The sequence below is a fragment of the Dama dama genome, chromosome 8 (assembly GCF_033118175.1).
Source record: "Dama dama isolate Ldn47 chromosome 8, ASM3311817v1, whole genome shotgun sequence".
NCBI lineage: Eukaryota > Metazoa > Chordata > Mammalia > Artiodactyla > Cervidae > Dama > Dama dama.
In genome coordinates, this window is record NC_083688.1 from 5,675,386 (window position 1) to 5,815,363 (window position 139,978).

Sequence of the window (139,978 nt, forward strand, 5' to 3'; positions counted from 1 at the left end):
GAGGGGGCAAGTCAGAATAGCAGCCAGCACCCGAAGGAAATACTAACTGCATTTATTTAGAGCTTGTTAAAGTTGTCAGGGGACTTCCCTGGCCATCAGGTAGTTTATACTCCACCCTTCCAATGTAGGGAGCACGGGTTCTACCCCTGATCAGAGAAGTTCCATGGGGTGTGGCCAAAATATGAAGTAATTTTTAAAAGATTAATGAAAAAGAAAGCTTTTAGGTGATTCACTTACTATCTCATTTAATCCTCACAAGGAGGGAGGCTGCTATTTATCATCCCCATTATACAGATGAGAAAACTGAGGCACAGAGAGCTTGGGTAACTGCCAGCAGATGCCCGGCTCTTTGCTGCTCCATAAGCCATTCTGTCCCCCAGATGCTCAGGGTACCTTATGCAGCACAGAAGGACAGACCTGGAAGGGGGAATCTTGGGTCTGAAAGTCAGAAGCAGTATAGACAAGGATGAACAAATGTCTCCAGGTGTTCAGGACCAGGGTATTAGGACGCCCAGGAAATGTTGCTGTTATTACTGATATTAATAACATATTACAGATGTTATGTAGGAATATACTATCAAATTACTTACACTGTCCTGGCATATTACAGTTTTCAGAGCCCTTTCGCATGCACAACCAATTTTTCCTCACCAAAGTCCTTCAGGATCTACAAGGCAGGGGTAGTATCACAATCTTACAAGCAAAGAGTTTTTGGTAAAGAATCTGCCCACAATGTGGGAGACTTGAGTTCAATTCCTGGGTTGGGAAGATCCCCTGGAGAAGGGAAAGGCTACCCACTCCAGTATTCTGGCCTGGAGAATTCCATGGACTGTATAGTCCATGGGGTCGCAAAGAGTCAGACACGACTGAGTGACTTTCACTTTCAGAGGAGTAAGGTGAATACCTTAAGGTCATGCAGCGAGGAGGTAGTCATACGGATCCGAGCCTACGGTGTTCTAACTCACCTGTGTGGTTTCTCACGTACCTGCAGCCTCTCTGAGACCCTGCATGCTATATAGCACGGGTCTTGTTTAGAAGGTTGGACGGGAGAGGAGGAGAAGCAGAGGACGGGCCGAGGAGGACGGGAGGAGAGAAAGCAGGACCGTTAGGGACCTCAGAAGGGCAGCTCTCTCCTGCACTGCGGCAACTGGACGAGGCAATCTGGGCGTCCGGGGCCCCTCCGGGTCTCAGCCTCCGCTCCGAGCAGCACGCCAGCCTGGCAACCCAGAGGCGGACACAAGGTGGCGCCCTTGGCCAGGGAGCTGACGGGCGTGAGCCCGAGGCCCGCAGACAAGGCAGCCGGTGTTTCCGCCCAGCCTCTGATGAGCCAGCCTCCCATTTGAAAGGCTCTTCCAAGCCTCCTCTTACTGAAATCCTAGGTCAGTCCGCTCGAATCCACAGATAAGGGAGCCACATGCTTAATCAGGGGTGGTGCACAGTTACGGCCAGCCCGGTGCATCCAAACATGGGTGGATGCAGATTTTAAGGACAGTCCAGCAGGTTTCAGCAGAGAAATCTTTCTAACGTTTATTGAGGACTTCCAATGGGACAGGCACGATGCTAAGGGCTTCCTCTGCATGTAAGCTTGTCAGATAAAATTCAGGGCCCCCAATTAAATTTGAATTCCAGATAAACAAGGAATCATTTATTAGGATAAGTATCTCCCATTTATTGCACAGGGCATATTTGTACTAAGAAAAAATTATTCCCTGCTTATCTGGAATTAAGATTTCACTGAGCATCCTGTATTTCTGTTTGCCAAATCTGACAATCCTATCTGTATTATTCCATCCTTACAGCCACTGAGGAGGAAGATTCTGGAACCATCTTCACCTTAACCTGCATCGTAACCGAGGCTCCAAGTCGCTTCTGTCTTGCCTAGGTTGTTGTGCATCAGGTGAAGCGTGGGGCTGCGGTTCCAGCTCTGCCCGATGCCCAAATCTGCACCAGGTTCCTCTCTGACCAACACAAGGGGCAGAAGGAAAAAAAAAAAGAGTGAATTCCTCTGTGCTGTTCAGGAAGTGACCAGTTAACATGGTCTCCGAAGGCGCCAAATGGAAATATTCACCATGTGATAATAATAGAGGGTCCACTGTAAAATGAGAAAGGGTCTTAGAAATCATCCAGCTGAGAGGCGGTTGAGATTTGGGGCTAAAACGTGGGCTCTGGAAACAGACTGTTTGGTAAAAGCCAAGCTCTATTTGTCATCAGCTGGGAGACTTTGAGCCAATGACTTTGCTTTGCTTTGCTTTCACCATTAAGAATATGAGGAAATGCTATCATGGTAGGGTTGTTGTAAGGATTAAATGAGCTAATACATATACAGCACTTATTTTTTTTTTAATTTTTAAAATTGCAGTATAATTGCTTTACAATGGCTTGTTAGTCTCTGCTGCCCAACAAGGTGAATCAGGCGCATGTGTATATATATCCCCTCCCTCCCAAGCCCCCCGCCCCTCTAGGTCATCACAGACGCTGAGCTGTCTCCTTGTGTCATATAGCAACTCCCCGCCAGCTGCACATTCGCACTCAGAACAGTGCCTTGTGCCCGTGAAAGTCGCTCAGTCGTGTCCAACTCTGCGACCCCCTGGACTGTACAGTCCATGGAATTCTCCAGCCCAGAATACTGGAGTGAGTAGCCTTTCCCTTCTCCAAGGGATCTTCCCAACCCAGGGATTGAACCCAGGTCTCCCGCATTGCAGGGGGATTCTTTACCTAGCTGAGCCACAAGGGAAGCCCAGCTATCTATTTGCACTTAGAATAGTGCCAGGCACTTGCAAACATCCATATATATATATGGAATCAACATCACGCAACAGGGAAGAGTCCACTTCTCGACCTTCCAATCCTGGTTTCTCCCATGACAGTTGGTATGATGGAATCCTACTACTCTGAGATCATTGACACAACTGAAATCTTCTGGCTCTTTTTCTCCAATACAATAGCGTAAATTCACTTTATTCTCTCCATGAACATTGACTGGGCGGGGGTGGCGGGGCTGCCACATGCCAGACACTGGGGTAGGCACACAGGATAGAAAAGCAAGTAGATGCCAAGAGACCCTGGTGTGATCAGTAGCAGGAGTGGGGAAGCCCGAGGTACCACCGGGCAAGCAGATGAGAGTGACGGAGAGGCAAGTGAGAACTGCTCTGAGCCTCGCAGGACAAAGGCAGTTGGCCAGGCAAAGAAGGGGCAGGAAAGACCTTCCAGGTCGAAGGGACAGCACAGGTGAAAGCCTAGTGAAGTGAAAGTTGCTCAGTTGTGTCCGACTCTTCGCGACCCCGTGGACTATACAGTTCATGGAATTCTCCAGGCCAGAATACTAGAGTGGGTAGCCTTTCCCTTCTCCAGGGGAATCTTCCCAACTCAGGGATTGAACCCAGGTCTCCCGCATTGCGGGCAGATTCTTTACCAGCTGAGCCACAAGGGAAGCCACAAGGGAAGCCCAAGAATACTGGGCTTCTCCAGCGGATCTTCCCGACCCAGGAATCGAACCGGGGTCTCCTGCATTGCAGGCGGGTTCCTGGCAAAAGCCTAGAGGCAAACCCCAAAACATGCCATCCTCTGCGGGGCCCATGACAAAGAGACTGGGGTTATATGCCAGTGAACCAAACGCTCCCCACAGTGCCCTGAGTGGGCAGGGTAGCAAGCTCTCTGCAGTGGGATGGCTGCCCCACGGTTAAGAAGCAGCCAGGCCAAAAAAGCTTTCATGTCATAAGGAAACCACTGCTCGCCCAAACTGCCAAGCAGGACCCAAATCAATGCACTTAAGGAGGGACTCTGCCTTGGAGATGGGCTTGGGTTCACCCTTGGTGCTATTTTGAATATGAATTTATCCACCATGGAATGGAGGCCAGGTATCACAGCACATCCTGAGAGTCACCAGAATCAAAGATGGGTGTCGGCGGAAGGCAGATCTTCGGCAAATATCCATCTGTCTCATCTTGACGCGTTCGATGCAGAAGGATAGTTCTGATTGTTACCAGGTCGGAGAAGCAGGCAGCCTTGCCCTTTGAAGTTGGTATGGCTACAGCCCCTGGGTTCTGGAGTCCCCCCACCCCCCCAGCTGGCTTTGTGCTCACTTGGACCTTCCTCTGAATGTCATCGTCACCAAGGTCATTGGCAGCACTGCATCTCTGAGGGGCCAGGGATATTTCCTGGTTATTGGATGATATTTCTTCCAGGGTCCTAAGGGAGCCTCCCTTGTGTGAATGCCAGGAAGTCTGAAATGCCTGCATTGCTAAAACCGTTGACATCATCTGTGCCCAGCAGCTCCCTCTCCTCCAGGTGCCCGCCGCTCACGAGTCTTTAGTCAGCGTCTCCTGGCCTCACCAGGGTGACCCCAACGTCGTTTTCACAGGCTTGAGGCTGTCTCTGGCTGAAGGCAGGTCAAAGCCACAAGCCGTAAATGGCCACAGCCAGCCAGCTGTCTGAGTCAAAACGATGGGGACCGTCGCTGACTCTCGGGGTCCCTCAGCACCCCCGTGGCCATCAAGTCCTGCAGCTCCACCCCTCCCAAGCCTCTCCCTGCCCACTTTCCCCACCGCCCCTCATGACCACTCTGGTCAAAGCCACCATGATCACAAGCCTGGGCACCGTCTTAGTCACCTAGCAGCCTGTCCTGGTAGCCTACAGTCCTATCCCATGGTGATCTATTTGCCATTCTACCACTAGACTGATGATTCTAAAATTAGAATTGGATCTTCCTGCTTAAAACCCTTCCCCTCATTCATTCATTCACTCAATTATTCACTTCTTCAATAAATATTTTGGTCTACCAACGCCAGACATTATTTATTATGTGGTTAGGAATATGTCGAGACGGACGAAATCCCTGCCTTCATAGATTTACCTTCTAGTGCATGTGTACTGAGAAATATACAAGGAAACAGGTGAAAGATGTCAAGTAGTGGTAAGTGCTGGGAATAAAAATAAATCAGAGAAGGAGATTTATTGATGGAGGAAAATGCCATGCTCTCTAGGGTGGTCAGGAAGGCCCCTCTGAGGACTGTTTGAATAGAAACCTGAATGCAGTAGGGGCCCAGAACTACATGAGATGTGTCCTGGGCAATGACAGGATACTGCATTTCATGAAAAATAATAACCCATAGGAAACAGTATAATATTTTCTGAGTGCATAAAACTTAGCCAAAGAGAACTGGTTGGCCATCTTTGCAAAAACCTAGGAGATGTTTAGAAAAGCTTTCATTGGTTCTATAACCTTCAGTAACTGACTTACCAGCCTTCTCTGGCGGCTCAGATGGTAAAAAATCAGCTTGCAACGTGCGAGACCTGGGTTTGATCACTGGGTTGGGAAGATCCCCTGGAGAAGGGAACGGCTACCCAGTCCAGTATTCTGGCCTGAAGAATTCCATGGACAGAGGAGCCTGGCAGGCTACATACAGTCCATGGGGTCACAAAGAGTCAGACATGACTGAGCAATTTTCACACAACTGACTTACCATGCCGTTTCTGTTGTTTCATCTATAAAATGGAGATTCTATCATCACTCACCAGGCTGTTCTAAAGATGAAATGAGTTAATGCATATGACGTGCTTTAGCATAGCTCCTGCTACATGTCAGCTATGATTCAGATCATCATGTCATCACTTTTTAATGGGGATCAGGATCCCTTTGAGACTGAAAATGCACACATGTACACACACAATTCAACCTACCACTGTGGATGTTTACAGATTCCCTGAGGTCCATCCACTACTCTCCCCAGTGGTGGGGTAGGACCGCATGGACAGAGCTCAGGACTCCACCTCCAGATTCAACCATCTCGAGAAGCTCTGTGTTAACCTGTTTTACATACTTGCATATTGTATTTCTACATGTGATTTCACTGGAAGAAAAATATGAAAAGGGCTCTTTTCCCTCTCATTTTGCAGATGAGGAAATAAAGGCCAGTGACGGGTAGAAACGCATCCCAAAGTCACAGAGTAAATTAGAGGCAGAGGCAGAATGAGAATCTAGATCTCTTGTCTTCCAAGTTAGTGGGAAATATGAAAGGGAAATTGGCAGAAGCCTCACTGGGTAAAAATGGTCCCACTGGACTGGGCATAGCTTAAGTGGACGAGAACATGGATTTGGAAGACAGGCCTGGGTATGAATCCTGAACTGGCCACTTATTCACCTTGAGTAAGTTTTTTAACCTCTCTGGCCATCAGTTTGTCCTAAAATGATATAAAAAATACTCAAAAGTCTTCTATCATGAAGGGCCAGTGCTGAGTGTGGGATAGAAAAGCAGTTTATGTAAACATGTTTGAGATCAGGTTCAGATATGTCTCAAAGTCCTCCTGACCACACACGTCTGCATTTCTTCTGGATAAAAGTTTAGAGAGATAAGATAGTCACTAAAAGAATCTGTGAGGTTGAAGGGAACGAGTTTTTGATGTGCAGAGAGCATCAGGCCTGGGTACAGGTTGGGGGACTGGAGAGGGTCTCTGAGGGGCTTAGCACCTGTTCCATGTATAGTCCTCGGTTGCGTCCAACTCTTTGTGATCCCATGGACTGCAGCCCACCAGGCTCCTCTGTCTATGACATTCTCCAGGCAAGGGTACTGGAGTGGGTTACTGTTTCCTTCTCCAGGCAATCTTCCCGATTCAGGGATCAAACCCAGGTCTCCTGCATTGCAGGCTGATTCTTTACTGTCTGAGCTACAACATGTAGTCATGCCCTGTATGCTACTCTCTGGAAAATTCTACCCGGGACAAGATGATTCTGTTGTTGCATTTATTGCTCCTCAACTGCATGCTTAGGGGAAAGAAATTTTGAGACACACAAATAATATCAACTTCATAGAATTGTTGTGACATTTGGAAAAGATAATGGATGTAACAAGTTTCACTCTGTGCTTGGCATGGGGTAAACTTTTAATAAGCATATGCTGATTTTAGAAATGTGAGGTCACTGTCAGTGTTGAAAGCAAGAACCACAAATGATGGGGTGTGGTCTGTGTCATTTATCACAGAATCCCTAAGACTTGACACAGTACCTGGCACATAGTAGGTGCTCAATAAATTTTGGAAGAATGATTATAGACAGGGTAGAAAGATGAACAGCAAAATGGAAAAATGCTTGTTGGATTCATTATAAAAAATATAGAAGCAAAATGGAGACATCTTTACAAAACTCTTGAGAAAATTCCTCATTTATGCAGTCAGTGCACATTTAGTGAGCGCTTTCTCTGTTCCAGGCACTGTTCCCAGTGTGGGGACTGAGCCATGAACAAAGAGGGCTGTTTTGTTCCTTTGGGGTCTCTGGTCTCATGGAGCTCACATTTAAGTGTGGGGAGATAGATAATAAATGAATAAACGTGATTTAATAATTGGGGCCAGGCGCAGAGCGGCGGCCCGCCGGAGGGAGGAGGTTTGCGCCAGCGATCTTCAGTAACGATTTCAAGCTGGCTTTGGTGGTGTTACAGGAGCTTCTCTTCTAGCAATCCAAGATGGCATCATCCTCCGGCGCATAGGAGAACCCCAGGAAGGCACTCGAGGCCCCAGAGCTGCTCGCCATGGTGTCAGGAGTGCAGCCAATGGACTTTGACACAGCTTCCTGCGTGAACTCTGGGTCAAAGTGTTTCAAGTCAGCAGGTCCTGCCTGTGAATGTAAGCCAACGATGAGAAGGGAACACTGGGTCAGAGCTGCCAGAGGAGTCCAGAGCCCTGAGAGAGCTGTCAGATGTCCCCTCTGAGTGCCCCAGGGGCATCACTTTTTCATGCATTTACACTAGTCATCATATTCCACAAGTCCATTAACCATTTACCAATTCCTCTACCCGCCTGGCCCCCTGCCTGCTCTACATCAACCCTCCATATGCTGCCGGTAGATTGTGACATGAAAAAGTATGAATCAAGAACCTCAAAAATGTGCACAACAGATTCAGAGAACAAATGAGTGGTTACCAGAGGGGAGAGGGGCTGGAGGAAGGGCAGAACAGGTGAAGGGGATTAAGACGTACAAACCACTAGGTGTAAAGTTACAAGGATGTAATGGACAGCCCGGGGAACATACTCAATAGTTTAAAGTAACTCTGTATGGAGTATAATCTGTACAAATATCGGACTACTACGGTGTACACCTGAGACTACAATCATACTGTAAGCCAACAAACTGGGTGGTGCTGGTGGTTTCGTCGCCAAGTCGTGTCCGACTCTTGCGACCCCACGGACTGCAGCCCGCCAGGCTCCTCTGTCCATGGGATTCTCCAGACAAGAATACTGGAGTGGGTTGCCATTTCCTTCTTCAGGGGATCTTCCCAACCCAGGAATCGAACCTGGGATTCCTGCATTGCAGGCAGATTCTTTACCGACCAAGCTGTGAGGGAAGCCCCAACTAACTATACCTCAACAATAAAAAATAAAATATATTCACATTCTTTGACTTGGTAATCCCCCATCTGGAATCCATCTTGAAATAATCAGAACTCTGGACAATTTGCAGCAACATGGATGGACCTAGAGATTGTCATACTGAGTGAAGTCAGACAGAAATACAAATATATGGTATTGCTTCTATGTGGGATCTAAAGAAATGATAGAAATGAGCTTATTTACAAAACAGAAATAGACTCACAGACATAGAAAACAAACATGGTTACCACGGGGAACAGGGGAGGGATAAATTAGGAGACTGGGATTGATATATACACACTATTATATGAAAGAATACTAGTAAGAACCTACTGTATAGCCCAGGGAACTTTATTCGGTGCTCTGTCAAGACTCCACGGGAATGGAGTCTGGAAGAGAGTGGATCTATGTATGTGTGACTGTTTCACTTTACAGCAGAAACTAGCCTAACATTGTAAATCAACTATACTCCAATTAAAAATTAAATTAAAAAATGACAAAAACGTGAAAAAAAAAAATTGGGGCCATGAAGAAAAATCAGGTGAAAGAAAGGATCTGGGAAGTAATGGAGATGCTGTTATAAATAGTGAAAATCTCTCCAAGAAATGACATTTGAGCAGACACATGAGTGAAGCCATGTGGATATCTAAGGGAAGAGCTTTCCACACTTGAAAACAGTTGAAAAGAGAACAAATGCATTTTATCCAGTACCTAGGCCTCATTTTCAATCGACTGAAACAAAATAAAGACTCTTTGTCGTGCACTGCCTGAAAGTTGAACAGAAATCTACTCCACATGAAAGGCAAACCTTTAGTTAATCTGTTTTTGTTGTCATTGAAATCTTAAGTACCTCCTTTATCCCAGATGGCTCAAAACCTGCAGGGAAAGAGATGCTTTAGAAACACAATTCCAAATGAAAAACAAAAGAACCCAGCAATGGTAATGGCCTCGCAAGAAATAACTTCAAATTGTGAGTGCGCTGCTTGATGAGATTAAACAGTTGGAGGCAAATGATGCAAGCCCCCAAAAGGAAAATATTCCTATGAATCATTTCACAAATCCCGTGCTGGAGCACATCAAACTGAGCAATTTTCTGTTTGGGGAACAGTCATCCACTTACTCAAGAAACATTATAGAACATCCGATTATTGTGTTTCATGGCTTGAAGGATTACTTGAACCCAGATTTAGTTTATAGAGCTTTCATCTTGCCCCAGGTTGGCACATATTTATTAATCATTTTTATTTCATTTACTAGTATTTTATTTTTCAATTTAATTTTTGCTTTTATTTCCAGTCCATTCACCTTTCCCCCATAGGCCCTCTTATCAGGTTCTCAGGCCATTTTAGTTATATATATAAATTCATTCACACAAACAAGATGTGACATTGCTATATGTGCATATTTAATGTACACAAGTGATATATTGCTACATATCTGACTCTGCTTCTTTGAGATCTATTTATGTTGATTAATGTAGAGCTAGTCTTCTTTTTGATGGTAGCCTTATATTCCATCATTGACACATGTTTTATTTAGTTATCCCTTACCAGGGCTTCCCTGGTGGTTCAGAAGGCAGAGAATCTGCCTGCAATGCAGGAGACCTGGGTTCAATCCTTGGGTTGAGAAGATCTCCTGGAGAAGGGAATGGCTACCCATTCCAGTGTTCTTGCCTGGAGAACTCCATGGACAGAGGAGCCTGGCAGGCTACAGTCCATGAGGTTACCAAGAGTTGGACACGACTGAGTGACTAACACATATTTGGGAGTTTGAGATGAACGCATACACACTGCCATATTTAAAATAGATAACCATCAAGGACCTGCTGCATAGGCAGGTTTTAACAGAGATTTAACGGAACTCTGCTAAAATTCTGCAATAATCTAAATGGGAAAAGAGTTTGAAAAAGAACAGATACATATACATGTATAACTGACTCACCGCTGCACACTTGAATCTACCACAACCTTGTTATTCAATGATACGCCAACATAATACAGCACTTTTTAAAAGACAAAAAAGAACATTTTAGTTATTTCTAATTCTGTTAGTATAAACTAGTGCTGCAATAAACATCCTTGAATATTTATATCTCTTAATGTACTTAATCAAGAATTTCTCTGGCGCTTATACTCAAGACAGGATTTTTAGTGTACAGTGGTATGCATTATGTCCATTTTACTAAATATCCCCCAAATTTCTCTCTTAAAAACTGTACCAATTCTCATCCCCTGAACAGTGCATAAAAGTTTCATTTTCCCCACATCTTTGGCACTTTGATATTATCCCATATTTTTTCTTTGGCTGTAAAGTGGTATCATTTATTTTGGCTTTCTTTGATCATTAATAAGGTTAAACATCTGCATCTGTTTATTAGCCATTCTAGTCTCTGGTTTCCTCTTCTCTGAATTGCTTGCCCATACTTTCTTCTTTTCACATTTTTATATAAAATTCTCCTCCTCCTTTTTTTTTCTATGTTGTACATTTAGGATATTAATGTCAGTCATATATGTTGAAAACATAATCTCCCAGTCTGTTAATTGCCAGTTAACTCTGTCTCTGGTGCTCAGTTTTTCTTTCTTAACTCAAACGAACAAACTCTGATTATAATTGGACCCCAGGCCTCCTGGTATAAAGACTACATTTTCCAGCATACCTCGATATAAGAGAAGGTATTATGGGAAATATGCAGAAAATATTCTTAAAGAAGGAGAGTTCCATTCTTTCCTTTTCTCCTTCTCACCAGTTGGAGTACTGGATCACAAGTTGGGAGCCATGTGCTAAGGATGGAAAAACTGTGATGGAAGGACCAGACCCATGATGCCGGCCCTGGACTGCTTACATATCTCACAGCTAAACCTAAATCTAACTGATACAAGCAAAGTCTCCTTAGTCAAATCCATCTGTTTCCTCCTTCAAGATATTCTTGCTGATTTCAAAGTCACAGTGATATTTGCCTACACTTTTCTTCTAATAGTTTTTGTAGCGTTGCTTTTTCACATGGTTTTTAATCCATCTGGAAATATTCTGATTTGTTTCAGGAGGCTACCTTCACTTTCTTTACATTATGAGCCAATTCGCCCACCACCACTTATTAAACAGTAATTCTTTCTTTCCTCGCTGAGTTGTGATACCATCTCCATTGTATACCAGGTTCTCAGCCCTATATTGAATAATAGTGGTATTGGGAAGTATATGTGGTATACATGTGGTATACAGAAGTATATGTGTGGTTTCCATGTTAAGTAGATATCTATGGGTTGTTTTTTTTTTCCATTAAATATAATGTCTGCTGGCTCAGTGGCAAAGAATTCACCTTCCAATGTAGGAGATGTGGATTCAGTCCCTGGGTCGGGAAGATCCCCTGGAGAAGGAAATGGCAACCCACTTCAGTGTTCTTGCCTAGGAAATCCCATGGACAGAAGAGTCTAGTTGGCTACAGTCCATGGGGTTGCAGAGTCAGACAGAACTTAGCGACAGAACAGCATCTTTAACATTAGATCTTAATTTTCCTTGTCATATCATCTTTATCCTGTGGATTATTTAGAGATATGATTTTCAGTTTTCAGACATATGTCCACTTTCCCTTTGTTAGTGATTTCTGCTTCTGTTGCATTTGATTTAGATAATTGTTCAATATGATGACACTTCTTAAAATTTATTAATCATTCCTTTTTAGCTTAATATATGATCCATTTTTACACATTTCATGTGACTTTAAGAATAATTTGTATTCTGGCTGTGTGGGTATATATAAAAGCTTAAACTCGTAATTGTTCAAAATTTCTTTGAACTTTAAAAAAAATTATCTCTGCCTGATCAGTTTCCGAGAAGTATATGTTAATGTTACCAGCTACTGTCGGAAATTCACCCACTTTGCCTTGTGAGTCTATCAGTTAAAAATATTTCTAAGTTATATTATTAGGTGAATATGTGGTTATTATTGTTATGTTTCCTCAGTATAAAGTTCTTTTCACTGATGTTTGTGGCCCTTTTAGTCTGTATGGATGCTTTTTGCTCTAGCTTTCTTCTCATCTGTATTTGCTTGGTATATATTTTTCATCACCTAGTTTTTAATTTGCTGAGTAAGGAATATGTTTACACGAAATGATGTTTAAAGGTATATAGTGAATAGTTTTGCTCATTCCCAGTTTCCATCCACCATGTGGCAGTCATCAATTTATTGTATCTCAGCTCTAAATTCACTCTTCTTTATGTTGCTTTGAGATACTAGAACTAGACTCTGTAAACATTTCTCCTTTGGTAGATGGTATCATGCTACACCTTGTCAAGCAGAGAGGGCTGAAGGAAATTGCAAGAGGAAAGGGCTTATCTTCTGATTCTGATGCTTTTCTTTCTGGCTTTTATAGTATGGCTGCCAGCAGATGGCTTCCTTGCTAGCCAGTGGCTTCCCTGTCAGAGATGGGCAGGAAACAGCGGTGCACACGCTCTATCTTCCCATGGCCTATCACAATACCTTCTTCAGTGGAGTGTGAATCTCAGCTTTGGGGTGAGGGGCTCTTCCGAGTTTCTTCTTCCTTGAGTATACTCCTTCAGCCTTACAGGCAGCAGCTTACTCTCTACATCTGTGTCCTATGTGGTAGCCACTTTCCAAATGTGGCAACTTAGATTCAAATATAATTAAAATAAAATCAATTTTAAAATTCAGTTCTTCAGCCTCACTAGCTACATTTAAGTGTTTCATAGCTCATGTGGCTAGTTGACTATTGCACAGGACAGTGCAGATATAGAACATGTCCATCAGTGCAGAATGTTCTACTGGTTGGTGATGCTTTAGCAGCCTCTCTTTTTCTCTTAGGAGTTAGTTTCCTTTATTAGCTAATAATTCTTTACATTGTTCAAATTAATTTTATACTAGTTACATTGCTGTGCTGTGCTTAGTCACTCAGTCGTGTCTGACTCTTTGCAACCCCATGGACTGTAGCCTGCCAAGCTCCTCTGTCCATGGGGATTTTCAAGGCAAGAATACTTACTGGAGTGGGTTGTCATGCCCTCCTCCAGGGGATCTTCCCAACCCAGGGATTGAACCCAGGTCTCCCACATTGCAGGATGATTTTTCACTGTCTGAGTCACCAAGGAAGCTCAAGGATACTGGAGTGGTAGCCTATCCCTTCTCCAGGGGATCTTCCTGACCTAGGAATTCAACCGGTATCTCCTGCATAGCAGGCAGATTCATACTCATACTAGCTGAGCTACCAGGGAAGTCCACTAGTTGCATTACTAATAATTCTTTTTATTTCCTGTTCTGATTTCCCAGGTTTCTGTCTGCTGATTGGCCCATGAATGATATACATTCTATTTTTCATATGTAACTTTCCAATATTTTTATGCAAATATGAGCAAATACAAGTATATATTCCTTTTTTAAGCTTTTTATTTTGTGTTGGGGTATAGCCAATTGTGGGTTTCCCTGGTGGATCAGAGGGTAAAGAATCTGCTGGCAATGCAGAAGACCTGGTTTTGGTCCCTGTGGTGGGAAGATCCCCTGGAGAAGGGAATGGCTACCCACTCCAGTATTCTTGCCTGGAGAACTCCATGGACAGAGGAGCCTGGTAGGCTACAGTCCATGGGGTTGCAAAGAGTCAGACATGACTGAGCAACTAATACATACACATAGCCAATTAACACTGTGATAGTGTCAGGTGAATAGCAAAGGGATTCAGCCATACATATACATATATCCTTTCTTCCCCCAAACTCCCCTCCCATCCAGGGTGTTACACAACATTGAGCAGAGTTCCATGTGCTATACAGTAGGTCCTTGTTGGTTATCCATTTTAAATATCACAGTGTGTACATGTTCATCCCAAACTCCCTAAGTAACCCTTCCCCTCATCCTTCCCCCAACCCAGCAACCATAAGTCCATTCTCTAAGACTGTGAGTCTTTTTCTGTTTTGTAAATTCATCTGTATTAACAAATATATATTCCTATCTCTATACACTCCAACACATACACTTGTTTACACAAAGATAGCAAAATGTGTATACAGAGCGGAAGTCTGACAAACGACTGCCAGCAGGCCAAATCTGGCTAAATCTGTCCACACCCATATGTATTGTCTGATTGCTTTCAGGCTACAAATGGCAAGTTGAAAGTCAAGCAGCTGCAACAGAGATTGCATGGCTCGCAAAGTCAAAAATATTTACTGTCTGGTCCTTTACCAAAAAAAAAAGTTTGTTGATTTCTGTTCTTCATCTTGCTTTTTAAATTTAGAAATATATATAGGAGTTCTTTCTCTGTGAGAATGTTAGTGCTTCTTCACTCTTTTTGAAGCTGTATACTATTCCACTCAGTGGATACATCACAACATATGTAAGTTTGTTCCTTTGGTTTAAATCCCATCTTTTTTCCTATTTCAAGGGTTATTTCAGTGAATAACTTTGTGTATGCATCATTTTGTACATCTGTAGGTACATAGACAAAATAAGTACCTGGAAGTGAAATTAATAATCAAAGAGAAAATGCATTTTTAAAGTTTGATAAAATCTGTTAGTCTTGGGACTTCCCTGGTGGCCCAGGGATTGAGAGTCCATCTGCCAATGCAGGGGACATGAGTTTGATCCCTGGTCCGGGAAGATTCCACATTAGCTACAAAGTAACTAAGCCTGTGTGCTAGAGCCCACAAGCGCAGCTACTGAAACTTGCACACCCTGGAGGGCTGTGCTCCCAGCAGAAGAAGCCCCTGCAAGGAGAAACCTGCACGCGGCAACTAGAGAGCAGCCCCCACCTGCCACAGCTGGAGAAAGCCCGCGAGCTGCAGCGAGGACCCAGTACAGCCCAAATAAGTAAATAAATAAAAATCCTTCATCTATGCAGGAATGGTACTAATCTATGTTCCAATCAACATGGAGTGCCTGTTTCCCATCTCATTGTCAAATTTCCAGAATTTTGTGAAATTTGATAGGTTTTTTAAAAAAAGGTATTCCAAAGTAGTTTTAATTTGCATTGCTCATATCATGAATGGGTTGAGCACACTTTTTAAGTGTGTGAACTGCCTCTTGATGTCTTTTTTCTTTTTCTTTGATTTTCAGAAGACTTTCAGTCTTGTTCTTCTTAATTTCTAGAAGCTCTTCGTGTGTTAGGGAAATTAGATCTTCGTCTATACTAAGTTGTGTGGCAAATAAATCCTTCCTGGTTGCCATTTTTGTTTAAACTTTATTTATGAGCCTTTTAAAAACTCTGGCTAAATTGATCAATCTTTTCTTTTTCAGTTTTTAGATTTTGAATCAATTAGAAAGTCCTTCAGTACCTCAAGGTTATAAGGAAATTTGCTCATTTTTTCCCCTAGTACTTTAATGTCTACAATTTCGTAGCTTTAGTTCTTTGATCTATTTTTAGTTTATCCCAGCACAACATGTGAGGTATAGATAAAACTCTTTTTTCAAATGATTATCCAGTTATCCTCAAACCATTAATTATAAAGCTTAACTTTACTTATACTTTTAGAATATATTAAACTTCCATATGAATTTTGGTTTAATCTTGGACTTTCTATTTCATTCCATCAGTTTGTTTATGTGCTAATTATTCACTGTTTTAATTGTTGAGGCTTTAGAATGCAGGTCTGGTTGATAGGTCTGGTTCTTCATATTCTTTGCTGTTTATTTTTTCCATAAGAAATTTAAAATCACCTTGTCCAGTTGCAGAAAAAAAATATGTTGTTGTGTTTGCTGAGAATTAACATTTTTATATTTAGTCTTCTTGATATTTAAGAAATGATGTATCTTTCCTCTCAAGTTTTCTGTTGTATTCTGCACCAATATTTGAAGTTTATACTTAAAATTAATTGATAATTTATTTTTTGTTACTATTGTATATATGGTCTTTTCTTCTATTATCTCCTCTAAGTGGTTTCTGTATAAAGTTTATTCATTGGTATATCAGTCAGAGTTCTTCAGAGAAACAGAATCAAAAGGATACGTATAGACATGAAAGAGTTTTATTTTGGGAATTCAGTTCCATTCAGCTCAGTCACCCAGTCATGTCCAACCATTTGCGACCCCATGGACTACAGCATGCCAGGCTTCCTGTTCATCACCAACCCCTAGAACTATCTCAAACTCATGTCCATCGAGTCAGTGATGTCATCCAATCACCTCACCCTCTGTCGTCCTCTTCTCCTCCTGCCTTCAGTCTTTCCAAGCATCAGGGTCTTTTCTAATGAGTCAGCTTTCACATAGCTCAACTGGAATTCCATCACCTCCACTAGCTTTGTTCATAGTGATGCTTCCTAAGGCCCACTTGACTTCACATTCCAGAATGTCTGGTTCTAGATGAATGATCACACCATTGTGGTTATCTGGGTCATGAAGATCTATCTTGTACAGTTCTTCTGCATATTCTTACCACTTTTTCTTAATATCTTCTGCTTATGTTAGGTCCATACCATTTCTGTCTTTTATTGCGCCCATCTTTGCAAGAAATTTTCCCTTGGTATCTCTAATTTTCTTGAAGAGATCTCTAATCTTTCCCATTCTATTGTTTTCCTCTGTTTCTTTGCACTGATCACTGAGGAAGGCTTTCTTATCTCTCCTTGCTATTCTTTGGAACTCTGCATTCAAATGGGTATATCTTTCCTTTTCTCCTCTGCCTTGCTTCTCTTCTTTCCTCAGCTATTTGTAAGGCCTCCTCAGACAACCATTTTGCCTTTCTGCGTTTTTCTTGGGGGTGGTCTTGATCACTGCTTCCTGTACAATGGCACAAACCTACATCCATAGTTCTTCAGGCACTCTGTCAGATCTAATCCCTTGAATCTATTTGTCACTTCTGCTGTATAATTGTAAGGGATTTGATTTAGGTCATACCTGAGTGGTCTAGTGGTTTTCCCTACTTTCTTCAATTTAAGTCTGAATTTGGAAATAAGGAGTTCATGATCTGAGCCACAGTCAGCTCCCAGTCTTGTTTTTGCTGACTGTATAGAGCTTCTCCATCTTTGGCTGCAAAGAATATAATCAATCTTATTTCGGTGCTGGCCATCTAGTGATGTCCATATGTAGATTCGTCTCTTGTGTTGTTGAAAGAGGGTGTTTGCTATGACCAGTGCATTCTCTTAGCAGAACTCTATTAGCCTTTGCCCTGCTTCATTCCATACTCCAAGGCCAAATTTGCCTGTTGCTCCAAGTCTCCAAGTATCTCTTAACTTCCTCTTTTGCATTCCAGTCCCCTATGATGAAAGGACATCTTTTTTGGGGTGTTAATTCTAGAAGGTCTTGTAGGTCTTCATAGAAACGTTCAACTTCAGCTTCTTCAGCATTACTGGTTGGGGCATAGACTTGGATTACTGTGATATTTTGTTTGCCTTGGAAGCAAACAGAGATCATTCTGTCATTTTTGAGACTGCACGCAAGTACTGCATTTTGGATTTTTTGTTGACTATGAGGGCTATTCCATTTCTTCTAAGGTATTCTTGCCCAGAGTAGTAGATACAATGGTCATCTGAATTAAATTAGCCAATCCCAGTCCATTTTAATTTGCTGATTCCTAAAACGTCGATGTTCACTCTTGCCATCTCCTGCTTGACCACTTCCAATTTACCTTGATTCATGGACCTAACATTCCAGGCTTCTATGTAATATTGTTCTTTACAGCATCGGAATTCACTTCTATCACCAGTCACACCCACAACTGGGTGTTGTTTTCACTTTGGCTCTGTCTCCTGATTCTTTCTGGAGTTATTTCTCCACTCTTCTCCAGTAGCATAACTGGGCACCTACCGACATGGGGCATTCATCTCTCAGTGTCCTATGTTTTTGCCTTTTTACTGTTCATGGGGTTCTCATAGCAAGAATACTGAAGTGGTTTGCTATTCCCTTCTCCAGTGGACCATGTTTTGTCAGAACTCTTCACCAGGACCTGTCTTTGGTGGCCCTGCACAGCATGGTTCATAGTTTCATTGAGTTGGACAAGGCTGTGGTCCATGTGATCAGTTTGATTAGTTTTCTGTGATTGTGGTTTTCATTCTGTCTGCCCTCTGACTGATAAGGATGAGGTTTATGGAAGCTTCCTGATGGGAGAGACTGACTGTGGGGCAAACCAGGTCTTGTTCTGATGGGCAGGGCTATGCTCAGCAAATCTTTAATTCAATTTTCAGTTGATGAATGGGGCTGTGTTCCCTCCCTGTTGTCTGACCTGAGGTCAAACTATGGTGAAGTTAATGAAGATAATGGCGACCTCCTTCAAAAGGTCCCCTGCTCACACTGCTGCACTCAGTGCCCCCAACCCTGCAGCAGGCCACCACCAACCCACACCTCTGCTGGAGACTCCCAGACACTCACAGGCAAGTCTGGGTCAGTCTCTTGTGGGGGTCACTGCTCCCTTCTCCTGGGTTCTGGTGCACACAGGGTTTTCTGTGTGCCCTCCAAGAGTCTGTTTCCCCCGTACTGTGTAAGTTCTGTAATCAAATCCCACTGGCCTCCAAAGTCAAATTCCATGGGGGTTCTCAATCTCTTTGCCAGACCCCTAGGTTGGGAAATCTGTTGTGAGCCACAGAGCTTTCTTACCAGTACGAGAATTTATTTGGTGTAATTGTTCTGCAGTTTGTGGAAACAGTGAGAGACTTTATTTTGGGGGGCCCCAAAATCACTGCAGATGGTGACTGCAGCCATGAAATTAAAAGACACTTGCTCCTTGGAAGAAAAACTATAACCAACCTAGACAGCATATTAAAAGGCAGAGACATTACTTTGCTGACAAAGGTCCATCTAGTCAAAGCTATGGTTTTTCCAGTAGTCATGTATGGATGTGACAGTTGGACTATAAAGAAATCTGAGTGCTTAAGAATTGATGTTTTTGAACTGTGGTGTTGGAGAAGACTCTTGAGAATCCTTTGGCCTGAAAGGAGGTCCAACCAGTCAATCCTAAACAAAATCAATCCTGAATATTCATTGGAAGGACTGATCCTGAAGCTGAAGCTCCAATACTCTGGCCACCTGATGTGAAGAACTGACTCACTGGAAAAGACCCTGATGCTGGGAAAGATTGAAGGCAGGAGGAGAAGGGGACAACAGAGGATAAGATGGTTGGATGGCATCACCAACTTGATGGACATGAATTTGAGCAAGCTCTGGGAGTTGTTGATGGACAGGGAAGCCTGGTGTGCTGCAGTCCATATGGGGTCGCAAAGAGTTGGACATGACTGAGCAACTGAACTGAACTGATATCTAAAACCGTGAGTACAGCTATGAAAAAGAGAAAAGCACTAATAAATGCAACAACACAGATGAAAACCAACTAATTACACTGAATGAAAGAAGCCAGGAATAAAATACTATTACATAATTTCAATATATGAAGTTCTAGAACAGTCAAAAGTCATCTATACGGACAGAACGTAGATCAGTGTTGCTTGGGGAGTGTGAGGGGGAAAGGGGAGTTGAACTAGGAAGGGGCACAAGAGAACTTTTTCAGGTGATCAAGGCTGTATATTGTCACCGTGCTTATTTAACTTATATGCAGAGTACATCATGAGAAACTCTGGGCTGGAGGAAGCACAAGCTGGAATCAAGATTGCCAGGAGAAGTATCAATAACCTCAGATGACATCACCCTTATGGCAGAAAGTAAAGAAGAACTAAAGAGCCTCTTGATGAAAGTGAAAGAGGAGAGTGAAAAGTTGGCTTAAAGCTCAACATTCAGAAAACTAAGATCATGGCATCCAGTCCCATCACTTCATGGCAAATAGATGGGCAAACAGTGGAAACAGTGGCTGACTTTATTTTTCTGGGCTCCAAAATCACTGCAGATGGTGATTGCAGCCATGAAATTAAAAGATGCTTACTCCTTGGAAGGAAAGTTATGATCAACCTAGATAGCATATTAAAAAGCAGAGACATTACTTTGCCAACAAAGTTCCATCTAGTCAAGGCTATGGCTTTTCCAGTGGTCATGTATGGATGTGAGAGTTGGACTATAAAGAAAGCTGAGCACCAAAGAATCGATGCTTTTGAACTGTGGTATTGGAGAAGACTCTTGAGAGTCCCTTGGACTGCAAGGAGATCCAGCCAGTCCATCCTAAAGGAGATCAGTCCTGGGTGTTCATTGGAAGGACTGATGTTGAAGCTGAAACTCCAATACTTTGGTCACCTGATTCGAAGAGGTGACTCATTTGAAAAGACTCTGATGCTGGGAAAGATAGAGGGCAGGGGATAGAGGAGAAGGGGATGACAGAGGATGGGATGGTTGGATGGCATCACCAACTCAATGGACATGGATATGGGTGAACTCCGGGAGTTGGTGATGGACAGGGAGGCCTGGCGTGCTGCGATTCATGGGGTTGCAAAGAGCTGGACATGACTGAGTTACTGAACTGAACTGAAACATATTCTAGAACCTCTGGTTTCTAGTCTGCAATGTAAGAAGTTTGGAGGTTACCACTCCATTCTAACATGAAGTAAAAACCTGAACACACTGAAAGATCTATAACTCTCCTTAGATTCATCAGAGAAGTGAGGTCACAGAGCAACAGAAACCTCCATGGGAACCAGTACCAGAATAGGAAAACTAGATTGAAATTGATGGATTTCTTGTGGATAAATCTGAAAGTTAAAAACTACAGAGGGACCTGGTAATAGATGGGGTGGAGGGGGGTGGGGTGAAGTAGGAAGCAACACACTTTTTTGAGTTTTATCTCCTCAAATTCTCACAGTGAGTATCACAGAGAAATCCTCTAGTCCTTCTGGCATCAGGAGGAGGAAAGGAATCATTTTGGAGTACACCAGAGCATTTTATTTTATTTTTTCCAAGAATAAGGCCTTCTTATATAGGAAGACTGAACCTTATATAGACTGAACCACAGTCTAACCTGCAGGGTTCTATCACAGTCTAACAGCCATGGGAGAAGGTAAATACACAACTGTAGCTCACTCTTACCAATCTCACTCTTGCCAATCCCACATAAGGGGGTTTGGGGATGAGAAGCACTGGTGAAGTTCATAGTCCAAAGACACAGGCTCGCCAAAAATCTGAGATCAAGTCATAGGTCTACAAAATACTTTCCCTCCCCCTATGCCTTACCACCCCATCACTAAAGGTCTATTCTCAGCAATTCCTTTTACCTAGTACATCATGTCCACCTTTCAACAAAAAGATTACAAGGCATAACAAAAGACATAACCCACAATTTTAAGAGAGAAGCAAGCACCAAGAGTTAGAGGGATTTCCCTGGCAGCCCAGTGGTTAAGACTCTATGCTTCTGCTGCAGGGGGCATGGGTTTGATCCCTGGTCAGGAAACAAAGATCCTGCATGCCATTTGGTGCAGCCAAAAAATAAAACTTAAAAGAAAAAAACAGAGTTACATATGCCAGAGACATTGGAATTACCAGACTGAGAGTTTTAAACAACTATGACTAAAATGCTAAGGGCTCAATGAATAAAGTAGGCTGCATATGAGAACAGATCAGCAATGCAAATAGAGATGGAAATTATAAGAAAGAACACCCAAAATGCTAGAGATCAAAAACAGTGAAATGAAGAATGCCTTGATATGGGCGTATGACTTGAATGGACATGGCTGAGGAAAGAAATTCTGATCTAGAGGCTGTTGTTGTTCAGTTGCTCAGTCAGGCCCGACTTTTTGCAACCCCATGGACTAGCCTGCCAGGTTTCCCTGTCCCTCACCGTCTCCTGGAATTTGCTCAAACTCTCATCCATTGAGTCGATGATGCCATCCAACCATCTATCCTCTTGTCGCCCTCTTCTCCTCTTGCCCTCAATCTTTCCCAGCATCAGGGTCTTTTCCAATGAGCAGGTTCTTTGCATCAGGTAGCCAAAGTATTGCCAGATTTAATAAATAAAAATACAGGATCCCTGTTCAATTTGAATTTCAGATAAACACTAGGCATAGGGTATGTTGTTGTTCAGCCACCAGTTCATGTCCAGCTCTTCAAGACTCCATGGACTGCAGCACACCAGGCTTCCCTGTCCCTCACCATCTCCCAGAGTTTGTCCAAGTTCATGTCCATTGCATCAGTAAGGACATCAACCATCTCACCCTCTATCGCCCTCTTCTTCTATCTTCAATGTTTCCCAGCACCAGGGTCTTTTCCAATGATTTGGCTGTTTGTATTAGGTGGCTGTTTGTATTCGCTCCAAAGTATTGGAGCTTCAGCTTGAGCATCAGTCCTTCCAATTGGTATTCAGGGTTGATTTCCCTTGGGATTGACCGGTTTGATCTCAATGGAAACCTCCAGAACTGAAAAACATAAAAAAATCCCTAGAATATATAAGATCTATGGAACAACCGCAAAAGGAGTAACAGATAAATAATGGAACTATCAGAAGGAGAAGAAGCAGAAAAAGTTGTTACTTGTTTCAAAGCAATATTTGAAGCTACAATGAGAACATTTCCTCCAACTAATGACAGATACCAAACTGCAGATCCAAAATCGAAAAGAATGCCAGCATGATAAATATGAAAAAAAAAAAAAATCCACAATCCATATTGTATTCAAATTTCAGAAAATTAACTATAAAGAAAATATTTTTGAAAGAAGAGAGGAAAAAACCTACCTTACTTAACAGAGGAGCAAAGATAAGAATTTCATCATGCTTTGCAGAAACCATGCTAGCAAAAAGAGAATGGATGAAATCTTTAAAGTGTTAACAGGAGAAACCCACAAAGCTAGAAGGATGTACCCTGCAAAATTATCCTCTGTAAGTGAAGAAGAAATAAAGACTTCTCAGACAAGCAAAAATTTAAGGAATTGGTTGCCAATAGAACTGCCTTGCAAGAAATGCTAAAAGTTCTTCAGAGAAGAGGAAAAATATATAGATCAGAAAACTGTATCTTTTGTGCCCAGAAAGAGCATAAAAGAAGAAATAAGTGTGGGTAAAATAAAATTTTTATTTTTCTTATTCATATTGTATTGAGCTAACATAACAGTTTGTTCAAAATGATAATATCAATGATGTGCTTGATTTTATAAGTATATAATATATACAAGGATATATTTATGTATGTTTATGTTTCAAGGAAATGAGTGATAGCAATGATACAAGGAATAGGAAGGAGGAATTAAAATTATTTTGTTCTTATAATGTATTGACACTACTTGTGAAGTGTTATAGTGTTGTTTGAAAATAGACTTGAATTAGTTGTAAATGTATTTTGCAAATCTAAGGCAACTACTAATGAAAGTAAAATAAGAAATATAACTGGTATGCTAAAACAAAGAAGAGAAAATGGAATAATATAAAATGCTTGATTAAAACAAAAGAATAAAAAGGTGTAGAAGACAAAATTAGGACCAAATAAAAAAGGACAACAAATAGAAAATAGTGACAAATGTGAAAGCTATTAATCCCATTACATAATAATCACTTTGAATATCAACTAGACTAAATACACCAATTAAAAGAGATCATAACAATATACAATAATCAGTGTGCTTCTAAACACTAACAAGAAACTATTTAAAAAGGTAATTAAGAAAACAATCTCATTTACAATGGCAACAAAAAAATAAAATGCTTAGGAATAACTTTAACCAAGATGGAAGACTTGTACACTGAAAACTATAAAACATTGATGAAAGAGAGCAGACACAAATAAATGGAAATACATCTTGTGTACATGGATTGGAAGAATTAATATCATTAAAATGTCCATATTATTCAAGATAATCTACAGGTTCAACACAACTTTTTTCAAAATTTCAATGGCATTTTTTTCAGGAATAGAGAAACAATCCTAAAATTCATATAGAACCACAGAAGTCCTCAAAGACCCAAAGCAATTTTGTGCAAGAAGAACAAAACTGGAGGCCTTACACTTCCTGATTTCAAAATACTAATATATTACAAAGCTACAGTAATCAAACAGTATGGTAGTGGCATTAAAAAAAAAACATAGAAAAATGAAACAGAATTGAGAGCCTAGAAATGATAATCTCTCCAATAAGTGATGTTGGACAAACTGGATATTCACATGTAAAAGAATGAAACTGAATCCTGTCTTACACCATATAGAAAACCCAACTAAAAATGAATTCAAGACTCAAATACAAGACACCAAACTATGAAACTCCTAGGAAAAAAGAAAAACATAGAAAAAAATTTTTCTTGAAATTGATCTTAGCAATGATTTCTTGGATATGACACTAAAAGCACAGACAACAAAAGTGAAAGTACACGTGTGGGATTCTATCAAACTAAAAGCTCTGCAGAGCAAAAGAAAAACTAACAGTAAAAGACAATCAATTCTACAGAATGGGAGAAAACATTTGCAAACCATATATCTGATAAAGGATTAATTACTGAGCTATCAGGGAAGCCCATACAACTCAATAGCAAGATAATAATAGTAACTACCTGATGTTAAAATGAGATGCAAGAATTTTGTCAAAGAAGGAGATAAATCTATCTTTATTTACAGGTGACATGACTGTCTGTTGACAAACTCTGAAAGAATAAGCCAATAAAAACTTCCTAGAACTAAGAAGCAATTATATTAAGGTTGAAGGATACAAAGTTAACATTAAAATGTTAATACTTTATAACATGCCATCAATGACAAGTAAGTTTTGAAATTAAAAATGCAATACTACTTATCTTAACACCCCCACAAGATTAAATACTTAAGTACAAACCAAACAGAATATGTTTAAGATTTTTATGAAGAAAGCTACAAGATTCTGGTAAAAGAAATCATAAAACTAAATAAATGGAGGGCTATGGGGCTTCCTGGGTGGCTGAGACAGTAAAGAATCTGCCTGCAATGCAGGAGACACAGGTTCAGTCCCTGGGTTGTGAAGATCCCCTAGTGAAGGGAATGGCAATCCACTCCAGTATTCTTGCCTGGAGAATTCCATGGACAGAGGAACCTGGTGGGCTACAGTCCATGGGGTGGCAAAGAGTAGGACACGACTGAGCGACTAACACTTTCCCTTTCATCCCATGTTCATGGATATGAAGACCTAATACTGTCAAGATATCAATTCTTTCAAACTTGATCTAAATACTTTATGCAATCTCAAGGAAAATCTCAGTAAATAATTTTGTGGATTTTGACAAACTGATTCTAAAGTTTTTATGGAGAGGCAAGAGACCCAATAACCAACACAATATTGAAGGAGAAGGACAAAGTTGGAGGGCTGACACTACCCAATTTCAATACTTACTATAAAGCTATGGAAATCAAGACTGTGGCATAAGCAAAAGAATAAATCAAGAGAACAGAATAAAGAGCCCAGAAATAAACCCATGTAAAGTCAACTGATATCTGACAAAAATAGCAAAGGTAATACAATGGAGTAAAAATGACAAATGACACTGGAACAACTGGACATCCACATGCAAATAAATGAACTGAGACACAGATCTTACTTTTCACAAAATTAATTCAAAATGGATCACAGACAGAAATGTAAAATGCAAAGCTCCTAGACAATAACGTAGAAGAAAATCTAGATAATCTTGGCTATAGTGATGACTTTTTTGGATACAAACCAAAGGCAGAATCTATGAAAGAAAGAATCAAGCTAGGCTCATTATAATTAAACTTTTTGGCTCTGTGAAACATTATGTTAAGAGAATGAGAAGACAAGCCACAGACTGGGAGAAAATATTTGCACAAGACATACTTGAAAAGGACTATTATTCAAATTATACAAAGAACACTTAAAACTCAACAATAAGAAGACAAACAACCTGATTTTAAAATAGACCAAAGACCTTAATAGATCCCTCTCCAAAGAGGATGAACAGATGGCAAGTAAGCATATCAAAAGGTACTCCACAACGTATATCATCAGGGAAATGCACATTAAAACAACAAGATACTGTTATATACCTCCTAGAATGGCCAAAATTCAGAACACTGACAACATTAAATGCTGGTAAGAATGTGGAGCTGTGGGAACACTCATGCCCTGCTGGTAGATTTCAAAATGGTACAGCTACTTCAGAAAATAATTCAGGAATTTCTCACAAAACTAAACATATTTTTCTTATATGACCCAATAATTGTGCTCCTTGGTATTAACCCAAACAAATTGAAAAGCTATGGCCACACAAGAGCTCGCACACAGATGTGTATAATACCTCTATTCATAATTGTCAAAACTTGGAATCAACCAAGACATCTTTCAATGGGTGAATGGATGAGTAAACTGTGGTATGTTCAGAGGATGGAATATTATTCAGTGCTAAAAAGAAATAAGATACCAAGCCATGAAAAGACATAAAAGAAACGTATATGTATATTACTAAGTGAAAGAAAGTAAAAGTGAAAGTTGCTCAGTCGTGTCTGACTCTTCTCCACCCCCTGGACTACATACAGTCCATGGAATTCTCCCAGGCAGAATACTGGAGTGGGTAGCCTTTCCCTTCTCCAGGGAATCTTCCCAATCCAGGGATTGAACCCAGGTCTCCCACATTGTGGGCAGATTCTTTACCAGCTGAGCCACAAAGGAAGCCCTAAGTCAAAGAAGTCAATCTTAAAAGGTTATATACTGTATGTTTCCAACTATGTAACACTCTGGAAAAGGAATAACTATGGAAACTCACAAGGCCAGTGACCTCCAGGGGTCTGGGGGCAGGGAGGATGAATAGGGAGAACAGAGAGGACTTATTTACTTTTCAAGTGATTTTTTTTTTTAGCTTTAATTTTTAAATTATAAACATAGCATATGAACACATTTATTAGAAAAACTCAATCATCACCAAATATATAGCAGAAAAGTGAAAAGCCATCTGCAAATCTCAGGCTCTACCTTATATACAGATGTCAAGCAGTTTGATGGGTTTACAAATGTTCATTTTTATAATAATTTTTGAATAGGAAATATATGCTAATAGTTCAAAATTCAAAAGCTACCAAGTAGTTTATAGGAAAAATTGTCTCTTTCCCTGTTTCCAGCAATTAAATTCCCTCCCTTGAAGAAAATCCTATTAACAGTATATATATCTGTGAGCTTTTTTAAACCTTTTATTTTATAATGGGGTATAAGTGATCCCTGGTGGCTCAGTGGTAAAGAACCCACCTGCCTGCCAATGTAGGAGACCCAGATTCAATCCCTGGGTCACTGAGATCCAGTGGAGGAGGAAGGATCCCCTGGAGGAGGACATGGCAACCCACTCCAGTTTTCTTGCCCCGGAAGTCCCATGGACAGAGGAGCCTGGCTGGTTACAGTCCATGGGATCTCAAAAGAGTTGGATACAACTTGGCGACTAAGCAACATTTGTGTTTTTTTCAATTTTTATTTCATATTGAAGTATAGGTAATTAACAATATTGTGTTAGTTTCAAGAGTACAGCAAATGCGTTTCAGAGCAGCGAAACTACCCTGTATAATGCTATAGTGGTGCATACATGTTATGCTGTTGTTCTTGTTCAATCCCTAAGTCATGTCTGACTCTTTGCAACCTCATGGATTAGAGTCTGCCAGACTCCTCTGTTCATGGGATTTTCCAGGCAAGAGTACTGGAGTAGTCATCCCTGGGTCAGGAAGATCCCCTGGAGTAGGATACATGTTATGCATTTGACCAAATCCACAGAATGAACAACACCAAGAGTGAACCCTAATATAAACTTTGGGTGATAAGGATCTGTGAATGTAGGTATATCAAGTGTAACAGATGTGCTGTTCTGGTGGGAGATGCTGATGGTAGGAGAGGCTATGCATGTGTGGGGATAGGGGAACACTGGAAATTTATATACTTTCCTCTCAATTTTGCTGTGAACCTAAAACTGCTCTTAAAAATAAAAATATTCTATATCTTGATATGGTGGTGGTTACATGGGTGTATGTACTTGCCAAAATGCCACTTTAAATGTGGAGAAGGGAATGGCAACCCACTTCAGTATTCTTGCCTGGAGAATCCCATGCAGGCTATAGTCCATGGGGTCACAAAGAGTCGGACACACCTGAAGCAGCTTAGCAGGCACACATGCACACACTTTAAGGGAGTATACTTTTTATTTTATGTAAATTATATTTAATAAAGTCCACTCTAGATGACAGATTACACTGGCCTTCTGTCTGCAGAACAAAGGATAATTAAAAAAAAAAAAAAAACTGCAGGAGGAGGATAGGTGAGAGATAAAAGTCATTCAAACTCTGGCCATGGAAACAGAGTATATTTAGAGGTAAAATCAACAAGACTTGGTGACTAGTTGAGGATGAGTGACAGACATGTCAAGGACAATTCCCAGCTGTCTAACCTGAGCGATCAGGTAGAGAGTGGTGGGTGGGCTGTTCTCTCTGAGCTCGGGAGCTGCAGGGGAAAAGCAGACTGGGCTGGAAAATTACAGCTTCTGTTTTGGATTAGATGGGTACGATGGGCCTGTGAGCCATCTCCAAACATGTTGATCCTGTCAGTCTGAATGCAACAAAGCCTCTTGTCTCAGGAGAAATTGAGACTGATGATATAAGATATAAGAAGACCAGACCCCACAGAAGTACCCTTATTGGCTGGGAGCCCCTTTGGAGTGAGGTAGTCTCTCCCTTTTCTTGATTTTTTTGTCATCTCGGATGGATGAGCAAGCTGACCTTTCTGAGTCATTTGGCAAATTCCAACAGCATCCTCATCTGAGACTCTCTGGCCTCCACTGGGCAAGATCTGAAGACAAGCTTCATTTGGATTGGAGAAAAGGGTTAGTGGAATTCTAACACTTAGAAAGCCAGGGAAAAGAAGGCTAAGGCCCAGATACCTACTCTAGCAGATAAAAAGCATATGCTGAGCCTCTAGCAAACTTCACTTCTACAAATAACACCACCGCCTTGGGGAACAGCAAAGACATTTGACCAGGCAGCAGCTGTGCGGAGAGTGCTATTTAAAGACACAGCTTTTGCAGCCCAAGGACTCTGGGCTTAAGATTTGATTGGAAGGCGGAGTGAAGACTGAGGAAAGAACCAGATTTGGGGGAAAACATCACCAGGTGGTTGGCTCCTGATATGAACTCTGAATATGTTAAATGAGCTCATTTTAATAAAATTATGTCTATCCATCTCTCTCTGAGTAAATTAAATGTGCTAATGCACAGAAAGCACTTGGAACAGTGTCCAGCTCATGGTGCTTATTGAAAGGAAGCTGTCCTTATTACCATCATTATCTCCCCATCTACCTACCTACATATATTTGCTCAGAGATGGAGAAATACTCATCTATAATGATATGTTACTGCTAAGTGGTAGGATTTAGAGTGATTCTGTTTCTAACTCTCTTCTTTATATGTTTCTGTAATCCTTGAACTCTTTATAACAAACACATATATTCTGTAAAACCCACAAGTCATCATTCTGGGGGTAGGGGGAAGTGAAGGCTCTAGAGTCAGAGCCTTAACCTCAACTCCACTGATTAATCACTGTGTAACCTCGAGCAAATTATTTACCTCCTCTGAGTCTGGTTTCTCCTCTATAAAAGGAGGTAGTGATATTACTTACCTCATTTGGTGGCTATGGGAATGAAATTAGATAATCTAGGTAGAACTTGGCATGGTACCTGGCAGCAAATAAGAGAGAGATAAATAATGACTGCTATTACTGGTGGTAGAAGTGGTCCTGGTTGTGTTATTTCCTACCAGGGCAAGGCTGATGTTCTACTTACCTCAGTGTTCTTGCCCTGAAGTAGTCATTCTGGAGACAGTTGGCAATTTAACCAGGGCCACCTCAGGGATCAGCCTGGGAACATTTTCTGTCAAGGTAGAAAAGAAAGTGAAGAGACCTCAAGCACCATCCCCCTCGTGATCAAGAGCTAGGTCCTTTTGGTGACTGAGAAGTACAAGTTATTTCTCCAAAACTCTTGAGACTCTCCCAAGCGAGGAGGTCCTTAGAGGATCCACCATTGGCTTCTTATTCTCCCATATGATGGCTGGCCAGAAGCCAGGAACACTGCCTTCCATCACTTTACGCTGTTCTTCATGGGCTGTAGGCAAGTCATTTCCATGAGAATTTCTAATAATACAAAACCTCAAGGGAACAATTATGGGGGAGCTGCAGCCATTTTCCATTGACCATGTGTGAATATGTTGGGGAATTGCATTCATTGTTATGTCTAAAGCAATCCTTCAATGTACAGATGACCAATAGGCATATGAATTCCAGCTGATCTATTTAAAACCCTAAATGATGATGCTGTTAACATGCTGCACTCAATATGTCAGCAAATTTGGAAAACTGAGCAATGGCCACAGGGCTGAAAAAGGTCAGTTTCCATTTCAATTCCAAAGAAAGGCAATGCCAAAGAATGTTCAAACTTTCATACAATTGTGCTCATTACACATGCTAGCAGGGTTATGCTCAAAATCCTTCAAGCTAGGCTTCAACAATATGTGGACTGAGAACTTCCAGATGTACAAACTGGATTTAGAAAAGGCAGAGGAACCAGAGGTCAAATTGCCAGCATCTATTGGATCATAGCAAAAGCAATGGAATTCCAGAAAAACATCTACTTTTGCTTCATTGACTACTCAAAAGCCTTTAATTGGGTGGATCATGACAAACTGTGGGAAATTCTTAAAGAGATGAACACCAGACCACCTGCTTCCTGAGAAACCTGTATGCAGGACAAGAACCAACAGTTAGAACTGGACGTGGAACAACAGACTGATTCAAAATTGGGAAAGGAGCATGTCAAGGCTGTATATTGTCACCTCACTTATTTAATATAGATGCAGAGTACATTATGCAAAATGCTGGGTTGGATGAATCACACACTGGAATCAAGATTGCTGAGAGAAATATCAACAACCTCAGATATGCAGATAATACCATTCCAATGACAGAAAGTGAAGAGGAACTAAAGAGCCTCTTGAAGAAAGTGAAAGGGGAGAGTGAAAAAGCTGGCTTAAAATTCAACATTCAAAAAACCATGATCATGGCATCTGGTCCCATCACTTCATGGCAAATAGACGGGAAAAAAGTTGAAACAGTGACAGATTTTACCTTCTTGGCCTCCAAAATCGCTGTGGATGGTGACTGCAGCCACAAAATTAAAAGGCACTTGGAAGAAAAGCTATGACCAACCTAGATGGCATATTAAAAAGCAGAGACATCACTTCACAGACAAAGGTCCATATCGTCAAAACTTTTTCTTCCATTTTTTTACACTCTTCCTGTGGGCATATCTTGTGGCTCAGCTGGTAAAGAATTTGCCTGCAATGTGGGAGACCTGGGTTTGATTCCTGGGTTGGGACGATCCCCTGGAGAAAGGAAAGGCTATCCACTCCAGTAGTGGGGTCACAAAGAGTCAGACACAACTGAGTGACTTTCACTTTCACACTTTTCCTGTAGTCATGTACAGATGTGAGAGTTTGGACCATAAAGAAGGCTGAGTACTAAAGAACTGATGCTTTCAAACTGTGGTGCTGGAGAAAACTCTTCAGAGTCCCTTGGACTGCAAAGAGATCAAACCAGTCATTCCTAAAGGAAATCAACCCTGAATATTCATTGAAGGACTGATGTTGAAGCTCCAATACTCTGGCCACCTGATGTAAAGTGCTGACTCATTGGAAAAGACCCTGATGCTGGGAAAAATGGGAGGCAGGAAGAGAAGGGGGCAACAGAGGATAAGACGGTTGGATGGCATCAGTATCAGTTATCAGTTCAGTCGCTCAGTCGTGTCCAACTCTGCGATCCCAAGGACTGCAGCATGCCAGGCTTCCCTGTCCATCACCAACTCCCAGAGCTTACTCAAACTCATGTCCATCAAGTCGGTGATGCCACACAACCATCTCATCTCTGATGGGGTCACAAAGAGTCAGACACGACTGAGCAACTAAGCACGCATACATGCACTCCTAAGTTCACAGGAGCAGCATTTACAATAACCAAACATGGAAACAATCTAAATGTCCATAGACAGATGAATGTATAAAAAAGATGTGGTGTACCTGTGTGTACACACACACACACACACACACACACACATACCAATGGAATACTGAAAGAAAGTGAAAGTGTTACTCACTCAGTCGTGTCCAGGTCTTTGCCACTCCATGGACTATAGCCTGCCAGGCTCCTCTGTCCAAAGAATTCTCCAGGCAAGAATACTGGAGTGGGTTCCCATGTCCTTCTCTATTCAATGGACTATTGCTGCTGCTGCTACTAAGTCGCTTCAGTCGTGTCCGACTCTGTGCGACCCCACAGACGGCAGCCCACCAGGCTCCCCGTCCCTGGGATTCTCCAGCAAGAACACTGGAGTGGGTTGCCATTTCCTTCTCCAATGCATGAAAGTGAAAAGTGAAAGTGAAGTTGCTCAGTCGTGTCTGACCCTTAGCGACCCCACAGACTGCAGCCTACCAGGCTCCTCCATCCATGGGATTTTCCAGGCAAGAGTACTGGAGAGGGTTGCCATTGCCTTCTCCAAATGGAATACTACTTCACTATAAATAATGAAATAATGCCATTTGTAGCAACATGGATGGATCTAGAGATTATCATACTAAGCAGAGTAAGTCAGAAAGAGAAAGACAAATACCATATGCTATCACTTGTATGTGGAATCTAAACTATGACACGAATGAACTTTTTATAAAACAGAAACAGGAAGAGACTCACAGACTCACGGACATAGAGAACAGACTCGTGGTTGCCAAGCATGAGTGGGGATAAGGGCAGGGATTGGGAGTTTGGGATTAGCAGATGCAAACTATTACATGTAGAGTGAATAAATAACAAGGCCCTATTGTATCTCATGGGCAACCATATTCATTATCCTATAATAAACCATAATGGAAAAGAATATGAAAAAGAATATACATCAATATTTAGAACTGAATCTCTTTGCTGTACAGCAGAAATTAAGACAACATTGTAAATCAACTACTCTTCAATAAAATTTTGAAAAATAAAACAAACCTTTAGATGAAAAGAGTTCTTTCTATATTGTCTATATTTTACAAGAAATGTATACTCCTCAAAATAAGAAACAAAACTTATTTAAAACCTCATCCTATAACCATAACCCCAGGAATTCAACATATCCACATTTCTCTTTTTTTCTTGTTCTTGTCTCTGTAGGATTCAGTCTTAAATAAGGAGCATAGATTGTGTCTGCAGTTATTTCTGTTGCTTGAGAATAATAAACCTCAAGCCATCCACATTTCCATATAGTACTTTGGCAATAACACTGCTCTTTAAACATTTGACTGATCAGATAAATATTTCAATAGCACCTACTATGTACCAAGCACCACTCTATGTGTTTGTTAAACCTGACAATGTGGTATTGAGTGCTCCCACCAAAGGAGAATGCAGAGATCGTGAAAATAAGCGATTAGGAGACACAATGGCTGTAGGTGTGAGTCTAGTGACTACAAAAGTGACTGTCATCTACAGTTACTTTGACTCTTAATGTGATAGTGACATATGACTATACTAGTGAAAGTGACTAAGTGGGCGGTAACAAGGACCCTGTATACCCAGTTGTGTGTGTTAGTCTCTCCGTCGGGTCCAACACTTTGCGACCCCATGGACTGAAGCCACCCAGGCTCCTCTGTCTATGGAGTTCTCCAGGAAGAATACTGGAATGGGTGGCCATTCCCTTCTCCGGTGGAGGGGGGAGGGGGGGTGGGGATCTTCCCGACCCAGGGATCTAACCGGGTCGCCTGCACTGCAAGCAGATTCCTTACTCTCTGAGCCACCAGGGAAGCCCACCTACCCAGGTGGGGTCTGTAAATGTTGACTGTGTGGCAGGCAAAGTAGCTGAGGGATAATGATGGTGAAAACAACTGAAAGGGTGACAGCTGAGCACACATTCCAATTGCTACACCACAAAGGAACTGTTAGAAGTTTGTGGTCACAGAGAAGGGAGGTCGCATACTGGACAGTGACTGTAGAAGATAATGAACCAGATGGCAGCAACAATGCAAATGACAGTTTTGCCCAGTAGATTGAATTTATGATTAAAAAGGTGATGGGAGTGGGCCCAATAATGACATCCTTCACAACGACTGAATATTGACACTGTGGATGGAACAGCTGTAACCAAACAGGGAACTTGGCCTTGTACTGAGACAACTAGATTTGAGCAGCATGACTGGCAGTGAAAGAAAAATTTGCTGTCAGTGACAGAATGATATTGTGGGGTTCAGCGGGCCAGCATCGATGTGATTTAACTTATCTGACACTGTTTGGATATGATTTCATCTGTCCGGCTGTGGGAAGGTGGCAAGAGGAGCCCCTCAACTGCAAAGCATAGGATGCGATGACATGTCAACAGAAAAACAGAGCAAAAGCAAAGCTATCACTTCACCCCCAAACCCATGCATCCTACAATGGCCTCTTAACGTCCGAGTCAAGCTTCTCCACCAATGACGAAGCGTTCGAGAACGAGGCTCGGGTCACGTCTCTGTCTTGCACGTGAACTTGCTGTCTTTGGAAAAGTGGAAAGAAACCTTTAGTGCCTAATTCTCTGCCGTGGTTTGAAATGAGAGAACCTTAGCGCGGCCTCACCCAGGCTAGTGGAAACCCGTTAGAATTTCCTCAGGGAGTGTGGGGAGGGGAGCGAAGGGTCAAGGTTCAGAGGTCGGAGAAGGGGTTAGCAACCGGCGGGTCCGAGCGTGTTTGCACTGGTAGAGATCACGCGCGTGCGCGTGACGCAGGCCACGCCCCTGTAAGGCCTGCCCCCTCCCCCAGCACGTGACTGTGGCGCGCGAGGCAGGCCGGGCCGCCCCCTCCCGCTCTTCACACGCCTTCAGCGCCGGCCTCAAGATGGCCGCCCTCTGGCGTCTCTGGCGCTGTTGAATGGAGAAAGCTTTATTGTTCCCTTCGGGTACGAGTGTTCGTGTCCTCTATGGCGCTGTCAATAAAGAACGGCAGTTTGAATCGGTCCTGAACAGGTAACCATAGAAACGGGGCCGGGACTCCGCATTGGAGACCCCTTTTGCCGCTGAGGGCCGGGAGGCGCCCCAAATGAGGGGCGCGCAGAGACCCTTCGGCCTGGCGAAGCCCGCTGCGCCCTGCCGAGTGCCCCAGCCGCCTGTCCCCGCCCCGGGGGGAACTTGGAACTCCGCTACCGCACCCCCGGAGCGGCCCACACTCCTGAGCGCAGGCTCCGCTCTCGTCTCCGGCCGAGGGGTATGCCCCGGGGTCCCGGCCCGGATGCTCGGCCGGGCCTAGGCCCCGCTTGGGGCCCGCCCTCCGCCGGGGACTTGCCTTCGCCCCGCATCGCCGGCAGCTCGGCGCAATCGGAGGCCTTCTCGCAGCTGCTCCTCGCATTTTTTCCCCCCGCCCCCGCTAAAACCCCTACCCCTCCCCGGGCCTCGGCAAACTGAGGCCTTGGCCCAAAGCCGCCGCTCCCCTCCCTTCCCTTTTTTTTGGTCTGCCTGGAGCTAAGAAGGTTTTACTTTTTTTTTAAACTGGTTGAGGGAGAAAGTATTTCACATAACTTGTGACAGTTAACAGGAAATCAAATCCCGGTGTCCATCAGTGGAGTTTTCTTGGAACACAACCGTGTTTGTGGTTTCTATATTTGTCCATGGCCGCTTTCCTCGTGCAAGAGCGAATTTGATTAGTTGCAAGGCTTAATCTGATGGCTCTGACGCTTTGATCACCAAAGCCCACGCTGTCTTTGGCCTTTCGCAGCAGTGTGGCAGGCCCAGCTGTAGACGCAAGTAAGCTGGGTCAGTGTTGTCCTTCAGGCTTCAGGAACTCCTCAGGCCCCTTCTCACCCGAGTGGGAAACTCGAGTTACAACTGCCCTGTGCACCCCTAGAGCTCTGTAGTTAACCACACACTCTGGCTTCCATTACTTCTGGTTTTATTGGTTTATTATTCCAAGTGGAATTGTTTCCCCTCCTTTGAATAACAGTACCATCTACTGAGCACCTGCAGTAAGCCAGATGCTTGTTTATATTAATGCACAGCGCTTTTGTGCCAGCGACTTTTGTGTGTCCATGTGTCTGTTTTGCGTGAGTTGAAAGCCCAGGTTCTGAGAGGTTAAGCTGTTTGAGAGCCTAATCGATTACGGGTCTAGCAAGTTGCTCCTGGGAGCCACCTGCCTGGGGACCCATGTCATTCTGCTTGGATTTTATTCTTTCAGATCTGTAAACCTGGCACTATTGGCTCTTCCTTGGAATGGAAGCCAAATCTTTGTATGGTTTGTGGATTTTAATTACAGCCTCAAAATGAAAATTTCCTCTTACTTGGCTAAATCATCAAACTTCTGCTGCACCCCCACTTTCTAATTTAGACGTTGTCCTTTTATAGGAGTTGTTCCCAAACCCAACTATTCATCACTAGTTTAACAAGTAGACTCAGAGTACCCCATACTTGTATGCATGCATTTGTTAATCATTCAGTATTTGTCGTGTGTCTACAAAATACTAGAAATGATTCAGACTCCTGGAAATAGAAATACAATGGTGAACAAGATCAGTGTGATCTCTGCCCTTCCATGGAATTTAAATTCTGTAGAGACTTGGACAGATGGCATACGAGTAATCAAAGATAATTTCATATACAGCTGTCATAGCATCTTTATAGTAAAATTAGTAGTTAGTTTTTATTGAGTGATTCCTGTGTGCCAAGGACTGCATTATGTGCTTTATTTCCATAGCCTATCATTTAATCCTCACACCAACACTATGGCATAGGTTGTATTAATAGTCCTATTTTAAAGATGAGGAAACAGAATCAGGAGAGATGTCTAAGGTTACATAGCTAATGCCTAAGGGAGCTAGGACCTGAATCTAAACTGATCACACTAACCACCCTGCATTTCCCATCTGTTTATTATCTTTCCTACTCCTTGGGAGGTCTTCAAGGGCAGGTCCTGCACCTTGCTTGTTTTTACACCAGCTGCTAGCCAGTGCCCACAACCTGGCATTTGGCAAATATTAAATAAATGCAGGTCATTCATTGAGCAAACATTAGAGTGTCTGCTGTCTGTCCACCAGACAGCACTGTGCCTGTGATCACCAGGATGAAACGTGGACCTAAAACCAGGGTCTTAACACAGGAAAGCGACAGCCGAGTTACTCCAAGTTGTGGCAGCTGCTGTAAAGGGAACAAGGCGGTGCTGGCTTGGGAGCCCCCCTGTCTCCAGGGGTCTCTCTTCCGGGTAGTTTAGGCTGAAACTTGTGGGGTGACCAGGATCCAGTTCAGAAGAAGGGAAAGGGGGAGGAGTCGAGGCGGAAGAACTCTTTAGCAGTTCAGGCACTGTGCGATGGCAGCAGCTTGGAGAGCCCAGGGCTGAGAGAGGCCGGCGATGGTCTGCGGTTCATAGGCCTGAGCCGGCCTCCTGGCCCTGTTTCCAGCTTTCCTGCCCATAAGGGGCAGCTCTTGGGCCAGTTACAAGTTATCCTCTTATCTGATACATGTTGGTAATGGATAATGGTACCAGAGGACTCTTTGTTTTTTGTTACACGTGTTGCTGATTTCCAGTTAGAGTAGCCAAGTTTGGCCCCAAATGGAAACTTACTTAAAATGCTGGAAAGTGAAAGTGTTAGTCATTCAGTCCTATCCAACTCTTTGTAATCCCATGGGCTGTACTCCACTGGCCCTTCTGTCCATGGAATTCTCCAGGCAAGAATACTGGAGTGGTTAGCCATTCCCTTCTCCAGGGGATCTTCCCGACCCCTGGGTCTCCTACATTGCAAACCTGCAATGTAGGTTTGCATTCCTACAAACCCAGGTCCTACAAACCTGGGTCTCCTACATTGCAGGCAGATTCTTTACCTTCTGAGCCACCAGAGAAGCTCACTCAAAGTGCTAAATAAGAACAAAAATTCAGAAGTGCATTACAGTTGAATTGAGAGTGTGTGTGTGCATGGGTGTATGTGTGTATGTTTTTATGTTTGGGGGAGGGGACAGGTCTTATTTTTTTCTTAGTGTTTATGTTAAGAGGGGAACATTTCCAAATGGGATTTAATTTTTTAAATAAAATTACACAACTGCCTGTAGAGAGTGTTTCATCGTTTTGGTGCTTTAAGCTTGAAAATATTTGCATTCCTTCATTCTAAGAAAATGATAGGCTTCTAGTTGGTAGTAATTTTAGAATTTGTTTGCAAATGATTTTAGGTTTCTTCTAAAAGTTTTCAAAATAATGTCGCATACTATAAGCAGAATGTTGAATGCTTTAAAGCAGGTAGACTTTTTGCACAGGTAAAGACACATGATGTTTGGGCTCATAAACATGAAAAATTACAGAGGCAGTAATAAATTGAGCAGAGTATATAGGAAGATCAGCAGTGTCAAGTTTTACTTTAAACTCTCTCCAGTAAACACACTGCATAAGTCATCAGAAGATGTGATCCAGCCCAGCAAATGGAGCAGGGAACCCAACAGAGAGTGGCATGTTAATGCAGCGCTAACCAACAAGCCCTGAATTAAATTGCTATTTTAGGTTTGGGTGGGACCTTCGCATTTAAACTCTTGCAGTTTTACTCTGTGATTTGGGTCTGTTGGGTTTCGGTAAAGAGTAGGTGGTAACACTGTTTGAAGGATAATATAAAACTGCAGGAAAAGCCAGGGCATACCAATTTGTTTTTCAATCTATTTTATTTCAGTTCAAAGCATCATTGCAGACAAGCAGCGCAGGTTAGCAAGCCACACTTGGGCAATACTCACCTGCCTTTGGAGATTGAGGAAGACTGAGAATAACCAAAGTGTGGCTTGTTTTCTTGGACTATCTGTCTGCGAAGATGCTTTGAACTGAAATAAAATAGATTGAAAAACAAATTGGTGTGCCCTGTTGCTCGTACCGAGTGTTTACATTACCCTTCTGGGGTACTGCCTGTGCCAGCACCCTGGGGGAGGCGTGACCCGTCAGCCTCTTTCAGCTCCTCAAGAGCGTGAGCTCTTTGATTTTCACAAGGAAATTGAATTGGGATATGTGCTTTTCTGGATCTCCAATAGCCTGCCTTCTCAAGCCATCATCCTAATAACGTGGAGAAGGCAAGCTATAACCACAGAGAGGAAAGAATTAAATATTAAGGGCATTTAAATTCAGAGATGAGGTTGTCACTTCTTTTAAGTCATGCAGAGGGTGCGGTATTTCATTCACACAGAGTGCAGTTTTAAGGCTCCTACAGCTCTCAAGGCAGAGAAGGGTAGGGAAAGAAAACTGTCTTTCCTAACATTACCCCAATGATGTTATTTAACTGCTTAGCCTCAAAATCATGACATCAAGTATTTCATTTCCATAGATAAAGTAAATATGTTACTGCTGATCCACATCAACTGGTAATCTGGGGTAGATGGTCAGGTTGCAAGGGACCTATGAAGCCTTTGAATTTGCCTGCAGACTTGTGTGAATGCCATTTTTAATTCTGGGAAAAGAGCCCATTATGGGCATAGTGCAGAGATGTGGTGGGTTCAGTTCTAGACCATTGCGATAAAGTGAGTCACATAAATTGTTTGATTTCTCAATTTCTCAATTTCGATTTCTCAGTTTCTCAAACATGACATGTAAAAGCTATGTTCACACTATACTAGTCTGTTAAGTGTGTAATAGCATTATGTCTAAAAAAAAAACAATGTACATACCTTAACTTTTAAAAAACTTTATTGTTAAAAAATGCCAACCATCATCTGACAATGCGTGATTGCCACAAACCTTCAATTTGTAAAAAAAAATGAACTCTTTTTGAACCACAATAAAATGAGGTATGCTTGTACTTTAGTCAGATCTCAGAGGGATGGATCCTAGACCCCTCCAAAGGTACAGAGCCAACAATGAACATACATACACCACTGAACTGAAACAGCGAGGAGAATCCCCTTAAAACCAGTACTTTCTGTTTTTCTTTGACCTTGACCTCAAAGATGGAAAAGTATCTTTCCTGGCTTTGTTTCCTGTCTAAACCGGTTGAACATAGTTGAATGTTTGTGCATAAGCCTTTACCCAGCGAAGTGCTTCAGAGATGCTTTAGAGATCCTTGTCATTGTTTTACGCGAGGCTGGTGAGTGGGGACGTGTTGTCTCGGCAGCCTGGTAAGCAGATAAAACAATCGTTTCTTCCGACAGGTGAAGGGAAGAGCACAGAAGCCCGGTACTGTGGCTCTAGGCACCGACTTTCTGCAGATAGAGTCAGTTCCTCAGGATTAGAAAGCGGGGATAAAGGGGAGAGAGGAGGAGAGGGTAGATTCAGAGAGGCAGCACAGGGGGAGGGGGTGCTGCCCTGCATGTGTCCTGGGGCCCCTCTGTGACGGCAGAGCTGCTGCTTTGAAACCAGACTCATCTCAGACTTTAGCTAGTGTTAGGACCTCTGAAAAAGTCAATTTGTAGATGTGTTTTCTGGTTTTATTAGTACCCAAAGCGGGGTGGGGAACGGGGAAGAAGGAAATATCTTTTACATCTTTATGTTCTGTGTGTGCATGCTCAGTCATGATGACTCTTTGCAACCCCATGGACTGCAGCCGGCCAGGCTCCTCTGTCCGTGGGATTCTCCAGGCAGGAATACTGGAGTGGGTTGCCATTTCTTCCTCCAGGGGATCTTCCCAGCCCGGAGATCGAACCCGCATCTCCTGCATTGGCAGGTGGATTCTTTTACCACTGAGCCTCCTGGGAAAGCCCATCTGTATGTTAGGATATATATTTATTTAATGGGACCTTAGTAGAAAACAGTTTAAGCCAGAGTTTGGCCCATGCAGTGTTTACCAATTAATTGCTTACTTTTATTTTTAAATATTCTGTCAAATTAATTGCTTACTTTTAAACATCAAAGATTTTACATCTGTCTGATCCCTGAAGGCGTTTGCATGAGTGCCCTCTGCTGTAACTAGAATCTGATCCTGGGACACACCATAGAGTCTGTTTTGTGAAGGAAAAGACCCAGAAAGGTTGAGGGAGATTAGGAGCAAAGGTTCACAAGGCTGAATAGCTTTTTAGGTTCCAAATACTGGCTGTCTGACTTTTTTAAAAAATATAAAATCATAAGTGAACAGTATATGATTCTGTTTCTGACTTTGAGAAAATTTTACTACGGGTAATCTAACTCTCCAGTTTCACCTGTTTCTCATCTTTCCAAGACTGTGGCCTGACAGCTGGGTCTTTCTTCTTGACTTCCCTTAGCTCCCTGCCCCCACGAGGGGCTCCAGTAACAGTGAACTTGTTCTTTTTCCTTCATCTGCCACTTCTCTTGGGTGCCTCGTCTCTGTGGATGGCGCCACAGTGTTGCCAGAGGTAGAAATCCGGGAGTCGTCCAGTGTTCTTCTTCAACTCCCCTTCTCTTCAACTCTCCATCTCCTTCCACTCCCCATCCGCAAATGGCACCCATTTATTTAGCCTACAAGCCTGTTGAAGTCCCCTTTCTCTTTTGGCCAAAGCTGCTGTTATCTCTTGTCTTGAATTACTGCCACAACAGTCTTCTAGCTGGCTTGCCAACTTCCAAGCTTCGTTTCTCTCCTGTCTATTTGTACACTGTTGCTCGTGATATTTGTAAAGCACAGATCTGAACGTGTTACTCTCCAGCCTAAAACTCCTCTGCACGGTTCCTTGGCATGACTTGGGCTGCCCTCAAACCCTGGCTGTGCCTGTCTCAAGCCTCAACTCTCAGCACTGTCTCCACTCACCTCTCACCCTTCTACTTGACTAACAGTCATTAACACTCAGCTGGCCATGCTCTGGGGCTTTGGGGCTGTTCATTCACTCTGGATTTCTCTGGCCATGTTATTAACCAGGCAAGTAGCAATGCTGTTATCTGTACTGACCATTAGGTTGCTGAATGTTTTAGTTTTCTATGTGGTTTCTTTTGTCCTTCGAATATACACTGTTTGAGATGAATAGTCAAACACGGTCCCAAAGTCCCTTGATATAATTGTTTTCTCTATGTGGTTATGCCACCAACTTGATAATGAGACTGATTTTTGTTTTAAAACTTAAGAATTGCTTTTTAAAATTTAATTTTTTTTTTTAACTCGGAAAACCATGTACATGCTTCCAAAATCAAAACTATATAACAAGGGACATTCACTGAAGTTTTTATTTCATGCCTGACCTTTCTTTTCTTTTTCTCTTAGGTCTTGCTGCCAGAGTTTTTAGGGTTCTGTCAATCTGTTAGGTAAGAAATAATATTTAAGTATACTTTTCATTTGTTTTCTCCTTTTATGAGTTCAGAATATCTGCCCAATGTCTGTGGTGTAAGTTACAAAAATATTTTTTCCGGTTTGTCACATGCCTTACTTTTACATATGTTGTGTTATTGCTGTAAAGTTTTACATCTTTATATAGTCCTAATTATCAGTCCTGCAGTGTATTACTTTGTAGTTTGAGTCAGAGTTAGGAAGTTTGCCCCACTCTCAATTTATGAGGAATTCATTAACGTTTTCTTCTAGAAAAATATATGGTTTCACCTTTTTTAAAAAAACATCGAAGACTGATCCATTTGGAATTTGTCTTGGCATTTGGTTCGAGGAAGGATCGAGTTTTATATTTTTTCCAATGGCCAGCCATTTATTGTAACACTACTTATTAAAGGCTCTTATCCTTTCTTCACTGATTTGAGATGCTGTCTTCAGCAGATACCACTAAACTCTTCTGTGCATTTGGGTTTCCTACTTGATTTCCTGTTTTGTTCCATTGGTTTGATTGTCAATTAATACGCCATTACAAAACTGTCTTAATTTTAGTGGCTTTGTAATTTGTTTTGATATCTGGAGGGATTAGTTTTTCCTTTTCAGAGTTTCCCTGGCTGTTTTGCTTATTTATTCTGCCATATAAGCTTCATAATAAGTTTGTTTAATTTCCAGATGAAACAGCTTGGTGGTATTTTTATTGAGATTATGTTTTAATTTATAAAGTAGCTTAGAGAGGATCGACATCTTTATGAGGGTGAAATTTTCTACCCAAGGATCATGGTTCGTTTTTCCATTTCTTCAAGGCCACTTTTGTGATTTTTCAAGAGTATTTTATGTTTTTCCTTATATAAATTTTGTTTGCTTCTTGCTCAGTTTATTATACTTTTCATTCTTAAAAAAAAAAAAAAAAAATCCTTTTAGAATCCCCCCAGAACGTCTCAGAGAAGTTGTATACACCCATATACTCAAACAGAATTTGCATATCATTTCTGATGATTGATAGATGCCCTCCTCCAAAAGCCCATCCCACTATGTCGTCCCCTCAGAATCCCTCCTCTTCTCTCTCTTCCCACTCTGAGTGCTGAGCTCCGAGTCCTACATACTGAAGGCAGTCAGTGCGTGTTTGCTGAATGGAGTGAGTAAAGCAGTAAGAGGAGAGGAAAGAGAATCAAAGAGTGGGGAGGAAGCCTGTAAGACCTGCTTTAGGGAGGTTTTCCATGTACAGATGCTAGATGTCCCTAACATTCAAAAAACGAAGATCATGGCATCCAGTCCCATCACTTCACGGCAAACAGATGGGGAAATAATGGACACAGTGACAGACTTTGTTTTCTTGGGCTCCAAAATCGCTGCAGGTGATGACTGCAGCAATGAAATTAAAAGATGCTCCTTGGAAGAAAAGCTATGACCAACCTAGACAGCATATTAAAAAGCAGAGACATTACTTTGTCGACAAAGTTCCATGTAGTCAAAGCTATGGTTTTTCCAGTAGTCATGTATGGATGTGAGAGTTGGACCATAAAGAAGGCTGAGTGCCAAAGAATTGATGCTTTTGAACTGTGGCATTGGAGAAGACTCTTGAGAGTCCCTTTGACTGCAAGGAGATCCAACCAGTCTATCCTAAAGGAAATCAGTCCTGAATATTCATTGGAAGGACTGATTCTGAAGGTGAAGCTCCAATATCTTGGCCACCCGATGTGAAGAACTGACTCATTAGAAAAGACCCTGATGCTAGGAAAGATTGAAGGCAGGAGGAGAAGGGGACGACAGAGGATGAGATGGTTGGATGGCACCACCGACTCAATGGACATGAGTTTGAGTAAACTCTGGGAGTTGGTGATGGACAGGGAGGCCTGGCGTAGTACAGCCCGTGAGGTTGCTATGCGTTGGACGTGACTGAGCAACTGAACTGAACTCCAGTCTGTAGTCTTAATTCACTGGTTCATAGCTTTTTGTTCTCCTCTAATCCCCATCCCAGAACTTAAAAAATACAAAAAATACCATGTTGACAATAAGAGTTACCATTTATTGAACACCTAAAAGGTGCCAGGCACTGTGCTAGGTGTTTTACCTAATTATTTCTTGTAATCCTCACAGGAACTAAGCAATAGATACCATTATCCCCATTTTAAAAATTACGATGGAAATTTCAACCATAAAAGTGAGTAGAGCATTATGAGCTCCCATATACATGTTCACTCATTTTGCACTTGAGAAAACAGATTGTGAAAGGTTAAGTAACTCAAGGTTTCAGAGTTACTAAGGTCAGGCTTAGAACCCAACTCTTGTTATTTCCTTACTAAGACTGATTTTTGCTTTTTCAACTCCAATTGGCCAGGGAAAAGCAGAAGCAAGGGAGATGGTCAAGAGCCACGCTTTTAAATGCCTACTAGTTGTCGTCTAGTCACTAAATCATGTCCGACTCTTATGACCTGAGGGACTGTAACCCACCAGGCTCCTCTGTTTATGGGATTTCCCAGGCAAGAAGACTGGAGTGGGTTGCCATTTTCTTCTCCAGGGGATCTTCCCAACCCACGGATAGAACCCCTGTCTCCTGCATTGGCAGGTGGATTCTTTACCACTGAGAGGTGATGTTGAGGTGGATTCTTTACCACTTTACATTCTAATTCACATCACGATATTTCCCTCAATGCACTGTTTGCAAACAGCAAGCCCTCCTCTCCCTCTTTACTGCCTCTCTTATGCTCTCTGCCTTTGCTCTGCCTTCTCTTTATCTAGTCTTATTAGTGCAGTCTGATACTAGTTGATTTTTAAAGGCCTGTCACTGTTTTGAGTACCTAGCTGCTAACTTGATGTTGGGAACATAGTAAAAACTTATAAATTTAAATAACAGTGAAACTTGCTGCTCTTACTCATTTAGCCTGTACCCAAAAAGTTTGGTGCGGTGCTATAACTTTTGAGTGATGCTCAGATGCCCCGGTAGTCATTAAATCTGACCACCTAGACACAAGCTGCTCTTCTAGCTGGTACTTAAAGCTGCTGTCAGCTGCCCTCAGTTCCAGTCAGATTTAAACCAGAGGGAGGCTTTCTAAGGTCAGAGTCCAAGACAGCAGAATAATTGGCCCCTAGAGTTCTGGGTTTTGTTTTTTTTTTATCCTGGGCAGCAAAATGTTGAGGATAAAATTTTCCATGTATTTCTTTGAACATTTTTGAGCAAATATTATGGAGTCCCATAGGCTCTTTTCAAAAGTTAAAGGCAAAAGAGAAGTTACCCTTTTTTTTTCTTTTTTTTTTTTTAGTTAGCTACTTAAGTTAACCTTCTTGTCATAATCCTTAGTGATGGGTGAGAGAAAGATTGAGATGAAAATAATTGCCACTTCTTCAAAGACAAGAGAAAAGGCTTACAGCACTGAGAGGAGAGGGGACTGGAGTTCATGTATGAAATATCCACAGAGGTGTCCTGCAGGCTGGGGGATCTGAGTAGCGGAATAGGACAGTCTTGCAGGAAGTTAGGACTCCACAGCCTCTTCAGTGCTTCTGCTGCTTAACTACAAAGTAGAAGAAAAGAAGGCTCTTAAACTCAAAGTGGTCTCTCCTTCCCAGATATGCCGCAAACTCCTTGAGATCAGGGAGTATGCTGAACTTCTTACTCCATGTAGTTCCAAGCCAGTGAAGGGCCTTTGGCTGAACTCAGTAAAGATCTGCAGGACAGACAAGCACACACTGTCCACTGACAGTCTAGGAAGTGGGTCTTGGAGCTTCACGGGCGGCGTGGGGTTTGCATCCCCCAGTGGCGCTTTGACCAGCTGTGCGGCCTTGAACAAGTCAGGGGGGCTAGAGTAGTGTGTATGTGGTGCTTCTTCAAATAGCAGGGAGTAAGGGCTTCCCTCATGGCTCAGCTGGTGAAGAATCTGCCTGCAGTGCAGGAGACCTGGGTTCAGTCCCTGGGTTTGGAAGATCCCCTGGAGAAGGGAACAGCTGCCCACTCCAGTATTCTGGCCTGGAGAATCCCATGGACGCTATAGACCATGGCGTCACAGAGAGTTGGACACGACTGAGCGCCTCTCACTTCAAGTAGGCTCTAAATCAAGGTCATCTGTTTTTCCTTAAAAAACCACTTCATTTGCTGTCTGTCTCTGCGCTGCCTCTGAACAGAGAAGTTACTAAAAAAAGTAGGAGAAGGACTCAAGGATCAAGAGCTTCCATGCTTTTTAAATTCTCAAGCTTGGGCAATATCCAGTGGGAAAGGTTCTGGCTCCAGAGTCAGACAGCATGGGTTCATTTACTGACTCTCCCTCTCACTGGCTTTGTGATTTGGGGCCAGTCATTTTATCTCTCTAGGCCTCCACTTTCTCAGTTAAAAGGGGAGTTAATAATAGTAACTACCTCACAGGTTTTGCAAAAATTATATAAGGCCACCCATGCAAAATGCTTGTCACAGTGCCTGGGCTATAATCTTCATAAAATGTTAGCTCCCGTTGTTAGGTTGCTGCCTTAACCCTTCTAAACTATGCCTGTCTTTTCCCCTTTCCATCATGTCTTCCTCACTGCTTTCCATTTAAAAAATACGTGTCGGAGTCAGAGGAAACAGAAGAGTCTGATTTCTGTCATTAGTGAACTGGAAGGTCTTAAAACACTTCTCAGGTCCTCAGTTTCTTCATCTACAGATGAGCGAATTGGAGCAGGTGGTTTCAGTTCTTTGTATCTGCTATTAATTTTCAGTGAATTAAGGGCTTTCTGTGAAGTCTCTAGGATTACAGTCCAGCATGCTGTTATGAGAGGCCCAGCTCTCTCCCTTTCTTAGCTGATTCAGCTGTGAAACTAGCATGTGATTGTCTATAAATTCTTTTTTAGAAATTATGTAATATTTGACGTGTAGCATATAGAAGATACTGATACACACATAATTTATATAAGTGACGAGGCAAAGTGGTTAAAAACAAGTAAATCTGTGAACTGTCCACACAACCAAAAACTGTAAAAAGAATATTTGGCAGGTGTATTTTTATGCTCCCTTTTAGCATTTAATAAATGTTTACAATGTTATGGGAAAGGCTTTCATGTCTGTTAACTCATTAACAGTGACTTATTAATCCTCGGGCTTCCCTGGTGGCTCAGATGGTAAAGAATCTGCCTGTAGTCAAGGAGACCTGGGTTCCGTTCCTGGGTTGAGAAGATTCCCTAAGAAGGGCATGGCTACCTACTCCAGTATTCTTGCCTGGAGAATTCCATGAAATGAGGAGCCTGGCGGGCTACAGTCCATGCTTGCAGCTACCCCATGAGATATGACTAATATTATCCCCATTTTATATGTGAGGAAACTGAGGCCCAGAGGGTTAAGCAACTGGCCTAAATTTGTATAGCTGGTAAGAGAGACCAGGCTGCAGTGCACCCCCTGGGCAATTTGTCTGTCTCTACAGACTGTGCCCCAAACCTGACTGGTAAATGCACAGCCTCTGGAGTCACACGGCCTGTTTTGGTGTTCTTTAGCTGCCTGAGCTCTTTTCCATTAGGTGGGTATCTTTGAATTTGAAATTTGCTCCTGAGTGGTCCAGACTTACTCCCTACTGCAGAAAAGTGTATTCTCATAATCAGATTGGCAAAAACTCAGAACTCATCCACATTTTCAGATCAAGGTAGAAGTACAGTGACAAAGCCAAGGGTCCTTTGTAGCACCTAAGAGGTTGGCTGTGAAAGCGCTGAAGTGGTGATTGCTTGTTGGGACTCTGCAGGCTGGAAGGGTCGGCATTAGATGTAATGCAGTCACAATCCCCAGTCACTCATTAGATGAACCTGTTGCTCGGGAGGTTTTGCAGTTTGGCCTGTGAAGAGTCATCTTGGGTGAGCTACTGGATCAGAGCAGCATGGCCCAGAAAGGCAGGGGAAAGGCAGATAAGCCTCTCAAAGCCGCCTTCCATTACAATAGCCTTGAAAAAAATCTCTTGTTTCTATGAATTAGACAAAAGATAAGAGGACACGAGCAGTTTGTTATGCCGAACAGTTGGGTGTTGTATTTTACAGAACATCTCAGAAAAAGAGTTTCATTAGAGATTGAGAGAATCTGGAAAAAGAAATTAGTTGAATGTAATAGTTATTATAGGCTTTATCAAGAAGCAGATGCTAGCTGCCAGTTTTGAGATGTGGGAAACAACCTTTCTAGTGGTCCTTAGTCTACTGTGTCCTGCCTCCTTGAGAGTGTGGTGGTGAGGTGGTGGTGGTGATGCTGACAGTGAGGCTGATGCTGGCAGCTAGCCGCTAATTAATTTATTGAGCACTTACTGTGTCCCCAGCGTATAATGCCGGTGCTTTAGCTGTGTTAATTCTTTTGATCTTCCAACAGCCCAGTGAGAGAGGTACTGTTATTACCCCTATTTTGTAGATGAGGAAATTATGCCCCATGGAGTTTAGGTGATTTTCCCAAGATCACAGAGTTTGTAACTGGGCATTCAGGATTCACACCCAGGTAGTCTGACTCCACCTGCAGCCTTTAACCGTGAGCTACCCTGCTGCTCGTGATCGTCTCTCAGAAAGTGTGCGGCTGAACAATGGTGTGCGTCAGGTCGTTTACAGAACTTATGGGTGCGTCTTCGCCTTCCTAGTCCGTGGACTTGGGCTCAAACCCCACACTAGACATGTAAATTCCTTGTGGGCACTGATTTTATCTTATTTAACTTTGCTTGATACATGGTGGTGGTTGTTGTAGTTGTTTAGTTGCTCAGTCGTGTCTGACTCTTTGCAACCCTATAGACTATAGCCTGCCGGGCTCCTCTGTCCTTGGGATTTCCCAGGCAAGAATACTGGAGTGGGTTGCCAATTTCCTTCTCCAGGGGAATCTTCCCAACCCAGGGGTTGAACCCATGTCTCCTGCATTGACAGGGGAATTCTTTACCACTGAGCCACCAGGAAAGTCCTGGTACCTGGTAGGAGATAAATAAATATCTAATGAGTGTATAGTGTGTTGGAAATAACACTAGCTTTGAAGCTGGGCAAACATACCTGGGTTTTTTAATTTGCAGATTATAAAAATAATTTATGTTTACTGTAGAAAAATTTGAACTATATGAAGAAGAAAGTAAGTCCCCCATAGTGACGCTACCTAGGGACAACCACTGTTAGCATTTTAATATATTTTGTCTTTTTTAATGCATATGTATGTATGTATTTACATATATTTAAAAACCACATTGGAATTATATATACAGTTGCATGCTGTTTTTTTTCCTTTTAGTACATTGAAAGCATTTCACCATGTTATTAAAAATCTTCAAGAGCCTAATTTAAAAAATTTATTTAGATATAATTCACATACCGTACAATTTACTGTTTTAAAGTATACAATTCAAAACCTGTGTAACTATCACCACTTTCTAATTCTAGATCATGTTCATCACTCCCAAAGAACCCCCACACCCATTAGCATTCACTCCCCAATCCCTCCTCCTCCCAGCCTCCAGCAATCTAATCTACTTACTGTCTCTATGGATTTGCCTATTCTAGACATTTTATATAAAAGGGATCATGCTCTGTGTGGCCTCTTGTGTCTGGCTTCCTTAACTTAGCATAAGGTTTTCAAGGTTTACCCCTGTTTGTAGCACTATGAGTATTCCATTCCTTTTAATGACTGAATAATATTCCATTGTATAACTATACACCATTTTATTTGTTTATCAGTTGGTGGACGCTTGAGTTGTTTCCACTTTTGGGCTGTTATATATACTGCTACAGTGAAAATTAGTGTACAAGTTTTTGTGTAGACATATATTTTCATTTCTCTTGGGTATATACCTAGGAGTGGAGTTGCTAGGTCATGCAGTAACTCTGTATTTAACTCTTTGAGGAACTGTCAAACTACTTTTCACAGTGGCAGCACCATTTTATATTCCTACCAGCAGTGTGTAAGGTTTACAGTTTCTTCATATCTTCAGCAATGCTTATATTTTCTGTTTGTTTGTTTTATTATAGCATCCTAGTAGGTGTGGAGTGACATCTCGTGGTTTTGATTGGCATTTCCTCTGTGACTACTGATGTGGGGCATTTTTTCATGTGCTAATTTGCCATTTTGTATGTCTTCTTTGGAGAGATATCTATGCAAATCCTTTGCCCATTTTAAAATTGGCTTATTTGTCATCTTATTGTTGAGTTGTTATGAGTTCTGGATACTTTGTTCTGATATACTATGTTTATATATTCTGGGTACCAGACCCTTATCAGATATATGATTTGAGAATATTTGTTCCTATTTTGTGGGTTGTCTTTTTACTTTCATGATAGTGCCCTTTGATCCACAGAAGTTTTTTAATTTGATGAAGTCCAATTTATTTTTCCTTTGATTACTTAGGCTATCTATAGGTATCATATACAGAGACTGATTTTTAATGGTTGCATAATATTCCATAGTATGTCTGTATACCATATTTACTTTAAAAATCTCATATATCTAAGTTTCCAGTTTCTTTACCATTAAATCTATTGCTCTGCATAAATATTTTATTATATCCCTAATTGTTAAGTATGTCTTTATAGATAGATTCCTGGAAGTAGGTCTAAAGGAATAAACATTAAAAAAACCTTTTTCTTCTAATATCATGGGACTCATTCTTTTTTTTAATCTGTAATTATACAGCTGATTTATATTACAGATATATTCTGTAAAACACGTCCTGGTTAAAACATTCAAACAATGCATGTAAGGTATATTTTCCACAATCTCCCCAAATTCTCATGTCTCTCTCCAAGGGCATTTTTTATAGCTTTAGGTGAGCAGGTTGCTTACTGGATTACATCCCTAAAAGATTTTTACCAGTTTATACTTCCGTCAGCACTGTATGGGTACCTGCCTCATTGCTCCCTTCCCTCTGTTATCAGTGCAAATATTATATTTATCACAATAGGTAACACATATTGAGCATTTACTGTTGACAGGCACTTTGTTAAAACATTTAAGGTGCATTGTCTCATTTCATCTTCACACCAAAACTGTAAAGACATTAAAGTGACTTGCCCAGGATCACTGACTTAGTGTCCAAGTTAGGCTTCAAACCCAAGTCTAAATCAGAGTCCATGGCCTAAAACCACTGCTTCCCACTGAAATACTATCATTGCAGAACCTTTCCAAATTGATTGCCCCTAAATAGTATTAATGTTTTGATTTGCATTTCTTTGTTTTTCAGGGTGAACTTTTCTATTGGGTTGTTAACTGTTTCTTTAGTGAATTATCTGTTTTTCTTTGTCCATTAAGAAATATAAATGTTGAGATTTTTCCTGTTTTTGTGTTATCATTCTATTCTAATATTTTTCACTTCATGTGATATGAAGTGTTTATTTATGTTTTAATTTTGCTAGTGCTGATTTTTTTGGCAAGTTTTCATTTATATGTAGTCAAATCTATTGATCATTTGTAAATTTATTGTGTTTCCCATATGCATAGAAAGGTCTTCTCCACCCTGACCTTAGTTAAGTATTCATTAATATATCTTTTAAATATCTTAGTCACTTAAAATTTTTTTGTTTTTTGGGTTTTTCTTATTTTTGTTAAGTCACAAATCCTCCCTACTACATTTCTCCCTTTGGCAGTGGATTGGGAAATTTGCAGTTATGTATTCCCTGAGATACTTGTGGGCAATTCTGTGGCTTGAGAATAATTATTTTCTCATTGTTAGAGCTATCAATGATTGATATTTAAATCAACATTCAAAGAAAAAACTAGTAAACCAAATAACGTACCTAGTACTAGTGGCTGCCAGTCTGTCAGATACACAGGAAGCCTCCCCACTGAGGGCCTGTTGTATACACTTAGGAGTTTGGTACTTGGTTCAAGTGCTAGCTTGAAAGCCCAGAAACCTAGGTCCTGGCTCTAGCCCTACCATTGCTTAGATAACAGGACTTGGCAGTTCACTGAATTTCTATCAATTTCTTCATCTGGAACATGAGAGGGCTGAATTACATAGTCTCTACAGATAATTCTCATTGTAAAATTCTCTGATTTTTTTTTATTATCCTTCTGATCAGGAATCATTCATGTTTGTTATTAATATATCTATATATATTTAAGTTTTAGTGATTTGTGGCAGAGTGGTCTGAAAGAATGCAGAGTAATAGGTGAACAAAGTGCATGAGAGGAAGGAGGAGGTGAGTAGACCAAGGGAAAGGGAGTAAGGACTGAATCGGGTTCAGCTAAAGCAGATGACCCAGATAGAAGTTAGAAGGTGGATGAGTTTGAAGTTGAGCACTTCCTTGGGCATAGGCTCCTTGAAGGAGGAGTAGTTCTGATCTGCTATGGATAGAGGTTTGGAGCATCAGAAGAGAAGCCTGTGGGTGGGAGCAACTGGAGGGCACTCCCTATGTTCTAAAAGACTAAAAAATTAGCTCACGGTCAGTGCTATTAGGTACCTGCACAGGGTCACCTCAAAGACAAAGCTGAGTTCAGCTGTATCAGAAGAGAGGCTGGAGCCACGGTAGAAACCAGGAGCTTGATAGTGGAAGGGACAAGCCAGAATGTCAGTGGCCATGCAGTGGACGTTGACCCCAGACTACCTGCCTGGCCTGGGGGCCACACATTTACTTCCATGGCAAAGACAGATACACCAGGCCACCACTGAATATTGAGAGATGCAGTGTCTTATGGGATTTCTCACTATACTTGACCTTACTGCTGTAATTCTTTCACAGATGACTGCAAAGAGTAGGCATATTTCACTAATAAGTGAACTAATAAATTGACTTTCTGATTTATATTTCTTCTCTTGTAAGTTTAGACAGTGCTATCCAAACTCTCAGATGCTTTTGAACTGTGGTGTTGGAGAAGACTCTTGAGAGTCCCTTGGACTGCAAAGAGATCCACAGTCCATCCTAAGGGAAATCAGTTCTGAATATTCATTGGAAGGACAGATGCTGAAGCTCCATTACTTTGGCCACGTGATGAGAAGAACTGACTCATTGGAAAAGACCCTGATGCTGGGAAAGATTGAAGGCAGGAGGAGAGGGGGACGATAGAGGATGAGATGGTTGGATGGCATCACTGACTCAATGGACATGAGTTTGCATAAACTCTGGGAGTTGGTGAAGGACAGGGAGGCCTGGTGTGCTCCAGTCCATGGGGTTGCAAAGAGTCGGACACGACTGAACTGAACTGATCCAAACTCCCCAAGTCTGATTAACTTTGATACCTAGGGTGTTTATATCTGTGAGGTTAATAATTGAACTAGACCTTTGGTAAATGAAATTCAAACCATTGAGGGGAAATCCCCTGCTAGTCTCTTCCTGGCAGGTCAACTGGCCTGTTCCAACATCACTTTTTCGCAGATACGCATTTCCATCCATCTTCTAGCAGAGATCACCAAAAGACAAGACATCTCAAATTCAGGTGATCCTGTCGGATCTTCCAGCCACACATCTCTGTCTATGAGAGGGGTTGAAGAATGGTGGCATTGAGCCCAGAAATCCTCTCAAGACTAAGGTAGTAATTAAGAACAGGTAGATCAGTGTTTGAACGCCGCTCAGACCTGTGTGGTCTTGGACAAGTTCTGGCATAACCTTGTTGGGTAGTTTAATTTCATCTGTGTATTAGGGTTAATAATGAGATCTACCTCATAGGGATGTTGGGGGATTAAGTGGGGAAGTCTATGCACAGAGCTTAGAACAAATGCTGGGTATCATTATCGTCATAGAGCAGCATTATCGTCATAGAGCAGTTAAGTGCCAAAGGCACTTAAGAGATTCAGGGATAGGAAAAAGAGCAGAGACCAGTGGATTGGGGGGAAAAAATAACTGGCTTAATCACTTCCTCTTCACCCCGCTGAGGAGGGAGGGATTCCTACCCTAGGGCTGTGTGGATGGCTGAGCACACAGCAGTGGACACTGGCAGATGAGACTGACGGCAGTTTATAAGTCACTTATATTAACAGCCCAGGGAGGACACAGCGGGTGTACGCAGGAGCAGAGTGAACAACCAAGGGCTGTGGGAGGCAGGCTTGTAAGTATCAAAAAAAAAAAAAAAAGTGGATGCCCTCTTGGTTATGCCAGAGGGTGTGATTGGCTTGTTGAATAATTCTGTGGGCTGTCAGGGAACTGAAACTCACTGCCCAGGAATAAACAGAAACAGTACCTGCCCTCTCTGATAAGGAAGATTGTTTGGCTAGGGGATCTTGTCCACGGGAGAAAAATGGGTATTGGAATTTGTGGTTAGGACATCTGAGGCCCTCTTGATTTTAGCAGATGTCAAGGCAGCACAGATTATTAAGCCTTCATCTTTAGACTTTATACCATAAAAGACAATATAGGCCTTGAAATGCTATTTGATACAGCTTTCAGGGGATTTGAGTAGAAGGCCGTGGAAGTCAAGCAGAGTTGTCTGGTTCAATGGGGGAAGACAGATGGGCATAGTAGTTAGAATGGAAATGTCACAGTAGGTCACACATGGTGTCATGAGCCCAGAACTGTTCACTCTCTCCAGTTCAGCCTGCATTTATGGATTGGCTGTATCATCCTAGGACCTGACAAGGCTTAGCCAGGTTCAGTTGACCACTTCACTCTGGATCAGGAGCAATTTGACTTCCATTTACTTTGGCAGCAACCTAGGAAGCTTGTCTATCCCTGGAAGTCCAGGTCGCTAGAATGCATTCTAAAGGAGTTTGGGTTGGTTCCAGGCCACAGAGCTATTCACCTAAGGTTATTAGAATCCTCCATATTTTGCAGGTTTTGTTCTTAGAGCTGTTCTGACTAGAGAAAAGGGCAGGTGCAGAAGGGAAGGTTTTGAGGATGACTTAGAACTCTTTAGGGGTGAAGGGTTGCATTAACATATTTGATAATAATTAGATGTGAAAAAATGTGATTTGAGAAGAGTGTGGTATAGTGTTTTGCTAGTCAGAGAAGGTTCCTTGGACAAACAACATCTGAATCAACTCAGAGCTTATTAGAAATTCAGAATTCAGATCCCATCCTAGGCCTTCTGGATCAGAATCTTTTCTTTGGTGAGACCCCAGGTGATTCTTACATACATTGAAGTTTGAGAGACTGTTCTAGTGGGTAGAAGGGCATGAGCTTTTAGAAGGCTCAGGCAGACTGGATTAAAATTTCAGTTCTTCTACTGATTTGGCCCTGTTGCTTAACCTCTCAGCCATTGGAACTGAATTGTAAATTGGCTTTAGCTATCTTGCTGGGTTATTAGTATTAAAGAGGGTAACATGTAAAACATGCTTAGAAACATAGTAAGGTACTTTATTAGCAGCTCTTATTTGTGATTATTTGATGAATAATATCCTTGTGAAATTTGATAGAATATGAAAAGAGAGAGCAGGTACCATCAGAGCTAACCCTGTTCATGAGACATGTGTTGGTAATTTAGAGAGTATGGTCTCCTGAGCTGACGGGCCCGTGGTTGTGGTTGGCTCACTAACCACTTCCCCTCAGGGTGCGACTGTAAGTGTCCTTGTTAAGTAACCCAGTGTTGATAGCTGTACTTCTTAATGGCCACTGAGCTCTTAGAAGATAGAGTAATCTGCAGAAGTGGTAGTGAAGTCTTGGCTTCCAGTGAGGCCTTCACATTATAGAGAAAAGAACTATGTCTTGAGAATAGTTCTTCTCAAGAGACCTGGGCTCATTTATGCCCCTTGTTAGCTGTGTGGCCCTCAACAAGCCATTTGACACCCCTGACCTGAGTCTGTGTCTGTAAGAGAAAGGTAAGTGGAGTGCTGAGGTGTGAATCCCGGTAGATAGCAAGATACTGTCCCTGCGTGGTGAGTACCATAGAGCTCACTAGACAGCCTCCCAAGTCCCCAGAGGTGGATCTTAGGCCTGATTCAGCTGCCTTAGACTCTTCAGTGCAGTAAATCCCCTACACCCGAACCTTCAAGGTGCAAACTTGCAGAGATGCAGACGTGCCCCTGTACGCCAGCCGTTGTACAGTACTACTGTACTTTGCAAGATACTGTACTGTGAGGTTAAAAATGTTTACTTTTTGTGTTTGTTGTGTGTTATTTGTATGAGAAGTATTATAAACCTGTTACAGTACAGTCCTATTATAGCCAGTTGTGTTAGCTGGGTACCTGGGCTAACTTTGTTGGACTTACAGATTGGACTTACAAACATGCTCTTGAATGGAACTCATCCAGTTGTAGGGGCCTTGCTGTATGCAGTGCTTCAGAGCTGTTCCAAACCCACACCCAGATCTCCCAGTAACCAGATTGTGCTTTAGGAAAGCACACAGGCCATTCAGGCATTGCTACAAAGCTGAAAGGTTGGAACAGTAGTAGACTAGCATTTGGGATGGATTGATGATGATAGATATTAGAAACAGCAATGACAATACATATAAAAAGATACTGTCATGAACCCAGGAGTATCAGACATAAAATCTCCATCCCTTACACTATATACTGCTGCCTTTCAGGCCCTCAGTGTAAGAAGAGACCAAATGACAGCTGCTTTTGAACTCGAGAAATGTGGGCCCGCTAAAAGCTACGGTCACCCTTTTGTAACCTCCCCAATCCTACTTGCGTTCTCAGAAATAATTGCTAGTGGTTTTCTTTTAACTTAGCTGATTCCTTAGATACCTTACATTTTAAATCGTCTTTTTGTGTGTAGCAAATGCCCCATTTCTTTTCTCTGAATGTGTGATCTTTGCTCTAATTATGTTGAGAGTGCCTGTTATTTCACCTGACTCTGGTTGTTTGTGAGATACTAAATAGCCATGGGGTTCAAGCTGATCTGGATCAAAGAGCAGCTCAGCCTCCCAGGACCTCGGTTTCCTCCATTAGAAAGGGGAGGGATTGAACTAAGGCCATTGGGTCATGCAACAAGAGTACGTGATAGATAAAGTAATGAACTTCTGTTTGCTGAAAGCAATAAATAGGGCTCTCCAAGAACCCTTTCCAGCTCTCTGGTTCCAACAGAGCCCAGAAATCGAGACAGAAGTAAAGATTTTATTTGGAGATGGGAGTATCAATAGCAACAGTAAAAACAGAACTTTAAGCAGATAAGGTTGCTTTGAGCCAGACCAAAGAGAGATCTCAGACCATGAGAAAGATGTGCCCCAAAGAGAGTGCAGAATTTGTTAGGAGAACCAGGATGTAGGACCTTGACCAAGTCTTAGAATGGCTTTTCTTTCTTGGGTATTGGGATACAGAAATCTAGGCAGAGGTGGGTCCAACTTGTGTTCCATGGAACTTTACTGTTTGACAATATACATAGGATCCATGTTCTTCCTTCCCATTGCTAGTCACTTTTCCCTATTAGCGGCTTCCCTGGTGGCTCAGAGGTTAAAGCGTCTGCCTCCAATGTGGGAGACGCAGGTTTGATCCCTGGGTTGGGAAGATCCCCTGGAGAAGGAAATGGCAACCCACTCCAGTATTCTTGCCTGGAGAATCCGATGGACGGAGGAGCCTGGTAGGCTACAATCCACGGGGTCATCCACGGGGTCGCAAAGAGTCGGACACGACTGAGCAACTTCACTTTCCCTATTAGACCATGCCGTCTGTCACTGGAAAAGCTCTGCTTTAATTGTGCTGTTTCTATTTCAGAAGCTCCTCCCTTAGTGCAGGTTGAGCTCCTCTGCTCATTGTCTGGCCTCCCTAACCTAGGCGGTCTAGTGCTCCACCTTCCCTCTGGCATACGGAGACCCACCCTGGCTCGTGTCCTAATGATGACGACACCTGCTGGAGGCCTTTCCAGTGGGGGCAGTCCCAGTTGCCTGTACTCACACATGACCCCAGAGTATTCTCCCTCCCTTCTCACCCTTGCCTGTTGAAATTGTACCTAACTTGCATTTACCAACTCCAGCCCTTCCCTTTCCTTTCCACTCACTGAGATCAATCTGTTTTTTTCCCTCTTCTCTCTTTCCCTCGTCTTGTGTCTGGTGGATTGAGTCTTTTAAGACTTCCGTTTTCAGTCATTCCAGTCGAAATAAGCTGTCAACGTTATTACAAACTCCCTGTGGACAAGGACATTGTTTTATATTTCACTTGGCTTCCACACCGCACCTAACAGTGGGCTCAGTAAATGGTAAGCAATTGACCCATAAATAGTTGTTGGTTGACACGTGTATTGCTGGCTGAAGACCTCCCAAGAAATAAGTGCAGTGAATTGGGGAATGGCGTGTCCAGTTCCTGAGGCCCACAGAAGAGGCTTTTCTCCTCGGGCAGCGGCAGCGGAGGCCTTGGTTTGAGTCTCACTAAGGGCATTGCCATCAGTTGTGGATTTCAGAACATCTACTTTAATTAAATGATGTATATCAAGACTATAAGTCTTTAGTGTTATATTACTTCTTCATTTTTTTTTTTTTAATGTTTGTTTAGTTGTATGCACTGGGTCTTAGTTGCAGCATATGGGCTCTAATTTCCTGACCAGGGGTCGACCCCATGGGCCCCTGCATTGGGAGACTGGAGTCTCAGCCACGAAGCCAGCAGGGAGCTCCCTTTAGTGTTAGGTCCCTTCTTGCTCGTTGAAGGGACTCCGTGTTTCTCACCAGCTCTCACTTAGTTCTCACTTGTGTTTCTTCAGTTGTCGTTTTTTTTTTTCCTGTGTGTGTGACTGTTGTTTCTTTGTAACTTAAAGAATTCTCAAACTTTGAAATCCTTTTTTTGGAAGTAGACAGAATAAAAATTGAAATAAATAAATAAATACTCTTTGTGCTTCTTTTAGAAAGCTGGCCTAGTTTCCACTTTGTGTTGAATTCCCATTTGTGTTTTGGGTCATTATGCAGCACTTGGTTCAGCCAGTTAAGTGTTTTCTTTCTAAGTATCTTCTATATCAGTACAGTCTTTTCTTGAGGCTTACTTAGTATTGTTCCTTTGAGTAACATCCATCTCTCTGGTGCTTTTTTGTTGCTTAAACGTTCTTCCCTTGGGACTTCTGACAGTTTTCCAAAGTCTAGCAATTTCAGGAAGTGCTTAATAGCATAACTTAGGTTGCCTCTATATAGGAATCTATAAGACTTCACTTAAACAGTTCAACATACTGTGTTCCACTGTAGTTTCTTAACTCTGAAAAGCACACTTTCATGACATTATATTTAGTGCTATATTCTCTCCCCTCCATTTAACTTCCTTGCAAGCAGAGTCAGGAGGAAGCAGTAAAATAGATGTTAAAGGTTTTTACATTTTAGTTGTAAGATTGACAGTATAGTTTAGCCTCTCTCTGTAGTACATTTCAGTTGCCCCCAAATCGCTAGTGTATCCCTGATGATTATATATTACATTTATTTAATAACAGTATTCTGTACTTGAAAGTGATCTGCAAAGATTATATAGTTTAATTGTTTATGTACAGATATGTACTTTAGCTGTCATGTCAGATGGGTAGTTTCAAAACTATTTAATGAGGAAGATTCAGTCTGTCCAGGTAATTATAACGCAGCCAACACATGTGGTCTTTACTGGGTGCTAGGCACTGTTCTAAGTGTAAACGCACCCACACATTAATTCTCTTATAAGCAGCGTATGGCTGTGTTTTTTTTTTTTTTTTTTAAGAATCCAATCAGAGAATCTCTCTGCCGTTAACAAGAAAGTTTAATCTGCTGCTTTATTGTGATCACAGATACATTTGGACTTACTTCTGCCGTCTCAGGTTGCTTTCTCTTTACCACGCTTTCTTTGCCATTCTTTCCCCCTTTTCTACTTGCTGCTGTGTGTTCTCAGTTGCTTCGGTTGCGTCCGACTCTTCGAGACCCTCTGGTCTGTAGCCCACCGGGCTCCTCTGTCTATGGGATTCTCCAGGCAAGAATAATGGAGTGGGATGCCATTCCCTCCTCCAGGGGAATCTTCCCAACCCAGGCGTCGAAACTGGGTCTTCTGCATTGCAGGCGGATTCTTTACCCCTGAGCCACCAAGGAAGCCCACTTACTATTGTAGTAATCACATTTTCTTAATTCATTTCTATATCTCTTGTTTGCAAATATTTGTTCAGGTTTTATTCCCTTATTTCCTTACCTGTTAGCATCCATCCTTCACTTAAGCCTAGAGCTAAAGTTAATCTTTATTTTTGTCATCCCCTTGGCCCTTGGAACATTTTAACTCTCATTCTTCTTCTCTCATCTTCATTTTTCATTTCAGAGAGACTGTGGATTTTTATGAATGTAGACCTCAGGGCCAGACTGCCTGAGTTTGGAGCCCAGGTCTGCCACATGCTAGTTGTGTGACCTCAGGTAAGTTGTATAACCTCGATGTGCTACAGTTTTCTTACATGTAAAATGAAGATGATAAGAGTACCTACTTTACAGAGTAGTTGAAAAGATTAAATGAATTAATAGATGCAAAGCATTCAGAACAGCGCCTGGCACATGAGAAGCATGCAGTAATGGTGGCTACTGTGGTTGTCATTATTCTCTTCATTTTTAATTTCCCCTTCCTTGTCCATTTAAAATAGCTGGTATATGTTAGGTATACCAGCACATTTCTTAATTTCTTTTTTATTGAGATAGAATTAACACACAGCACGATGAGTTCTACTTGAGGAGTTTTTGACCAATACCTACTCTTTAACCACCATCCAAAATAAGACATAGAACATTTCCATTCTCTGAGAGTTTCCTTGTGTCTCTTTCTGTTTAATTCCCTGCCCCCTCCCCCCCCCCCCCCCCCCACACACACACCAATCCCACGACCTCTGCAACTGCTATCTGGTTTCTATCACTGTAGATCAGTTTTGCCTCTGTCTGTTTCCTGTAGATGGGGTCATATGTACGCACCCTTTTATGCCTGGCTTCTTTGATTTAACATACTATTTTTAGGGTTTATCCATGTTCTTGCTTGTATCAGTGGTTAATCCTTTATTGTAAGAAACCTCCGCACAGTTCTTCAGCGCGTTTGTAATGTTTTGTGCTCTCACCTGTAAGGTATAGGAGTTCTAGTCATTCCACATGCCCACATACTCAGTGTTGTCAGTCTTTCTGATTTTAACTTTTTTAGAGGCTAAAGAATATGTTTAGCAATTTCTTTGCTACTTGGTGTTTTGTCTTAAATTCTGTACCTTATTTTTGGTTCAGTTTCCTTCTTATAGTAATTCTTTCAATGGTAGTCTCTGAGCCTCTTATCTTTGAAGGTGATTTTAGTTCAACCTGTATATAGATACATGGTTAATTGTTATTTCCCTTAACATTTGAAACTGTTAACTCCATTTTATTCTGATATCTGTTGTTATTAATGAGAAGTCTGTATCAGTCAACTTGTCACTCTCTTGTTAATAATCTTTTCTTTTGGTTTGCTTACAATTTCTTTTTCTCAGTGTTGTTGATATTTTCAAGTTTCTATTCTAAAGACTCATGTCTGACTTTAATTCTTGAGCATTTTCAGAAATTATACATTCAAATTGCTTCTCCCATGTGTTCTTCAGCATTTCTACCAGGGACACCTATTGAGATGCGTGTGAAACCTTCGTATTCTGTTTTCCATGGCCTTTAACCTCTTTCAGATTTCTGTATTTTGGTTGTTGGATTTTTTTTTAACTCTGCTACCTGCTGAGCCATTTTCTCACACTTCTTTTCCTAATCACTAGTTTTCTCTTTAGCTTTCTCTAATCTGTTTAATTCATTGATAGATGAATTTCAGTGACTTAACTTATTCCTAGAAGTTCTTTTGATTCTTTTTCACATCTGCCTTTTCTTTTTTCATATTATCTTTTTCTTTATTTATGGACTTAGCTTCACTTTGCCTGTTTATTAATAAACTAAACAATTTATAGTGTTTTCATAGTATTCTATAATTTTTAGGATTTCCAGTTCTTGGGGATGCCATTTGTGCTCTTTCCTGCATCTAATGTCTTTCCATGTGGCAATTCATTTCCTCATCTGACTTTTTGTTTTTATTGTTTGCTTTTTAGGGGTATACAGAAATCCTCCTCATCTGTGACACTCTACATCTGTCTGTTTTGGTAAGGCTCTTCGTGTTTGATTTTTTTTTTTTCCTCCCTCACCTCCAACCCCTACTCCCCTTTCCTTCCCCTTTACAGCACCCACTCTGATGTATTTGATAAAATGTCTTTGGCTGCAGTGTAACTATCTTATTTATTGTTTTGATTATGTGTTTTTGACTTACATACATGATATTATGCTCTAGGTCTTGTTCTGTTTGTAATTTTTTCCACTCAACTGGGTATTTAAGATCCATCCATGTTTCTAATAGCTAGTTGTTTGCTTCTTTCTAATGCTGTCTATTGCATAGTATATATTCTGCTTGTGTGTGCATGCTAAGTCACATCAGTCATGTCCGACTCTGTGACCCCATGGATTGTAGCCTGCCAGGCTCTTCTGTCCATGGAATTTTCCAGGCAAGCATACTTGAATAGATTGCCATGCCTTCCTCCAGGGGATCTTCCCAGCTTAGGGATCAAATCTACATCTCTTATGTCTGCTGTGTGGGCAGGCGGGTTCTTTACCACTAGCGCCACCTGGGAAGCCCATATATTCTACATGTCTATCTGCATATCACTAAATTCTTCTGGTGATTGACCTCTAAATTACCTCCTGTTTCCCTGCTACCAAAAACAATGGCTCAGTGGTCTTTCTGGCTATGTTTTCTTATGAACCAATGTGAGAACTTTTGAAGGAAATTTATCCAGGAATATGATTCTTAGGGCACAAGGCATATATGCACAGAAAATTTCACTAAATATTAGCAGCAGGTTTTTCCAGAATCGCTATATCAATTTATATACCACCAATTTTACCCTGGGTTCAATTTTATGTTCTACTATATGTTACTGTAAGACTTTAGAGAAATTACTTACCCTCTCTGGACCTTAGTCTCCTCATTAGTAAGAGGGAATAATAATAGCATCTGCATCATTAGATTGTTAAGAGGATAAAATGGGTTAATATATGTAAAGCATATTCCTGAATATAATAAGTACTCCCAGAATGTATAATAAATATTACTGCTTTTACTGCTATTATAACAACTACTATTACTTGTTAGCCAGTTAAGTAAGCTTCTCTTCTGAATTGCTGTTATATCATTTGCCCATTTTTCTCCCCATTGAATTTTTTTCACTGAAGGTTTCCAGGAATTTCTTATATATTCTAGTAACTAATTCCTTGTTGTCTTTAAGCTTTGCAAATATCTCCTGGTTCTACCATTTGTCCATTGTCTGTTAATCGTGCCTATAGATAGAGTTCTTTGACAGAAACCTTTAATATCAATATAGTCAAATTCATATTTTTATTTAAAAAAAAAAAAAGCTTTTTAAAGCTTTTGGGGCAGTGTTTAAGAAGTTTCCCTACTCCTGCTTCAAAGATACCCTTTGATATCTTTTACTGTAGCTTTTATAAATTTACCTTTCACATTCAGGTCCTCCTCATATGGTTTGTAATAGTGAGCTCTTTTCTGTCTATGTTTTTCTTTTTCCCTGTGTGTCTCTGTGCTTTGGGTTATGAAAGTATTCTGGTTTTTTTCTCCTGCATGTCAAAGACCAGATTTTATGTTAATTTTTCAGCTCAAGATTCTTGTGTGATACAGAATATAAATTTGGATCCTTCACCCTTTATGTCATAGGCCTACGTTTTAGACTTCTTGTGAGTGCCTTTTCCACTATTCAAGAACCAGATAATTAGCAACTTTTATTGCCGTTTCCCTGAGCCAGTGAGATTTTTCAGACTGCAAATCAAGGAGGAGTAGGTATTTGAGGCTCTGGGCTTTGTACAAGGGTCTCAGTTCCAACTCCCCTAAATTCTACCTGCCTGAAGCGATATTTCCAGTCTCCATGTGAGCATTAGTGCTTTCTCCTCCAAGCCTAAGTTCTGTATTGGAGTTTAAAACCCTACGGGCCACCATAGTCTCAAATCCCACTTACTGTTCCAGCTTTGATTTTGATGTTACTTTCATTTCAGGTGCCTGGGGATTTCCTTTTTTTTTTTTTTTTAAAGTTTGACTATATATGTTAAAAGCGTTTTTGTTGTGTTTTATCCAGCGTTTCTGCGTGTGAAGTGGGAGGAAAAGGTCCATTTACATCAGCCCAGTATGCCGTTTTGTCAAAAGTCTTTCCTTTAATTAGTATTCCTGTTGATCTCAGTAAACTTTCAACTTTACCAACGTATATTCATTAAGTAACCTTTGATCACCCTTGAATTTATTCTGCCTTAACTATCCCCATTATCTTTTTCTTGCTCAAGTTTATAACCATGTTTTTAGTGTCTACTAAAATAGACATAAATTGGTTCAACTTTTTAAACCCTGCTCAGTTGCTTTTTCTGTTACAGTTATTTTTTATTTTCTTATCTAACTTAATTGTTTACAAAAATATGAAGTAACTGACCACAAAAAAAAACTGTAGTTAATGCTCAAAATACCTCCCTTGGGATCATTGGTGGCTCTCTGTGTTTTTTAATCTAATGAAAGACTGAAGAAAAATGACCAGAAGAATGACTCCCAAAGCAACATTTTGAATAAGTTTTAGTTTATCCTAAAAATATAATCCCAGTAACTTGTTCTTTATTAATATGTTTGTTTAAAAAAATTTATGTCTGCATTACTTTTGACTTATTATAATCCATAAAGCCTATTTCTTGCCTTAGGAAGAAAATCACATTCTTTTGGTATCATTTGTTCTTTAGAAAAACCACATCATGTTTAGTAGTTTTTACTTGGTTCTCAAGATGCTCTTTGAATAAACTTTTTAAAAAATTATATGAATTCTTGAATGTTCTCCAGTGTTAGACACTACATACAGTTTGGGGTGATTAATACTGAAAAATTTACATTCCTAACTGGAAATTATTTTTTAAATAAAAGAACTTTATTTTTTAGAGCAGTTTTTGGTTCACAGCAAAATTGAGAGTAAAGTGCAGAGTTCCCATATAACCCTGTCCCCACACAACTTCTCCCACTATCCTGAAACACAGTGATACATTTGTTACAATCAGTGAGCCTACATGGATACATGATTATTACCAGAAGTCCTTAGTTTTCATTAGGGTACATTTTTGGTTTCATACATTCTGTGGATTTTGGCATGTGTCTGATACATGAATTTACCATAGTAGTTTCATAGAGGATAGTTTCTCCGCCCTAAAGACCCTCCGTGCTTCACCTGTTTATCCCTCCCTACTCCTAACCACTGGCAACCACTGATCTTCTGCAATCTCCATCATTTTACATTTTCCAGAATATAGTATGGTTGTATACATATTGTAACATTTTTGTGTTGGATTCTTTCACTTACTGATAATGCATTTTTAAGTTTCCTCCACATCTTTGCATTGCTTGATAGCTCATTTCTTTTTGCATGAATCATATTCCATTGTTGGGATGTACCACAGTTTATCCATTTACCTGGTAAAAGATGTTTTGATTGCTTCCAAGTTTGGGAAATTGTGAATAAAGCTACCATAAGCATCTGCATGTAGGTTTTTGTGTGGTTGTAAGTTTTCAGTTTGTTCGGGTAAATGCCAAGAAGCACAGTTGTAGGACTGTATGGTAAGAGTGTGTTTAATTTTATCAGAAACTCCTTAACCGTTTACAGGGTGCTGTGCCATTTTGTCTTCTTGCCAGCAGTGAATAGCGGTTCCTGTTCCTATCCATCCTCACCTGCGTTTGGTGTTGTCAGTGATTTGGGTTTTAGTGTTTCTAATAGGTTTTCTTTGCAATTCCCTTATAACATATGAAGTTAGACATCTTTTTATATTCTTACTTGCTAGCTGTAGCTTTCTTGGTGGGATGTCTGTTAAGGTCTTCAATCTATTTTTTAATCAGGTTGTTTATTTTTTATTGTTGAGTTTTAAGAATTCTTTGTATGTTTTGTATAACAGCCTTTTAACAGATGTGTCTTTTGCAGATATTTTCTCCTAGATTGTTGCTCTGTGGCTTGTCTTCTCGTTCTCTTAACATTATCATTCACAGAGCAGAAGTTCTTTAAGTTTAATGAAATCCATCTTATCTGTTATTTCTTTCAGGGATCGTGGCTTAGGAGATATATCTAAAAAGTCATTGCCATACATGAGTTCATCTAGGTTTTCTGCTATGCTGTTTTCTAGGGGTTTTATAGTATTGTGTCTTTGCATTTAAGTCTGTGATCCACTTTGAGTTAAATTTGTGAAGGCTGTGAGGTCTGTGTCTATTTAATAGATTCATCTTTTTTTTTTTCACATGCGGCTGTCCAGTTGTTCCAGCACCATTTGTTGAAAATACGTCTTTTTTCTGTCGCACACTCTGCCCCATTGTCTAAGATGAACTGACTGTATTTAATGGGTCTTTATCTGCTCTGACCGGTCGCACGGTTAGACTACTGTCGCTTTGTCGCTGAGGATTGAAGTTTGAGTGCTGAGTAGTGTTAGTCTTCCTACTTTGTCCTTCTGCCCTGATACTGAGTGGGCTATTCTGGATCTTTTGCCTCTCCATATAAACCTTAGAATCACTTTGTCAGTATCCACCAAATAACTTGCTGAGATTTTGATTAGGATTGTTTTGAATTTATAGATCAAGTTAGGAAGAACTGAAATCTTGACACTGAGTCTTCCTGTCCATGAACATGGAATATTTCTCCATTTACTCAGTTTTTCTTTGATATCTTTCCTCAGAGTTTTGTAGTTTTTCTCATATACATGTTATATATATTTTGTTAGACTTATTCTTAAGTATTTCACTTTTCAAATTTTGCTTTTTGGGGTACAACTTAAAAATGGGAATGTTTTAGCTTCAAATTCCACTTAGTCATTGCTGATAAGAAAGTAATTAACTTTTATATTTATTTACCTTGTATCCTGCGATCTTGCTATTATTAGTATTAACTTTTTTATCAGTTCCTTCAGATTTTCTATATATCATCTCACCACAGACAGTCATATCATCTGTGAACAGACTGTTTTGTGCCTTCCTTCCAATATGTATACCGTTACTTTCTCCAGAATGATATTGAAAAGTGATGGTGAAATGAGACATCCCTGCCTTGCAACTGTTCTTAGGTAGAAAGCTTTCACTATAATCGATATGCATCTTTAAGTGGGTTTCTTATAGGCAACGTAAGAGATGGGTCTTGTCTTTTGACCCACTCTGACAATCTGTTTTTAATTGGTATGTTTAGAACACTGAGGTGGTAAGGTGTGAGGAGGAGGAAGTGTGTCCTATAGACAGAAGGTCTCAGCCTCTTGGCAAGCCTGTGCCCCCGGACTGTGAACCTCACCAGTGCTTTTCCCGGCCCCCTGCCCCACCCGTAAATGGTACAGGATGACTAGAATGGGCTGACGTTGAAACTGGGTATTTCCCTTCCTCCAAGTAGGTTAGACTCTGGTAAAATAGTTTCTTCTGATTCTAGACCTTGTTGAGAAGAACAGAATGCTTTTTCATATTTTAAAATGGTTACTTTCTCCTTCCTCCTGCCAGAACAGAAGGGAATTTTTCTCCAGGATATGCTGTTAGAACTCAGTAGAACTCTTGGAGTTAAAACTCACAAAATCATGACGCCATCCCTCTGGGGCTTTTCACCCTCAGACTGGTCCACCCTGAGCCTCTATCGGTTTGTCACCTTAAGCTTAGTTTTCCTGTTCTGGTGCCACTTCCATGGACTTCTGCTGGTGGCTTTCTCTCTGAGAAGCTGTGATTGTCTGCCTGTCTCTCCAAGTTTGGGGGCAGTGCTTTTGCCCAATGACTTCACTTCTCTGACAGAGAGGAGAAGTGTTGTTGATTTTTCCATTTACCTTTTCACTTGTTGTCAGGGTAGAATGGTGACTTTTAATCTCATTACATGCCAGACTAGAAACCTGGGAACCAGAACTTGGAAATATTTTCATTTCTATTTGTCAATTTTAAATGTGGGAAAATAAGGAAATAGTGGTAGAGTGAAAAAGTAGTCATAATCCTTCTGACAAAGGCAACCGTTGTTGTTTTGATAAATGTCTTTCCATCCTTTTCGTAGTTTTTTTAAAGTTTATACAAGTGAGATTGTATAGTTTTGCTATCATCATAATATCCTCAAACCCAAAGCAGAACTAGATGTCTCCTTCCCTAAACTATCTCTTTCGTGTTATCTGGATCATTTCAGATGACTCACTCCCCAAACCAGGAACCTGGGAATTGTCTCTCACTCCCCTCACATCTCTTCAGACCCTAAGTCATGACAGTTACACTTTCTAAATAGTTTTGGCTACCTCTGTCCCTTTTGTTCCCACTTCTGCTGGTCAGAGTCCTCAATGATTTTCCTCTGAACTTCTGCAGTAATAGAGCCTGACTCTAGCATTGTCCCCTTCAAATTCTGCACAAGTGTCGCTTGGATGATATATTCCAAAATGCGTATCTGACGACGTGCCTTTCCTAGTTAAAGTCCCTCAAACTCTTCATTGACTCCTCACTGCCATTAGGCTAAATCCAAGCTCCTAAGCATGGTCTGTGTACCTCTCTGTGGGCAGAGCCTTTGCCTGCCTCTCCAGGTTCATGTCCTGACACTCCCTGTCCCCTTCTTTATGTCCCACTATCACTGATCCCCTCATACTCCCCGCTCCTAAACCTCCTTCCTGCCACTGTGTGATGTGTTCTTATCTGTGTGCTTCCCGCAGGCTTCCCTGCTTGGAATGCCTTTTCCCCCCTCACTCATTTCTTAAGGCAGGTGAGCTGTTAGCTCCTCCTCAGAAACCTTACTCTGACTCTTGAATATCCCTGTCCCCCAAGCTGGCTTCTAGGTACAAATCTCTGTCATTACATTTCCTCCCATTCATGTATTCATTCCACAACTAACCAACAGTGTTCATGTTGGGCAGAATTTTAAGCACTGGGATACAGCAGACAATGAGAGAAAAAAAAGCTCCTGTCCTAATGGAGTTTATATCCTAGTGAAGGGAGGTACATAATAAGTAAGTGGTAAAAACATGTGTCAGTAGCTATGATGAAAAATAGAATAGGAGGGATGGAATGTTCTGAGGTTGCAGAGGAGGCTGCTCTTTAAAGAACGTGGTCAGGGAAGGCCTCACGGATCATGTGGCCTTTGGGCAGAGCCCTGGTGGGAGCAGGAGTGAGCCACGCACACGTGAAGAAGCCTGTGCACGAGTGTGCTCCGTGTGTCCACGATCAGCAAGGAGGGCCTGGTGCTCTCAGCACATGGTGAGGGGACAAGGCGGAAGGGGAGTCCGAGAGCTAGTGACAGCCAGAGCCAAGTTCTGACATGTGGCTTTTACTCTGAGACAGGAACCACGCATGCTTTTGTACAGGGTGACGGCATCTGACTGTGTGCTAAAAGGTGACTCTGACTCCTGAATTGAAAATAGAGTTGGGCAGAGAGAGGTAGGGCTCAGAAGGGGCGGAGGCATGGAGCCCAGATAGGACGTCGTTGTAGTAACCCAGATAAAAGGTGATGGTGGCGTGGGCTGACCAAAGTAGAACCAGGGGAGGTGGTGATTAGTGATTGGAGTCGGGATATATTTTGAAGGTAGAGCCAACAGGATTTATAAAGCCTTGGATAAGGGACATGAGAAAAAGCAGGAGTCCAGAATGATTTCCAGGTTTTGTATCTGAACAACAAGAAGGGACAGAATTGCTGTGAAGTGGAGGGGAAGATGGCAGGGGAGTGCGGATTTAAGTTTAAGAAGCTGATCGGGCCTCCAGTTGGAGATGTTTAGTAGGTAGTTGCAAGTGTGCTTCTGGAGTTCAAAGGAAAGGTCTGCGCTAGAGATATAAATCTGAACGCTGTCAGGATTTAGGTGTTTCAAAGGTGTGGAATCAGATGAGAGAGAAGATAAGATGTGAGATGACAGTCTTGGAGCAAAGAAAACTTTAGAGGCCAGAGTGGTGCAGAGGACCCTGCAAAGGAACCAGAGGGTGAAGTGCATCTCACAGGGTGGGGACGATGACCTGTGTCCACCGCTGCAGGCAGGTCAGGGCTGTGTTGTAAACCTGCTCTTGTGTGTTTGTCTCCTTCAGTTGGCTGAGAACTCGAGAGCAGACACAGTCAGCAGTGTTGTTACTTAAGCTTTGAAATCAGTGAGATATGGGCGTGCCATTTAATGGCTATTTTTCCTTAGGCTGGTTCTCTCAGTCTCTTTGAGCTTCAGTCTCATCTGTAAAATGGGAAGGTTAGAGCATCTTGGAAGGATCAATGAGATCATCCAGATGGCATGCCAAGCCGGGCCCCATCCAGGCGGTTAAACGCGTGCCAGTTATCATCACGATTAATTCAGGGCACCCAGCCCTTCCTGTTGAGCAGCATTGGCTGAATGAACCAGTGAATTGCATGTTCATTTTACGATTTCATTCAAGGCGTTTCCCTGTGTGCTTGTGAAGCGTTAACGTGGCATTTCTGGGGGTTCCTCCAGGGTTGCATGCTGACCCTCACCAAGTGTTTCTGCTGGAAGAGAGGAAGGGGAGTCCTCGGACAGAGCCGACGTGATGGAGCTCCCCAACTACAGCCGGCAGCTGCTGCAGCAGCTCTACACGCTGTGCAGGGAGCAGCAGTTCTGCGACTGCACCATCTCCGTCGGGACCATCTACTTCAGGGCCCACAAGCTGGTCCTGGCTGCTGCCAGCCTCCTGTTCAAAACCCTGCTGGACAGCACAGACACCATCTCCATCGATGCATCCGTCGTGAGCCCCGAGGAGTTTGCCCTCTTGCTGGAAATGATGTACACCGGCAAGCTGCCTGTGGGCAAGCACAACTTCTCCAAAATCATCTCCTTAGCCGACAGCCTACAGATGTTCGACGTGGCTGTCAGCTGTAAAAACCTTCTGACCAGCCTCGTAAGCTGCTCTGTCCAGGGTCAGGTGGTGAGGGATGTCTCCACACCATCCTCAGAGCCATCCAGCAAGGAGTCAGAGAAGCCCGAAATGGAAATCCTCTCCTCCGAGGGTGCTGGAGAGCATCACACTTCCCCGGAGGTCTCTACTCCTCCAGGGGGCCCCGTGAAAGTGGAGGTGAAGCACGGGGTCCCCACGGCTGGTCAAGAGATGAGAGTGGATCCTCCCGCTGCCCAGGAGGTTCACGGGGACACAGAAACCCCAGTGTCTCACTCAGCTGAAGTTTGTCCCTCCTGCCCTGTTGTACAAACCTTTATTGAGGCAAAGGAAGCAAGCACAGAACAAGGTAATATTCACTTAATCGTCGTTTTGTAACCTATCCTTCTATTATGGGACTCAGTGACCTTTATGAGTTTTTTTGTTTCATTGATAAATTTATCAAAGACCACTGTTAGATTGGAAACCAAGATCCTATGCAATAGTCGTAGGAGGGCATTCTTCCTTTCAGCACGTCTGTGGTTTTAGGTGTTGGAAGCCTGAAGGTGAGCCACAGGGCAGAGAAGCAGTGTTGTACTGAAATGACCGTGTACCATTTTTAATTTTTACCCATTATCTTAACTAGGATGAAGATGACGCACAGGAGGAAGCTGTAAGAAATGGTGTTTTCTGCTGCTCATAATTGATATGTTAGATACCATTTATAAATGCAGTGCATGACCTAAAAGTTCTCAGCTTAAACTGGTAAAAATCATTTCAAGTAATCAGCCACTGATTTTTTAAATTTTGTTTTGTTTTACATTCAGAGTATGAGGGGAAACATTACCAGCTGAATTTTCTTCTAGAAAATGAAAAAATCTTTTCAGATGCACTCTTGATTACCCAGGATGTTTTAAAAAGACTAGAAGAGTGTTCAGAAATTAAAGATGTGCAGAAGCAGGTAGGTACCATGAGTTTTATTTGTTTGCTGGTTTCATGTTCTAAGGATAGCAGATCAGGTATCAGGGTCTCAAAACCTTAAGCTTTTTTTTTGGGGGGGGGGGGCGGACATTTACCCCCTAAAAGGACAATCTTGAAAAGTGCTAGGCAAGGTACTTTTCAAAACAAAGACACATTTTGATCACTAGGTGAATCCCCTGTTTTGAAGCAGGATACTTAACTGAGGTTAGTTACCATTTCCTCCTGACTAATCAGGGGTAAAATGAGGCAGAATGTAGTCACAGATAACCCCGAATCATAGATCAAATAATAGAAACAAAAAACAAAATAATCATAATTACTCAAAGCATGGTACAAAAAGGATTTAATATAAACTTACATAGTAAATTGCATCCAGTGTTTAGGAATACAGTCACTATTTTCAGACAATAATGGGGAACTTTTATTGAATACTTCACTTGTGCTATACTTGCTTGGTACATATGTTAGTTATCTCATTTAATCCTCAAAAAAATCATTGAAGTGGGTACTATTTTATTATTTTATATCCCTGTTTTATGGATGAGAAGAACTATCTCAAAGAAGTGATATAGCTTGGCCAAGGTTGCAGAGGTCATGAAACTAAACTCTGAGCAAGAGGTCAAACCTAAGCATTCTGATGTTAGCGCTCTTCTGTTACGCACTGTGTTATTGCCTCCCACCGGGGTAAAAATGATACGCGTGTGTCACGTATGTGTAAATGTTTAGTGTTGTCTACGGAAAACTGCCAGCTGCTTGCCATCTCTGTCACTTACTTGATGTTTTCTGCTTTTTCACCGTCTCAGTGAGATGCGTCCCCACCAGTGGGCTCCCTCACTGCCCAGCTCCTCACCCCTGACGGTGCAGGGCCACACGGCCGCTGTAGGACCCTCTCGCGTCCCCTTTCTCGTGGCCTCGCCGCTTATCCTGAAGGGTGCTGGCAGAGTGAGCGGGCACCGCCCCGCAGACCTGCCCATCCAACTGGCGGGTCCTGTGGGGAGGCCTCCTCTGGTGCTGCAGGCAGTTTAGTGGCCGTTAGTTACTGTCGTTGACTGAGTTGGTAAGGAATCCGCCTGCAGTGCAGGAGACCCCGCTTCGATCCCTGGATCTGGAGGATCCCCTGGAGAAGGAAATGGCTACCCACCCCAGTCTTCTTGCCTGGAAAATCCCATGGACAGAGGAACCTGGTAGGCTATATAGTCCATGAGGTCGCAAGAGTCGAAAACGACTTAGTGACCAAATCACCAGTTACTATTCATCCACCCAATGCGTGCCTTCTACTCTTTAAATAGTTCCCTAATTCATAGCATTTTTATTTTATTGTTTAATTTTTAATTGGAGGGTAATTGCTTTGTGTTGATTTCTGCTGAACAACGCAAATAGGCCCTAAGAGTGTGTGTGTGTGTGTGTGTGTGTGTGTATATCCCCTTCCTCTTGAGCCTCTTTCCCTCTGCCCCACCGCAAGCTGCTTCTTTGAAAAAACAAATTCAAGGTCAAGTGTTTACCTCAACCATGGTTTACTGACAATTGGCTATAAATTGTTTTCTTGAGAGATAAACTGTTTACAAGACTGTGTGGCCCCTGATGACTCTCTTAGGGGAGGTTTCGAGTTGTAAATCCTTGGTACTCTTTGTACTGATTATGCAGAAGGACATGATGGTTTTATACTTTTGCACTTGGATGTTCTCTTAACAGTGCAATCCATCATTTTTGTCACTATTTGTTACCTCGATAGCGTACAGACACAGCTCTTCGTTTTCTCTCTCTGACTCCTCTGCACTTGGGTTACCGAGGAGCGTTATCATTCCTTAGACCAGCAGTCCTCAGATTATTAGTGTCACCTGTGTACTCACTTAAACGGAGTCTTGTGCATTTTTTTTTTCCTGACACTGGTACCTAATAGTGTCTGGCACATAACAGGTGCTCAAAAAATATTTGCTGTACAAGGGTTCATTCAGCATTTCCCCTTCCTCCTTGTCCTAATCCTTTGATGGCAACAATGTTAATAGTACTTTGCAACACCACAGTGATTCTCCTGTCAGTGATCTTTATAGGATTATGTTATTTCTTCCTCCAGGTTTTAGAGGTCAGAGTAAGAGCTCTACAAAACACTTGGTGGCTACATTTAAAAATGATTCTGTTTTATTCTATAATAAATTGTTCAGCTGCAGAAAGAAAAAGGGAAAAATACTCTAGGAACATAAGATTAAATTAAATTAAACATAGAGTTGGAGGAGGAATTCCTTGGTGGATTTTCCACATCCAGCGCAGGGGTCCCAGGTTCAGTCCTTGGTTGGGGAGCTAGGATCCGGCAAACTGCGTGGCAGGGCCAAAAAAATGTGTGTATACGTGTGGTGCGAGCCAGCAAGAGAGAGTTAGGGGCCCTCGCCTTGTGCACGGGCCTGGACGCTGCTTTCTCGCTCTTGCTCTCACACTCCCACTTTCTTTTAGACAGCTTGAGGTGTGATTGACATACAGCAGACTGCACATGTTTAAAGATGGCCATTTGCTAAGTTTCAAAACCTGAAATCATCATCACAATCAAGATAGTGGCCATGTCCATCCCCCCCCACCCAAAATATTTTCACATCCCTTGGCAATCCGTCCATTCTGCCCCTTTCCACCCGCCCTTCCCCAGGTAACACTGGTCTGCTTTCTCTCAATGAATGTGCATCTTCTCAAGTATTATATAAATGGAGTCCTACGGTCTGTGTTCCTTTGGGTCTGGCTTCTTGCATTCAGCGTAACTATTTTGAGGTTCACCCAGGTCGTTGCATATTCATTCCTTTTTATTGCTGAGCAGGGTTCCATTGAATGTATATCCCATTTATTTATTCAGCTCTACCATTTAATAGCTCTGGAGCGGGAAAGGGCACCCCACTCCCGTATCCTTGGCTGGAAATTTCCGTGGGCAGAGGAGCCTGGTGGACCATAGTCCATAGGGCTGCAAAGAGTCAGACAGGACTGAGTGACTGAGCGTGCACACACACATCCCCCATTTACTAGCCTTGTGACCTTCATCGGCTTAATCTCTGTAAGTCTTAAGTTCCTAATTTGTAAAATTTGGGAGTGTTATCACCTACATCATAGGGTCATTGTGAAATTAATTAAGATTTATGTAAAACTCATACTAAAATGCCAGGCACATAGAAGGAGCTCAACAGGGGATGACTGCTGTTGTTTGCTGATACATTAACTCAGTGTTTTTGGACCCAGTCAGCCTTGAAACTCCTTTTTCACTTAATACCTTATAATATCCTAGTACTCTGGTCACTTCCTTTGACACGAGATGGTTTTACTGTTGATGTTAAAGCTTAATTTGCAAGTCATGCTTTCAAATGGGTGCCATTACCCTTGAAAGTAGTTTCCTGAACTGCCGGTGTAGTGTCTCACACGAAGCCATCAGTCTCTAGAATAACAATTCAGTGTATATAAAATGATCTTGTTAAAATGTACGCCTCCAGACCACATTTCCAGAGTCTGAATCTTACATTCTGATAGAGCTTGGGAATCTCCATCTTGAACAAGTTCCCTGTGGATGGCTTTTTTGGTACCTCTAGACTACATTTTGAGAAGCATTGCTGGAGAAGTTAACAGCCTACAAAATTCTTAATGTGTGATGGCAGATGTCACAGCATCTATGCTGACAGCTCTCAGTGTTTTGAGGAGTTGCTGAATACCCACTTTCCCAAGTGTTATTCTTTGTTTTCCTCTTGATTCAGCAAATATTTACTGAGCAACTGGTATGTTCCAGGCATTGAGCTGGTTGCTAGGGTAAAAAAAAAAACTAAGGCTGGATCCCTATCCTTATAGAATGTCTTGACAGCAAAGAAATCCTGGCACGTAGATAATTCTTTGGGAAGTGTGCACAGAAGTCACACAACTGCCAGAATCCCCCAAAGACTTCAGAGTCAAATCTAGATTTAGAACTGTTCACTTGGACCATCATTCTGTATTTCAGCTGCAGTTGTAAAGGTTGTTTGGAGAGTTTGTTTGCTGTTGTTGTTCTGTTTATACATTTCTGGCTCCCAGATAGCTTTGACTGTTTTTTTGGTGGTGGTGGTGGTTATTATTTGGTTAATCATCATCACATTAAAAAAAAAAAAAATTAGCTTGGGCTTCCCTGGTGGCTCAGTGGTCAAGAATCTCCCTGCCAGTTCGGGGGACGCAGGTTCGATCCCTGGTCCGGGAAGGTCCCACATGCTGCAGAACGTGTAACCCCGTGCACCACAGCTACCGAGTGTGTGCTCCAGAACCCAGGAGCTGCAACTCCTGAAGCCTGTGCACCCATGTTCCACCACAACCAGAGAAGCCGCTGTAATGAGAAGCCCACGCACCACAGCTGGAGAGTGGCCCCTGCTCGTCGCAACTAGAGAAAAGCCCGCTCAGCAACAAAGAGCCAACACAGCCAACAATAAATTAATAAAATTATATAAAAAAAGATAGCTCAATGTTAAAAATAATTTACACTTAGATGTGTAATTTTGAGGCCTATTAAGGCTTGTAAGTGATATTCTGATTGAGATGGACCAGTCACTTCCTATTTTTTTTCCTAAAAATCAGATATGAGATCGGCAGCTGGCCTGGATTGTGTTAAGGGGGGACACATGGACCAGTGTCCTGACTGTTTTCTTTCCTGAGATGAGTGATGAAAGGTGGCAAAGCCACTGCCTGAGCAGTGATTGCAGCAACATGAGAAGAGGCTGGGTGGCTTGAGTTGTGTGAAACCAAAGCCAAAACTGATTAAGGAGAAATCTCTTGGGTGTTGGGATGGGAACGTGTCTTCCGCTTGTCTTTTTCTCAGTATAGTATCTCTGACCCATTAGAAAAAGCAGGTACTGACCTAAAGGGCTTTCTGGCTGAGCTGAGTAAAAGAAAAGTGTGAAAGTGTTAGTTGCTCAGTTGTGTCTGACCCCAGGGACTTTGCGACCCCAGGGACTGTAGCCCTCCAGGCTCCTCTGTCTATGGGATTTCCCAGGCGAGAATACTGGAGTGGGCAGCCATTTCCTTCTCCAGGGGGTCTTCCAGAGCAAGGGATCAAACCTCCATCTCCTGCAATGCAGGCAGATTCTTTACCATCTGGAACCACCAGAAACTTACACTTTTTTTCAGCCTTTATGCTAAAACTTTTAATTGTCTACTTTGTTTATTCTTAGCCATGGCCCTGCTTTTTAATTCATTGTGTATATAGCAAAGTGAGTCTTTGACTAGAATAAGGAGATATCTCTTTCTACTATTGATTTCCTGCTGTTTGATCTACTTTTCACCTAAAGTTCTAGGAGGACTTCGCAAACCACAGGCCTGGTAGCATCCTTTTTTCCTTCATCTTTGTTTCAAAGGCAAATAACATTGAAGGCTCTTATGTGAATCTGATGTTTTCAACTGTGTCATGACTTCAAGGGTTTGTTAAGTGCAGGTCTGTGTTTTGTGGACTGTGTTCACTGACAAAGTAGGGTAATAACTTTCTTGAGAAGTGAAGGGGTAGGATTCACTCTACAGATCTAGGAGAGAGAAACTTATGGTGTTTTCTTGAATCTCTTCTAATTATCAAGTCTAAGATATGCAGCTACAGCTCAAAGGACTGGTGGTCTTATGGGAAGGGAATTTCATTTAGTTAAACATTTATTAAGCACCTATTGTATACCGGTCTCCGCACTAATCATTGAGACCAGGAGGAATGGTATAGATTGTCTGGAGGCTACCCAGTGTTCCATCTGATGTTGATTCTAATAAGTCCAATAAAATCCAGTGAAGTGGATTTGGTCACACTCGAAGTCTGGAAGATGAAATTGGGCGAAGGAGGCGTGCCAGGTCCATGGAGTGAGCCGGTGTTTCATGCTGGTGTTCTGCTCACCAGCCACGCAACCGTGGGCAAGTGACTTCACCTCTCTGACGCTCCTTTAAATAGTCGCAGTAACGCCTGCAGGATCTGACGGGAGGAGTGAAGTAGATGGCACGTATTGCACAGCGTCTGGGGTGGTGCTGAGCTGTCATGGTCTGTCTCGTTATTGCCCTGGTCTGGCCCTCAGCATTCAGGGAAGGCATGAGCAAACAAGAGTGTGGTGTAACCAGACAGTCCAAAGGCAGTAGGCAGACAGTTGGGAAAATAAGTAAATGCCATTAAAAGATATGAGTGTAAGGGAAAGATTGAGTCATTTTTTTCACAGACAACAGGGAAAGAAAACTGTTCCGTCTTTAAATATATTGACCCATATTTCACTCATAGATAAAAGTACTTTGAGTACTTGTGTGACCATGAATTGGTATGAATTTATTGAAGTACTTTTAACTCTAAGAATCAAAGGGGTTCTAAATGTCTGGTTGAAGAATAAAAGTCTGTTTTGGTTCATTTTCCTGGAGTTCTGTTCCGTGATAGCAATCAGTGAGTTCCAGCCTGTTGCAATATGTGACACCCTTCTGTTTAGGCAGATTCCCTATTTCCAGAAAAGGGCTTACTCCGCTGTGGAGCCCCAGGCAGCCTAGGGGGCTGATGGAGTTAACAGGTAACTGCGCTGGCTCCGATGCAGGTCCACAGTAGGTTCTGGAAGAGAGAGCAGGGAGCAGGGCCGTCCAGCCAGCTGACTGCTCGCTCCGGGCCCTTCTATCAGCCCAGCCCCGCTTCTCTTCCCAGATGGCCACCCTGGTGTCACTGCTGAGCAATGAAGTTAACAAATGTTTTAATTTCACTGCTGAGCAGTTCGGCAGAGGAGGAGACGGCGGTGAGGATAATGAGCAGCACATCAGATGCCACCCTTGATGGAAGCTTCCCCACCCCGCCGGCTCACATGATAATGCAGACAAATTGAATGCTGAGAGGGGCAGACCTGGGATATCCGGAGAGCTTCAGGCGAACGAATAGTGGCCTAGGATTCAATGAGATAGCTGCAGGCTGTTACCAGCAAGGTGCACAAGATGGGCAGAGGAGGAAATGGAAAATAAAGAGGAAGAAGCAGGTTTAAAACTAAGGGTATGAGCAATCATGGGTCTTTAGGAGATACCTATTCCCATGCTTCTACGTTGAACAGATTTCTCTTAAACTTTAGCAGCTTTAAAGAACACGCATCTATGCCCTCACGGTTTCTGGGGGTCAGAAGTCCAGGCACAGCTCAGCTGAGTCCCTGGCTCAGGGTCCCTTACAGCGCTGCACTCAGGGTGTCGGCCTGGGCTGCACACACACCTAGGCTCACCTGGGGACGTCTCTTCCTAAGCTCACTCACTTGCCTGTTGGCCAGCGACTGAGTTCCTTGCCACGAGGGCCTCTCTGTTGGGCACCTCCCAGCATGGCAGCTTGCACCCCCAGAGCGAAGATGCCGAGAGAGTCCACACAGGGACGAGACGGCAGCCACAGTGACCCAGCCTCACACGTGCCGGCCCAACACCTGTCCCGTATTCTTTTCCTTAGAAGCGAGTCACGAGGCTCAGCCCAAGGGCGTGAAAACCTGGAGGCAGGCATACTAGGAGCCATTTCAAGAGGCTGCCTGCCGCAGGTCCCTACTGCTGTCAAAGAAGAGGCGTTCTAAAGAGACTGTAGGCCAACTGCTGAAAGCCAGAAAGTCTGAATAAATGAGAGCAAAGAGAATTAGGCTTTCAACTAGTATCTTTATCTTATTTATTATTTTTAAAATAGAGACAACGATTTATCTTTTATTCATGAAACTTACTTATTCCAGTAAAATCTTAGTGTGGATTGTGTATTTTATCTCTGTTTACTTTTGGAGATGACCAAAAAACATAGGAACCTTTTTTTTTTTTTTAAGTTGGCTTTATGCAGTCCTTTCTGATCAGAAAACAAGCTCGACCAAACTCAAGAAACACAGAGTCTGACTCATTTATAATCCTGTTTATTTGGGAGGCAAGGAGAAGATCAAGTCTCTCTAAACAATAATTTTAAACATGTAATTACTGTCAGAATATGTAATAACTGTCTGGGTGAACTTTGCCAGTGTACATATTTATGAGATCCTTTTGTGTTGTATATATTGCTCTGTGTGTGTGTGTCTAGAAAACCTTAAATTTTTGGTCTCTAAAGACTCTCCTTAGAAAACTATTTTCTTTTGTAGTGTCAATACTAAAAAAACATCAGAGGTAGGTTGTAGTTTTGCCAAGTAGGAATATAAAGATTATACATAATGCTATCCACATGAAATTAAGTTTTGATTACCAGATTTTTCATTACTGCTGAGATAGAAATATGAATTCTGCCTTCCAGTTGGCCTTCTTCCCATCTGCATGAGAGATGCTCAGTCGAATGCTCACATTTTTTATTTTACCCCTGGAGTCATGTTAGTGCTCTAGGTTTCAGAGTCGTGGAGGTGAGCTGGGTGTGAGGCATGTGGTGCTGAGACCCCTGGAGGATCAGGTACATCCAGCAGACACTGTGACTCTGGGCTGAACAGAGTTCAGGATGAGCACGCTGGTTTCAGGGCTGTCTGCATGAAGCGACATGTGGGAGAGCTTTTCAAGAGGAGAGTGTATAAGGGAGAAAAGACAGAGTTGAGACCAGTCTTAGGTACTGCTTTTGGTTATGGATGTGAAAGAAGAGCCGTCGAGGAAGGCAGAGGAAGAGTGGCCAGAAAGCCCTGGTGGCTCAGCCGGTAAAGCGTCTGCCCGCAATGCGGGAGACCTGGGTTCGATCCCTGGGTCGGGAAGATCCTCTGGAGAAGGAAATGGCAGCCCACTCCAGCATTCTTGCCTGGAAAATCCCTCAGACAGAGGAACCTGGTAGGCTATAGTCCATGGGGTTGCAAAGAGTCGGACACAACTGAGCGACTTAACTTTACTTCAGAAAGGCAAATTCTTACAAAAACACTTCCATGTCAAGAAGTCAGAGAATTTTGTTGCAGAAACGATAGTAACATCAAATGTCATAGAAAGGTCATGACAGCGGGGATCATACTGTTGAGGGCCTGCTTGCCCATAAGGAGCATAGAATTTCTGACTCATCTCTTTCTGGGCACTTGTGTTCTGCAGACCATAATGGGATGCCTTGAGGGTGAAGGACAATCAGCATTTCAGAGAATCCTGGATAAAGTAAGAAGCGAGAGCCTGGATGTTCAGACCGTTGTGTCCCTGTTGCGGCTGTACCAGGATTCCAGTCCTGCAGTCAAGACAGCACTGTCAGACGGAAAGCCGGAGGCTGTAGAAGCAGAGCCGCCGAAAGGTAGGAGGAGCCCCACCCACCCGAGTGACCGCATTTTGCTCTGGGAAGATGCTGCAAAGCTTACTTGAGTGATCCCATTTTTTCAGTGGCTTAGTTATTGTTAAGTGGTTTGCACATAAATTTCTACCTGTAGTTCCAGAGGCTGCGTGTTAACATACACAAACTGAATCTGAGTCTTCATTTCTGCCCCCTAGTTAACTAAATCTGACACCTTGAAGTTGCAGAATATCATCCGTGTTCTCCTGCCCTTCAAAAGCCACACGTCCAAATCAGTGTTTGGCATGCCCAGGGTGAACTGGTTTGCTGACAGCACGTAAAGGCTGAGGTTTTTCTCGTTTGGGTTAGGTACAAAGCGGTGGCCTTGCCAACCAGACGTTAACCTCTGGCTGGCTCTACCGCTTTGTGTTTCGACAGATAAATGAAACATTTTCCCTTTCATAAAAGAGTTTAAACGGAATAATAAAGTATTTTCCTCTCCAAAAAGAGATTCTGCGTTCGGGTGCCCAGAATAGGCTGAGAATCACTTTACTATTCTGTTAGATCTCTCTTGACAAACCACACTGTCATTTTCTTCAAATTGACTAGCTTCTCTTGTTCGTCTCCAGCTCTTTCTCCCCCAGGGAGCACAGAGGAGGGAAAGACCTTGTCTGTTCTGTTACTGGAACACAAAGAGGACCTGATCCGGTGTGTAACACAGCTGAGACCCATTTTGGAGTTCCTGGAAACAGCAGAGGAGGAATTCCTGCCTGGCTCTGAGAAAAGGGTAACTGTCCAGTATCTCTTGCTCCCTGCTGAACTCATGCGACACTTATTTTTAAGCCTCTCTTGTGGCACAGAGCACCATTTCCCCTTGCAGTATTGCTTCACACACTGTGCGTGAGCACCTTAAAGCTCGGACTCTTAACTTCATGCTCCTGTATCCCCTGCGTCTTTAGATGCATGGACAGATGGTTCTCCCTGCTCTGACTCCGTGAGATTTTGATAGACAACATTTGCCCCCAAAAGAGTTAGGTATGTGTGTTCAGGCACATTTCTAATTATTATGACACTTTTTACAGAAATGATAACACTCTTCATCTTTAGAGAAATTGGGAAAGCAAGCAGAAAGGAAAAAACCTAAACGTCCCACCATCTCAGCACTCAGAGATCATCACTGCTAACATTTTGGAGCCTATGCGCCTGCTTTTCTTGTTTAAATCACCCTGGGGTGGGAGTACTGTATAGTTTTGTGAGTTTATTTTTTAAATGAATATATTGTGAATGTGACTTCCCTGGTGGCTCAGATGGTAAAGCATCTGCCTACAATGCAGGAGACCCAGGTTCAATCCCTGGGTTGGGAAGATCCTCTGGAGAAAGAAATGGCAACCCACTCCAGTACTCTTGCCTGGAAAATCCCATGGATGGAGGAGCGCTATAGGCTACAGTCCATGGGGTCGCAAAGAGTCGGACATGACTGAGCAACTGCACTTTCTTGCTCTTTGTGAATGTATTTCCATACCTATAGTATGGATCACGGTAGTTGTATTCTGTTCTAATGGCTATACCATGATTCTTTAATGCTTTCCTGTTGGGCATTCGTTTCTTATTTTTTGCTGTTCCAGTATTTTGCTGTCATAAATGATGCTGCAGGGAACATTTTGCACACAGATCTTTGCATACATCTCAGGTTATTTTCTCAGAGGAATTTCTAAGAAGTGAGATTTTGGAAGAGAGAGTGTCAAGTTTTTCAAGTGTTTGATATATATTTCCAAATTGCCCTTCAGGAAGGTTGTACCAATTTACTCTCCCACCAGCCAGCTGCTAAAATCCTCATAAAACTGCTAGCATGACTTCTCAAGTCAACTAGATAACTGTATTTGTTGGTGTTATCGATTTCAACTTTGTGCTAAAAATATTTTGATATTGGGAAGGAAGAAATAGGGAGATAGAACTTTCGTGGCACCAGACTGTGGGAAGTGGCTTCACTGTTCAGGAGAGAAAATGTTCATGAGCCATGGGTGTGATGGCTGAGTGTTGGACTGACAGTGGGGGAAGGGATCCTAGATTTTCTTATTCTCGGTGATATTGCATTGCCTTTTTTTTTTCAAGTAAAATGGGAAAACTCTTCATCTCAAAATTGTATTTTGAAAATTATATTTTTAAAAATTTAACTCCTTTGAACTTTTTGAGAAAGATGATATGCACACAGGAAAAGATTAAACCCCTATTTTCTCCTTAGACTTCAGATTAAGTGTAATTTTAGGCACTCAGTTTAAGTAAGTTGCTTCTAGCTCTAGAAGCATCCCATTCCTTGTTAAGTGATTTCATTCAATTACTCATTCAAACTTTTTCCTTATTAGCTAGATTGGATGTGTCCTCTGAACTGTTTCATTATCTTGGTAAAATAGCACTTATAGGTAGAGCCCAAACTCAGCCTCGTTCTCGCCCGGCAGACCACACTGTCATTTTCTTCTGTCACTTTCAGTTTGCTTGACAGAAAGGGCTGAAGCAGAAGAACTTAAATTAGTTATAAATCACAAAAGCACTTCTTAGGATTGGGGTTCCACCAGAGCTTCATTAAGCTACTCTTGCTCACGAAAATTGAAGCAACATAATAGAGCAGGAGTGTAGCTGTGAATGTCGATCACACAGGCACAGTGTTTTCATACCATCTGGAGCGGGCTGTCTCGGGCCTTTGGAACTTTCTCTCTTCAGGAATGATGCTAGTCATAAGTACCATGGCCCTTCTGTAAACATACCTTGGGTTCTGTAAGAAGTGGTAAATAGGCATTTACTTCAGGACTGGAAACAGATACAGAAATAGTAATTACTATAGCTGCCACTTGTTTATTGTTTTCTGTGTACCAAGCAGTGTGCTGAGGACCTTTTAAGCCTTCCTAAATTCTACCCTTGCAGTAACTTTATGAAGTCGTGGATATTACCCTAATTTAAAGATGAAGAAACAGAAGCTGTAGAAGGGTAAGCAGCGCACGCAAAGGCACAGTTGCTTGGGGCCGGCCCTGGAACCCAGACTTCTAAATAAAGCACATCTGGGACTTGCCTGGTGGTCCAGTGGTTAACATTTCACCTTCCAGTGCAAGGGGTGCTGGTTCGATACCTGTTTGGGGAGCTAAGATCCTACGTGCCCTGTTGCCAAGAAACCAAAACATAAAACAGAAACAAGACGGTAGCAAATTCAGTAAAGACTTTAAAAATGGTCCACATTAAAAAAAATTTTTTTTTAATAAGTAAGTGAACAAAACACATCTCTTAACCCCTGTGCATCTTGGTTCCTATTAATATTGGTAACCACTGTCATTTACTAGCAATCACTTGTCCTAGGAGTTAGGCTTGGCTCTACAAATGGGAACTTCATTTTAGAGAATCCTCATAACAACTGTGCAAAAGAGTTGGTATTGTTATTTTCTTTTGCAGATGAGGAAAATAAGTTTTAAAGACTTAAATAACTTGCCCAAGGTCACAGAGGGCATACATTTTAGAACTTGGTTTCAAACTAGGCCTGTCTGGCTTAATAGTTCCTTCTCACTATTAACAGTATCCTCCTGTCTCATTTTGGATCAGGTTATCGTTTAGGATCTAAGAGGTAACATGGAAATCAGAATAGCTTTTAGATACAAGCCCTTATTTTAAATTATGACTCATTTTGTAGATAGAAATCTGATATGTTTGAGACCTTAAAGAGAATGACTATGTTCTGTACAGACAAGAAATATGACAACTTGATTTATTAATATATACACGTGCCTTTCATAGATATAATACTCCTTTTACATACATAAAACCAATTTGGTTTTATACCTGAATTTATTATTTTTAAAATGGGAGTAATTTGATAGTGGCATCCTCTGACATGCAACAGTGACTGATCTGCCTAACTCTTTTTCCTGAGAGCTGGCATTTTCCCAAAGGAAACCTCAGGATTCAGTTACTGTGAACCTATAGACTACATGTACTAAAATAATCCCCAAAGTTATCCACAAGAACCAAGCTATATAGAGTGAGTTGTAGTCCATGAAGAATTAGTTCTACTGTAATAGGGAAATAGCTATAAAGTCACTGTCAGGGATTTGACTTTTCAACCTTTTGCTGGAGCCCTGTGCCCTCTTGACTCAGAGAACCCTCTAGCACACCAGAGAAGAACCAGTGGGTAGAACTGTGGGGTGATGGCTGCAACTGGTGTCTGTGGCCACTGGGGAGGAGAGGGGTAATGAGGAACCCACAAGAAATATAATCCAAAAGTGCACTTTAAATCTGTTATTTTGGAGACCACAGACAAATGAAGTATCTGGGTATTCAAACTGCTGTATCAATAAAGGAAGGAAAATAATAGAATTGCTCTGAACTTGCAACCTCTGGCCACTTTATTGAATAAAACGGGAAAACACTGTAACCGTATTTATTAATTGCTACTCGATTTCTCAATCCTTAGTGTCTGAACAGACTCAATCTAAAGCTTTGATGTAGACTACTCACTCTGTCACATAGACCTAGCATAAGAATATTTTCGCAAAATGCAGTGAGGTAAAGAATACGCACAGAACTGTAGTTGAGAGAAAGATTTTCATAGAGCTGTTTATTTGGAGACTGTTTTGGATTTTATTTAAGCAGAATAAGGAAGAGACTGTGACAGCTAGCTCTAGAGATGAGCAGGAGAAGACTTGGAGACGGGGCAGCTTGTACTGAGGTCTTGCTGGGCTTTCCAGTGGTGTGTCAGATACACTTAGAATTGCCAGTAACTTGTGTCGGGTTGATTGCTTGCCACCGCAGGTGATTCTGAATTGCTGTGAGGGCAGCACACCCAAGGAGACAATAGAAAATTTGCTGCACAGAATGTCTGAAGAGAAGACCCTGAGTGCTGAGAGTTTGGTAAAACTGCTGCAGGCTGTGAAGATGACGTTCCCAGACTTGGGCCTTCTGCTGGAGAATTTGCAGAAATTAGCCGCTTTGCCGAGCACCACAGGTATAAGTTAATTATTGATTCTCTGGACTGGGATCACTGCTACAGAAAATGATAGCTTAAAACTCCCCATTTGGCTTCTCACTGGGGAGATAAGACAGCGTTTGGAAAGGCCATTGTGAAAGAGAAACTTGCTGCCTCCCAGTCAGTGCTTCTCAGCATTTCTGGAGTTAGGATTGGAAATCCAAGAATTTCTTCTCCATTAAACTCCCCTGTGATGTTCCCCTGGTTCAGGGTTTACGAAAGTACGGCTTTCCCAGGGCTGAATGCCTGTGGAGCAGATGGGCTCACAGACGTGAGCAGCGGGAACTCATTTCCCGCCTGGAGAGTGTCTGCTTCCAGCAGTGCCCAGAGTGGACCACCCCTCGTGTCCAGCCAGTTTGGGTTAATGGATCCACATCCCATCCCTTAGAAAAACAACCCAGCTCTAGCCAATCCCACTCCCACCCCACCCCATCCCCATCCCAGAGCATTGGAGACTGAGGTGGGTTTCAGAAAAAGGGAGTTTGGGAAGTAAGAGAACTTTTTTACTAGCTGATAGAAATAGCATATCCTTATACAAACTTGAACCATTCAAAAAATAAAGAAGGAAAGAACCTCAAATTCCACTTGATTATGTCAGTATTAACACATTCTGTCACATTATTTTTACAGTGTTGAGATAGTCTACTACATTTTATCATTTCCCCCACTTTACAGTGTAATGTAAATATTCTCCACATTTCAGAACACTCCCTGGAGTTCTGGGTTGTTTTTTTTTTAAGGCTGTATAGTTTCCATCATCAGGATACATAGGCTGTGCCTGTATCCAGGGGCACGTGTAACCTAACGGTAGAGTCTTATCAAGATTCCCAGGGTTTGCATCCTGCCTTCTTTGGTAGCCGTGTGACCCTGAGTAAGTGACTTAACCCTTCTGAACCTTATTCTCTCCTCTGTGAAATAGGGGTAAGAATGGTACCTACTCCTTCATTTTCATGGCTACTATGAGATAAATATGTAAACATTGAGCTCAGAGCTCAGCACGTAATTTTGTCATTGTCTAGTGGTCAAGTCATGTCAGACTCTTTGCAACCCCATGGACTGCAGCTTGCCAGGCTTCCCTGTCCCTCACCATGTCCCGGAGTTTGCCCAAGTTCATGTCCATTAAATCAGTGATGCCATCCAACCATCTCATCCTCTGTCGCCCTCTTCTTCTGCATTCAATGTTTTCCAGCATCAGGGTCTTTTCCAATGAATTAGCTATTTGCTCTCTGGTAGCCAAAGTATTGGAGCTTCAGCTTCAGCATCAGTCCTTCCAGTGAATATTCAGGGTTGATTTCCTTTAGGATTGACTGGTTGGATCTCTTTCTGGTTGCTTTCTAAGGAACTCTCAAGAGTCTTCTCCGGCACCACAGTTTGAAAGTATCAGTTCATCAGCACTCCACCTTCTTTATGGTCCAGCTCTCACATCCATACATGGCTACTGGAAAGACCACAGGCTTGACTATAGACATAATAGGCACTCAGTGAATGTTGGTTGTTATCTTCTTCATCATCATCATCTCAAGTTTCTTAGTGGCGAATATCTTTTTTTTAATTTATTTATTTTTAATTGGAGGGTAATTGCTTTACAGTGTTGTGCTGGTTTTTGCCATACATCAACATGAATCAGCCATAGGTATACATAGTGGCAGAAATCTTTGTACACAGATGTTTTTCTTTTCTTTTTTTGCCTTCAGATCATTTCTTAAGGCTAGATTCCCAGAAGTGGAGTTACTGGGCCAGAGAGGAGAATAAATTTTTAAATATCTGTAGAGCTAAAGGGAATGCCTGATAGTTTTTATTTTTCTTTGCTTTCAAATAAATACGACTTCTTGAAAGAGAGCCGATAACAGATTGGCTCCGAGGGCATCTGAACAGAAGAAGGATGGGTCAGCTTCGCTACCACACTCGCAACTCATGCCTGCCTGTACTTGGGATCACCACATGGATGCTTTACCTCGGGCCTGATGCATAATATCTCTTGAATCTGTACATCTGAATCTCTTACAAGTGCAGCCTTCTAATTACCCCGCTATTGAGCAGTCACTAGCTTCTCCCACTGGGCACTAACTTTCAGAGTGCTGGTGGGTGTTGTGGGCCTGCAGCCCTGAGTGATTAAGTGTAGCCCAGAGGAGACGTGAGCACGTGTGTGTGAGGCCCACGCCAGGAGCTCCAGTTGTGCGCCAGAGGAGACCAGGCTCCCGTACCGATCTGCTCCTCCGCCTGCATCTGTAGCTCCCCTCACGTCACCTGGAAGAAGCCCTTAAGGAGGCTTTGTCGCATCAAACGTTGTTGTCTTGCTAATATCCTTACAGCTCAAGGAAATCCTGATGACTATGGGATTGAACTATTGAGACGGTATCATGAGAACCTCTCTGAGATTTTCACAGACAACCAGATGTTACTAAGAATGATCCCACATGTGAAGAGTGTAGTCCCTGGAGAAAAAGAGGTAAGAGAGAGGGAGGAAGGGTGGGCAAAATGAGAGAGAAGAGAAAAGATTAACATATATATGTATGTTTAATATATATTCTATATAAGCACACACAGCCATGTTCAGATATGATAGACTAGGAAGTCAGCAGAGAAGGAGAAATAGAAGGTGATGCCGTTTCGAAGGCAGAGTGACAAGTAGGGTAGTTGTAATGTCTGCAATGATGTAAAGAAGGGCTTTCCAAAGGAGGAGTGGGAAACCTTCTCATGTATCAACATCTCTCAGGTTGAAAGAGGTGAAGGATGTTGAAAGACTCCCCAGAAATATGTTCACTATGACGCAGTGCCCAGACTCGCAGTTCTGTAACTGGACCGCCTGCTAGAAAATCCCTTATGTGTGTGTCTGTGCTGCATCCCGAAGGTCATGGAGAAGCTCGTGAGACGTGATGCTGGTTCCGGCGGTTTCAGTGCTCTGATGTCAGCAGTTCTAGAAAAGCACACACTGTCTGCAGCGGCCATCTGGCAACTGCTCCTGGTGGCTCAGGAGACAAAGACCTGCCCACTGAATCTGCTCATGGAGGAAGTACGAAGGGAGCCCAGCGCTAACGCTTTCTTCCGGGCAGGTAGGGTGCCAGGGACTGTGTGCTCGCTTTGCCCCCTCCAGAGACTATTGTCCGTCTTGCCAGAACATAGAGCTCTCTTTCAGTCTTCCGCATCCCAACCAGTAGAAGTAAGGACCGGCAGTTTTGTTCAAGGATGTGGGAGTTTGTAAACCTCTTAAAGTAAAATATGGGCAGTTATTCTACACTTCTATTAATAATATCAGTCTTCCAGCTTCAGTGCTGTTTGCCCTTCCCCCGCCCCGGCCCCGCCGAGGGGGGAGCTGGATGAAGTAGATTCTCGTGCCAAAGAATTGAGCTGAGAAAAGGTGAGGAGGAAAAATGAAGCTCAGTGCTCTACTCATGAGTTTTCAACCCCTCTTTGTGCAGTGATGACCCCAGAAAGTGCTGCCTTCGAGACCATCCTGAGGCATCACAGCTCGATCCTGGAGGCCATCCAGCAAACGGCTCAGCTCAAGTGCCTGGCCTCAGAGGAAGAGCAGCTGGCAGAGATTGTGAGAGAGGTGCGCTGGGGATGAAAACGCAGTGTCTGGGGGAGTTCTGCAGCGTCGGTGCCCAGGACCGTCTTCTCTCCTAAGGGAGGAGCCAGCTCCTGTGCAGCGACTGCTGTGGGCAGGCCCGGGACCAGGAGACATTTGTCGCGCTTTCGCTCTTTTCATCCTCCCAACTCTGCGTGGCAGGTGCTGTCTCCCACATTTTACAGATAAGGGACCTGGGGCTCCGAGGGGTCAGTGACAGATCTAGGATGTGCCAGCCGGTCAGAGAAGCAGCCAGGATTGGAATGTGGGCTCAAGTGACTCAGAGGCAGATTGAGTCCGTTTGTCTGAACCTAGGAAAACTCAGAGGGAACCATGATACTCTCCTGTCACATGTTCTAAGAAGCAATTTTTTTCAGAGGAAGAAAAGTAAAATTGGTCTTATTACACGCTCTGTTCTGGCTTCTAGAAAGAGCCAAAATAAGCGTAGAAAGAACAAAGCTTTCGCCCATATGGGGTAGCAAGTAGTGCCAGCTCATCTTCTGTACGGCTTCTACAGTGTGGCCGGCGTCCCAGAAAAACCAGGTGGGGATGGCGGGGGGGGATTCACGGATGTTCATCCCAGGATCACGTGCATCTTGAGTGCAAAAGAATCATAAAGGAACATGAAATTTAGCTACAGATTCACCTATGGTGCTTTTTGATCCAGATGGGCATGGCTGTGGTGTGTAGAAGGGCCTTTTCTAACTCTCCACACAGGTGACAGCCCCACCTTGGTGTGACTGTCAGATGGGCAGAAGACGGCACACGTTTCTGTGGGGCTTCAGAGGAGAGATTCATCTGCTAGACTCTCTCCAGCATGCCTCGCACTTCAGAGATGGGGCTTCTGCCGTTGATCAGTTTTAGCCTCACTAATTGGTCTCATGCCTGCCTCCAGGGACATCAGGTTTATTTAGATAGACTTGAAAAGAGCAGAAATAAAATATCCCCCAAAATGAAAATTCCATTTGACCATCTGTGGATGGTTTAGTTTTATTTCTCAGCATACTGACTCTTTCTGCTGATAGCTCTAACATTCTGAGAGGGTGGCTTTGAAATAATATTCTTGGCCTCTTTAAAGCCCCTATTTGAACCTTCTTTAAAAAGCTGAGTTTCTTTATGAAAGAAAATGATGTTTAAAAGGGTACATCTAAGTATCTAAAAATGTGAAGCCTGCACTGATCATGCAGAATTGCTTCCCGACACTGAGACCATTATATACAATGAAAAATTGTCTCAGTCTTCAAGACAGAAATGCCAACAGCCACATCCTATAGCTCTCCTAAGCATTTGATACTGAGATCTAGAAAAGTTCTTTAGGAGACTCCTGGTTTCTGAGAAGATACTTCTCATAGAAATACCTCATCGATTCCTTGCTTGCACCTTTGTATATGCACACAGGTCTTCACATGTGTCTCCTTGTTTAAATTTTGTGAATTTCCCTGTGCTTGGAGAAAAGGGGGCTATCCGCTATATGTATAGGAAGAAATGTGTTACTTATTATAGATGGGGCAATGCCTCCCTGAAATTAGCTTTGTTTCCTAAGTTGAAAACCATAGAGAAAATTTGCTGATGTTAACCACAACCCTTGGTCTCGTGGTATTCATTTAGATTCTGAGCAGCTCCTCTGAGACATCCAGCCCCGAAGCTTCCCTGGGAGCACTGCTGAGCAGAGCCACGGAAAAATCCATCTCAGCCACTGAAATATGTCAGCTCCTGTGCAGCGTCCACAGATCCTCCCCAGGCCTGCAGCCCGTCATGCAGGAGTTAGCGTGCACTGGTAAGAAACGGGGCGGGTGGGTCCTGTTAGGCCCCCAGCTTGTCTCCTTGTTGGAGAGAAGAGGCTGCAGTTCATGGAAGAGCTCATTCTTCACGACCTTACTTATTGCGTATGCTCTCAAATGCTTAGAGGAGTCATAGACCATAGATATGATTTGTGTTTGTCAGAGAGAAGAGATGACAGTGATATTTCGTTAGAGTTTGATGAGGGTCCCAAGTAGTTTCCAGTCTCCCCCAAAGAAGGAAAGTTAGAAAGCAAAGTAGAAGCCAGGACAATTTCCAGAGCCATGCAATCTCTCTTCTGCACAGGTTTCCTTACTCAGGAAAAGGGAGAGAAGGAAAGGTGGACAGTGAGTGGTAAATTTCACTCTGAAGGCAAGGACAAAGCAGGTGAAAAGCCAGCCGGAGAAGACCGCCAGCCTGGAAACCAGGACGGTCAAGGAGAGATGGCTGCCTTGCCCGAGCAGCAGGAGAAAGACCCTTCTGCCTCCCCAGACTCTGCCAAGAAGAGCTTCGTCTGTAAGGCCTGCGACAAGAGCTTCCACTTCTACTGCCGCCTCAAGGTGCACATGAAGCGCTGCCGGGTGGCCAAGAGCAAGCAGGTGCAGTGCAAGGAGTGTAACGAGGCCAAGGACTCCAAGAAGGAGCTGGAGAGGCATCAGCTGGAGGCCCACGGCGCGGCTGCAGAGCCCAGCGTCCCCAAGAAGAAGAAGAAGAGGCTCCCGGTGACCTGTGACCTCTGCGGAAGAGAATTTGCTCATGCCTCAGGTACGCTCAGAAAGGCGTGGTCGCGGAGGATGATGATTCAGACACAGTGAGTCCCCTCCGTGCGGACGACTGCTGCTCTGACAGTGTGTGCGTTAAGTCCGGCAGTCAGCCTAGGTACCCTGCTCACGGGATCGGCTGTGTAGTACTGTGTTACAGTGGGTTTATAATACTTTTCACACAAATGCCACATAAAAAACAAACGCAAAAAAGAAAACATTTTAAATCTTATAGTACAGTACCTTGAAAAGTACAGTAGTCCAGGTCAGCAGCTGGCATACAGGGGCATGTTCGCATCTTTGGAAGTTCGCAACTCGAAGGTTCGTATGTAAGGCACTTACTGTGTTGTAGTTTGGATTCCAGGCCTTGCCTCCAGGATACAGGAAGGACTGTGTAAGGCCTTCTAGAAAATACAGCGGAGGCAGGGGACCGTTTTGAGAGGAGCGCGAGCTTGGGAATCAGCATCCTGAGCTTTCATTCACACCCTCTGTCAAATAGGTACCCTGATTAACACCCACTTTTTTGGATTGTTATGAAGATTTAGGGCTTCACTGGTAGCTCAGCTGGTAAAGAATCCGCCCACAAGGCGAGAGACCTGGGTTCGATCCCTGGGTTGGGAAGATCCCCTGGAGAAGGGAACAGCTACCCACTCCAGTATTCTGGCCTGGAGAATCCCATGAACAGTATAGTCCATGGGGTCGCAAAGAGTCAGACACGACTGAGCGACTTTTCGCTTTCATGAAGATCTAAGACAGTATGGCTAACACACCTAGTACCATGTCTTCAGTAGAGTTAGTGCTCAGTAAACTGTGGCTGTTATTATTCACGACGATAACCAGCTCTTTCTCACCTGATACTCTGGTTTCCATGTACCACTGGTTTCTGGAGAGTGAACAAGAGTCCTAGAAATCAGCAGAAGTAGATTGTTTTCCCTTGCCTGAGACCTAGTGAAACAGAAACGTGAATTCACACCGTGCTCTCTCTCTCGAGGCCTGGCCTGGCAGTGCTCAGGCGTGTCCTCCTGCTGGATTCATAGCTCTGACCACTCGTATTTCTGGTCCCTGGCACGGCTTCCCTAGGCATGCAGTACCACAAATTGACGGAGCATTTTGATGAGAAGCCATTCTCCTGTGAAGAATGTGGGGCAAAGTTTGCGGCCAATTCTACCCTGAAGAACCACCTTCGCCTTCACACGGGGGACCGGCCGTTCATGTGCAAGCACTGCCTGATGACCTTCACCCAGGCCTCTGCCCTGGCCTACCACACCAAGAAGAAGCACTCAGAAGGTAAGGCATGGAGAATGTCTTCATTCTTCCTGCAAATGTTAATGGTGTGAGCTGCCTGAAAACCCACTGGAATTTAGGCATGATAAAAAGTCTCAAGTAGATCAAATGCAGAAACAGACACAGAATCTCCAGGCCCACAGCTGATGGGAATACCTTTGTGCACAGACATGTAAGATGCTTATGGTGAGAGTCTAAAGAGTGGCCAGCTGACATAGTGTGGTGACTTTAAGGTTACAGAATTTACATAAAGCTAGGAATCCCATGGGCTTCGAGGTGGAGGTCAAGCATAAGAAAACCATGGTTGAACACGCACTGTGGATCGGGCAGTGGTGGGTGCTAAATGTCTTACCTGGAATCCCTGTGAGCATGGAGCTGATGGTCTCGAGTGTCTCTAGTGTAGCGACAGAGACCTCAGTGGTGTGAGGTGGAATAAAACCATTACAGGGACACATGGAAGGCGGACATAAGGGTTTCTAGTCCAGTGGGAGGGGAGGAGGAGGTGTGTGGTCAGGGAAGGCTTCCCGGAGGAGGCTGTGCATCTTTTGGAGCAGTTATGTGTGAGCACAAATGCCACCATCATCTCACCTGGATCATTGCTGTTGCCTCCTAACTGGTCTTCCCCCTCACCCCCTTTCTCTGGGCAGTGTGGTCAACGTGCAGGCTCAAGCGAGCCTCTGAAAGCTAAACCATAGCAGGTCACTTCTCTGCTCAAAGCCCTGCAAGGAGTTTTCACCTTAGCGTGAACTCTGAAGGTAGCCTGCTAGTCTCCTCGTGATCAAGTCCCCTGATGCCCCGCTGACCTTATCCCTCACTGCTCTCCCCTCGCTCGCCCTGTTCCACCTGTTGCAGCCTCCTTGCGAGGCCTCTGACCTGCGGGGCATCTCCTGCTGACCTGTGCTCTGGCTGTTCCTCTGCTTGGAAGGCTTTCCCTTCAGACGCCTCCAGGCTTCACTTCCTCCCCACCTGCAAGTCCTCATGCATGCCTCGCCTTTCCCGTGAGGCCTCTCCTGCCCACCCTGTGTGAAATCTCAGCATTCTAGCCCTCCTGCGTTGGTTTTCTCCATATAGCTTACCATACGATCGATCTGTCATCTACCATCTTTATTTTGTTTATAGTTGGTCTTCCCCCTGTTAGAATGCATGCTGCGTGAGGATAGAGCTCTCAGTCTTTTTTTTCCCCCTCTTTCCCCTGTATCTGTGGAACTTAGAATAGTACTCAGCAAGAGGAGGCCCTCAATAAACATCTACAGAGTGAATGAATTTCTTGAGCATCATTCCAGGTGCTAGAGATGGTGCAACTGTACACACCCTCATGGAACTTACATTCCAGTGGGTAAAACCAACCATATATCAATGTATAATATAAATTCAGATAGTAGTCATTGCAATGAGGGAAAATAAAGCTGAGTAAGCAGTAGGGGTGCGGGTCAGGCCCTGTTTATTTCTGTCAACAGTGAGGGCAGATGAGATCTGAGTTGAAACCTGAATGGAACCAGTGGAAGATCCAGGAGAAAAACATCACCATGTGGACCACACAGCTCCACACCCCATGTGGGAGCGAAAGAGCCTCAACTGCTTGAGGGGCCCGAGAGAACTAGAAGGGGCTGAAGCACAGTCCACGAGAGTCCAGTGTTGAGAAATAAGGTCAGGGAGGTCACCAAAGGTTGCTCTTATAGGATCTTAGGAGCCAAGGTAGGGACTTGGCTTTTTATGTGAGGAGTGTTAGTTTCTATTGCTGCTGTTAAAAATTTCCAGAAACAGTGGCTTGAAACAGCATGAATGTATTATCGTTTACCATCTTAAAAATTAAAAATCCAAAATAGGCCTTAAGAAGCTTTAGCACCAAAGTTTTGGCGGAGCGCGTTCCTCCTGAAGGCTCTCGGGGAGTTTGTTCCCTGCTTCTCGCAGCTGCCAGAGGGGGTTCCGTAGCTGCAGTCTCTGCCTCGTCATTGTGACCCCCCTTGCCTGTCCTCCCTGCCTCTTCCAAGGACCCTTGAGATTCCAGTTGGGCCTACTGGAGTACCTAGGGTGCCCTCATCTCAAGGTCCTTAGTCACATCTGCCAAGTCCCCTTTGCCATGTAAGGTGACAAGTGCACAGCCTCGGGCGTGAGGGTGTGGACCTCTTTGGGAGCGTTGTCTGTCTACCATGGAAAGCCATGGGCGAGTTTTGAGCAGAGGAGTGATAGGATCTAACTCACAGTTTTTCAGGTTGACTCTGACCACTCTGGACAATGAACCTTAACAAGGCAGGCATATAGGATAAACAAAGAGATAGTTAATCCGTTGTGGAGGTGATGGACTTTTTGATGACAGCCATGTTGGGGGAGGTGTAAAAAACATTCAAGTTGGGGGCTGTATTGTTGAAAGTGGAAGCGACAGGATGGAGAATGGATTAGATGTGGGATGTGAGGGAACGAGAGGCATTAAGGAGGGCTCAGGGGTTTGGACAGGAGCAACCAGGCAAGTGATGCTGCCCTTTAAGGAAACGGGGAAACTGGAGAGAGAGGGAGAGTGTGTGTGTGTGAGACTTTGTGTGTGTGTGTGTGTGTGTGTGTGTGTGTGTGTGTGTGTGTGAGTGGCTGTGGGTGTGGGGGTATGTGAGAGTGTGTGTGTGTGTATATGGGTGGGTAGGTGGTGGGGTAGAGAATCCGGAGGTCTGTCTTGGTATATGATAATTTGAGATACCTCTTAGACCTCCAAGTGGAGAAGGAGACCGATAGATAGGCAGTGACTGTAAGTCTGGAGCTGATGCTCTAAATGTGGGAGCTGTGAGTGTACAGATGGAATGCAAGGCTCTGAGATGAGATCATCCAGAAGGTGGAGAAGGCGGCCAAAAGCTGAGTCCTGGGCTTCTCAATAGTTTCAGCTTTTGGTTCTAGAAACCCTTTTCTTTCCTAACAAAATTTTATTCCAAAGGGTAAACATACAAAAAATGAAAATGAGTTTGATCACCCTAGTTAAGGTCAACCCTATGATCTGGGGGGTCTGCACCCTAACCTTATAGGTTTTCCCCCTTTTTGTTGGCCCATAAGGGTGATTGGAAGTACAGTTGTTCTAGCATTTTTTTTTTTTTTAACAAGTACCAGGTTTCCAGACATGCTCTTTACCAGTGTTTTCTAATACTCTTTGGCAGTCTAGTCTGGTCATTGTATTTTCACTCCGTGCATGAGAAAATAGAGAAGGCAAGAGAATCTTTAGAGCAAGTTGCTGGCAGAAAATTTTCATTCTTCTCGGAAGCTCTGTCTGTCATTTTTATGTGCATTTCTGCCCTGTGTGTTTTCAAAGGGATCCAGGCTCAGGTGTTTCTGGCCTCAAGAATCTATCTGTTTCCTGGGAATGGAATCAGCTCGTCCTCACTTGCAGTGGCCAGATTCACAGATGGGTAGTCTCAGAGCAGGGAGGCCACACTGATGCCCTCTGTGTGATCTGCTGTGTTGGTGAGGTGCCGTCTGACCGGATGGCCCAGAGCTCGCACCCAGCGCGTCACACAGTACCTGATGTTTCCCTGCCGTGTGCCTTAGAACGTGACTGTGTTTTTATGAATGCCTTACGTGTCTAGTGCTGGCTCTGATAGACTCCTGTGTGTTTCCAGGGAAGATGTACGCCTGCCAATACTGTGACGCTGTATTTGCCCAGTCCATCGAGCTGTCCCGTCACGTGAGGACGCACACCGGCGACAAGCCATATGTCTGCAGAGACTGCGGCAAGGGCTTCCGGCAGGCCAATGGGCTCTCCATCCACCTGCACACCTTTCACAGTACGTACTGAGGTTGCACTGGGCGCGAGGCTGGGCCCTGGGAAGGCACGCAGCGGTCCTCACGGCGGCCGGCTCTCCATCCTCCCGGGCCCCGCTCAGCACCTTCCCCTCCCCTGTCCTCCTGCAAAAAGCTGGAGTCCCTCTTTGCTATTTCCAGAAGAATCCCATTTTAATGTGTCTCTGTGTGATGCCTCATTTCTCTGTCCAGGCTATTTCCTTGTCTTCTGGTTTAGCCCACCTGGCTCTTCTTGGCTGACAGAGGCCAATTATGTTTGAAGGAAAGAGCCTCTGTGACAGACAGGCTCACAGAGCCCCAGAATATTTCCCATTTGTCTGCTGAGCTGCTTTCTTCTCCTCCCACCCCGCCTCTCCCACTCTCCTTCTGGTCATAACCTGCCTTTCCCCCGAGGAGCAGCCCGGACACTGTGTGAATTAATGTGTAGCGTGTGGCCCCTCACGTGCCCCTTAAAAGCCTGCTGCTCAGCATCCTCTTCTGGATGCCTTGTGTTCACTCAGTTAGTGGGGTCTGCCCTGTCTTTGTGGAGAAGGAAATGGCAACCCACTCCAGTGTTCTTGCCTGGAGAATCCCAGAGATGGGGGAGCCTGGTGGGCTGCCGTCTATGGGGTTGCGCAGAGTCGGACACGACTGAAGTGACTTAGCAGCAGCAGCGGCCCTGTCTTTGTCCCCTTTGACTAGAACCGCTACAGGTAGAAACACATGTCCATTCTACACACACGGCGGGGAGGGAGAGGAGATTTTGTGATCCCCCATCATCAAGAAAGGGCTTCTTCCCCCGTGCTCAGTGGGTAAAGAATCTGCCTGCAATGCAGGAGACACAGGAGATGCGGGTTCAGTCCCCAGGTTGGGAAGATCCCCTGGAGACGGCAGGGCAACCCACTCCAGTGTTCTTGCCTGGAGAATCCCATGGACAGAGGAGCCTGGTGAGCTACAGCCCATAGGGTCACGAAGAGTCGGATGTAACTGAAGCGACTGGGCACGCACGTACGCATCATCAAGGAGACACGCACAGGTCACACCGTCTCCAGCCACGCTAGTTGTCGCAGGCACGTGATCAGCACAGTCCAGCAGGGGCTTCACAGCCCGGATCTGAAATCACACGGGCCTGGGTTTGAATCTTGACTACTCTGCCATTTACTTCCTTGAGGCCTTAAACAGATTTCCTTCTCTTGCTAAGCTCCGCCCCTTCGGTAAGCGAGAGGAAATGGTAAGGTTGCCACACTGGGTTGTTGAGAGGAGAAGAGACCTCACACGTGGAGCGTGAAGCTCCACGCCTGACACATAGAACGCACTCAGGAAGTGCAGACGGCGCTGGTGACAAGAGCAGCCGTCTCCGGTGCCATCTGTCACCGTCAGAGCCTGTCTCCTCCCTCACGCCCTGCACCTTGCATTCCCATCTTCCCTTTTCCCCTCCCTGCCTCTGTTCCCCACACACCAGTTTCTAGCTGTTGGCAAATATGGTATCTCACAAACATGTGCTTTCTGTCAACACATTCAGGCCTGTTGTCAGCCGGCCAGCAAGGCACTTGGCCAGAGCGTGCATGTACCCAGCATGTGGCTGGACGCTGGGCAGTGCGGGAAAACATAAAGTGCCTCCCACCGTGACCCCCCATTACCCCCAGGAGTTTTACAAGGACGTCCAGCAAATCTAGTTGCGGACTCGTCTTCCAGACGAGTGAGATCTGGCTTGGAGCCAGTGCCACAACTTGGAAGTCCTCTCAGCCTCTTTCAGTGGCATTCCGCTCCAGTCACATTGTCCCAGGAGCGTTAGGTGGGGTCAGGAGAGGGGCAGACTTATCAGTTTTCAGAGTAGAGCAGACCCTGAACAATCCACCATGACTTGGCGCGCATCACCTGCAGCAGGTCCAGCATCCAGGCCCCTCTCTCGTCGGCTGTTCTTCCCTGTTTCATGGTCTCCTCACTGCTTCTGGAGAATCCCTTCAGGTGTCTTAGAAGACAGTGTGAATCTGAGATGAGCTCATGTCTGCGGGGAAACTAGTTAACGATCCCGAGTCCCACCGCATGTCGGAATTCCCAAGTTAATATCAATCATCGCACACAGGAGATTGGCTTGTGGACTGGGCCTTTCTTGTGGGCAAAGGATTTTATTATTAAAACATTTTACTTTCCGTTACTTTCAGAGAAAGGACTGATGTCTCCTGCCACAAGGCTGGCAAATGTAGTCTTCATCAGTGCTAGTTCTCATTCTTGAGGTTCCCCCGAGGAGTTGCCTTGTCCAGTTAAGCATGCAGTGCAGAGTGTGGCCTGGCTACCCAGCTCCGCAGTATCCTACTCACGCCATCGGACATTCTCTAAAGCTCAATTTTCCTAATCTGTAAAGTAGGGCTGGTCATAGAATCTGCACATAGGGTTATTGGAAGGACTGAGTGAATGAGGGCATGGAGGGCACTTAAAACTCGCCCGTCATATGGCACTTAGTAGACATGGCTTAGGAAAATGTTTTTGTGGTTGAATCTAAAGTGGGGATCAAGGACGCATTCCTCCTCTGAGTTGTCCTACTGACCACAGAGAAAGTAGTGATGCTTCAGTAGTGATATATGGGGAATCTCTGTGGAGAATTAGAAAACTCCACAGTGCCCCTCACCACCAGGGGAACGGAAGAGTCCTGCTTCCTGGGAAATAGTAAAATCAAGTTTGAATCATAAGACGTGAAGTGAGGAATCGAGGTAAACTGCTTAATGCTCAGTTCAGTTCAGTCCCTCAGTCGTGCCTGGCTCTTTGCAATCCCGTAGACTACAGCACACCAGGCTTCCCTGTCCATCACCAACTCCTGGAGCTTACTCAAACTCATGTCCACTGAGTCAGCGATGCCATCCAACCATTTCATCCTCTGTCATCCCCTTCTCCTCCCGCCTTCAATCTTTCCCAGCATCAGGGTCTTTTCAGATGAGTCAGTTCTTCCCATCAGGTGGCCAAAGTATTGGAGTTTCAGCTTCAGCATCAGTCCTTAAATGCTCAGAGGTGCTTAATCCAGAAGCCTCAGAGGAGTCTCACCCCCAACCCCGGGACGAAGGTGGGAGGTGGTTGGGTGGTAGGTAACAGTGACTCCCAGCCCTTGGATCTGTGGCCCCGTGTGACCTCCGAGCAGTCTGGCATCTGGAACCGCACACAGCCAACCTCTTCTCACTGACTGTTGCCTGTGGTGTCTCCCCCACCCACCAGACATCAAAGACCCATACGACTGCAAGAAGTGCAGGATGAGCTTCCCCACCCTGCAGGACCACCGCAAGCACATCCACGAGGTGCACTCCAAGGAGTACCACCCGTGCCCGACGTGCGGCAAGATCTTCAGCGCTCCGTCCATGCTGGAGCGGCACATGGTGACCCACGTCGGGGGGAAGCCTTTCAGCTGCGGGATCTGCAACAAGGCCTACCAGGTGAGCCCGGCCCCCGCAGGAGCCTCCCCAGCTCCGCACCGCCCCGGCCGCCACCCTCCCCCGGCCTCTGGTCTCCCTCGACCCTCCGGGGCTGGCGGCCTGTGGGACACCCCGTGTCTCCAGGATGTGACAGGGCGGCTGGTTCTCACGAAGCACACAGCTGGTAGCTTACTCAGCTCCTCGGCGGTGACTGGTCAGAGTGGGGTTGGCGGGGAGCTTTAATTGGAGCCAAGAGTCCTTGCCCTCCTTCTCTTAGAGTTCAGCCTTGTCCTGAACTGAATGTTGCTTTTTCCCTGGATACTCAACATTCTTTGGAACCTATTGATCCGTGTGTCAAGGGATGTGAGGATGACAGGGGCTGGAATTATCTTGTTTAGCAGAATTACTGGTGTTTTGTGAGTTTCTTTTTTTTTTCCTTAACTCCTAGGGAAGAGCTCGTTTTTTTTTTTTTTACCTTAGAGTTCGCTATGTAATTAAGTGAAACCCCATATGGATCTGAAAAGAAACCACATCTGTGAAAAGCCCTCTGAGACCACAGAGCGGAGGACGGCCCTTGCTGGCGTCTGTAACACTTGGGTACAGAGAGATGCCCAGCAGCTCATTTCAGCTCAACTGAAATGGACAGCTAGCTTTATTCTGAGCCTTGTGCTGGGACGTTGGGTTTGCAGGGCTGGGTGAGACCTAGGCCGAGTCTCTGGGAATCCGTGGAGTTGTAGGGAGAGTGTCACAGCGCCGCTCCGGAACCCAGGAAGAAGGGACACTGGCTTTCGGAGCTGGCCCAGCAGCCCCTCTCCAGAAGGTTTCCCTGCTGTGCCCTGGGCCTCCGAGAGACAGCTGGGTGGTGAAGGACAGATTCTCCAGGCAGGCCAGGGTGTGGCTCTGGTGCTTCTGTTTGCTAGTCGTGTGACCGTGGGCACTGCAGAGAGCCTCGCACCTCCCTCCCAGGCGTGCTGTGAGGCTGCGTTTCTGAAGGGCCCAGCCCTGCCCTGTAGTGGCCTCAGTACATACACAGGCACCTCGTTGCCATGAATACCAGCCTTCCGTCGCCTGTCAGCGCTCACGGTGACGGGTACGAGTGAGACTCCAGGTCGACTAACTAACTGGGCTCCCCACTCCTTGGAGCTCCTTTCTCTCTAAGATTGGCTGCTGCCTTATTCAAATCAATTTTTGCTCAAATAAACTCTTTAAAAAAAAAAAAAAGAGTGGGACTCCAGATCATAAGCTTCCCTGGGAGCGCTTGTCTCTCCTGAGTCTTTGTGAACCCTCCAGCTTCCGGAAACATTTAAGACCTGACGCTTGCCACATTGCTTTCAGCAACTGTCTGGCTTGTGGTACCACAATCGGACCCACCACCCGGACGTGTTTGCTGCTCAGAACCATCGATCTTCCAAGTTCTCGTCCCTCCAGTGCAGCTCCTGTGACAAGACCTTCTCCAACACCCTTGAACACAAGAAGCACATCAAAACGGAGCATGCAGGTGACACTGGGGTGCTCCGGACGGGGAGGGGGTCTGGCGAGTGGGGGGCCCGGTGGCTCAGCACCCTGGGCTCCAGGCCCAAATCGCTCCTCCCCGTGCTGGAGCATGGGGTGCTTCGGTGATTCCCCGGCGTGCCCTGGACGCCCGTGGGTGCCACGTCCGTCTACCCGTCCACTAGCAGAGGCAGAGGTCCTGGAACCTCGAGCAGTGTGCCTCCCGCTGTCCCCGGGTGATGGGGGTCGTGACACAGGAAAGGGCACACAGGCGGGGGCGGGTCTCCTCACTCCAGTGTGTGACCTTGGGAAGTGACCCCTCTCTGTGAGCCACTTCCCTTCTCTTCAGAAGGTCGATTATTCACACCTGTGTGGCAGGTAAATGGCATGATGACAGCAGCTCGCGCTCAAGGAGGCTTTCCTGAGCGCATGGCAGTACGCTAAGCTCCGGGTGTTTCCTCCTTTGATTCTGCAACCCTACCCTTTACATCCAGCCATTCTGGATCCATGTCTGGTGCTCTTTACCACACATTTCGCTGGTGTGTTGGGCTGGCCAGAAAGCAACATCGTGCAGAAAAACTGAGCGAACTTTTTGGCCAACCCCTAGCATAGGAGTCAGGTTCCTAGCGCTTTTAAGACGCCCACTACATGTGCGCCCTCGCCCCAGCCCCGGTACTCCCCGGCCTCCGAGTCTCCCTTTCGTTCTTCCCACCACGTCTCTTCTCGTGCGCTGCGCAGACATGAAGTTCCACGAGTGTGACCACTGCAAGGAGCTCTTCCCCACGCCAGCCCTGCTGCAGGTTCACATCAAGTGCCAGCACTCAGGTCAGTGCTCCGCGAGCTGCCCCCGCAGGGCGGCCCAGGGTGCGTCCCCTCCCCTTCCCCCGTTCACAGCTGCACAGCCCAGGCTAAGTGCCTCATCTGCCAAATGGGGCCGAGGGTACTGCCTGCCTCATCGGGTAACTGTGAGACCCGAACACGTTAGTGCACGGAACACTCTCCAGGCCTCGCACGGATAGGCATCTTACGCATTACCTGTGATTATCGTTGTTGCTGCTATGTTGCATCAAACCTAAATGCCAGTTATTTAAGAAGCACCGTTTTTAACGAACCATTAGAAAAACTGGTTATCCTAAGTTCTGCTCTGGGCTCAGTTTGACATAGATTTTTATGCAGTCTCGTCTGCCATTAAGTAAGTTGATTAACATAAGAACTCGGCTTCCCAGAGTAGCCCTCAGGTGAAATTATTGGCATGCATGTTATTCCACATGGGGTTGTCCTCTGCCATCAAGAGCGCCAGTGAGGGAGCGCGTGGTAAGGCCTGTGGTTTTGGTCTCCTGAGCATTAACGTAGAGCTAGTCTCTTCTGATTCCTGCTTTGGGAATGCAGCTCACCATTCAAACCTGACCTCCCCCCTCCTCAACCACTGGGTTCCTGTGAGTTAGAAGCACGCACGGCCCCCGTCTCAGGGCTTTTCTTTCAGGCGGTGGACAGGCGTGCTGCAGGTCTGCATGCTGCCTCTTTAGGCGTGCGTGCACAGGTGCTCGTGGACAGTTACACCCGACCTGCACGGCTTGCAGCAGCGATACTTGTCGTTGATCCCATTTCAGAGATGTTAAAAGTGACAAAATGGTCAACATCATTACCATTGAATGAATGAATAATAGGCTTTGGCAGAGGCAGATGTAGCCTGAATCGGATGCTAATGAAGCTGGACTTGGGACCTCTCACTGGCGGGACTTTTCCAAAGCTCCCAATCCTGTGTGTGTAAATTTGTATTCATTTCCCTAAAGAGGGCTCCCCAAGTTGTTCAAGCTCCAGGCCCCACACAAGCTGAAGAGCTGCCTCTGGACGCCTGGCCCAGCCTGGCCCCGCCCCTTCCCGGCCCCGCCCCGCCCTGGCTCCCTCAGCCACACATTCGTCCCCCTCCCGCAGGGTCGCAGCCCTTCCGCTGCCTGTACTGTGCGGCCACCTTCCGCTTCCCGGGGGCCCTTCAGCACCATGTCACCACCGAGCACTTCAAGCAATCGGAGAGTACCTTCCCCTGTGAGCTCTGCGGGGAGCTCTTCACCTCCCAGGCCCAGCTGGACTGTCACCTGGAGACTGAACACCCGAAGGTGCTGGGTGCTGAAACCCAGTCGCAGATGGTGCAGGTGATTGTGGGGCCTCGGATGCGGGGATGCTGACCCAGGGGTCTTGAGGCTTCTCTGGAGGCAGCCCCTTCAGACAACTAGCCTTTCTTCCTGGGACTCTCAGGGGGCTCCGTGAGTGATGACTTCAAGGCCAGGAGGATCTTGCAGAAGTCTCCCTGAACCTTTTATCAGACAGAACACAAAATTCTAGCCACCTGGTGGCTGCCTGTGAAATGGCCCCTGGGTATAGAGAGGCTGGAAAAAGAATTTTAAAAGCAGAATGACCTGGGCCTCTGTTCCCAATTCACACCCTCCCTCACCCTCTGCGGACCACCATGGGGTGTGGTCAGAGTTACAGGAAACCTTGGAGGAGGTGGATGAGCTCTTTGTTGGGACCACCTTGGGTGGAAACGCTTTGATAAGCCCCTGTGGGCTGGACTCAAAGCCTGTTTGAATATCTGGGCTTTTCTGGGGGAAAACCCGCCTCTTCTCAAGTTTCAAGGCTGTGTTTGCTCCAGCCCCTTTGTGTCTCTGGAACTCTTACTGCTCTTCCGGTCTTCTCCAGAGAGGGTGGGCAGAAGAGGAAATGAAGCTCCATTCTGTTGATTGACAGTAAATTGTGGATGGACCAGAGAGGGACTGGGAGCTGGCTGGGCTGCACTCCATCCTGTCCCGTTGAGCAGTCCCTTCAGCGGCATTCCTGCAGGCCTCTGTGCAGAGCAGAGGGCACGGCAGGTGCCCAGGCTTCTGGGTGCTGCTCCTGCTGCCATTTCCGAAGAACAGCTCTGCTTTTATTTTATATATATATATAAAATCCTTTGGATGTCCTTTGGAGGGGAAAAACAAAAGAGAGTCCATTGCTAAAAGAAAACAACAGTTTGAAAGCTGCTGTCCTAGATGATTTTTTATTGAATGTTGCAGTCAGCCTCTTCCCTACCACAGCAGAGACGTGGCTGAGCTTGGCTCCCCCGTCTCTCCACTTCTGTCTAGAGGAGGACACACTCTCCACTCTCGACCAGCCCTCAAGAATCAGGGTGGCTGAGCCCTGTGTGGGCCCTCCGCATTGACAGCATCAGCTATCCCGAGCTCCATGGCTCAGAAGGTTGAGGTTCAGGCAGCAAGTAGGTGTTCTTAGCAGACTAGTTCTCCTGGTGATGGGGACATCAGCTCTAACAGATGATGCACATTTGAAGGGGCACCTCAGCTGGGTGAGCTGCGCGGGGGAGCTGATAGAAGCCACATTCTGTCTGCCTGTTCTCTCCTGTAGCCACCTAGCCTCCCAAGTGAGGCCCGTGAATTCACCTGATCAAGGCCCAGACAACGCCACCTACGGCAAGCTGAGGCTACCAGTCAGCCGTCCCCATTTCCCTGGTCCAAGCATGACACAAACCACCTTCATTCAGTAGCACTCCTTTCACATGGCACTTAGCTCTGTGGTGTAATCCTCGAGACAGGAACACCAGTGTGAGAATCGGAGCCCGTGTTCACTGGTGTGTAATCATAGAGTCTGGGCGCCCTGAGATGGCGTACTGAGCTAAATTATAGCAATTTAGCACACAGAGTTATTTAAATTGTTTGCCTGCCTTCTCTTTTGCATCACGGGTGTGTTAGACTTGCCTCTTCCCATTAGGCACATGTAATTGCTCTCCTCAGGTGAAAACATAAATACCATCATTACAGCGTGAGAGGAAAACCATGTAAATTCTGGGGAGCCAGCTGTGGACACTGCCCAGCCCTGCCTCGCGGCCTTTCCCTTTCAGGTGATCCAGACCCCAGAGCCAGTGGCCCCGACGGAGCAGGTGATCACGTTGGAGGAGACCCAGCTTGCTGGCTCACAGGTGTTTGTGACGTTGCCGGATTCCCAGACAGCCCAGACCAGCTCTGAGCTCGTGGCCGTGACCGTGGAGGACTTGCTGGACGGGACCGTGACCCTGATCTGTGGGGAGGCCAAATGAGTGGCTCCTCGTGGCGGGGGGGTCCTGCGTGTGCAGTGGAGGAAAAGCTCCCCACTTGCCTGTTGCCCTTCCTCCCTGGCACAGTATTGAGCATCTTAGCTTCGCACCAACTTAAGTGGTCTCCTTGGGAAAGGGGCAGAAGCATGGCTGTTCTCATAAAACCAGCATCTGAGTCATTGGCAGCCAACACGACCGCCCCCCCGTGGCCGGCAGGCCCGTTCCCCACAGGCCTCCTGTGGCGGCCTCTGTGACCCTGTCCACCCCAAGCGGAGTGTGGCTTCTGAAACAGCCTGAAGGAGCAGTGGGGTAAGGGCCGGTGACCAGAGGGACAGGTGTGACGTGCCGGCAGCCCTCAGTGTGCGGAGTGGCAGCTCCAGGCGGGGCCGTGGTCTGCGGAGTGGGCCAGCGCACGCTGCCAGTGCCTTCTGGCCATTGAGAAGGGGGAGAGCCGCACCGTCAGACTGTGCGGGGATCCCTTTCCTCGAGTCTGGCGTCCTTCCAGCCCCCTCACGGCGGCAGTAGGACCAGCAGAGCATGCCCATCAGGAAGGCCTCGTTTCCACCGAGGCCCACCCTACCGGTTCCATCGGCCCTCCCCATGGCCGTGGGGGTGTCCGCTGTGAGGCCACGTAGCTGCAAACCACGCCTGCCCTCCCGGAAACTCCTCGTGGTGTTTTGCACCGGAGGCTGGTTCCCACGGTGTTTCCGGGGTGCCCTTATCCCCTTTCCTTAATCAAAGCCTCACCTTCCACCCAGCCTGGAGGCCTTGGCCCCCGCCCCCTGGTGCACGTGGGCCCAGGGGGCGTGGTGCCCGCAGCCCCTGACTCCTCCCCCTGCCCCGTCTTCCCCGCCTCCTGTGTCACCTCCCTGGCAGCGCCCTTCCCGGCCGCCACGGGGAGTGCTGGCCAGCAGGCCTCTGAGGTCTGAACTTCACAAAGCTTTTTTTTTTTGTCTTCAGTTCCCAAAATATAATCTGATAATTAATGGTTTATGGAATCCATTATGAAGTGCAATTAGATGGATATAGGTTCCCGCCGTTCGGAGGGAATGGCTAGCATTTATCTTCCTTTCCTGATGCCAGAAGGTTGATGTCTGCGAGGGCAGCGTGTCCACGCCCAGCACAGCTCCCTGCCAGCTTGTGCAGCTAAGCCCCTGTCTGATCCCTCACCCTCACAATACAGGCCGCCTGGAAACAAGGCCACCCCTCCTCTCTCAGCACATTTCACATCACCAGGCACCAGCAGGGGAGGGGGTCGATTCGAGTCACTGAGGTCGGTCCTTTTATCGCCATCACACTTTGCCGGACGGGCCACAGGATGGCCCTTACCACCAGCCTGCTCTCTGCAGGCAGCTCTGCAGCTTGCTCCCACCTCCAGCTGCGTGCTCATTTTCTGTGCAAATCGCTTGAGCTTGTCAGTTCAGGGATCTTCCCGTTAGGAAGTAAATGAAGTTTTCAAAGGCCAATGACTGACCAGAAGATGGTGCTCAAACCTTTAAGACTTGGCCTCCCTGTGAGGCCCTCGCTGCTTCTGCCAGGGCTGTCTGTATCCTCTTAAGGTTTCTCAGCCCCGTGAGCTGTCAGACCAGGACTGCTCTTGATCAGCAAATGACGAGATGACACCCGAAGCTCCGCTTGGCACCAGATAAAACCCCACTGAAAGGACGGAGCTGTCCAGCCCGCAGGGTGTGGAGGCCAAGCCCGGCAGATAAGAAGGCAGGGGTACTTGGGAATCGCAGCGTCATCAAAACTTCTTCCAGCCAAAAAAGGAAAAATTTTAAAAATTAATGACTGAGGACCTGTAGGGGAAAGTGATTTTTTTTTTTTTTTTCTTTTTAAAAAAGTCTTCTGAATAAAGAAAGCTGTAAACTTTCACCCCAACTTTCTGATCCTTTTCAAGTACCGAGACACCCTGTTCTCAGGTTTCGGACAGAGACCCGGATGGAGGCAGGAGGCTCCTTCGCCTCAGAGTGGCCGGACCCGCAGCTCGCTTTGCCGAGAGCAGGCGGGGAAGCGGGGCTTGCCGCCCGCTGCTCTCTGAGCCCCAGCACAGGCAGCGGGAGCACGAGGCCTGTGTGGGTTCTGGTCAGCGCGAGGGGAAGGTCCACCCTGAGTCTCATTTCTGCTCCAAGTGGACCTCTGCGAGATGCCGCATCAACGGTGATTTTTACACCGTTGCTCCCTGGCGATCCCCAAGCGTGGATTCCATTGTAGGAAGACTTTTCTAGTTCCATCTGCCCAAGAGACTCTGAACTGTTGCCAGGGAGGACACTGTTCCCCAAGTTGCTTTGTCCACATCACTGGCTGTCATGTGGCACTCGTGGCCTTTGCTGCCGTGTCGCTGCCCCGACGGTCTCGGGGCTGAACCCTGGGGCACTGGCCATGGTACCCGAGAGTCTGTGGGCTTTCTTGGAACACTTGGATTTATTCGTGAGACCCCTGCCCACCCCACCCCCCAACCCCCTTCTCTGATGCCAGAGCTCGTGAAACGCCTGGTGAGGAGGAAAGGGCAGGCAAATTCCAGGCTGGAGTCTGATTCCATGGGAACAGTGGGGGATCTGTGATGGAAAAGCATTTGCTCATCACAGGTGAGTGAGGCAGATAGACACTCAGGAGCAAGGACCGCCCTGGGAAGATGGGCCTGGGCAAGTATGTGAACAGAGGCTGAAAGGGAGTGGACAGAGACAGCGGTCTGTACTTATTTTATAAGGCCTCTCTCTTCCGTCTCAGAAGCTGTATGTTTGGGAAACGCTGAGCCCAGGAAGTACCACAATCTCTGGTGTGAAAGCAGGGTTCCGCTGGTGGTTCAAGTCATCTCTGAGGAAGCTATCTGACTCTCCCCCCCCACCAACCACGGAGTGTTCTTCAGCTTCATCCCCCGGAAAGAGCCCTGAGAGTCACGGGCTGAGGGCAAAGGAGAGCCAGTCAGACAACGGCACACAGGGAGACGAGGAGCCCGTTCTCTGCCCGTGGTGTAACTTGCACCAAGGAGAGAGATGGGACGGGCCCAGAGCTTCTCTATCCCAGGCGACACTGCAGCCACCATAGGCTAACTACATATTAGTATTGGGGGGGCTGGGTGTGGTGTTTATATCTCACGTCCCTGAGATCTACGAATGGACCAAGGGTTGGAGGATCTGCCAGCCTTACACAGCGTGGTTCCAGGAGACAAGCGGTATCTCTGAAATTGGGGTAGATAGTTGGGCAGCAGTGGAGAAAATCCGGGGGTGCTTTTGTCAGAGGAGGGCTTGAGCAGCCTCTGCCCAGCTCCACTGGGCCCAGCGTGTTCCCGGGTTCTGGGGAGTCAGGGAGAAAGTGGGCACGAAAGAATGATCTGGGGTCTTGTGGCCATGGACAACCTCGGGGCTGGTAGGACTTGGGCCCAAAGCTCAGCAGCACAGCCAGAAAGAAGTCAGCAAGTGGCTCCCCTCGGACTCGGCCTAGGGGGAAGGGAGAGGACGTTGTGCTTTGGGGATGACATTGTTGGAAAAAAGAAAAAAAAATATCCCCTGGGCTAATTTAGATTTCTTCCCCGTCGGGAAGTGTTTGATCACGTCCCTTACAAAGGCCAGCCACAGTGGCTACCACCCGTGGTGAGGGCAGCTAGCCAGCACAGGATGCTGTTGAAACTGGATTACAGACCATTAATTCGCATTCAACTTGAACTACTCTATATAAATAAAATACATACTTTGGAAAGAATTATGCTGTGTGAGTTTCAAATGGACTGTGATGATGCAGACCGTGTTCTCTGTGGTTGTGGGCAGCTGTCAGATGGGAGCAGGCTGGACAGGCCTGCTTTCCCAGGGGCTCTTGACCCTGCGTGTGAGCACGGCTTGGGGACGGCCAGGACCCGCCTGTCGGGTGGAGTCTCCTTTTCCTGTCCCTCGCTCCCAGGGAGCAGGTGTGGTGTCTGGGTTTCAGAGACCCGCCGCGGCGCATCCCAGCACTGTCACTTTATGACTGTGACCTTGGTGAGATCCTTATCCTGTCTAAGCTCCCTCCTCCCAGCGCTTGCTCATTCACAAATAGAGGAAATTATTCTATTTACCCCACAGAATTGTTCTAATTAAAAGCCTGGATTTAATGAACTTGGTGTTGAAAATTGTAGTTGTTATTAATAAGTCCTTCACATGCAGGTCAGCCATTCCCTACATTTTCCAGTGCTGGGGAGAGCATTCATTCCTGCCCCTTTACACGTCTCACCTCTTCCCCTCTCTCTCTGCATCCTTGGGGATCTTGAGAACACCCACCACTTTCCATTTATCTCTTGAACCTCAACTGCCCCCAAAGCGCAAAGTGCTGAGCAGATAACTGTGAAATAAGCAGAAACCTTTCGTGGTGAACAGCTGAAAATGTCACGTTGCTGGCAGCCAACACGGAAACGAGAGGAAGCCACGCGGGCAGGATGTTCACAGTTTCCGCAGTGAGAGTCCTGCGGGGAAGGCGGGGGCATCATACCCCACATCCCCCTAAGCTCAGGTCTGCCCCGAGGCGGGGTTGGGCGTGGCTCTGCTCACATCTGGGACAGTCCTGACCCTTGCCCAGAGTCCACGAGGCCTCTAGGACGCAGGCCTTTCTGCCTGAGCAGTGTGTGTGGGGAGGGGGGCTGGAGCCGTCAGTCGTGTCTGGAGCAGTGATCCTGGGCTCTGGCCGTGAAGGTGAGCGCGTGCAGAGGTGAAGTGCTGCTCTGGGTCAGGAGTGGTTGAGCAGAGGGAGGAGAGTGGCCGGGCGATTCCCCGGCGGAGTCGTTATCTCCAGTCTGGGCCGGGGGTCGGCTGCTGGAAGCACAGCCAAGGTGCAGCTTCCCAGCCCACCTCCCATCTGACCGTGACCTTGGGCGAGTCATTCCTGATGACGACTGTGATGGGGAGGGTCAACATCTGTAAAATGCCCAATGGTATGACGTCTGTTCCTGATTCTAGTACTTGAACCTGAGGGAAGAGGGCAGAGAAGGGCAGGACATGCCCTAAGATGGAGGGCCTGGAGCAGAGGGCAGGGGAGCCCCAGACCCAGACCCAGAAGGTCCCGTGGAGCTCCCCAGGCCACACTATAAACAATCCAGAGCCTCTGTCTCAGGCCAGGGTGGACAGCGATAAGAGGGGGACAGGACCTCCCAGAAGGAGCCGGGATTCTCAGAGCTGCTTGGCCCCGCCGCCTAGGGGTCCTGTCCGAGGGAGGGCACAGACTGGCGGTCTGGTGGGCACGCATCCAGCGAGAGGGTGGAAATTGAAAACACCAAGGATGTGATGGTGTCCAGCCATCCCGCCTTGCCTCTGGAGCTCTCAGATTCATTGTTCATCTTCCCTTCCACGAGCCAGTACTCAGGCACGTGTTTGGGTAAAAAAGAAAGAACTTAGGGCTCCACGTGCCTTGTCCTAGACCTTTGTTGGGAAGCACTCCAGGACTCACGGCTTCACTGAGAAGAGAGGATCTAGGACATGGTTGGGGGGTTGGTGCGGAGGCGAGCTCAGCTTCTTATGAATGCTCGCCAGGCCTTTCTTGTGCGTCTGTCCTGCCTTCTGCTCTGTCACCTGGTGCTACCAGAGCATGGGTCCCGCGTCCACTGGACACTTGTATTTCCCACATGCCTGGCACCAGACGGCGAGCTTTGGGGGTTTGACGGGTGCCCCTCCTGCCCAGCCAGGGACCGGCAGAGCTCCTCCAGTTGCCCTCATACCCTCAGGCAGGACTCACCTTCCACCTCTCCCCACTGCTAGCAAGCGGGGCCCCCCGGTTACCTATGGGCGGGTCCATCAGGACATCCTCCTCTCTCTGTCCTCCGAGAAGAGCTGGGCAGAAGGCTGACAGCAGCTCGCCCAGCCCGGAGCTCCCCAGCTGCTCTGATCAAACACCACTCCTGCCGGCTCTGCGTGCACCAGTTCCCCCAGCGCAGGCCAGAAACAGCTGATCAAACACATCGGGACAAGGTCAGTCCAGGGACCCACAGTAGCCCTCCAGGAGAGATTTCACAGACCTGCCATCAGGAGGGTCTGATAAAAACGGACAAGGGGTGGGGAAGCGGACCCACGGGGCCAACCCAGGACCAAACATCTTTTCACTCCATTTTGAAACCTCTGTGCTCCATGCAGGGTTCAGACCAAAGCCCACATTTCCAGACAGGCCAGAGCCAGAGCTGCCTCTGAGCCCAGGGAGCCAGGGGGACGCGTGTGCACACAGGACTGTGGGGGTGAGAGAGGTGTTAGGTAGGAGCGCGTGGGCTTGGGAGTGTGGGGCTGTTAGATTGTCACAGGATGACTCAAGAGCCTCCCTTGCTAAACTGTGACCCTTTCAAGGGCAAGAACTGTGCGTTATCCTTTTTGTTCACACACACACACACACACACACACACACACACACACACACACACACACACACACACACAGAGGCTGGCACAGCGGGTGTCCTTTTGGCTGAAGTTCTGGAGCCTGTGGGGTCCTATCATGTACATGGTCTCACGCCCGACGCTGTGGAGGCTGAGGATGGATCAGGTTAATACACCAAGGAGATCAAACCGGTCCATCCTAAAGGAAATTAACCCTGCGTATTCATTGGAAGGACTGATGCTGAAGCTGAAGCTCCAATACTTGGGCCACCTGATGCAAAGAACCAGGACCCAAGCCTTGATGCTGGGAAAGATTGAGGGCAGGAGGAGAAGGGGTGGGGGGTGGCAGAGGATGAGATGGTTAAATAATATCACTGACTCAGTGGACCGTGAGTTTGAGCAAATTCCAGGGGATAGTGAAGGACAGGGGAGCCTGGCGTGCTGCAGTCCGTGGGGTCTCAAAGAGTCAGACACGACTTAGTCAACACGACTGGACAACAGCAACGACAGCCTAAGACAGTGTGTGATGCCTGCTCCGATGGGACTGCTAACCCGGCTGGCCAGGCAAGGGCTGCGGATGAGACATAAGTACCAAGAACCCCACGTCAGTGCAGACGCACAACCTAAACACCAGTAAACGCTGTTTCCTTTCTCTCTCTCTCTTTTTTTAGTTTTGTCTTTTTCACTGGTGGGGTTGCTTAATATTTTCAAGAAATGCTCTCATCATTAATAATTAGTGTTATTAAGTGCTTAGCACATGTTGGACTCTGGATGAAGAGACTTGTGTAATTTTTATTTCACCAGCACCATGATATAGGTGCTGTTGTTACCCCACATTTCAGGCGAGGAAACCCGCCCAGGAAAGCCACTTGACGGGTACATGGCCAGTGAGCAGCTCAGCTGGGATGTGATCCAGGCTGCCTGACTCCAGAGCTCGATCTTTTTTTTAACTTTTAATTTTGTGCTGGGGTATAGCCGATTAACAATGTTGTGATAGATCAGGTGGGCAGCGAAGGGACTCAGACATACCTATACACGTGTCCATTCTCCCCCAAACCCCGCTCCCATCCAGGCCGCCCAGAGTTCACTCTTAAACACCAGGCTACATCCAGGCATTTCTTGCTTGATACCCAGTTAGCCAGAAGATACCTGGGCAGCCAACTTCTCAGTCCTTGGGCCACTGGTCAGGGCCACCTGGATGGTCATAGACCTACCCCATCCCCTGACCTGCTTCCTCCTTGACCTCCCCCTCCATCTCTCCTGCCTGAGACAGCCAACGAGGCCAGAAACTCTGCTTATATCAGCTGGAAATGTGTCCAGTAGCAATAGGAGTCACGCCCTTTGCCTTGTTTTGGGACTAGATCATTTGTGGTCTAAGAACTGTCACTTGGAGGGGCCCCTGCTACCTCTCACAGGGTCACCAGCCCTCAGTGGACCCTTGATGGCTCATCCAGGGCTCTTCCTTCAAATCAGAGGACCGTTCAGGCGCTGTTTGAGCTCCCACTGAACCCAGCTTGGGGTCGGGCACAAGTGTGTGAGGGTGCTTCTCCCCCGGGCAGCTCAAGGAAGCATCTCTGCCTTCCCCATCTCTCCTCGTATCCTGGGATCCTGAAGGAAGCAGTGTTTCCTAGAACAGCGGTGCTTTTTTTGGAGGACACAGGATCAGGAGACAATAGAGCATGCAGCAGTTCAGAGGCCTCTGTAGAGTTACTCAGATCCGAGTTCAGATCCCTGCTTGGTCCCCTGTTAGGTGTGTGCTTTGGGCATGTCTGCGTGTCTTTACCTGATTGTTTTTCTTCTCTGTAAACTGGAGGTGATGAAAGTCTCAGGGTAATTGTGGAGATTAAAAGGAACACCTGTGAAATGCAGATGTTGCTAGTGGTAACGAACCCACATGCCAATGCAGTAGACCTAAGAGACACCGGTTCGATCCCTGCATTTGATACGATCCCCTGGAGGAGGGCGTGGCAACCCACTCCAGTATTCTTGCCTGGAGAATCCCAGGGACAGAGGAGCCTAATGGGCTCCAGTCCACAGGGCTGCAAAGAGGCAGTCATGACTGGAGCGGCTTTGCATGCACGCATAGGTCAGTATGTAGGAAGTGCTCCATAAAAATGACCCCATTCATCAAGGGACCCAAAGCCCCGGGCAGTTCTTGCCCCAGTGCAGAGATCCCACTGGGTACTTCCAAAGCTCAAGTAGGGTAGACATCTGTGGGGGAGTGGAAGGTGAAAAAGAGGGCCAGCCGGACAGAGTCCCCGGAGGGCAGGGCCCGGCTGGGTGTCTCTCCGTCCCCCTGTTTCCTTGATGTCCGGCATCCAGGGAGCACCTGCTGCAAGACTGGCGAGCGGCAAGCCCAGGCCTGGGGTCCAGATGCCTAGAACTGCGCTCCTGACGCTGCCCCCTGCTGCCCCTCGGGGCCACCTGGAGCGAGATCCTACAGCCCAAGGGGCCGTCGCAGGGGCAAGCAGACGTCTGGATAGAACCTGGCCCTGTGGCCCCAGTGGGCTCGCTGTCTTGTCCTGGCATCAGCAGAATAGGTCGTCTTGACCCATTTCTGTGCCAACCTGGTCTCTTGGCTTGGAGCAGGAGAGTCCTGGGGTGGGGGGTAAATAGAGGGGAGGGGCACGGAGCACAGAAAGGCAAGGAGGTGGCAGGTCCTTGGCCCAGAGACTGGGCCTCCAGCATGTTGTGCAGGAGCAGCGGGCCCGGAACGCCTTACACTTGAGGAGCACTCTGCTGCTCTCAGATCACTTCCATTTGCGTCACTGATCCTCACGGTAACGTGGAAGTGTAGAGTCAGTATCTTCACGGTGACCCTTTCCCAGTGAAGGAATTCAGATGCAGCCTCCTCTGAGGACCCGAGGGTCCTCAGCTAGTGAGATGGTTTGGACACCAGCTGGAGGCTTTGCCCACCTCGCCACGCTGCCCTGTGACTCTCTGGTCCCCCCCGTGACTTCATGACTTGCAGTCATTTGCTTGCCTGACTCTGGGCAGCATTGCTCTGAGGCTGGAAGGGCTTGAATGATTATTTTGCAGACGAAGAAACTGAGGTTCTGGGAGGCGACGTCACTCGGTCCTGTGGGAAGTCAGTAGCAGAAATGCAGTCAGAGCAGCTGGACCCGGCATGACCTTCACTTTGCAAGGAAGGGCACAGCCGAGGCCAGGTGAGGGAGGGGACTTGGGGCTCAGCTGGAGGCCCCAAGGAGGGACAGGCTGAGCATCCGTTACCGCCCTCTGCCCTGGCCCAGCCAGGTGTGCACCCACCCAGTGAGGTCACAGGTGAGCCCCTCCGACAGGACCCTCTCTGATGACAGAGGTGGTCTATCCCGCACCGTCCCATGTGGGGCCACCGTCAGATGTGGCTTTGAGCACTTGACACATGGCCACTGTGGCCGAGAAGCCGGATTTAAAATTTTAAATGGTCGTGTGTGGCTAGTGGCTGTCGTCTAGATGGCAGACAACGGGGGGAGGCTCAGAGGTGATCACTGCACAGGAAGTGGGTGAACCTGTATTCAAACCCAGGTCCGTCAGACTCCAAAACCCACCACCATCCCCCGCCTGTCAGGAGGGAAGTGCAGTGAGCGAGTGGGTACCACTGGCCTCAAGGTTTGGAACACCTAGTTTCCTTCGGTAAGGCTTCCCTGCTTCATGTTTGTATGGTCAGTGTCTCCACTGCTCTGCGCCCGCCCCGTCTTCATCCTCATCCTTTTTATTTATTGTACCAGGGTCTCCACCTCTCCGGTGACTGACCTGGCACGTCCTCTATGCTGACGGTACTGCCGTCCCATTTTACCGATGAGTAAGTATGGATGCTCCAGAGGGCGGAGAAACTCATCCAAGCTGGGTGATCTCTTGCTGGAAGAGTCACGCTGGTATGAATACACAATGCCCAATTCTTGCTCCTGTTTCTCTCCAGCTCCACACCAGAGCTGAACTGAACTTAGAGGGTGCCACGGAGGCAGCCAAGAAGCCCCCTGCCCTTCCCTTCCTTGAGAAGACATGGCCCTGAGCACGCCGCCTGGGCACCAGTCACCGTCCACCCCAGAGCGGGGTGGCAGAGGCTTCAGTGTGCCTGGGGACACATACCCTTTGTGTGTCTCTTATTGCAGGAGAAAGCACTTGCTCAAACACGTTTTTTAAAAAAGCCTACCACAATCTCAAATGCGAGTTTTGTTTATCTTGGAACTAGCAAGATTTGTGGCAGCAGGCCAGCACGTCTATAATGAGAGTCGTGGGAAAACTAAATTCATTGTCACTCACGAGCCGGGTGACCTTGGACAGGTCTCCTCCGCCCCACCCCAGCGAGTGGGTTAGATGACCTCTAAGGGCCCTTCTGCAACATTCTGTGACTCCTTATAGAGCACGGGCAATGGAGAAATCAGGATTCGGGGCCTGACTCTGCTATGTCCACATCGTGTGAGTTGTCTCTGAGCCTCTGGCTCCTCACCTCGGCTGGCACTGCCCCTGCAGATGAAGGCCTGGGCCAGACACGGGGCTGCCATGTGGCGAGGGGGCCGGGCCACCGCTGGTGGGCTTCATGGGGGTCACACAGCGCCCAGCCATGCCTCATCGTCCCACTCTCGAGGAAGAGACGCTGGAGGAACTCCCGGTCCTCAAGGGGGAGGGGAACGCGTCCCCTTCGGGCCAAGATGCTGACACAGGTGCTCAGAGCTGTGCCAAAGAGAGCCTCCCAAGGTGCCCTCCATCCAGTCCAGTCCCGCCTCCTCCCTCCCCAGTGGGGGCCACGCCCACCGCCTGCACAGCTGGGAGGAGCTAGCGGGACAGGTGACAACAGCCTCCAGGCCTTCCTGGAGCTTGTGGGGAGGAGTTGCCCCTGGAGGGGAGGGGGATGTTAGCACAGCGGCCCTGCAAGCCACGGTCTGAAACAAGCCCTGGGCCAGGGGTCGCCCCAGAGCTGAGTGGTCAGGCCTGTGGGGTCACATGGTCAAAGGTCAGCCCTGCCACTGCCCAGTTCTCTGGGCAAACCACATAACCTCGCAGGCCTTATTCTCCTCATCTATGAAATATGGGCTTCCCTCATAGCTCACTTGGTAAAGAATCTGCTTGCAAAGAAGGAGACACTGGTTTGATTCCTGGGTGGGGAAGATCCGCTGGAGAAGGGATAGGCTACCCACTCCAGTATTCTGGCCTGGAGAATTCCATGGACTGTATAGTCCATGGGGTGGAAGAGTCGGACACGACTAAGCAACTTTCACTTCACTTCACATGAAATGGGGAGGATAATAGTCCTTGCCTGCCTCTTAGGATTATAAAATAACCCCCGTGTTATTTTATGTACCCGGCAGAAAAGGGACTCAGTGAGTGGTTATTAGCTTCCCCGGCCCCTGACCCCAGAAAGGTCAGTTGTTGCAGGACGAGGCTGTTATTCACAGCCGGGACTCTGATGCCCAGGGTTAAGAGCAGAGAGAGTGCCTGCTAGGAGTTCCACTGCCGCCCTTGGCTAGGCTGTGGCTTTTGCGGTGATAGGGAGAGGCCTAAGGGGCTGGGCGGTGGAGACCAGGAACCCAGGTTTACGAGGGGCTTCCTTAACCCAGCCATCAGGAGGCCTGAGAAGGGATCCCTGCCTCCCACAGACTGCCCCCATCTCCAGGTCAGAGGCTCCCCACAGGCCAGATCGGGGGCTCACGCCCAGGCCCTGAGAGAGGACAGGGATTCAGGCTCCCAGCATGGGGCCCATGGACCCCAGCCAAGCACAGATACTCTAGGCCAAACTCACCTCCAGGCCCAAGCCAGCCCCATCACCCACCCATGCCCCGGGCCTTTTCCACCGGCTTCTCCCCATCCTTCAAGGACCAGCCTGAGTGACTCCCACTCTAGAAAGTCTCCACCAGTCACCCCAGCCAAAAGGGTTGGCCTCTGGACTTCTCTGATCCCTTATATGACCCACAATATTAAAGCACGTGATAATATGTGTTCATGACTTCTCTTTTTACTTTATTTTTTTTTTTTTTGTAGACTTCCCTGGTGGCTCAGATGGTAAAGCGTCAGCCTACAATGCAGGAGACCCGGGTTCCATCCCTGGGTCAGGAAGATCCTCTGGAGAAGGAAATGGCAACCCATTCCAGTACTCTTGCCTAGAAAATCCCATGGACAGAGAAGTGTGGTAGGCTACAGTCCATGGGGTCGGGAAGAGTCAGACATGACTGAGTGACTTCACTTTCACTTTGTGGCAAAATAAATATAACATTTACCTTTGTAGCCATTTGTGAGCATACAGTTCAGGGGCATTAACCGCACTCACGTTGTACAACCATCACCGCTGTCCATCTCCAGAACCTTCTTGCCACTTCATACTGAAACTCTCTTCCCACTGAATATTTTCATCACCCTTGAAGGCAGCCCCATCCCTGTGAGCATCACCCCTTGGTCCCCCTCCTCCTGGACACCACCATTCCGCTCCCTGCCTCTGACTGGCCAGTCTAAGTTTATCATCAGTTCAGTCGCTCCGTCGTGTCCGACTCTTGGCAACTCCATGGACTGCAGCACGCCAGGCTTCCCTCTCCATCACCAACTGGAAGTGGAATTAGTGAAATTATGTAGTATCTGTGTTCATGGCTTAACTCTCCATGGAGCCCTGTGCCTCTACGGAGTGAATGGGGAAGAGGGACAAGTGAAGGAGCGAAGAAACCAAAGGTGATGCCGAAGGCTCCCGAGATAGTCCTGGTCCCCTGCCACGCCCCCTCACACCACTTACCTAGAATCCATTCATTCAACGATGGGCATCTATTAAACTCACTGTGGCCAAGACAGGGTTCTAGGTGCTATAGATACTGCAGTGAATAGAACAGAATGAAATCCCTGCTCTCATGGAGCTCATATTTCAGTAGGAGAGACTATACATGAGTCAATAGTCTGCTGGATAATGTTGAGTATCTGAGAGGACAATTAACAAAATAAAATTTTTTAAAAAGAGAGAACGATTATATTGACAGGGGACAGAGGGGCCTGGCAGGGGTGTGGATAGGAGGATGGAAAAAGCCTCACTTATTAAGTGACTCCAGCAAAGACCTGATGACTTCCACGGCCTGGCCATGTGAATATCAGTGTCTCCAGGAGAGCTTCCCCAGCAGTGGGAACAGCTTGTGCAAGAACCCTGAGGCGCGTGCATGTGGCTGGTGTGAGGAGTACAGAGGAGGCCAGTGTGGCTGGAGCAGGGTGGGCCAGGGAGAGCCTAGAAGGAGATCCAGTTAGAGAAGTAGTCAGGGGGACCTCCCTAGTGGTCCAGGGTCTGAGACTCCACACTCCCAGTGCAAGGGGCCCCGATTCAATCCCCGGTCAGGGAACTAGATCCCACATGCCGCAGTGAAGATTGAAGATCCCGTATGCCGCAACTAAGACCCTCTCAGCCCAATAAAAAAAAATAAAAGTAACTATTAAAAGAAAGAAAAGTAGTCAGGCCAGATTACCTAGGACCTTCCATGGCCTTGTGAGGGTTTGGCCAGTGGTGGGTTTTGAGTGAGTGCTGCGGCTGCTGTGTGGAGAATAAATATAGGGAGAGAGAGTGGGTGCTGGGAGATTACTTAGGGGTTATTGCAGTATCTCATCACAGAAGAATTTCATAAAGATTAAAAATTAAAATGAGGCTGCAACCTAAATAAGTTTCTGAGTGGCTCATTTGTTAGCCGAGCAGGAAAATGATGAGGGCCTGGACCAGGGCGCTGGTGAGGGGTGGTCAGATGCTGACAGGCGAGCACACAGGGTTTGCTGATGGATTAGATGTGGGATCTGAGGAAAAAGAGAAGACTCAGGAATGGTTCCCAAGCTTGGTCCGAAAGTGGGAGCATGAAGTCACCATAGGCTGTGGAGGGGAGAAGAGCGAGGGGCAGGTTTTGGAGGAAAGAGAAGGAACACAACTGGGGGCGCGTTAAGCTTCAGGTTTCAATTAAACACCCAAGGAGGCACTTGCAACATGAGTCTGGAGTCAGGGACCTTAGTGATCACCCTGCCCAGTGTTCCTATTTTGTTTTCTGAGGCCCAACTGGCACCTGGCATCAACAGAGCTTTCCAGAAACTCAGGTGTCACAATCTGCCATCCTTTGTGCATCTGTCCATCTGCCCATCCATCCACTCATCCATTCATCCACCCATTCATCCATTCATCCACCCACTCATCCATCCACCCACTCATCCATCCATCCATCCCCCCATTCATTCATCCATTCATCCATCCATCCATCCATCCACCCATCCATCTGTTCATCTGTTGATCCACCAGGCCCTGTACATCTAACCTGTGTCAGGCATGGTGTCAGGTGCTGGGAAGACAGGAATTAGGAAGACACGTCTCCCCCTCAATAGGCTCACAGTCTTGTTACAAATTCTCTATGCCTTTCACTCCTTGGCCTCAGTCTCCACATTGGTAAAATGAGTTTGGGCCAGACAATCTTGAAGGGCTCTGCCAACTCAGATCTCCCATAACCTCATGAGGACAACTTGCCCTCGCCCTCCTCTGAGCTGGGCCCCCCAGCTGGGGTGGGTGGATCTAGGCTGGGGCTCATGTTGCCTTCCTGCTCCCACATGACCTAGCAAAATTGCCCTAACCTTGCCTTTGCAGTGTATATCTTCCACCGAGAAGTGATTAACTCTTGGTGAAGCAATTAAGTCAGTTGAGCAAGTGTGGTTTGCAGGCCACAGCACTCACAAGTGACGTGGGTTAAGGTTGAGGGGGATGTGCTCAGTTACTAAGTCACGTCTGACTCTTTGCCACCCCATGGGCTGTAGCCTGCCAGGTTCCTCCATCCTTAGGATTTTCCCAGCAATAACACCAGAGTGGGTTGCCATTTCCTTCTCCAGGGGATCTTCCCAACCCAGGGATCAAACCCACATGTCCTGCATCTGCTGAATTGCAGGCAAATTTTTTTTTTTACCGCTGAGACAATGGAAAAGCCCAATTAAGGGGGATGATATTTGGCAATTGGAGGGTGAAAAAATCTTGCTCTTTTTACATAAAGTACATATATGTGTAAAGTATATACACAAACATACGTGTATCTGTAGTATGAAAATTTCACGAGCATGGAGAATTAGGGGAGAAGATGTCTTAAAAGGCTCCTTGGGGAGCAGTTCTGCAAAAAAGAGTGAGAAGCACCAGGTTAAAAGAGGGAGGAAGGGTCAGAATTTGGAGCAGACAATAATAAGGCTCAGTCCTCATGCTGGGGACAGAGGTGACCAAGCTCAGAGACTCTTCCCTGCAGCTACAATCTAGTGAGGGACAGGCGGGAAGCTAGACCATCGTTATACATGATGACAAGTGCTGTGCTGGGGCCGCGGTAGGGCTGGGGGTGGGGCCAGCACCAGGAAGGCTCCAGGGACGTGGGTGAGCAGGCAGCTCTGGGCAAGGGTGGCCTACTGACCCCAGCTCCCAGTCCCGGGGGCAGAGAGAGCAGATGCCCACATAGAGTGATTCCTCTGGGGAGATGGGGGTGCAGGCTGAGAATTTCCTGCTTTCAGAGCCTCCACTCAAAAATAACATCATTGGGAGACACCTGGAGTCCTCCCCTTCGAGCTCCATCAGGGCAACTTGAAAATATTACTCTTGATGGTACTGGAAAGCATTCCAGACCAGGTACCAAAATACCTGACTCTGGTCCCAGCCGCGCCCCTGGTGTACATGGAGTCAGTGTCCTCGGACAGGCCACCTCCCTCTCGGTCTCAGCTTCCTTGCCTCTAATCCAGGAGGTAGAACAGCCTCTCCCCCACCTACATCACAGGGGTGTTGGATGAGGGAGGCACCACAGGAGCCATGAGTCACACTCCCCAGACACATGGACTCATCTACTTACACGCACCCACTGCTCTGAGCAGGAGATTCCTCCCCATTTTACAGATGAGAAGACTGAGGCACGGAGGAGCCAGTCACTTGCCGAAGGCCACACAGACAGTAAGAGAGGGAGCCAAGATTTGAACCCACGGGCTGAACACAGGCATGCATGTGGTGAGAAGACAGACAGGGGTGGGTTTAGGGAGCCAGACGCACTGGGCACTCTGAGCTGTCCGTTTAAGAGCCACGATCCCTCACTCCCCTGGGCCCCGTTTGCAAGCAGGGCACATGCTGAAGAGATGGCCTCGGATGCAGCTGGAGATCCCAGGCCGGAAAAGGGAAGGCCCCAAGGGCCCTAGAGCTGTCTTCCCAGGCCTTCAACCATCAGCAGGATCTGCTTATGACGGGGATGGGGTCATGCTGTGCCCTGGCTCCAGACCCGCAGAGTGGCCAAGATGAAGTCCCGGAGGTTTAGCCGGACAGACAGGGCCCTCCACAACTCATCACTCGCAAGTCCCGGCCTCCAACCTCCCTCTCCAGACTGCCAGCAGCCCCCTAAACGCTGTGCCTGCCCTGCTTCTGCAGCAAGAAGCGAGTGTGGGCTCCCTGCGCCTCCGCTCGTGGTCCCAAAGGCCAAGGTGCCTGTCCTTCACTTCCTCCCAGCCGACTCCTGCTTCCACTGGAAGACATCCTGAGCTGTGACTGGGATGTCAGCTTTTTCAGGAAACCCTCCTTCGAGCTTCCGTTGCACCCTTGCCTTGCCCTGACCCCAGGAGCCACAGTCTCGGGGTCCGCCTTGTCGGACAGGCCTGGGCCAGAGTTGCCATCTGCAGGTGGACCAAGCCCCTGCACCGGCCATCCCAGGAGGCCAGCGCAACCTTGTCCTGTGTTCTCATCCCCATGGCAGAGAGGAAGGAATAGGAACTCAGCCAAGGTCACGCGGCTACTAGGAGGTGGAACTGGGATTGAAACCCAGAAGTCCAGTGTCAAAGCTGTCATCTCAGCCTTGCAGGAGGAGTGGGCCCCGGGGAAGCGGAGGGCCGGAGCTGTAGAGCCTTTGCAGAACTTTCCAACACCAGGGCTCTCAGATTCTAATAATATCCACAGTAGCTGAGTGCCACCTGGGCAGCGAACCACCCGTCCACACGGCCTAAAACAATTTGCCCATGTCACTCTCTGCCCGTCACCCTCAAGTTAGCTGTTTCCACCGCACCTGTCACCATCTACATGTTTACACCGTCTCTACTCACTGGTCTGTCTGCTCACCTACACGGAGGAAGCACCGTAGGGGCAGGCACCTGGACTTCCTGGTTCACTGTTGGATTCCCGGCACCTACAACAGGACAGGTGCTGAATGAATGAATACTTCCCGTGCCTGTGTGCCCGAGCCCTTCACATCTCTCACCCACCCACCCTCCCAGCAGTCCTTGGATGGAGGAGGTTTTTTTCAAAGAAGAAGTGGTGCCCCAGAGTTGTCAAGTGATTTGCCCAGGGCCTCTGATAGGAGACAGAGCCAGCCAGTGGTCAGGCCCATTGGGTTACAAAGACTACCCTCTTGGACTTGCTGTTGTTGCTCAGCTGCTAAGTCATGTCCAACTCTGCGACCCCAAGGACTGTAGCCCGCCAGGCTCCACGGGGTTCTCCAGGCAGGAATACTGTAGCGGGTTGACATTTCCTTCTCCAGGAGATCATCCCAGACCAGGGATCAAATCATGTCTCCAGTACTGGCAGGCAGGCTCTTTACCACTGACCCATTAGACACTAGGCTGCCAACAAGGAAGCGGGCACCAGAGAGGCTAACGGGCTGGCCTCACCCCCCAGCCAGCGTCGCCTTTGTTCTCTGCACAGCCCGCTGGTGGGTCTCTGAGGTCCTGAGGCCCAGATCTGGGCCTATTTGTAATACTCCTGCTCTGCCTTTTATGAAGCGTGTGAGGCCTGCAGCCTTCACCACTGAAGGCTGAGTCCAGAGTTCAGCTTTGCCTTTGCCTTTTTCTCCTTTTTAAATGAGCGCATACTTCAGCGACTATGGTGTCCTTAATTCACTGGCCTGCCCCCATCCTTGGTGAGTTCTGGATACTCCTTTTAGACTGTGTGACCTGGAGCAAGCCCCATTCCCATCCCCAGCCTACACCACGAGGGCTAATGGTTCTTCCAGCTCAGCTGTTCTAAGACCAACAGGAATAACACACGAGCCACACATGTCATCCTTTTAAAAATATGTGTATTATTTATCTATTTGGCGGCACTGGTCTTAGTTGTGGCTCGGGGCATCTTTGGTCGTGGCCTGTGGGATCTAGTTCCCTGACCAGGGGTGGGACCTGGGCCCCCTGCTTTGGGAGCTCGGAGTCTTAGCCACTGGACCACCAGGGCAGTCCCCACAGGTGCCATTTTAAATTTTACGATAGCCGTGTTAAAAGAATAAGAAAAAAAACAGGTGAAATTAATTTAACCATATATATATATTTAAATTTATTTATTTTCGGGTGTGCTGGGTTTTCATTGCTGTGCAGTGACTCTCTCTAGTCACGGTGAACGGGGGCCGCTCTCCCTCCGCGATGTGCAGAGCGCCCACCGCAGTGGCTCTTCTTGTTGCAGAGATGGGCTCCAGGCTCAAGGTCCCCAGTAACTGCAGGCACATGGGCTGAGTCGTGTGTGGAATCTTCCTGGCCCAGGGATCGAACCTGTGTTCCCTGCATTGGCAGGCAGATTCTTTACCACTGGACCACCAGGGAAGCCTCAGTTTAACCATACATCTTATTTCACCCAGAACATCCAAAAATATTCTCATTTTAACATGTAATCAATATAAAAATACTAACGAGATAGTTGACATTTTCTTCATACTAAATCATCTCAGTTCAAACTACCTGCTTCTCACGTGCTCTGTAGCCACACGGGGCCAGTGGCTGCCTGCGCAACCCGTGCTGGGCTGGGGTTCTCATCTCATCCTGCCCCAGCCTCTGCTCTCCCTGGCTCCCCAGAGACCGGCTGGATGGCAGCTACAGGGCCCGTGACACCCAGAGCTCTGCTCTGAGGCTGGGGGGGTGGTCCTTGTGGCCTTGACAGGATGTACGACCCTATGAGGCTTTCCCCCACGCCCCCCAGGCCCGCCCAACCTGGGAGCAGGGGACGCAGGGGAGAAGGGCACCGCCTTCCTCTCCCCCAGAGGGGAGACATCACGAGGAAGACAGATCTCAGAACCTGGGGTCTCTTTCCAAGGGCGTGGGTCCCCTTCAGCTCAGATTCAATTGAGCCAGGTGCTGGGCTAAACCCTTTACACGACTCATCTCATTTACCCTGGTGAGAGCCGGGTGAGAGGTGGGAATTCAGATCCTGGGCTTTCCCAGAGGAGGAAACTGAGGCTCAGAGACATGAAAGGACTCTTTCCCTTGCTCCTCGATTCCTCTTTCATTCTGCCTCTCCCTTTCCGGCGCCTTCTCGCCCATCGTGCGTGTCTGTGTGTGGGTACGTGGGGCACTGGGGAGGGTGGGTTGGCTACAATGCACAGGGACCCACACACAGCCTTAGCACCAGGCATTATCATTCTGCTTGTGAGCTGCCCCATTGCTGGGGGTCGGGACAACGGATGGAGGTTGGGTTCAGAGCTGGACTCTGGGATCCAGAGACACAGGACCTAAGACCCTCAGCTAAGGTGGGGGCGGCGGGGGGCGGGGAGAAGATGGGGAAGGGAGGCTGGGAGACAGAACCTTCTTCTCTTGCCCCACCCAGCGCCCTGAGGCATGTCCCACCCCCAACCCCCGTCTCCCCTGTCTCATTCTCTGGGACCCCAGGGTCCCTGGGCCTGGCCCTGCGCATGCTCATGAAAGAGTGTCTCCCTGGCGTTCTTGTCCGTCTGTCCGTCCTCCCCCTCTCTCTCCCACCCTCCCCATCCTCCCGGCATTTGTCTCCACCTCCCTCCTCTTTCCCTCGCTCACTCCCTGAGCCTGGCTCTTGGCCTGTCTCTGTTCCTCCCCGTCTCTCTCTGTGTCTCTTTCTCTCTCCCTTCGCTCACCTTTTTCCCTCTGGGCCGTCCCATCTTTCCCCGCGTGTCTGGGCTGTCCTCTGGGGGCCCCTAGCCTCACCCTCGGCCCCTCCAGCCTCTCCGTCCTCCCTCTCTGCCCTCGGGGTCTGCTCTCATCCCTCCCCCCCAGCCCCCTCTCTCCCTGTCACTTGCTTCTTCTCCTCCCCCTTGAGCTGCAGTGGGGCCCCGGCTCCCAGCTCCTCCCGTCCCTCCTCCCCAGGAAGGTGGGCGGCCAGCGAGAGAGCCCAGCGGATGACAGCCGAGCCCCAGCTTCCCTCGGAGCTGTCACCGAGGAAATCACACACCAGCGCCTGAAATTCAAATTAGAGTTTTGCTGAAGCTGCTAAAACTCATCAAATACTATCTTTGAAGTCGCCGAGCAAGCTGGCCATTGCTCTTAAATGAATCTCTGTTGGAAACCGAGGGGCAGGCGGAGGGTTTGGGCCAGGCCACCCTCCCTGGGGACTCCTCCCTGCCAGGCCACCCCAGACCTGCCCTGCCACACGGGTCCACCCCCCGGCCCCCGGACACTCCCGGGGTCAGTTACCAGGCTCAGCTGGCTGAGATCCCACTGCCCCACAGGCTCCCCACCCCTCCCCGGGGATCACCCCTGCCACGGACTTGCAGGGAGGGTGACGGAGAGCCGGAGGCGAGGGGATGGGGGAGGCTTGACCCTGACTCTGCACAGACTCCGTCTCGAGGTCCCGTTCCGCAGCTCCCCCCCAGCTCCCTGCCCCTCTGACTGCCCAGGCAGGGTGAGAGTATTTACCCACACGGTGTGGCAAGGATTAAATGAGCCATCACATGACTAGGGCCAGCGCACGGCTCGATAAAGAACCACCATCACTATAACAGCAAGAGCAAAAACGTGGGTAGCCAAGCAGCATCTCGATCACAGCAAACACATACACGCCAGCCTGCCTCTCGGACCTGGATCCCTGTGGACTCAGAACTACCCCAGGAGGAGCTGCGGGGATCACCTCTGTGGTCCAGAGGAGCTCGCTCAGGCTCCTCCCCAGGGCTCTTCCCCACCGCCCCCCTGCTGGCCCCTCAGTGTCCCTGCCCCAGGGTCTGGAGCTCGGTCTTGAGCCTGCCCTTTGCCCCCGGCCAGCACTTAGTTTCCCCAGCAGCCTTTGGCCCGCCCCTGTGACCGGATGTCTGGGTAGACGAGGGCCTGTCACCATTCCCTCCTCCGGCCTGGCCTCCCCTCCCCGCCCCGGGCCTGCCCACTTTTCCACCATTACTGTCCCCCCACTCATCTGAACTTCCTCACTGCAGATAATCCTTTGTGTCTGGTCTTGTCACAAGCAAGGACAGGCAGTTTTCTGCTCAGGAACTTTCAAAGTCCTTGGACTCTGCTTCTGGTGATCACTGAAAGACGACTCCAGGAAAGGGCAAAAGTCACGAGGCTGAGATGGGGAGACGGAGCCCCGAAGACCTTGGGAGCATGAGAGAGGGGGCCCACCGTGTTTGGAAAAGGCATACCCAGGAGGGCATGGCTGGCATTTGTGCACCAGCGCTGTGCCTGGCCCTGTAGGACGGTCCTCAGTTGAGCTTGCCTATGGCACAGGGTTGGAGCCTGCTGGGCAGGCAGCCCCAGGGAGGGCCCTTGGCCCCAGAAATGGCCATGTTTGGCAGGCACTGAAGAGTCAGGTGGACGCTCAAATCATGAGGTGGGAACCAGTAGGGGCACGAAGGGCAGCCAGAAGCCACCAACCCTGAGTTTCCCTTGAAGGGGACACCAGCCCAGCACTCCCAGGTTCTAGGTGGCTGGAGAAGGCGCCCAGCATGGACACGTCACCGTGATGAGTGATGGCAGAAGTTCAGGACGCTGCAAGTCGGAGGATGCACCCAGCCCAGGTGCAGGGAGCCCAGGACGGCTTTCCAGATGCCTGAAGTCGGAGTAGCTTGAGGCTGAGATCACCAGGCAAAGGCGTGGGGAAAGAGGGGTGCACCCACGAGAGACCAGCGGAAGGGAGCCAGGGGACCCCGGCAGCCTGGGGACACTGAAGCTCAGAGTGGTTGTTGCTTAGCCTGGGGAAGGAGGCGTGGTGAGACCCGTGGCTGAAGAGGTAATCAAGAGTCAGGATGCAGAACTCTCTAGGTGGGGAACTGATATAGAAAAAGGGATTTCCAAATGCTGCCTGAAAATTCACTCTTCCAGGATTTGGTGGCTGAGTTCAGACTAGCCAGACTACCCTGAGTACCTGCTTATGTGCTCTAAGTACTATGTGAACAAAATGACTGTCGACATAGCAACACCCCTAACAGAGCCTCCTTGGCCCTGAGGGCCCACCGTGGCCGGGCCATCATCTCTGGTCAGGCTGCAGGGACCACAGGCCAACCAACATTCACCACGAGATTCAGGTGACCATCTCAGATGCTCTGGCAACCAGGGCAGCCTGATGGCCTTTCAGATAAGGAAGCTGACACTAAAGAGGAGGACGCCTCAGTCACACAAGAAGCCAAGGTCACACCCGAGTTAGTGTCGAGGCCAGCACTCAGAGCCCAGAGCGCTCATCCAGCACTTTCAACTCAATCAAGTGAGCCTCAGAGCATGAGGCTCTTGGTTAGGAATTTCTGATGCTGCTGAAACCTAACGCATTCAGCCTACACACATCTCCAGTTGTGTGCCGGGCACCGTGCTGCATGTTTGGAAGCTGTGCTGTGGACAGGGGAGGGGCAGGGATCAGACAGCCTCTGAGCCACACCAAGGCCCTTTCAGAAGGATGCAGGAGACGAGTGAGTGCTGTGCAAAGATAAAGTGTGATCTGAGAGAGGAGGAAGCCACGAGGGATGCAGACTATGAAAGGATGCCTGGGCCCCCACCCTGGACCCCACCCTTCCCACCCTGAGGCCAGGGGGATTGCCGAAACCATCTGCCAGGGTTTCCTATCCTGCCCTTCTCTGCTGTTCGCTGAGCCTGTGTGCGTGCACGCATGTGCATGTGTGATGAGCAGGAGCTGCTGACAAGTGCCCCAGGTGTATTTCGGGGGCCGTTAAAGCTCCGTGTTTAATGGCTGGAGCCACAGTGGTCACGGCTGTCATCGGAGATTTCACGGGCTCGTTTACATCTTTAGCTTCCTCCTTCGGAGACAACTTCATCATCCCCAGCGCCCCCCAGCCCCTCGGCAGTGCTGCGGAGAGGAGGTGGGGTTCAAAGCTTCTGGTGGGGGAACAGGCTGGCAGAACAAGCCCGAAGCCCAGGCTGAGGGCAGGGCAGGCCCTGGGGTGGGGTCCCGGATCAGGCTTATCCCCAGCTGCCCCGCACAGAGCCAGCAGGCAGGAGGGGGTTGGGAGGGCCAAAGGCGGGATCTGCAGGTGGAGACAAGGATGGGGGACCAGCAAGAAGCAGGATCTGGAAACCAGGAGGTCACAGATGGGTGAGGTCAGGAACTCCGGAGTCAGTTAAGGGGCTGCCAAAATGGAGCTGAGAGTCCCAGGAGGAGGCTGAGAATTCCTGGCTGCACTGGGAGGAGCAGGCCCTTCATGCCCTTCCCTGGAAGTCGCTCAGAACTGTCAGGGCCTCCAGAGGCCCAGGGCTGCTGGGAGGGGTGGTCCTGGCTACAGTCAGACTTCCCAAGGCTGCTTCCAGCCAGAGCTCAGGACCAGCCCCCAGAAGTCAAGATATCAAAGGTAAGATGTGCGCTCGGTCTCTGTCTGACTCATTGCAACCCCATGGACTATAGAGTCCTTGGAATTCTCCAGGCCAGAGTCCTGGAGTGAGTTAGCCTTCCCCTTCTCCAGGGGATCTTCCCAACCCAGGGATCGAACCCAGGTCTCCCGAATTGCAGGAGGATTCTTTACCAGCTGAGCCGCCAGGGAAGCCCAAGAATACTGGAGTGGATAGCCTATCCCTTCTCCAGTGGATCTTCCCAACCAGGGATCGATCCCAGGTCTCCCACACTGCAGGCGGATTCTTTACCAGCTGAGCCACAAGGGAAGCCCAGGATGTGCGCTAGAAGTGGGTAATCAGGAGTTTTGAAGTCTTTGGTTTATATCAGCCACTTAGCCGCTGGTGCCTCTGAGGACATCATTCCCATCTAGAGACCCCCCATCCCCTCCTTTATAAAGTGGGTGATCACAAGGCACTCAAGTATCATAAGGTGCATGCCACAGACGAACAGGCATTTCCCACACTCTGGGGGGTGCCAGGGTGGAACCAGGCGATGTGAACCCAGCACTGAGCATATGCCCTGCACAACTTGAGAACCCACCCCCAGTCAGCTGCTGTGGGATGATGAGGATGATCAAGGGGTAAATGCCAGGATGCTGGGCGCAGGGAGCACCCTACCCAGACTTCTGGACTGCAGTTCAGGGAAGGCTTCAAGGAGGAGGTGATGTCCAAGCTAAGACCCGTGGGAGAAGTAGAATTGGGCCCTGTGGGGAAATGGCAGGGCCAGGGGAGGGTGTGCAAAGGCCCAGGGCAGACAGGAGAAGAGGGCAGGGAAAGAGCAGATGCCAGACTTCAAAGGGCATTGTTTCTCAGGCCAAGGAGCCAGGGCTTTCTCCTGGGACTGCGGGGTACCTGCAGCTGGTAAGCAGGGGAGAGTGGTGCTTGAGAAAGGTCACCCTGCCCGTGGTCTGAAGCGAGATTGGAGAGGGGGCACCCGGAGCAGACACCCGTCCTGGCATGATGCAGTTAAAGAGGGGGTGGATTCACTGGGTGGTCCCAAACCAGAAGAGGGCTGGCGGCTGGGCAATTCCTGGGACTCCTGGGGAGGAGGCATCGGAAAGGCTGAGCCCCTGCCCATCGCCGTCTCCAGGCAAGGGGCCAGGCTGTCTCCCCATCATCAGTACTCCTTCCACAGCCCCAGGCCTGCCAGCAGCCCCCGGAAATATCCCCTCGGAGAGGAGACGCGAGGTGAGGCGCCTGATGGACCTGTCACCACGGTGCCGCCCCGCCCCGCCAGCCCCGCACCCGGTAATCTGCTTTCACCAGGAACATTGTCCTTCAGTCTCCGCCAGCTCCCAGCTCAGAGCCGGGAGGGCGGGGCACCCAGGGCGGAGAAGCTGCCTCTCTTCCCCAACAAATGACCTTGGGCCAGGCTGGGAAGAGCTTGGCCAGAATTCAAACAGCCCAGGCCCCCACCCCCGCCCCTACCCCCGGCAGCCCTGGGCTCTCGCCCCTTCCTCCAGCCACTTCCCCGAGAGTGAATCTGCATTTGGGACCATTTCAAACTAAACTGGACTCTTGGGAGCTCTGGCCACTGATGGGTCTCCGGCTCCCACTTGACTCTCTGTCTCTTACTCAAGAAGCCCTCCCCAGCCCGGGGTCATCTGGCCAAGATTGACACACACCGGGGTGAGCATCAGATATCCTAGGTTCACATCTCAGCTCGGCCGCTTGCTGGCTGGGTGAACTTGGGCAGCTTGCTCTCCCTCTCTGAGCCTCCAGGGAGACTAATGTCCATGGTGTGATATCCTTGGTGGCGGGGGGTTCCTGGACAGGGGAATTGCAAAGCATCTCAGCAGATAGCCCATGAACGATGACCCCCTTCCAGCTGCTGATCTCCCCTTCCCGTGGGGAAGCCGCCCACAGCCCCACCCCACCACACCTCTCCCTGAGGCTGACCTGTGATCAAACCCTCGGCCTGGCCCCCTCTCCACGTCCTAAGAAACGCTCCCTGGTGAGATGGCCTCGCATGGGGGCCCTAGCACTGGACGGGGGGCCAGGAGATTGGGTGCTGGTCCCAGATGTGTGGCTGCTGCTGGCTGTGTGACCGTGGGGGGATCACCTGCTCTCTCTGGGCCTGTGACTCCTCCCCTTCTCCTCCCTGCAAGTGCACCATCACCACCCTGTTTAGCTGTCTGTCCTTCCTTTGGGCCATTTAGCAGCTTGTCGGTGTTCCCGCTGCAAGGCCACGGAAAGCTCTATTCTGGGTCTCTCAGACAGGCAGAGACTGGAGCGCCACTGGTGTGTCCCCCCACCCCGCCCCCCCATCCTAACACTTCTGGGCCTCAGAAAACTGGGTGGAGGGGATGGAGTGGGAGTGTCACAGTGCCCCCATGGCCAAGGAACTGGTGGGGCCAGGAGGGAGGGAGAGGGCGATGGGTGGGGCGCAGCGCCCCTCAGTTTGGAGCAGCCGTGATCACCAAGGCTGCTCAGTGATCCTGCAATGCAGGGCCAGGGCTCCCCGCACCCCCACGCTGCGGGCCCTGCAGTGACGGCAGTGGGCAGTGACGGTGGTGGCCACCAGCGGGTGGGGGTGGCCTCGGGGCTGGTCACGACCCCGGGGGTGGGGCAAGGGGACTCCTGTAATCAGATCCTCCCAGGCGGCCAGACAGGCCCTGCCCCTCCCATCACACCCTCTGCCTCAGAGGCTTTAATGAAAATCAGACAGAGATCTTTAGAGCTGCTTAGCATTTCAATACATTCAATATTGGGTATTACCAAGTCACCCTCCTAAAGCTATTCCCTGCTCTGGAGAAGTGCCATCCCCACCCACCCACCCCCAACAAGTCATGGCACTCTCATTCTCCTACACACACACACACACACACACACACACGCGCGCGCGCGCGCGCGCGCGCGCACACACACACACGCAGGCCTCTGAGTGTGTCTCTCTGTCTCTCTGCATCTCTCTCCCTCCCTTCTTCTCTGATTGACTCTCTCCCGCAAACACAGAGAGCTGCTCCCATCTGTCAGAATACCGATGGGGGCTCATCTCCTCCCGACAGGCAGAATGATGATGATAAGGTTATTTTTTTAATATCAGGGATATTAATGCTCCTCTTTCTGATAACAAGCCACAGACTGATCACTCCTGCCCCGCCCCCCCCCCCCCCCCACCTCCCCAGAGGACGGTCTCCGGGCCGGGCATGAAGCAGAGGCGGGAGGTCCTACTGGGCACCAGGCACCTTCTAAATCATCAAACCCCTAAACAGCAGGTGGTGGTGTTCCATCTTTCAGACTGGGACCTGAGGCTCAGAGAGGTGAAGTGACCTCCCAAAGACACACAGCTTTGGCAACGGCCCGCATCCCACCCCACCCCGTCTCTGTAACCCACAAATCATCACTCGGGATGGCCTCTGCTCTCCCTCACTGCCCACCAGGCCCGAGTCTGGGGCTCCCCCTCATCTGAATACCCCCTCTCTCTCCTCTCCCCGCTGCCTCACCACAGCGGGAGTGTGGGCTCTTGAAACCACAGTTCTGGGTTTGAACCCCGGGTCTGCCACTTCACAGCTGTGGCATCTTGGATGGATCATGTCGCCTCACCTCCACCTGATTTTCCTCATTTATAAAGTGCAGATAATAATAGAACTTGCTTCAAAGGGCTGTTATTAAGATTAATAAGAATAGTGAGGATCCTGCCTCATCATCCCAGATGTCGAGAACCTGTGGAGGCCTCCCCACCACGCTGAGCTGCACCCCAGAGAGGTCATGTCATTTGCCTGCAGTCACACAGGCAGGTAGGGGGCAAAGAGGATCTAGCCCCCTTCCCGGGTCTGGGCCAGGCCCCCCTGCCCCCACCAAAGGGTGCCAGGACAAAGGCAAAAAGTCCTCATGGGGGCGGCCCCATACTGCATGTTGAAGGTTTGGTATCCAGCGCCAGCTGAGATGAGCCCTGCTCTCGTAGGAAGGGGGCAGGTGGATTCCCAAACTGAGCTGAGCTCTGGAGGGCTTTGTTAAAGAGTGTGTTATAGCCACGCTTTCCGGGAAAGAAACTCACTCAGAAGGACAATGCAGATAGTGGAGTGCAGTTTATTATACCGGCGGGCCCAAGGCAGAATCTCCTCTTAGCCAAGGACCCCGTCCAGCATTTGTGAAAATCTTTTATACCCCATGTGTACGTGTCCAAACCCACCACCTACCCCATGTGTACATATCCAAACCCACCACCCCAATTCCCTTGAGACTTACATAAACAAAGGTAGGTAAATACAACTATAATAATCCCATCATTCACGTGTTATGTGTTCAAACAGTCAATAATCAATAAGCCCGCAGTTACATTCCAAACAGTTAATAATCAATAAGCTTGTGGTCATTTCCAACCAGTTAATAATCGATAAGCCTGTGATTATATCCTGATAGATACGGAAAAAGTTTATGACCTGTCCGGAGACAGGGGTGATTATGGTATGTTTCCTCTTAGACAATGAGTAACCTGGTTGTGATCTTCAAGATTCCCGTGTCTGGAGGGGGTCTTATCCTTCCTTTGTCGTTCCCACAGGCACTAAGCAGAGAGTTCAGAGTCCACTGGAGAGGCAGCCGAGCACGATCAGCACGGACAGGCCTGAGATGGAGTCCTGGCCCTATAAATTCCTTCTTCAAGTGGACTTAGGCCAGGGTCCAGGGATGGCTTCTCTGAGGATGAGCAGGAGAGGCTGGAGGGCGGGGGGTAGATCCAAGGCAAAGGCTGTGCGTGGAGGGGGCGCTGTGCAGACAGGGAGGAGGTGGTACCTAGAGAGGTGGCCGGGTCCAGACCGCCAGGTCCTGCAGGCATGGTGAGGATCTGGGTCTTTGTCTGGAAAGAGCAGGGGAAGGCTCTGGAAATGTTCTAATCAGGGAAGGAGGTGCATGCGGCAGGGACCAAGCATGAGAGTTTGCGCTGACTGGTCCTTCTGGCTGTGGCATGGAGGGGCTTACAGGGTGTGAATGGGGGCAGCCACATGTCCCCAGAACTGTCCTGCTGGAGTTGATGGAGGCGCAGCCTGGATGCTGGCGGTGGTGAGGAGCAGATGGAGTCATGATACATTTTGGTGCAGAAGGAGAGTCATGGAGGAAGAAAGCAAATGTAGGGTTACCAGGGGATTGCAGTTCAGTTCAGTTCAGTTCAGTTGTTCAGTCATGTCCAGCTCTTTGCGATCCCATGGACCACAGCACGCCAGGCCTCCCTGTCCATCACCAACTCCCAGAGTTCACCCAAACTCATGTCCATTGAGTCAGTAATGCCATCCAACCATCTCATCCTCTGTTGTCCCCTTCTCCTGCCCTCAATCCTTGCCAGCATCAGGGTCTTTTCCAATGAGTCAGCTCTTCGTATCAGGTGGCCAAAGTACTGGAGTTTCAGCTTCAACATCTGTCCCTCCAATGAACACCCAGGACTGATCTCCTTTAGGATGGACTGGTTGGATCTCCTTGCAGTCCAAGGGACTCTCAAGAGTCTTCTCCAGCACCACAGTTCAAAGCATCAATTCTTCGGCACTCAGCTTTCTTTATGGTCCAGTTCGGGCCTCGCGGGGGAGGGATAAACTGGGAGATTGGGACTGACACCTGGACAGTACCACATACAAAACAGGCAACTAATGAGTCTGAGCAAAGTCCAAGAGACAGTGAAGGGTGGGGAAGCCTGGCGAGCTGCAGTCCAAGGCGTCACCAAGAGTCGGACACAACTGAGCAACTGAACAACAACAATGAGAACCTACTATATAAGACAAGGGAATTCTACTCAATACTCTGTAATGGCCTATGTGGGAAAAGCATCTAAAAAAGAGGGGGTATGTGTATACGTATTAACTGATTCACTTTGCTATACACCTGAAATTAACACAGCATTGTATATCAACTATACTCCAATTAAAAATTTTTTTTAAAGATTTGGTGGTAAAATCAAAGGACTTGGAATGTCCTGGACATACAGCTGATGGAGAAGGAGGAAGAGGGTTAAAGTTCGGGTTTCTGATACGTACAACTGGGCGGATGGTGGTGTCGATGAGGACGGGCCGTGGGACAGAGAATCACGGAGCGTGCATCTGGGCAGGTTTGTTTGGGGGACTGTGGAGGTGATGATGGACAAGGAGGGACAGAGAGAGTAAAACGTGGAGTCCATGAGGACAGATGATTCAAGAAGTTTGCTGGGAAGGGGAGGAGAGAAGGATGGGCAGAGGGGACGTGGAATAAAGGGAGGGTTGGTTCTGTTTTTCCAGGACAGAAAAAGACTTGAGCATGAAGGATGGAGCAAGCCTAGACCTTTGAGGCTCATCCCAATTTCGTCATCTTTCTACTCTATTCTGCTGCTTGCCACTGGTTCCAAACTGTGGAAGTGATTGATTATATGTAAACAGGAGGAAGCAATTAGTCTGTGCATGCCTGGCCATTAATAAGCCTCTTATGTATTTATAACAACACCTCATTTACCCTCCAACCTGAGAACAAACAGCCTGGAATGAGCAGAAGAGACCTCTGAACAGCCGCGACCTCGGGCTCTCATCTCAGTGTTCTTTATTCACGAGAAGATCCCTCGCTTAGAACACGTTGACTCTCATTTTACATACAATGCTAATCAGCGTGCGTTTTTAAGTCCACAACTGATTAGAAGCCTCAGTTTACGAGGCACTTGGGAACTCTCAAAGGCCCAGAGAGCACAGGCGGCTGACGGCCTGGGAGAGAGGAAGAGAGAGATGCTAGCCAGCAGGGCAGCCTGGGCTCATTCAGCGGACAAAGGGAAACAGGCTAACCCGCATCTGCGATGCTGAGGGCACCTCTGTCTCCTGCGGCCCCGCCGGCAGCGGCTTGCCAACTCATCTCTAGGTCCTTTTCCACATCAAGGTTCACTGATTTGCTCACACCGTGACTCTGAGCGCCCAAGAAAGGGCTGAATTACTCAGTATGTTCTGCTTCAAGAGGACTTTTTTTTAAAATATTTTAAATTGTAAATTTTAAGTTTTGGTGGCTACGGTTCCTGAAATATTCCCTTACGCGGAGGGGGATTTTGTAATTGCTTATTTAATGATCTGCTTCCCCGTTAGACCGCAGCTCTGGGCGGCGCCCCCTACCTTATTCCCAGCACCAGGCACAGAAGGGGCTCAATATATCACCATTGAATTACCGAATTGATTAATAAATTAATATTACACACCGGGCAACATGCCCGCAAGAAATATATTATTACACTTAATTCCACCTCTTTTTATTTTTTAATAGCGCTGCTAGAAAAAAATCCAGTTACCCATGTGGCACACGCTATACTCCCAGCGGACGGGGCTGGCTTAGGCCCTGGCTCTAGAAGTGCTGCTGCTGCTGTTTCAGTTTCTCAGGCGTGTCCGACTCTTTGCTACTCCACAGACTGTAGTCCGCCACCCTCCTCCGTCCATGGGATTTCCCAGGCAAAGATACTGGAGTGGGTTGCCATTTCCTTCCCCAGGGGATCTTCCTGACCTAGGGATCAAACCCGCGTCTCCTCCTTGGCAGGCAGATTTTTACCACTGTACCACCTGAGTTTAAACGCCTTTCCTGTGGTCCAGGTGAATCGCTGCTATGTCATGGAAGTGACTTCCTCACTTGTCCCCAGGAGGCTGCCTCCCCTCCAGCCTGGGAGCACATCACGGGCAGGGTCCTATCTTATGACCTGGGAACCCCAGCCCCAGCCCAGTATGGTGGGGGGCAGCTCCATGCTCCCTTCATGACCATTCAGTTCAGTTGCTCAGTCGTGTCTGACTCTTTGCGACCCTATGGACAGCAGCACGCCAGGCCTCCCTGTCCATCACCAACTCCCAGAATTTACTCAAACTCATGTCCATTGAGTCAGTGATGCCATCCAACCATCTCATCCTCTGCTGTCCCCTTCTCCTCCCGCCTCAATCTTTCCCAGCATCAGGGTCTTTTCCAGTGAGTTGGTTCTTCGCATCAGGTGGCCAAAGGACTGGAGTTTCAGCTTCAGCGTCAGTCCTTCCAACGAATATTCAGGACACTTGGGGCAATGAGTAGAGCCAGCAGGTCACACATGGGGAAACTGAGGCCCTAAACAACACGGGCCTCACGTTAGGAAGCTGGCTCTTCCTGACATCTCCAATGGCTCACCCCCACCCCTGGCTCATCCCGGATCCTGGCCCTGGGGAGAAGGAGAGCTTTCTATGCAAGTGTGAGGGATGCCTACCCTCTCCGATCCCCTCACAGACTGAACCAGGCAGAAGCTGAGAAGGGGCAGCGGGACAGGCCTTTCTCTGCAGAAATATAGGCCCTGCGTGGACAGCTTGGGGCAATAAGACATCCAGGGTAGGGGTCAAGGTGGCTCAAGGGTGAGCGCGGTCTCACCACTAGCCAGTGCCCCCCCACCCACACACTCTCTCATACCCATCTCCTGCTAGACATCTCTTCTCCCTGTGCCCGAAGGGGCACCCTGCAGGGCCCATCCCTCAGGGGCAAAGGACAGCCCGGCTCCCGCCTCCTCATCCTTACAGAAGAGCGATGTCTTCCAACCTGAGCTGTCTTGACAGGCCTCCAAGCACGTTTGCACCTGTGAACTCATGAGAGCCTCAGAGCAACCCTCTTTGGTGGCATATCCATCCTCATTATGCATTTTGCTCCTTATTCTCATACAGTTGGGGAAACAGGCTCAGAAAGGTGCAGTGGGAAGAAATACTCTTGGGAGGGTATTTCTCCCAGAAATGGAGACTGTAATGGAGAACGTAACAGAGGGGCTTCCCAGATATTCCTGTGACTTCTTTCATCACTCCCAGAAGGAAAAGACGAGGGTCAGAGAGGGGCCCTGAGCTGGGAAGGACTGGCTGCACGGCCGCCCTGTTTGGTCAGGCCCAGCCCTGCCTGCACCACCCCCACCTTGCTCCGCATAGTATAGGCCCAAGGCGCCCCTGTGCTGATGGGAGGGCCGAGCGCTGTGCAGATTCACCCCCCACGAGAGCTGAGGTCAAGCTCACGTAGCAGGTCCAGCTAGCACAGATGTGCAGCAATCCAGAAAGCAGGATGTCCTGTAACCCAGAAACGGCCTTCCAGCAATGACGGCCTCAAGCACTGGGCCGGCGGGGCGTGGGTCTCCACACATCTGCTCGAGGTGTATTGGATCATCCAGCAAACGTTCCTGGAGCACCCACTGTGCACCAGGAGAACGCATCAGGATCCAGCGGGGACCTGCCGCGGGCGTTCAGAACCTGGTCGGGAGACGTGACACGCTCCATGAGCATCACGGAGTCCACTCGTGCACCTCATAGAGTTTCCTGCTCCAGCAATCAACCCTCACAAAACTCATGCTCCTTGTCTTTAAAATGGGGGCAGGGGCGGGGGGAGGCAGGAATTCTATGAGAGAGGGATGCAGGGTCCAGCCTAGGAGGTACACAGTGAAGGACAGCTGCAGGTGAACTGAAGACAGGGGTTGGAGGCTGGGATGGCGGTGGAGGTAGTCAATGGCTGTTTCCTCCCCACGGGCAGACAGTCAGAAGGGAAGGTGTGGGAGGAGAGACCCCAGGAGAGGGCATCGTGGGGGTATCAGAAGCTCAGCTAGACAACAGAAAGCAAATGCTCTTAGCCCGTGGAACGTTTGGTGGAATACATTTCTCACTTTGCCCAAGAGGATTCAGAATATGGAGGAGGCCCCTGACAGAGAACTCCCCCTCATGCTCACCAAGTCCTTCGAGGCTTCCCCAGCTTCCTCACCTTCAAAATGGACAAAGCCTAGGTTTGACGGGCTTTGCCTCCACCTGGGGATGGAGAACCCCAGCCCCATACAGCACCTCCTCCACCAGCGAATATTTCTGGGAGCCCTGGCTGGGGTACGGGATGCCCAGGAGTTCCTTGATTGCATCCTGAACCGCCTGCTTCTTTCTGCCCTGCCTGGCCCACAGCCCAGTGGCCCAGGAGCCAGGTGCCAGCCAGAGACTCTTCTTCTGTCTGAAGGAAGCTCAGAAGGAAGGTCAAGAGTACTGTGTGCTATGGCCACCTCTCTGCAGGTCTGCACACACTTGTAATTAAAATGTTTGCACTAGCAACTTTAAATACTAGGAGACACCACATA

General features: G+C 46.6%; 1 protein-coding gene, 2 long non-coding RNA genes and 1 other non-coding gene across 9 annotated transcripts; 3 read left to right on the forward strand and 1 right to left on the reverse strand.

Annotated features, from left to right (window-relative positions):
- Positions 1–22,435: 22,435 nt before the first annotated feature.
- On the reverse strand, positions 22,436–32,524 carry LOC133060341 (uncharacterized). The gene is made up of 3 exons (XR_009693761.1): positions 32,285–32,524; positions 29,924–30,010; positions 22,436–22,569 (listed from the first exon to the last, which is right to left on the reverse strand). It is a non-coding gene; the product is annotated as an uncharacterized LOC133060341 (long non-coding RNA).
- A 2,488-nt stretch (positions 32,525–35,012) lies between these two features.
- Positions 35,013–108,026, forward strand: ZBTB40 (zinc finger and BTB domain containing 40). 6 transcript variants are annotated; one of them, XM_061148129.1, is made up of 21 exons: positions 35,013–35,156; positions 42,278–42,318; positions 60,340–60,431; positions 62,105–62,155; positions 70,515–71,278; positions 71,736–71,869; positions 80,857–81,046; positions 81,652–81,809; positions 85,814–86,006; positions 88,340–88,476; positions 88,879–89,080; positions 89,447–89,580; positions 91,204–91,372; positions 91,681–92,139; positions 93,216–93,422; positions 97,016–97,180; positions 100,383–100,597; positions 101,912–102,074; positions 102,806–102,892; positions 104,003–104,220; positions 105,960–108,026. In XM_061148129.1, exons 5-21 carry the CDS (start codon positions 70,588–70,590, stop codon positions 106,152–106,154), a joined length of 3,717 nt encoding a protein of 1,238 aa, XP_061004112.1. In that variant the 5' UTR covers positions 35,013–35,156; positions 42,278–42,318; positions 60,340–60,431; positions 62,105–62,155; positions 70,515–70,587; the 3' UTR covers positions 106,155–108,026. The 6 variants fall into 6 exon arrangements, with proteins under 6 accessions (XP_061004112.1, XP_061004115.1, XP_061004116.1 ...); XM_061148132.1 differs by lacking the exon at positions 62,105–62,155; XM_061148133.1 differs by lacking the exon at positions 60,340–60,431.
- On the forward strand, positions 82,315–82,386 carry TRNAC-ACA (transfer RNA cysteine (anticodon ACA)). Its single transcript has one exon. It is a non-coding gene; the product is annotated as a tRNA-Cys (tRNA).
- A 2,656-nt stretch (positions 108,027–110,682) lies between the features above and the next one.
- On the forward strand, positions 110,683–118,742 carry LOC133060342 (uncharacterized). The gene is made up of 3 exons (XR_009693762.1): positions 110,683–110,812; positions 116,205–116,278; positions 118,456–118,742. It is a non-coding gene; the product is annotated as an uncharacterized LOC133060342 (long non-coding RNA).
- Positions 118,743–139,978: the final 21,236 nt, after the last annotated feature.

What these genes read in the sequence shown, in the direction of transcription:
- ZBTB40 (XM_061148129.1), top strand. Translation starts at nt 70,588, where the DNA reads ATGGAGCTCCCCAACTACAGCCGGCAGCTGCTGCAGCAGCTCTACACG. An exon ending in GGAAGCAAGCACAGAACAAG is followed by an intron (nt 71,279 to 71,735) that starts GTAATATTCACT and finishes TTTTACATTCAG; the next exon opens with AGTATGAGGGGAAACATTAC. An exon ending in CATCAAAACGGAGCATGCAG is followed by an intron (nt 102,075 to 102,805) that starts GTGACACTGGGG and finishes TGCGCTGCGCAG; the next exon opens with ACATGAAGTTCCACGAGTGT.